The 126436-nt window shown below is 36.9% G+C and overlaps 4 protein-coding genes across 6 annotated transcripts; all 4 read right to left on the bottom strand.

Moving 5' to 3' along the window:
* Nucleotides 1-4256: 4256 nt before the first annotated feature.
* KDM5B (lysine demethylase 5B) lies at nucleotides 4257-60535 on the bottom strand. 3 transcript variants are annotated; one of them, XM_026680901.2, is made up of 28 exons: nucleotides 60300-60535; nucleotides 50410-50487; nucleotides 49587-49709; nucleotides 49057-49227; nucleotides 46152-46208; nucleotides 40150-40284; nucleotides 38309-38405; nucleotides 37871-37980; nucleotides 35636-35794; nucleotides 33926-34045; nucleotides 32086-32244; nucleotides 30548-30729; nucleotides 30193-30355; nucleotides 28046-28165; nucleotides 23726-23920; nucleotides 20795-20976; nucleotides 19608-19732; nucleotides 18844-18994; nucleotides 16670-16784; nucleotides 15718-16073; nucleotides 14315-14453; nucleotides 13700-13879; nucleotides 12653-12811; nucleotides 11762-12247; nucleotides 8564-8675; nucleotides 7201-7328; nucleotides 5618-5926; nucleotides 4257-5096 (listed from the first exon to the last, which is right to left on the bottom strand). In XM_026680901.2, exons 1-28 carry the CDS (start codon nucleotides 60435-60437, stop codon nucleotides 4959-4961), a joined length of 4587 nt encoding a protein of 1528 aa, XP_026536686.1. In that variant the 5' UTR covers nucleotides 60438-60535; the 3' UTR covers nucleotides 4257-4958. The 3 variants fall into 3 exon arrangements, with proteins under 3 accessions (XP_026536686.1, XP_026536687.1, XP_026536688.1); XM_026680902.2 differs by lacking the exon at nucleotides 46152-46208; XM_026680903.2 differs by lacking the exon at nucleotides 5618-5926.
* A 15464-nt stretch (nucleotides 60536-75999) lies between these two features.
* LOC113420765 (tubulin alpha-1C chain) lies at nucleotides 76000-83339 on the bottom strand. The gene is made up of 5 exons (XM_026680846.2): nucleotides 83251-83339; nucleotides 80270-80492; nucleotides 79257-79405; nucleotides 77011-77691; nucleotides 76000-76498 (listed from the first exon to the last, which is right to left on the bottom strand). The coding sequence occupies exons 1-5, from the start codon at nucleotides 83251-83253 to the stop codon at nucleotides 76205-76207; spliced, it is 1350 nt and encodes a 449-aa protein (XP_026536631.1). The 5' UTR covers nucleotides 83254-83339; the 3' UTR covers nucleotides 76000-76204.
* Nucleotides 83340-90926: 7587 nt separating this feature from the next.
* On the bottom strand, nucleotides 90927-93916 carry RABIF (RAB interacting factor). Its single transcript, XM_026680858.2, has 2 exons — nucleotides 93698-93916; nucleotides 90927-93115 (listed from the first exon to the last, which is right to left on the bottom strand). The coding sequence occupies exons 1-2, from the start codon at nucleotides 93845-93847 to the stop codon at nucleotides 92870-92872; spliced, it is 396 nt and encodes a 131-aa protein (XP_026536643.1). The 5' UTR covers nucleotides 93848-93916; the 3' UTR covers nucleotides 90927-92869.
* A 1338-nt stretch (nucleotides 93917-95254) lies between these two features.
* KLHL12 (kelch like family member 12) lies at nucleotides 95255-113413 on the bottom strand. Its single transcript, XM_087959508.1, has 12 exons — nucleotides 113196-113413; nucleotides 112312-112549; nucleotides 111039-111192; nucleotides 110017-110234; nucleotides 109092-109241; nucleotides 107482-107596; nucleotides 104213-104319; nucleotides 103007-103202; nucleotides 100469-100627; nucleotides 98907-99005; nucleotides 97948-98134; nucleotides 95255-96935 (listed from the first exon to the last, which is right to left on the bottom strand). Exons 2-12 carry the CDS (start codon nucleotides 112492-112494, stop codon nucleotides 96809-96811), a joined length of 1695 nt encoding a protein of 564 aa, XP_087815634.1. The 5' UTR covers nucleotides 112495-112549; nucleotides 113196-113413; the 3' UTR covers nucleotides 95255-96808.
* Between the last annotated feature and the right edge of the window lie 13023 nt (nucleotides 113414-126436).

Raw genomic sequence — 126436 nt, forward strand, 5'->3', positions numbered from 1 at the left:
GAGGACATTTTGCAAGATTTTGTAAGAAACCAAAGCGCCAGAATGCAAGCCAGAATGCTGTAAGCCATCAAAGAAGAAATAAGAATTATGAGTTAGCCATGTATAGTAATGGAGTTGTAAAAAATAATTTATGGGTGGTTGACAGTGGTGCGTCCCACTGTATTACAAATGATAACAAAAAATTTGTAAAATGTCCATGAGTTCACAGCATATCTCACTGGCAAACGGATGGAAACTGAAGGCAAAAGGTGAAGGTATTGCTTATTGTTCTAGTATAAAGGAGAACATAAAAATGTTATATGTACCTCAACTTAAATTTAATTTGCTTTCAGTTAGAATGTTGGTTAGATTAGGATACATAGTTACCTTTAAGGGAGATACTTGTTTAATTGAAAAAGAAGGTAAGAAAATTACTGCATCTTTAAGAGGTGACTTATATGTGTTAAATGATAATGGTTTAAAAGTGGCTAACATGGTTTATGAAAATAAGAAACCTCATGATGAATGTATTCACTTGTTACACCGACGGCTAGGTCATTTAAATTTTAAAATGATTAAGAGAACTGTTCAACTATCTAAAGGAATAAGTTTAAAACCTTGTAATAAGTATTTGCAATGTTCTGCTTGTAATCAAAACAAAAGCAAAGTTATACCGGCAAATAGAGTTGATGGATTTACTACCAAAGAGCCTTTAGAGGTAGTATTTGCCGATATAATAGGTCCTAAAAAGCCAAGTGTAGGTGGTGCTAGATACATATTAAGCATAATGGACCACTATTCTAGGTATGGTTTCAGTTTTTTAATGAAGAGAAAAACTGAAACGTATACAAATTTCTTTAATTGGTTAAAATTTGCAGAGAGGAAAACTAAAAAGAAACTAGTAACTCTTATAACGGATAATGGTGCGGAATTTACAAATAATAAATTCCAGAATAGACTTAGAATGGCAGGTATTCAACATAAAAAGTCTGCACCATATAGGCCTCAACATAATGCATTTATAGAGAGAAGAGGCCAAACACTGCAATCAATGGAAAGAACTATGTTATCTGATTCTGGATTACCTGACAATTTGTGGGGAGAAGCTATAATGTGTGGTAATCACATATTAAACAATGTTGTTAATTCAACAACAGGTGAATTACCATTCACTCTGTGGCATGGTAGGAAACCTGATTTGAGTTATATTCACACATTTGGTGCACCAGCATGGGTGCATATCCCTACACAACTCAGGCACAAAGGACAACATAGAGCTAAAAGATTAATTTTTGTTGGATATCAAGCAAACCATAGATCTTATAGATTCTGGGAACCAGGTACATCTAGAGTATACTGCAGTGCTAGTGCACAATTCCTAGAACATATAGGATGGAATAGATTAGAGCAAGATTCAGATAATGATATTATTATAGAACCCTATAAGAGGCAGAAGGAAAAGACTAGTTATAAGAAAAGTCCAATTAAAGAAGAAGTCCATGAAGAGCAAATAGAATCAGATCAAGAGGAGATAATTGATCAAGAAGAGATAGATAGTCAAGAACAGGAAATAAAGGAAAGTCCACCTGTAAGTCCAGTTATACCTAGATGCACAACGCGTATAACTAGACCACCTGATAGATATCAGGCAAGTATTGTTTGCCAAGTAAATAAAGTTCCTACTAGCATAGATGAACTTAAGATGTATCCTGCTAAGGATCAGGTGAATTGGCAAAAGGCAATGGAAAAAGAGTTAAATTCATTAAAAGAAATGAAGGTTTATGAAGAAACCAAATTACCTCCAGGAGAAAAATCCATTGGGTGCAAATGGATATTTAAAGTAAAGACTGGAAATAATGGGAAAGTAACTTACAAGGCTAGGTTAGTAGCACAAGGATTTAACCAAAATGTATTTGATTATGATGAGGTATTTGCACCAAATCTTAAGGCTACAACTTTAAGAGCCGCTTTAGTATGGGCAGCTAAGAAGAATTATATTGTTAACCATTTAGAGGTAGAAACTGCATATCTACATGCACCATTGCAGCATACAATATATTTGAAAAAACCGGTTGGTATAAAAGATAATAAAGTAAATAGCAATGATTGTTGGAAACTCAAGAAGAGTTTATATGGATTGAAACAATCTGGCTATGAATGGAACCAATATATTGTGAAAGAATTAAACAATATAGGGTTTAAATCTGGTTTAGCAGATCCATGTATGTTTAAAAGAGAAAATAATGGAACGGTGTCATTATTGTTATTATTTACTGATGATATTGCTTTGATTACTAAGACCAATAATGAAGCTACTGAGATTATTTCATTATTAGCCAAAAGGATAAAATTAAAACATTTAGGTGAAATTAAAAAGTATCTAGGATTGACAATTAACAAAACCACAAAAGGATTTAAGATATCTCAAGAGGATAAAATTTGCCAATTAATTAAATTGTATAAAATGGAACTTTGTAAGCCTGCAAAGACTCCAATGAGTCAGGAAATTTGCAAAAATGATGCTCAAAGTCCCAAATTTGATAAGACCATATATCAATCTTTGATTGGTAGCTTGTCATATATAAGCAATTGGTCAAGGCCAGATATAGCTTATAGTGTTAATCAGCTGGCACGATATAATAATGATCCACATCAATGTCATTGGCAAGCATTAAAGAGAATTTTAAGATATCTTAAAGGAACAATGCACCATGCATTGTATCTAGAGCCAAAAGGTGATTTGAATCTTAGTGCCTATGCAGATGCAAGTTTTGCAACTGACATAAACACTAGAAAATCAACATCTGGGATGGTTATATTATTTGGTAAGACTTTAATAGGGTGGAGGTCAATCAGACAACAGCATATTAGCTTGTCAACGATGGAAGCTGAATTTTCTTGTCTCTCATTACTATGCACTGACTTAATTCTGTACAAACAGTTATTATTAGACATGGGTATAACTGTTAAAGATTCCATTATTGTATACTAAGACAACCAGGCAGCTATACAATTAGCTACTAATATTGCTGTAAAGACTAGATCAAAGCATACTGATTTAAGATACTTAAATGTTAGAGAATCTGTGAAAAATGGTCTAATTAAACTTGAGTACTGCATGACGGAAGAAAATATTGCAGACCAGTTTACAAAAGCACAAGGTGTTGTAAAATTTAAAGATAGTTGTGACAATTATGATTTGAAAGTGTAAATGGATATATTATTGTAATATTTATTATTATTACCCAAAAGGGGAGAATGTTAGGGATAACATTGTTTTACCCTAACTGTTTTGGGTAAAGATAATAAAATGATGAATCATGGTTTGTCAGATAAAGTGTATGTGACTTTAAGCTAAAGAAATGTAATTAAGGGTGCAGCTGTAAAAGTACTATATAAGCAGCAAGGCACTCTCTGGCTTACTGATCCCTAATTACTGGCTGGCTTATTGAAGACTGCATTCTTGCTGGATCGGGGAGGAGAAGAAGATATTTCTCAACGGAGAGAAGATAAGTTTTGGACAGATTTATTATGTGTGTACTGACACTGGCTATTCAACACGGACTTTGCAAATAGAGTATCCCTGACAAGACTTGACTGAAATTGATATATGACTACTGGACTGTTTATAATGACTATGCTATAATTCTTAAATGGAATAAATTATAATTTTGATAGCACAAGCGTATCTGTATTTTTACTGCGTGTTAACGAGAAGGCTTATCTCACACATTTACCTGTCTTCCTATCTGACTTCGCTGCACGTTCTGTTTAGTTTGTTTTCCTTAACACCCGTTGGGGAATCCAGGCTTACCAAGTAAGCAATAAAAATATGTAAGGATTTGAATCTGTATCATATAATGCAACAATACCTGAATTCCTTATCTTGTTCCTTACATCTCAAATGTTTTTTTTAATGACCAATGAATCAATTTTTCTTCTTCCACATTATATTCAGATAGGACTACTGATCTAACGCAGCCTGTTTCTAAGAATCATTTACCTGATCTTAGTCATATATGTGTCTACTATAGGTAAGAACCATAATAATTGTAGAAGATTGTCCACATATTTGTAACAAAATAACAAACTACCAGGTTTGTCCCATAGATGACCTACAAGGAGTCTTTTGTCTGTTTGCTTTTTTAAAAAATAAGGCTTTCTAGAATGAAAAAGTAATTAATCTGAATATGAAGTAGCATAGATCCTTTAAAAAATATTGTGTGAAAAAGTGCCATAAAAGTGGCTTCAATTCAACTTCTGTAAGGACACCAGTGTTGAATTTTGTAACATAACCATTTGTTTATTCCACAATATAAACTGCAACATTTGATACAAGCTACCAAAAAAGAAAAAGCCAAAATACAGCTGTGGCCAGTACTTTACAGAGCTTTCCTGTCTCCTACATAGCTAGTGTCATCAGTGATACTAGAACCTAAACATTTGCTTTCTGTACATTAACCAATGCTAAAAGCACCAACACGCTGTTTGGAATTATAATTCCAGTCACTGAAAGCAGACATAGAAGTTATTGCTCAGATAAATAAATCTAGTCTACAAAATCAAAATGAGGGAAATCTAACATTTTTAAAAATGTTCAAGAGTAAACAGGGATTTCTTCAAAAAGAGAATTATGGGGATGCTTAGTGCACTGCTTTGCACTTAAACAGACTGATTTAAGTGTGCTGGTAAATTCCAAAGAGGTAATTGAATGCTATACATGAAAAGGTGCACATCATCTTTGATGCCTTCCAAACTGGCGAAAACCCCCAGACCAAAAGAGTCAGCATTTCAAACCTTAATAACCACAAACAGTTTAAAGAATAAAAATACAAAAGTGTCAAATTGTTTTAAGTCTGAAAAAAATGATCCCATGAGGACAGAAGTAGCACCATTTGCAATGTGGCTCTAAAACCAGCCCAGTGGATTTATGGAGAAAAATCTCTCTCTTCTACAGTCCTGAATGATCATCAAATGTTTTACTTTCGATATGGAGAATCCTTTCTGGTACAGCTTGTACAAATATAGTCTTCTTTTTCTGCCATCTCTGGAGAAACACCCACACACACTTGATGAAACCACTGGTTGCAGCAGCCATCACACTGGACCCAGTCTACCTAGACAAAAAAAAATCCAGAAAACTCAATATATAGCATTATTATGTATGTATTATATATGTCTGTTTACTGTCAACATTTCAACAATATATGTCATACTACCCACCAGGCCTAGTTCTGAATAAGAATCCTTAACAAAAAGGTAGATAACTAAGATCCTCCAACAGTATAGAAAACAAAATGCTAATTTGCTATAGATATAAAATGAACCATGTGGGAATATTATTATTTAAGAAACTTAAATCATTCTAATGGTCTTAAAATATGAAATATTACAGGTGAATGCGAGAAGAAATTTGTTGATGATAAAAGCAGCTTAATAAGGTAGCTATCAGGATAGCTGGTTTTGCCCTTCAATGAAAATTTGTGAGCAGACGAGGCAGTTGTTAAAAAATACCTTAACTCTGAATTCTCTTAATTAAGTAGGGCAATGGAATAGATAACCTACAAGAGCCTGTTAATATTATCCTTCTATTATGTCCTGTATTTTTTATTCCATTTATTTCACAAGTTCAATTTACCTCATCACCTTCAGGCTGTAGACAGTTGTCAGCTGGACAAATGGCATTCTCATCTTCAGAGTCTTCCTGTTCAGAGAATGACATTTCTGAAAAAAGCAACTGACTTTCGCCAGTGTGCTGAATGTCAAACAGCCCCTCTCTTTCTAACTTGCTCAGCTCCCTCAAATGAGTCAATTTCATTTTTTTCTTGTTTGGAGCTATTTTTCTTACTCTTGCTCTCATCTCACTGCAGAATTTCTCTCTTTCAAAGCGTCTCTTCAGCTTCTTTTCCATAGAACAAATTCCATCTCTCTTCCCTTGACAATCATTCTACAAGAAACATATTTTAAATTAAGTACTACATAACCATTTCTTATAATTATTTTTTCATGCAGCAATTCTCTGTACAATATAAAAAGCATATTTGTAGCAATGTACTTAACTTTGGATAATTATAAAAATAATCTGTACGTTGTCCTGCTGTATAGCTTTGGAATGTCTTTTTCTTAGTGCTTATCTAGGCTTGAATAAAAATTAATAAAATTTTAAAAATTTGGGAAAGAGATAGTATATTATCTGGTCAGCATGGATTCTCCTTTTAACCAGTATTTCCACTCTTGCATTGGTATCAAAGCCTACAATCTTCTTTTGGCGAGAAATGTGCCTTCACTATAGGCAAAGTTTACGTCTCATGGAAAGCTCTGGGGGCCACAAGTGGTGTTTTAACTTTTTCCAGTATCTCCTAATAGTGGTCTATCTTGTTCATATCACCAGCCACCCCTTCCCATTTCTCCTCTACCGTCATAGTGCTTGCTGCCCAGGTATTAGAAAATATGGAAGTATGGAAGGCCAAATAGGTAATCAAAAACTATTCTCTAACATTCAAGATGCAGAACAATGGATTTAAGTTATATACGAAAGCGGAGTCCACTAAATGTTAGAATAAATTTCCTAATAGAAGTAGAATTTCAGAAATAGAATCGATTATCCAGAGATTTAAAATTTAAAAGCTGTAGGTTTCCTTCATTGGATATGTTCCAAAAAAGGATAGATAGCTATTATGAAAGCTCCTTTAATTTTAATCCCTACACTGAACAGGAAAAGATTGGATGGCATCTTCTAAATTCTACAGGAAAACTTGATGGCCCCTCTTCATTATAGCCATCTCAACAGAAGGTCAGGAAGCACAATGGTGCTGTTTAGGAGGGATATAAAAGAAGAGTGAGATGAATGTCTGGTGGAGTCTTCCTGGTGGTTGGTAAGCATGATAAAAAGAGAAAATTCAGAATAGTGTCTGCATTAATTTTGTTAAATCCTCATAAGAATACTCAATAATATTCTTAAAGATTCATCTGTGGATCCCACTGCACCCATGTCATGCTGAGGAATGAGCTGAGAATAGAAATGTACAACTGGTACAGCAGGAAAATCACCATGGATACACTGATGTGTATACACTGATCAGCCATGTCTACAATGCTTATGTCAATTTTTAACATTCTGAAAATGCTCTTGATTACAGCAATTAAAATATTTTTTTAAAATCTACTCTTCTAGAAACTGTGCCCAGGCAATGCTGCAGTTTCTAAGAGTTCAGTACTTACTTTTTCATTTGTTGGTCCTACTGACTTTTCCTTTGCAAATAAGATCTCATATAGCTCTTGTATTTCAGGTAGTGATACTTGTAGTAACTGGGCTTCCATCATTAGCTCATTCAATTCTGTACTTATGGCTACAACAAATCCAAGATGGATTTTTTTAATATTCCAGAGGTGACAAAGGAAATTCATTTTACAAACACTCCATATATTTGTATAATGGTGTGTACACACACACACACACACACACACATTTATATCTTATCTACAAATAAATATTTGATTTATAACCACAAAATCAGAAAGATTCAAATCAATCTGCATTAAAGAATAATATAAAATACGGAATATAAAAACGGAACACAAAAGATGGAAAAATTAAACAATGCTAAGAAACAGTTCCAGACATGGCTCATCATCATTCAGCAGGGTCATGAAACAGGCCATGGCCTATTCAAAAAGAGTCTAGTAGAACTCGTTGTAACCAACTCACCACAGCCATCTCGTTGTGGCCAACTTGTACAAGACAACTTTCCATGGCCAGTTCAAGGGAAAACTCACCAGGGGACAAATTCAATGCGATAAATACGATCTGTCATTGTTTCTTCAACATTATTTTCATTTTTGTCTATTTCCATAAAAATGGAAGTAATGTCAAAGAAACAGTGGTGGATAATGTTTATCACACTGAGTTATCCCATATGGAATTGTCCTGAGGCAGGCTGTCTCATGGTGAATTGGCCGTGGCAAGTTGTCCCATGGAGAGTTGGCCATGGCAAGATGACTAAAGTGAGTTGGCTATGGTGTATTATCCCATTCCGTTCCAAAAAGCTAGGTTTTAAATGCTTTTGTAAGATAGAGCAGCAAGGCAGCCAATGTACCTCTGGAGAAACAGTACTCTGGAAGGCAGGAATGGCAACAGAGAAGGCCTGCCTCTTGAGATCCCACAAGATGTGTTGATTGATTTATTTTAAAACTGAATAAGATTGTCCTGCTCTAAACAACTCTGGACAGTGTGCAAGATAATCATATAATGCATTTTTAAAATCCATGTGCCATAAAAATCCCAACAATTTAAATGCAAGCATATATGCAAGAGCCTCCAGCTTCTTTAACCGGGGATGCAGTCAGGTTTTCTGACTATTTTTACTAGGGTGGGAACCAGATAGATCTTGGCAGGGATAGTATTCGAAGGGCAGATGCTGTGACAAAAGTGTATATTTCCTAGTCTCCATCAGATGGGGTTATTTAACTGAGAGGGCCTGGGACACATGCAACCTATCAGATCTCATAAGGTGGTAAGAGACATGAGAGATACCATATGTATTTAGGATTTTATACTTCAACACCAGGAAGTAAAAATACTTACTATGAAGGGGGATACAATTTTGTCCTGTAGAAAAAGGTGAATGTAAATGTATTGATCTGTTATTCCACTCATGAGGCAATGAGAAAGATGTGGCACCAATTGTCTGCGAAACCTGATTTTAAAAAAATTAAACACATTTTTCTTGTAATAATCTATAAACATAAATGGCTAACACATTGATATGTATTACTGATTAAATTAGAATTATCTACTTTATACTTTATCTTTAGAAAGTTACATTTTTGTTCCCGTTTATTTTGTGGAAAACATGCAATTCAATCTTAAAAGAAAATAATATATTTACAAGGAAATCAGTACAAGCACATTTCATTAAGAAGCCAGGAATTTAACCAATGTAATTACTATTTCTAAGTAGTTTGATGTAAAGCATAAATTATTAAATTGGGAATAGAACAAATCATTCTAAAAATAAGCAATATAAGGGAGGGAGGGAGAGAAAGAGAGATTGGATTACCTATATTGTTTAATGCTTAAGAGTGTGTGTGTGTGTGTGTATTATATATAAAAGGGGGTATTTATTTATGTGTGACAAATGCTTTTAAGCTGTTTCAGTTGCCAGACCCTAATCAGTAGATAGATATATCCAATTCTTTCATACTGTCTGAATATTTCACAAAATAAGATTAAGCTTCTAAAACAAAGACAAGTTGTAAGAAGGATTATGACTGGTGCAGGTTTGAAGAAAATGTCTTTGTCCCATCAAAAGATATAGTCCAGAGAAAGCTACAATGAACAACAATCAAATCCATAATTAGCAGAAATAAACCACATTCCCCATTATATTGAATAGTTTGGGCCCTGCCTAAACAGGGATGCAATACAGGTTTATAATTATATGAATGGTGTGGAAAGAGGAGTATCATTTTTTTACACGAATATCAAAACTTGAAATTATTTAACAACTCTATTAATTATGCAATCAGGACAGACATGAAAAAATTACTTTAGACCAAGCCTGCACAACATATAGTTCATCAAGCAAACTTTTGTAGTCCTCCAGCTTTTTTTTTTTTAAATTCACCACTACTGAGATATGCTACGGAGCATCTCCACGCCTCATTGCTGCCACCAGATGTTGCTCATCTCTTAATCATAGTACAGATGACTGGCACATCAGTTATTCTTTTGCAGCCTGCAATGATTTTTAATTTATCAATGTGATCCTTTCCTCTCTACAAGTTGTACAGGTCTGCTTTACACTATGAATAATTACTTTTATGGAATCAATTGCATAAATAGCCATAGGCTTATATTACATTAAAGGATAATTAAACTGAGAAGACATCTATCAATAGCTATTACCAAGGATAATAAACAGGACATAGTTAATAAAAACCAGTTACTCAAGGGAGTAGCATAAATTGCTTCTGCATCTTCTTCATGGATAACACCAGAGATCACTAGAAAAAATACTAGGTAGACTTTGCTCTGAATTTGCTCTTTTTCTTATATTATTATTCTTTTCCTCCTTTTTCCAAATTCCCATTCCCTCCCACTCTAAGACAGTCAGCAGATTTGGTCCAAGATTGACTGAGTTTGAGACTGACTGTCTCAAGTAATATCAGAGTAGCTGATTAAAGAGTACTTGAAAGTCCAAAGCAAAGGGATTGTTATATACAACTTCATTATAACAACCAAGCAAATTGGAAAGAAGAATCCAAGGAAAAATTATCTATTCACTTCTGTGTGGGAAGTTTTTTGATAGTGACATCAAGTAGCTGAAATCTGTAGGTAAAACTGGTAAAGGCAATATTCATGGACAATGAACAGCAATTGCTCAAAATGTAATACTGTGCAGCTATGTTTATTATTGGATCAGGCATGTGCATCCATTTATATACACACTATATTCCTCCACATATACTGTCACTGTTGAGTTAATGAGACTTTTATCATCCCAGAAACATGATAAATTATTGGCCCCTGTCCATTCTGAAGAAATGGACAGAATCCTCACAGCTGTCAGTTCAGCAACTTGTGTTCAGGACCTACACTTCTTCTGGTTAAGGCCTCCAGAAGGTGACATGCAGTTGGGTCCAAGCTGTGGTTAATTGCAAGGCTGAATGAAGCTATATACACTGAAAGACATGGTTGTGCAACCTATTCTCAAGAGGTCCTTTTTGAATCTTCAAGCAACTGTCATCCAGTCTCCAATCTTACCTACCTAGGAAAGGTTGCATTGATAATACAAATTCAGCTTCAGAGGGCTCTAGATGAAATGAATCCATCTTATGCATCAATTGTGCTCATTGATGAATTGAGAAGCTTTGCTCTAAGTCACTCATGTCTTGATCATTTCTCTGTTCAATTACTGCACTAAATTCTGTTGGCTGCCCTTGAAAGCCAACTAGAAATTACAACTGGTCCAGAACTCAGTGGTGTTTACAGCTGCCCCTCAGTTTGCCCATTATCATACCACTGCTGTTTGAACTGCACAGACTTTCCTTTTCTTTCCAGGTACAATTCAAGGTGTTGCTTATCACAGTTAAAAATCTACACTGGCATAGTTATCTGCCTGCTCCACTAGACAGGGAGCACACATTCCAGGTTTCTTCTCTCAAATACTGTCTTCGAGTGAAACCGCGAAAGCATATTGTCTAAATAGTAACTCTTGCCCTTTGGAAAATTCTCCCACCTGAAATCTGGCAAGCCCCCTCCCTTTTAGCTGTCTGGAAAGCCTTATAAAGATGATTTTCCTCCCAAGTGTTGAGATAGGGTGAGCTTGGAGCCTAGTGATTGTGGTTTCTCATGTATTGAAGAATGTTGGTTTAAGAGTTGACTTTTTTCCAATAGTTAAGATATTATTAACTATTATTTTTTATGTTCTTATCACTGGTGCTATGAGCTGCCATGAGTTACTAGTTTAGCAGCGGAAGGAAGGAAGGAAGGAAGGAAGGAAGGAAGGAAGGAAGGAAGGAAGGAAGGAAGGAAGGAAGGAAGGAAGGAAGGAAGGATCTGTTGTATCACTTTTTCTGCTTCAAATCCATATCCGTACAGGACTCTATATCTAGCTGATCAATTAACACTTTGGAAAACCACTCTATAAATGTTTATACTCTGCAGGCCCCATATCCATTAAATTGATTTTTTTGCTACTATTTATCTAAAAAGTAAAATACAGAAGCATTCATGCTGGTGTTCATATAGCACTTTACTAGGATATAATTAGAATCTTACCTTATTGGTCTCCTGCAACTGGCCTGCCACGTTTTGCCATTTGCTGTACAATATCCCTGAGTCCACTTTGTCTGCTAAAAGTTTTATATTCCCTGAGGATAACATTTGTTGTGCTCTATGTTGCCAGTTCACGGTTCTCTCTATCATATACCGTAGGGCATCTCCCTCAGGCAGTCTCACCCGAATTCGCTGTAAAGAAGCCATTAAAGGTAGAATCTTTTCTAAAGGTGGCTTTTCAGATCTATGGCAGTGAGGGCAAAGCCATACCCAAGGTCCCTGCAAATTGCTGGACACCGAAACACAGCTGGTATGGAACATTCCTCTGCACAGCTCACACTGTATCATTGGTGCTGCCGGCTCTTTCTGACAGAGGCAAACTTTGATCTCTACATTCTGTTCATCAGAAAAGATTTTTTCTTCATTTATTGCTCTCAGAGAATGCAGTGCTTCCATTTCTTTTAAACGGGCTTCACCAAGCATGGCCATCTGATAACAAATTACATTAAAATTATTTACAGACATTAAAAAAGTCCCTAAAATGTTCAGTTACATTTTTCTATAACTCATGCAAAAAAAGTTCTAAGAAAAATGAATTCTGTTGATTTCTTAAATCTTTTTGAAATACAGTTCACTATTTGGACAACTGTTAATATAATCTTAGATGCCGAATGAAACAGCTTTACTTTTCTTCACAGACTACATACAAATTAAATGCACAGAAAATCTGATTTTACTTTAGTAACATCAAGAATATATATTAGTATTCTAAGCAAAAAAGGTACTAAGGTACAATTCTGTCTCTGAAAGAATGGAAAAAGAAGCTTCATTAAAATAAGACATATATTTCTAAGCACATAAGTTCATTAAATACATTTCAGAATACATACATACCGCAGCTGCAGTTTCCTTACACTCAGATAATGCTCTTTCTAAATCACATAAACTCTCAATTTTGGTGCTCTTTTTTTTCCCATTTGGAACTGATTCTTTTGTTTTCTTTGTTTTTCTTTTAAATCCTGATGTCCCAATGTCACATCTTGGACATAACACCTAGTAAAAATTAAAATTGTCATATTTTCTTCTTGTGTTTCACAGAACAATGTGTTCTACTAAGCCTGCTCTGGAGGAATGAGGGACCATTCAATGAATATACTGTATATAATATCTATTTCTAAAAGCCTTCATGCAAATTTGAACATACTCAGATTAAAATGCCAACATGCAATTTAAAGATTGGTAGGTACTTCCAAAATTTTACAAAATAATTAATAGAAGCCAGGGAGAGGGGAGTGCTTGCCTACAATACCAGTAACTGAATACCCTGGATTGTAGCATGTCTTTTTCCTTCCTCATATACATCTATGAGACATGACAATTGAAAGAGAAATATTCCACAGCATAATCCTTCCAAATCATCAACTAAAGTGCTTTCTTTAGGCTCACCTACATGACCTGCCAGCACAAACACGCACAAAAATAAGCATAAAAGATTCCTCATGTGAGGGCAGAAGACTTAGCCTAAGATCAGATGATCTGTTAAAATAACACTCTACTCATGATAAGCACCCTGTCCGAAGTGTGAGACTAACTCCCTGCACTGCATGGGCAGATGAAAATAGCACAAAACCAAACTTTGCTTCTACTTTAAATAAGATTTGAATTTTGCACTTAGAAGTTGCTGGCTTTCTTCTTTGATGTCATTTCTAATCTGTGTTAAAGAGAGAGAGAGAAAAAGTCCAAGGAGCTGTTACTTACAACCTTGCAAGGCTTCTAGTTCCATTATTGGCCAGGGCAAGTCTGAGATCTCAGAATGGGTGTTCATCTTGTAAATCCCAATCAAGCATTTGACAAAACCTTAATTCTTAATTATCATTTGTTTAATTTCTATGATTTGCCTACATAAATTCTCTACTCAGAATAAATGTGGAAATAAATTACCTCCAGAAGAGAATAGGAAGAGTCCTCTGTCAAGAAAGTATTGCTTGCACACTCTTTCCAAACTTGAACTTCAGCTACTAAAGACTCCAGCCTTGGCAGATAGTCCAGATGAACAGGAATAGAGCGACTTCTTGTGATAAGTTCTGCAAGCATATCTAACACAGGCACACGCCCACCAGCCTAATAATGCAGAAATGTTATAAATATTCAGTGAAGATTATAATGAAGTTGAAGATATACAAAATGAAACCAGACATTAGATAACAGTAGTCATTTTTGCTTTTATAAATGTCTTGTATTACTTATTGTAAGTAATAATCAACTATTACTGCTTTTATAATTTGTTATAGCAATACAATTAGAAATATAATTTTTTAAAAATAAAAAACGTGTATCTATATTGCTGCAAAAGTTTTATATCATACATTTTATAAATACAAGAAGTCTTCTATTTTGTTGTTTTTTTAGAGGAGTCATTACTCTTTTTAAGGAAACATCATTTACAGTATATATTACTGCAACTGCTTACAATCAAACATCACACAGGTCTCAGAAATAAAAGTATAGTGAAATTAAAGCAAGAACATTACTTTCAATTATTAATTTCCCCCCCACCTGCAGGCTCTCCACTTCCTGTAGCCAGTCTTTGGCCTTCTTTACAGCATCTTTCAGAGCTATTCCATTTGGAAGATAAGCAGGGATAACATCTATTTCTTTCACTGCTGCTTCAAGACTGCTTAATGACTGTCTTGGCCTTAAAGAAAACACAGAATTTTGTCGTGCTATACTGTTATCACTTAAAAACTAGTAAGAGTCAAAAAAAATCTCTCCTATAAAGAAGCAAACACTCCCCCAAAATAATGCCTCAGTACAATAAAAGGACAGGTTCTTGCTAAGATTCAGAAGATAAATTCTATATACAAATAAAGACTCCAAACATGCCAGGTTTTTGTTGATATAGAAGAATATATGAATTGTAAGAATCCTTGTCTATAAACTAATGAAGCACAAGTTTCTCCCTGTAGAGACAATTAAGCCCAAGGCTCTGTTGAAGACACTTGCCTCCCAAATTCAAAGGTTTCTAAAAATATTCACTAGGACACCCTACATTAAAGTTTGAATTATATATTTATAGGTTAAACAGGAGTTAAAACTTTATTGCATTCCTCAATGTGGCATATTATAGTGTGAACTTATAATGAAATCATAGAACTATATGTATGACTTGCTTTAGTCCCCAAATTAAATTTTTTGTTATGTTGGATTGCAGCTCCAATCACTGATTACTGGACATGCTTATTAGCAATTCAGTACTGGAAATAGTTGGCCTATGGAAAAGCATAGGCAACCTGATATATCAGGTTATCTTCAACTCTCATCAGCATGGCCAACAGAGACTATTGGATCTGCAATCCAAAACACTTTAAACTACCAAGTTGACACTATCACAGGGCAATGCAAGTGTCTGGCATGATGTGAATGTCTGAGGAGCACTTCAACATTGGCATTCTGGGAAGTTAGCCGGTAAAGTTGCAAATGGCAATCACATAATCACAAGGCACTGCAACCAGCCTTAAATGTGAACCAGTTGGCAAGCAGATTGTAATCATATGACTGCAGGGTGCTGGACAGCCAGAGCTGGAAGAACCAGTAGTAACCACCATTGGTTCATTTCCATCATAACTTCAAACTGTCTCTGAATGAATGGTTGTATGTTGAGGACTACCTGTACTATGTAAAACTATTTTTCTTCCTTTATTTTAAACATTATTAAGTAACTTACATTCTCAAGGCAATGTTTAAAATAATAATCAGCAATGAAATTGCTAATGAAATATTAATTATTGGTTACCAAAGAAATATTTCTGGTACTAAAATACAATTTTGTTGTTGCTTTTTTTTTACACCGGCACAACACATTTTTCTTCATTTTTCGTATAGGTTGAGGAAAAATAATAACTTAATCACTGAAAAGCAATGTGAATTTTAAGAGTTCTGAAACAAGACTCATTTTCTACCTGGCTTTTATCAGAGTTCTAGCCTTGTCATCCCAGTGTTCAGACACTGTTAAGAGTTCTTGAAGCCTGGCCATTGCCTTCTCAACTGCAGGATGAGGTGCTAGTCCAACACCAGAGTCTATGAGTCTTCTCATATCATCAAGAGTAAGAGAAGTGTGGTCCAAGCAAACATTTTGTACATCTTCCAACCAGCGTGCTTGTTCTAAGCGTATTCTTAATTCCACAAGCTGAGGGAGGTCAACATCAAAGTCAAAACTGACTTCTAAAAGTTCTTGTAGTTTTGAAGCACTGGGAATTTCTTCAGAGAGAAGTTTTTCACTGTATTTCTGAAAGTCTTCTACACGATTAAGAAGATCCTAAAATATGAAGCAGTGAGAATAAGTAAAAAAACAAAATTCTCAAACCAGAACTGTAGCTATTTTAAGTTATTTGAACAGCATTTCACATTTGATGACAAATAATGTAGATTATTTCTGCAAACAAATGACAAAAAAACAGAATGCAAGGTATGTTTCCCTGTAAATTATTTACACCACAGTCTAAATTAATAGTATTTAAGGATTTAACAATTCTTCATTAGATTTGCAGTGGCGCATCCTGGCCTATGCCTGATCAGATGGGATAAGTCAAGAGAAAATAAAATGCTAAAACAATTTTTAAAAGAGGTTATGTAAACAATCTGGCTTCATGTTGGCTGTGGACAGGATCTCACATAAGATCCTGAGGCAATATTTGTCACTTGGGGTTCTCCTAAATCATTCAAATCAAATCAATCAGCAAATAAAGGCCATGGAATCCCTGTTAGTTCATATAGTTTATTAACTGGTCTATGCCAACTAGCTCTACAACAATATTTATTTAAATTCCTGAATCTTTGAAAATATAAGAAGGTATATTTTTGTTTATCTGGAGAAAAAAATTCTAGTTTATTCCATTGATAATTCCAAGTTACCTTCAGTAGTGTTGTTTGGCTAAGGACACATGGTAAAGCATGCAGTTGTCTAACAAATAAGCGGAGTTCATTCACGGTCAATTGATTTTGAGATTTTCCTCCACCAGACCGGTATCTGTGATTACATAGAAAAATTTTATACCACTAAAGGGTACATTAAATACATTCGTCTTGTTATTTCATCTTTATTCAACTAATTTATTAAAAGAATATGTGTTAATATGTAAATATTTTTCTCAAACCAGACATCATTAGAACCATAATTATGTGAACAGATTTTTATCGACCATGCTCTTTGTGCTAGCAATCCAATTCTGGTGTCATGTGATCATCAATTAAAACAGAAATGCACAATATGTAACATCTGAAAACTTTGCTTACAACTCCTCAAATATCATGGCCTCTTTTGAGGACCACACTTAGGTATTTCCACCAAGCTCTCTGCACCAGTTCAGTTAGGGCTTGCTGTCCACTAGCCTGGGATCCTAAACCAAAGATTATGATATAAACCACCCAAATTTAACATGCAGTTAACTTAAATGGCAGATAGGGATGTACAAATTGTACAAACTATTCTACTTTAAGTTGAATTTATATTTTACCGACAAAGAAATAAAGAGAGACTGGTATAGATCTATTTCAAGCTATTTAGCTCTGTTCAGCTAGCCATACCCTTTCTGGGGTTCAAACCCAGCCAGAAAGGGTATGGCTAGCTGATGAGAGCTAAATAGCTTGAAATAGATCTATACTAGTATCTCTTTATTTCTTTGTTGCTAAAATATATAGTAATATAGTTTGTTGAGAAAATGACTGCCTGCAAAGGCTCCTGGATTGGGGCTGAAAGGCGAAAGCGGAAGCAGTATGCTCCATCCCTTAGTTGGATAGATCAGGTTGTCCTGATAGACCGGTCTCACCAGAAAAAACACTTTAGCTTACTTTAAGATGGGAATCTGAGATGGTAGGAGAAGACTTAAGAGATATGTGAGATATGTAAGAAGTAATTCTGATCAGCCTAGTTGGATAAAAAACTATTAGAGAAATCTAAGAGTATTGAAACATTTTATCAAATGCAAAAGGACTTTTTTTCCCCAAGGCCAAACCAGTGTGTGTGTGTGTGTGTGTGTGTGTGTGTGTGTGTGTGTGTGAAGATGGGTGTACAGAAGCACACATGCATACCACCATGCAGATAAGAGTTAAAATAACTTGCAGCAAAATACAGTTACAATTTTTTATGTTCTCCCAAGTTGCTATTAAATCTATGAAGAAGAGAGTGAAATTAATTCAGTGAATTCACTGAAGACTTCTGAAAGCTTTGCATTATTGCCTGTTGGGAGTTTAATAAGTCGTTTACATTTGGGAAACAATTTTTAAATGGGTCTTGTTGTCTTGGTCAGTGTTAACAATTGGAAGCAGCAAAAGCAACATTAATGTTGTATACATAGCAATAGCACTTAAGACTTATATACCGCTTTATAGTGCTTTACAACCCTCTCTATAGTGCTTTACAACCCTCTCCCCAACAATTTGGGTCCTCATTTTACCCACTTCAGAAGGATGGAAGGCTGAGTCAACCTTGAGCCTGGTGGGATTTGAACTGACAAATTGTAGGCAGCTGGCTGCAGAAGTAGCTTGCAGTACTGTACTCTAACCACTGTGCCACAGAGGCTCCTAAATACTAAATACTTTGGATTACATTAAAACATTACTTCTGTGGAGTTTTTTGCCTATTTGAGACATTTTATTCATCTGTTATGCTAACAAAGTGGCAATGCAGGAAGGAACAATGAATGGGTAGAAAGGAATAACAAACTGAAAACATTGTAGATGAATGAAAGGTAAGAAAGGTAAGAAAATTAAAAACCAGGTAATATACAGTATAAAGCTATGTATGCATTTGGTGGGAAAGAGGATTTTTGGAAACACAGAATACTATGGGAAGATATAATGAATGTTATTGGAAAAACCTATATTAAACAATATTTCCTTTTTTTATACACTATGCCTTGATTTCTTTGGTTTGTTTACTCTTGTGCATTGCATAATATTACTTACTTTGAAAGGAAACTGCACAATAGGTGTGCACATAGCCAAGTTTCAGTACCAACAGTAACTGTGACACATATAGTGTTTCCAAACAAACACCATAGGAATGTAAAACTACCCACAAATCATACCTTGTTTGCCTCTTGCCATTAAGAAGTTGCTGTGCAACCGAGGCACATTTCTCTGCATCCTGAGTAACTAATCGGAGATGTCGCAATAAATCATTGTCTGGAAACTTTCTTATTTCTGATTCTTCAATTAAAGCTTTGAAATTCGTGAGACCTTTAGGAGGATAACAATTTTTAGTTAAGAGATGTCAATTTTTATTAATACATTATTGCACATTCCTATAGCACAGGGTTACATTAGGCATCATCTTTGTACAGTCAGTTCTATCCATCCATTTTGAGAAGGTCTGCTGAGAGTCTCTTCTTGAAAGATTCCTGGTTGAAGCAGCAGGCTTTCTCTCTAGTGGGGCCTGGTTTATGGAATGTTATCACCAGAGGCCAGACATGTCTTCGTTTCTTATGTTCAGAGATCTCCCTTTTTTAATGAGCATTTAGCTCTGTCTGGTTAGTTTTTATTTTGTTTATTTACTGGTTTTATATGCCACCAGTATTTTTCTTACATCTGTATTATTTTATTATTTACATGATCTAGATTTTACTCCATTGTTATATATTACCCAGTTGAAAGTTAACAGATATAGTTGGCATAAATTCAAAAAAAATAAATTTATGATTGCTTAGTTATTTAGCTGTAATCTGATATATTATGTACATTTTCTTGACTAAGTTGCTGAAATTCAACAGGACTCCGGAATAAACATTAATATGATTGGATAATTAATCTCATAATGTTTAACTACAGTGCAAAAAATACAAAGGATACATACTTTTTTTATTATTAACTTTTGCCTCTAAAGCTTCACTGACGTTAGAAGCCCATTCATTGTAAGATTCTGCCCGCAATTTAAGTGCATTCATCATTGGATACAGTTCATCCACTGTATATCGATACCTGGAGGTGTTATAGAGTTCAAACAATTAATTTATAAATCCTAAATATTCTGGCTTTAATAAAAAATATACTGCTGCAGTACATACAACAGCATGAAATACACTGCTATGGTACAGTAATAATTATGTAGCTGTTGCAAAGGACAACAAATCTGTTATTCTTTCACCTAGGTTAGTTCTACAATAGCATGGTTGCTTGCCTCGGCTATTATAAGCCTAAAGGGTTATTAAGGGTTATTATTTATAAAACTTTCTGATTGGGAAATCATGTGACAAAGTACAAAATTCCTGCTGTTGACCTCAATATCAATTTTGATCCATTTTAGATAAAGTAACAAGTTGTCTGGTGGTCAAAGCTATATTAGGACATACATATCTGCTGCAGACATACACTGTGCTGAGGGAGTGAATCCCATCCAGTATTTGCCTGTATTGTACTTCCTGACTTTACTGTGTGTCCCCCAATAACTCCAAGTAAAAAGATCACAGTTATTTTTACAACAAGAGAAAGTTTTAGAGAAACAATCCCTGGGAGAATGGTAAAGGAAAGACTTGGTGGTTTTTTTTATTCTGAATTTTTAAAAGATATTCTAATAAATTACAACAGTGAACTGGTGGTTCTTTCATTATCATATGTAATTTATAGTAGATTGTACTGTTAAAAAGAGAGGACCTGGAAACAGAATAAAGAGACAAAACACAGAAATAAGATTATGAAAAAAATCATAATACTGTAAATATAACAATTAATTTTTTTTCTACTTTTCTACTAAAACCAGCTGGTTATTTATTAACTACGGATGTTGGTATAAGCCCAAAACAAAGCAATTAATTTCTTATCACAGTCAAACAGAAATATAGTTTCAGAATAGTATACTGGAAATACATCTTCTCTTTCCTTTCTAAATGATTAAGACTGCTAATCAAAGATGCATCTGAGATTTATCTAAGATGCACATGAGATTTTACTAAGATGCATGTGGGATTTGTGCACATAACATTTAATTTTTTAAAAAGGATATTTAAAATATGCTTAGTTGTCATAATGAAGCAATGCACTTACCCCATTTTATATTGATATATGGGACATGTACAGAGTTCTTTCACATGATACAAGCATGCCAATAAGTCAGGGTTACAACTACAGTAGACTGCAGACATATAGCAAGTGGTTTTACATTTTATGCACTGTCGTTCATCATCGGGCAACACTTCTAAATTCATTCTTTTTGATTCAGTAACACCCTGTAACAGACAATTCACAGAATAGCCATTATGTCAACAAGGAATGATATAATCAGAGTTGGAACAGACATTCTTAATAAAATCCACAGCTTGTTCACTGCAGAACTTTCATTACAGGATATTATTTTATTTTTGCCAACATTAGCAAATATATAAAAAAGGTGTTTTGTTCTATGGCCCAATAAGAAACATTTTGTTTAATAGTTAGCCAAAATTGGTTTCTTAAGTTTTTACTTATTGATGGTTCAACTCTTGCCTTCTAAATCAATGGTTCTTAATATGAACCATACCATACTTCTAATTTCTAGTTACCATTTTTCAGTCAACAGTGACTATAAGAAAGGTCATTTAAATAAATGAGACTCAGAAGGGGGCTATGAGCAAAAATAGATTTAAAACCCTATTGCAGGTTGACCCTGATTTACAACCATTCATTTGTTGTGAAGAAAAAATAGGCAAAATACGTACAATCATGCTGCATTGGAAGAAGGGAGTCATGATGTACAGCACTTAAGGACTATTAGATGTACTCAGAGATTCCAATCAGAGATCAGCAAGAGGAACATGAGGCAAAGTCAAAATTATGGCAGAGAGACAGAGCAGCCACTGATACTCAGTTGGAACTCCAAAACAGAAGGAAGTGTAAGAAATATTATTGCGAGGTGACCAGCTAAATAAACCAAAGAGATCAGGAGGTGTTTGGTAGCCAAGCTGACTTAAGATTCAAACTGACATAGTTGACATGAGAATGTGGAAATAAAAACCATCCGATAGGGATGGATTCAGACTTGTGGTGCCCAAGCAACTGCAATTCAGAGCACTGGGGTGGTAAGCAGGAAGATAAAGATCTGGAAAAGAAGGGAACTTAAAGTTCAAGTTTAGTTGTTGGGAGATAGTGAAGAAGGGGAAACCTTTTCCCATTGTAAGAGATGGTTGGGCAATCTTGTTTTCAATCCTGAGTGAAAGGACAGAGGAAAGGATATATAGGAGTGCCTTGGGATGGAGGTGTTGGTGAAAGTGTAAGGCATTGTTGTAGGTAATGTAAACCAGTTTATCACCTGTAGAACAAAGGCACTGTCTTACATGAGTGGAAGGTGCATGGTATTGAAGGTGTTATAGTAAGAAGTGATGTCTTATGTTACCCTGGGAACCTATTGAGCCCGTGAATCTTGGTAAAGTGGACAGGTCTTGGTAAGGCAAGCTCTCTCTCACCCCAATCCACTTTACAGGGTTGTTGTAGGAAAGTAGAAGGCAAGAGGCATGTTTGCTGGCTTGAATTTAACAGTATGTATGTATGTATGTATGTATGTATGTATGTATGTATGTATGTATGTATGGTATTTAGGTTTCTTTGGGTATTTTCCCACGTCTTAATATTAAGACGTGGGAAAATACCCGAAGAAACCTAAATACCATACATATAATTACCCGCGAAAACATAAGAAAACAAATATATATACCGTATTTGCCGGCGTATAAGACGACTTTTTTGCCCCGAAAAACATGCCTCCAAGTGGGGGGTCGTCTTATACGCCGGTATATCCACTGCCGGCTTTCGGAGGCTTGTTGGACGCGAGCGAAGGCGCCTCTGGCTTCCCGGATCCCCTGCGTCGCTTCCGCTTCATCCCGCTCGCCTCGCTCCGCCCGAGGCTGCAGCCTTACTGCTCTTCCCACGGCCCCTGGCACTCTGCCCTGCCGCTGCAGCCCCGGGGATTTCTGGAGGGCGTTTCCGGTGGTGGTGGGGGGTCGTCTTATACGCCGGGTCGTCTTATACGCCGGCAAATACGGTAAATATATATATTAAACCCTTGGCAACCAGAAGTCAGAACTAGGCATGGGATGAAAAGCACAGTGGTCATTCTTATGACTGATCTAGGGCAGGATTTAGATGAAGAGTATATGACAATGGTCTTCCATGTCATTAATCACAATATTCTTCTGTGATAAAAAAAGAAACATGTTGCAAAGGTTCTACAGTTCTTAAATAGGCAGTCTGAGGTTGTGGGAAGGGAAGGTCAAATTACATCTTTGTTGTAGGATTCTTACTGGTTTCCAGTTTTGCTGATTATTTATGAAGCTCTATAATGAAGTGGGACTTGACTTTCTTCAAAGTTGCTAGTTCTAGGTAGAAATAGCCTAATAATGCATGGGAATTTATCTGATAACTTTATGCCCAAATTAGCAAACAAATAAAAAACCATTAAAAAAATAATTATCTACCAGACATTTTAAATCTCTAGTCAAAAATAGTTTGTACTGCATTTATTTTTATTGATTTATTCAATTTAGATTTTGCCTCTTATTTATAAAAATAATAAAGGCAGGATTTAAACAAATAAATATAAACACATGATTGTGAGCATCTCACAGTATAAAAAAACCAAAATGCCACAAAAAGTTAAAACATGTAACAATAAACATGGTGAATTCAGTCAACAAACATATGCACCAAACAAGGAGCTCCAAACATCTTAGCACGAAGCCTGCGAGCACATATCAGCCTGATCTTTTAAGGCTCTCTGGAACCCCACCAGGGTCTGAATATCTGGATCTCTGGGAGAATCTGATTCCAAAGGTTGCCTCTGTCCTCTCACTAGCTGGGATTATATGAAATGAAATGGTATAGTATCCACCACTTTGGATTGTTTGTAAAAATAATAAAAGCAGAATACAAATATAAATAAATCTGTCAGTTTATTTAACTTAAAAGTATTTCACAATTTAACATGTATATACACAAAAAATTTACCAGCTTATGCACAGCCTCCCGTAAAGTCTTTTCATCTTCGATCATAATAGCCATATCTTTTTCAACTGTAGAAGCTACCACCACATCAAGAGTTTCTGCTTTGGCTGCCATTCGACATATCATCTCATCATGAGAAAACACACAATAGCGGTTTAATAAACGGTAGTGCTCCACACACTGACGACCCAAAGGCAACTAAAGAAAAAACGAGAGCAAATATAGTTTCTCTATGTTCTAAGGTAAGCAACATAATATCCATTGTTGAAAGTTGTTAACTGAAGAAAATGTTAATTTAATGCAGTTCCTTAGACTAAGAATAAAAACAGCTAATAATAAACTCTTCTAAGATGATATACAAATAAACAAAATATATTTAGTATACAAAGAATGTATTAAAGCTTCAATTTTGAAAATGCAAATGTAATTCAAAATGAACTACAATCGTTCCCAACTATTAACAAGCTTTATATCTATAGAGTTGTTACTTTAGTGGATCAAGACAATTTTATATGCACAATAAACACTGCTTGTAGAATTGCTGGATCATTTTTACACTTACACTAGAATAGGATAGAAATAGAATAGAGTTGGAAGGGACCTTGAAGGCCTTCTAGTCCAACCTCCTACTTAGGCAGGAAACCCTATACCATTTCAGACAAATGGTTATCCAATCTCCTAAAAACTTCCAGTGTTGGGACTTCCGGCTGATGTCACGACAAGACCAGAAGCAGCAAATGGAGGTCTCCATTCCTGCGCTGGCTTTCTCGCCGTGTGTCAGCCTTGTAGGAGTGGCGAAGCAAAGGAGAGGCGCCCAGTGACGTTCCAGGGGAGAATGCAATTTCCCCGTGGAAACCCCGAGCTTGCTCTCTATGCCACAACGGAGAGAAGAGCAACCAAGATGGCCGCTACAGAGTTGGGACAGTGGAGGAACATCTAAAGCACAGTACTGGAGTGGAGACTGGGAATGGTGTTCGGAGAAGGGTGAAAAAAATTCATTTTATTTTTTGCCTACCCCAAAAAAGACTACAACAGAGAAGATTAAAGAACTGAGTTAGTGGCAATTTGGAAGAAGAAAGAAGAAATGGGAAATTTAAAGAGCTTAAAATTTTAAAATTTTAAAAGCAGTAAGTTTGGAAAAACACTAATTCGGAATTGGAGATTGGAGAGGCATTGGAAGGCATTAATTTGAATGCTGGAACTAACTGTTCTAAAAAAGAAATAATATTTGATTTTTTTAAAAAATTATGAAGCTAATTTAAAGAAACGAAAAAAGAGTGGCAGTGAAACTGGACTAAAAGTGCCACTTGCTGATGAAAGAAAAATCCTGCAGATCCCTTCAAACTAACAATTCAATTAAATGAAGTTAAAAATAAAAGAAAGACACTACAGTAAGACCCCTTGGAAGGTGAAATATATTATAATTAAAGAGCAAAGAATATAAGAGGACATTACCCTTGGATTTATTGGTGACTTGGATTGATTAACTGGAAATAAAGATTTGAGAATATTGACATTAAAAAAGAGACAGTGGTTTAAATAAAATAAAATTTACTGGATACTGGACAATTGGAACAATAAGCAATACAAAGATGAGTGACTTATGTAAAGAAATAAAGATGGACTTTTGAGCCATGACTGAGATGTGGGACAGAATTTTGGATTTATGCACAAAAATACAGAGCAAAATTTGGAAATGGCGATGATAGTAGAAGAAGAAAAAACAAAGAAGGGAGAGAAGCCAGAAGAGAAAGAAACCAGTGAAATGGAACAAAAGGAACAATAAATAATGCAAAAGAAGAAAAAAGAAATTGAATTTGAGATATTAACGATAGATGTAATAAATAAGGGGGGTTATACTGAGATTAGAAAGCAGATAAATGAAATGGCTAGGAAATTACAGAAAGGAGATCAGAAGAGGGTGGGGATAAACTTCAAGAAATGGAAGAGAAAACATCAGAAATTGATTAAGAATAGAGGAAGGATTAAAGGGAAAAGCCAAAAGATGATAGAAAATGGTAAGCAAGCAAAGAAACTACAAATTAATATAAAAGAGACACTTAAGAGACAATGGTTAGAAATGGAAAAGAAGGGGACTCCACATTTTAGCAGTAAAATATATAAAATAGATTGAGGAGTTTGGATTAAGAACTAGAATAAGAATAATTAAAATTGAATAGACATGAAAACAAGAATTTATAATAGATTAATTAAGCAAGGCTGATAAATGTTTATGGACGATAAAAGTAATCAATATTTAAAATATGAAAAGGAATACTATGTGGAGCCCGACAGAGAATAGACATAATCATATAGTAGGATATTTTAATGAATTATATATTTTGTTATTTACATATATAAGGTAGCAAGGTTATAGTGTTGATACTATTGGCTATAAGAAAATATATTTGTATAAAAATGTTAGAGGGAAGGGATTATACAGAAAATAAAATATGTGTAATAGTGGCAAATGTACCGTATATGCCGGCGTATAAGACGACCCCCCAACATTTCCACTCAAAATATAGTTTGTTATATACTCGCCCCCTCTTCCGCACGCCTTCCACTTTTGCACTTTTTTTTTTTTGAGGCACTTTTGTCTACCGTGGAAACGAATCCCGTGAAGCTAAAAGGAGCAGCCAGCCTTCTCCCAGCTCCCAAGGAAACGAGGCTCGCACCGCCCGGGCTCCGCTGAGGTATCCGGCTGGGGCTGTCAGAAGTTGTTACCGCTGGCGCGGCTCCGCGCGGCTCCAGTCCCGCGTTGTCTCGGGAAGGGAAAGGCAAAAAGGAAGAGCCGCGGCTTTTGCCTTTCCCTTCCCGAGGCAACGCTGGACTGGAGCCGCGCGGAGCCGCGCCAGCGGTAACAACTCCTGACAGCCCCAGCCGGATACCTCAGCGGAGCTTGGGCGGTGCGAGCCTCGCTTCCTTGGGAGCTGGGAGAAGGCTGGCTGCTCTTTCGGCTTCACGGGATTCGCTTCCACGGTGCGCAAAGTGCCTCAGCCGCAGGCAGCCGCAGTGCTTCCCAATTACTATTTGCCGGCGTATAAGACGACCCGGCATATAAGACGACCCCCCCAATTGGAGGCATCTTTTTCAGGGCAAAAAAGTCGTCTTATACGCCGGCAAATACGGTAATATTGCGGGGGACAGAATAGGGGTAATATAAATTAAGATGAAATCTTAAATGGTCAATGAATTGTATGAATAAATTAAATTGTAAACATGAAGAGCATAAGAAACACATGATTAAAGAAGTTAGAGATTGATTAGAATGTTTTGGATGAATTAAATATTTTGTTATCCACTTGTAAAAAGTAATGAAGGTATGTTGTTATATTGTTGACTAAAGAAAATAAGATGGAAAATATATTTGTGCAAATTTGAGAACGTAGAGAGGAGATACACAGAAAATAAAATATATGTAATAATATTGGAAAGGGGATTTAATAGGGGATAGTACAAATTAAGGTGAAACTTTGAATGATTGATGAAATGATATGAATAAATTGTAAACATGTTGAATATAAGTATATGATCAAGGAAGCTAGAGATTGATTGACTGATATAAAATAATTTATGAGAATATAAAAAAGAAAATTTGGTAATAGATAATGATGTGATGTTAGAAAGCTGCATCAGAGACTATAGACATGACTGATTTAAAATGTAAAACACCTGGAACCACACTGTTCTCACAAACATGTATTTAAATAATAAAAAAAAACTTTTTAAAAAAACTTCCAGTGTTGGAGCATTTACAACTTCTGGAGGCAAGTTGTTCTACTGATTAATTGTTCTAACTGTCAGGAAATTTTTCCTTAGTTCTAGATTGCTTCTCTCCTTGATGAGTTTCCATCCGTTGCTTCTTGTCCTGCCTTCATGTGCTTTGGAGAATAGCTTGACTCCCTCTTCTCTGTGGCAACCCCCGAGATATTGGAACACAGCTATCGTCACCCCTACTCCTTCTTTTCATCAAATTAGACATGCCCTATTCCAGCAACCGTTCTTTATATGTTTTAGTCTCCAGTCCCCTAATCACCTTTGTTGCTTTGTTGTTACTTGAGAAAGTGTTCATTGTAAAAACTGATTTCATTAAAAAGAAAATTCTGAATTTATGGAATATTTTTTATCTGAACTGATTTTTCCAGTAAATTTCATTTTGTACAGTTATTAAATTACCTGTACATTTATTTTATATACACCTGGTCAGCATATTTTTATTGTAAACAAAATTTGTATCAGATAACTATATCCATATCAAAAAAGCTAGCCACAAGCATTTTATATTTTCTAAATAAACAGATCATTATCTTCACAACATACCCAGTCAACAGTGCAGAAATTAACTGCTTCAGCAAAGTTAAAACCTTGATTAAAGCCACTATGATAGGCTCTTGGAAATGTAATCACAAATTCACCAGCACACTGATTAGTTCGGTAAATCTAGAACAAAATAAAGCAAACACAGGATATAGTTATTATCACTTAATAAGGCTTGCTTTTACATTTAAGAACACATTAAGAGCTCCTTTTCATAAAAAAGAATATTCATTTTATTCAGATGCTGGTGCCAACAGTTGTCAATGAAAATCATCCAACAAACCAAAAGACAGGAAATTCTAATGATTCCAGCATTATTCAAAAATACAGGTAGTCCTCGATTTACAACAGTTCATTTACTGACTGTTCAAAGTTACATCACTGAAAAAGTGACTTATGATCATTTTTCATACTTACGACCACTGAAGCATCCCCATGGTCATGTGATCAGAATTCAGATGCTTGGCAACTGACTCACATTTCTGAGGGTTGCAGTGTCCTGGGATCATGTGGTCATCTATTGTGACCTTCTAACAAGCAAAGTCCATGGGGAAACCAGACTAACTTCACAACTGTGTTACTAACTTATTAATTGCAATTAATGCAATTAATTAACTGAGGCAAGAAAGGTCATAAAATGGGGGCAAAACTCACTCAACTGTCTTGCTTAGCTACATAAATTTTGGGGTCAATTGTGGTCATAAGTCTAGGACGACCTGTAAAGAGTTTATGTGCTGTTAGTTATAAGAAATAACAGATGAATATCTAATCTTTTCTGTACATTTTAATTCTGCTGTAATTGCGACCACTTGGTGATGACAGGAACTGTAAATCAGCTACAGCAATTACAACAACAGCAACAACAGCAACTACAACACACCAAATAAGAAATTCATTTTCCAAGATAAAAACCAAGAATTATGGATTTGAGATGGCTTGTCAATTCAGAATGTAAGAACAGTATGATACAGCACATTATATTGCGGTCAGAATAGAGAAATATGTTACTAAGATTTATTAGTTTTTGTCATGCCCCTGGTGGAGACCAACTCTGAGGAAGAGGAGGAACAGCGAACAGGGAGTGGGAGTGTGGCTCCAGAGGTGGTGGAGGAGGCTGGGGAAGGGCAGAGGCCGGCTGAGCAGTCAGAGGAGGATCCAGGCCCTTCCCCTATCTATCCTAGGTCACGCAGGGAGGAGAGGATCAGGGAAAAGCGAGGTCTACTCAAGAGGAGATTACCATGATCCTCCTCATGGCTTGCAGGTGGGAGCTAAGTATATAAGTTTGCAACTGCGCAGTTAGAATTTGCAGGAGTCAATTTGGTGTTCACCTTGAAAGAGGTTTATCTTTGCTGGCGTTCTTCCCATGGACTTTTCTCTGTTATTTTTCCTAGAGTTTATGATTAGTTATCTTGGCTTGCTTCGGAACTCTCATCAATACGGTTTGTTTTGGTTTTCTGTTTGTCTCATTATTTACTTTTGTGACTTTAAACTGTGCCTAATAAAACAGTGAAGTTAAGTTGAAGGCTTTACCGGACTTTAATATATGTTTTGGGTTTGGGGTTATTTTGAGAGACTACGGGTCATCACAGTTTTTTTATGCTACATGCAGATTTTAATAGGCATTTATTAATACATAGGAAAACTTGCATCTGGTAGGCTACTGTGTGATGCACAATGTGGACTAATTAGGCTTAACTTTGTTATAAATTAGATCATTTTTTAAATCTTTTCCTTCCTTCTTTTTTATATTGTGCACTTTTCTGTTTTTCCTTTCTTTTAAATTCCATTTCCTGCATTTTCTTTTGTTTTATCTTAAAGATCTTTAGTACAAATTATATTAAAAGAGAAAAAATTACATTAGAACTGGCCCTCCAAAGTTTACCTAGCAAACTATGCATAATAGTAAGGATCTGCTATTCCTCCATATAGCATTAAACTCATTTGCTCTGTGGGAAAAGCTGAGTAAATATTGGTTTTGCTCATGTTCAATAAAAAGTAGTTACATTTCCTGTTCTATCACACCCATTTATAGAAACACCTCAATACGGATATGTAAACATATGTAAACATTCCCAAGTGATAAAAAATGCATTAAGATATGTATCCTACATTAGAAGCAGAAGGACAAAAACAAAAGCTCAGTGACATACAGGCACACCATGAGACATTAGTGTGTTGGGATTCATAATTGTAACCAGCTGATGCAAAAGGTCTGGTTGAGATTCAAACAGCTCGGGAGCCAGCTTCTTCATGACATCTTCCAGTTGTTCAGCTGCATATCCTGGGGCTCCATACCATGTTTTAGGTTCCCCCCTACAAATAACGAAAAAAAGATGTGATAGAGCAGTTTTAAATTTAGAATTATAATTATGTATTATAATTAGGAAGACAAACAAGTATACACAAATGAAAGATTATTAATACACATTAATGTTAAAAGGAAATACTTAGTCTAACAATCTATATAAGTCAGGGATCTTTAAGTATCATTCTTTACAAGCTCACCAGTGCAAATAGTTAATGGAGTAACTCCAGTGATCTTCAATATGCCAGCAAAATGATGAAAAGCACATCCCCACATACAGCCAGGGCAATTTCATTCCACATATATCTGCAGTGATGTGAGCAAGTACAGATTGTTCCATCACAGGCATATTATTCAAATTCCATCCGCTATCAAGATACTCCTAGAAGTAAAGCAAAAAGTAGAATCCAACCAACCATAAACTAACCAAGCTTTTTAATCTGATTGTATTTTTCTAACCTGACAATAAAGAATCACTGATTTATGCTTAAAACTTTATAAAATAACACAGATAACATCCATCAAGGTTCAATATGTGAGCAAAACAATAGATAAAGTGATGGGTGTCCAAGGATATCAAGGAAAAGGGGATACAGAAGGCAATCTTCATTTACTTTGACATGCTGAACAAAATCAAAATCTTGAAATATTTCTCTGTTTGTTTTCCTCCTTCCCCTAATTTCAAAGCTTTATCAAGCCTGGGAAGAGAAATTTTCTTTTCCTGTGTACTGTGCTAGAACTCTGTGTTAAATACAACTTGGGAGTCAGAAACTTCTCAGAGAATTTTGTAAAACACTAAATTGTTTTATTTCTTTCTGAACAATCTGGGGTAGTGAAACATGAACCTCACTCTACTTCACTTGCACCGTAATAATTATGATAATATTTTCATGTCAGCAAAGTAAGAAAGCAGAGTTAGTTGGATGGGGAGTAGAAATAGAGAACTACCAGTATTCTTTAGTTTTGATCTAACTAATTTTTGATTTGGAGCTGCCTAGAGTTTGCTATAAATGGAACAATATAAATATTTTAAGTAAAGATGAAATAAATAGTTGAATGCTTTTAACTTTAATGATTTTTATAGTTTTATTTGTGTTAATAAACACTGCTTTAGTATTACAAAAGCAATGTGAAAATATTGCAAAGTATAAAGCTGAGTTTAAAAATGGTCCAGAAACTTAATGCAGTCCAAAACTGGATAACAAGATTGTTGTCAATATTATCCCAACTTTCAATTGTTTCTAATCCTGGCTGAAAGTGGTATTAACCCTTACAATCTTAAATTCTTTGGATTCTTGAAAAAGCTTTTAAAGCCTCCCATATGCTTTATTTATCTGTATTCTAAAATTATATTTAGAGTGATATTTCTGACTATTTAGACCAAATGAAGTGAAGCAGATGGCTACTAAGAGATCTAGAGGTATGTAGCATTTGGATTCAACCAGGCACAACCAATTTGACTTCACTGTCAGCAGCAACTTTTCTGGACTTAGGACCAGGAAAATACTCATTTGAGTTAAAGAAGCAGTGAAAATATGCCCCAAACTGCATGTTTACTTGATATTTTCTCTGCTGTAATATTTTAGCATCAAGATAACTTTTACTTTCTTCCAAGTTTTTCTGGTAGTAAAATAGTAAAAAGGTTCAGCCCTAAATGATAATTTCTTATTCTCTTTTAAATGTCACACATCTTTCTGGGAAACCTACATTCTGAATTAATCAAGAAAAAAAATCTTACCTCTTCTTCTGGTCGGAGTTTAATTTTCCCATCTCTTACAGGAAACCCACTGCCAAATTCTTTTGAGGCAATATCGGCACCATATTCCACTGTCACATCCTCTTCAATTGTACTTACAAGGCGCCAAAACTCTTTCTCCACTAATTCTGTGGGGACCATCTGAATAGAAAGCAGACAAAACATTACCAAACAAAACAAAAATGCAATGAGAATACATTGGGAGCATGAAGGGAGTCATATGATATAATACAGAAGTAAAGAAAAAATATTTAATTTGTAAAGGGTATATTCAGCAGATATTTGTATTAAAAAGTTTAACCACTTGGACAAATCACAAGGAAACAGAATAAATAAAGGAGCCAAATAAATCCTTTCAGTGATTTGTTTAATATTGAAATAGTACAGGTACAGATAGTCCTCGAATTACATGTTCATTTAGTGACTATTCAACGTTACAATGGCACTGGAAAAAGTGACTTATGACTACTTTTCACACTTATGACCATTGCAGCATCCCCACAGTCACGTAGTTTACATTTGGATGCTTGACAACTGGTTCATCTTTATGATGGTTGCAGTGTCCCAATATCACCCTTTTGCAACCTTCTGGCAAGCAAAGTCAACCGGGAAGCCAGATTCACTTAACAACCATGTTACTAATTTAATAAGTGTAGTGATTTCACTTGGCAACTATGGCAAGAAAAGTCGTAAAATGGGAGAAAACTCACTTAAGAAATTTCTTACTAAGCAACATAAATTTTGGAGTCAATTGTGGTCATAAGTCGAGGACTATCTATGGTCCTCTTAATCACCATTTATTCACCAACTTTCAAAGTTATGAGGCTGCTGAACAAATAGCAGTTGCAGCCAATCTTTGAAGTTATGTTCACTGTGGCTCACCAGTCACATGATAAAAATTCAGGCTTCTCAGCTTGTTGCATTGATGACCACTGTGGCAGGTCAGGTGGGGGCCATAGAGTAACAGAAGCAGGTAGGAATGGCAGAGTGCAGAGTGACCAAAAGGGAAGACATAGGGGGAGAGACAGACGGATGATGGAAGTTGAAGCGTGTGTGTGTGTGTGTGTGTGTATGGGTAGAAGTATGAGACCCTTGCCTAATGAAAATGCAGTCCTCGCTTAACAAATGCAACCAGGGCTATTGAAACTGCCATCGCCAAGCAATGCCGTCACATAATATTTCACCTAGCAACTGCTTTGCTTAGCAATGGAAATTCTGGGCCCAATTAGAGTTGTTAAGCAAGTCTACCTGTAATGACAGAGACTAAATCAACTCTATATTTCCTTTGCACTCCTAGACAGCAACCTAGGAGACCTTTTGGAAAAGACAGATCAAAGAGAATACCTGTCATCCAAGGGCACATAATGGTAATGCTCTATAGAAAAGAAATTCTTATTTGCAAAAAAATAATAATCGTAATTTCAAGGAGGCATTACAGATGAGATAAAAACACCCTTAAGTGTTACTGGTTATTTCAACATTTTCTTAGTTAATAGAATCTTTTTTCCCAATATTATATGATGTTCTTGAATGTAACTTCTTTTCATAAGAAATAGGATGATGGAAAAATTTAAGAATGAGTTGAACTAATTGATAAAAAGATAAATATTAAGCAGAATGTAAATACTTTCTGAGGCTAGATAAATCTTTCAGTGAATAGTTTTTGTACTAAAATATTAGTCATACCATTTTTAAAAAAATAGAATGGTAGCAACTGAAAGTAGAGAATAGACACATAGGATGAAGTAATATGCCCTACATTCCATGAATTATCCCCTATAATGAAATCTATGTTACAAACTAAATAAAAATAGAAACGTACATGCACTGGCATATTAAAATAATCTGACTTAAAGGCATCTGCCATTTCTCCAAACGTACGAAGGGTGTAGTCTCGTGCTGCCTGTTCAAAGCCAAATGCTTCTTGTGGTTTATTGCATTCCTGTTAAACATAACAATGAATTAATATTGTAGGTGCAATACTGAACAAAATGCAATATATAACTATGGATTATACTTGCGGTGAGATGGGCAACAAATAAATTTAATACATAAATAAATTTGCAGACTCCAGGGTTTATAATATAGTCAGAGACTGCAATGCTCAAATTAAAAGAAAGGAGTAAAATTATGGATGATATTATTATGGGACCTATTTTTACTCTCTTCTAGAAGCATTATCACCATTCATACATTTATTTAAAGAATTTATATGGCAATCCATCTCACTTCTGTAACTTGGGGATACTAACAAGAAAGTAAAATCACCTCAAACATTCAATGAATTAAAAAAAACCATTCAGCTACAATAAATCAATATATCATGTGGCAGATGCCCAAGTAGATAATTCCATCTTACAATCAGTAAGAAACAACAACCAACTACTAGTGCACCTTAACACCCTGACCCAAACGTACAAGTAAACAATCAGGTCTTACAAAGGCCAAAAGAGTCAGGACCATCAAGATATTCAGGGGAATTCTATTCCATAGAGTAGGTGCTATGATAAGAGAAGGCATATTGGATCCTACTTGAAGGCATAGCTTAATAGAATGATACATGCCCACCTTGACACTACTGGTGAAATAAGCAGAAACAATAGGTGATCCCCCCAAAGGCCTGGTTTTATGTTGTACAGGGCTTTGTAGATGACAATCCGGATCCTGAATTGCACCAGCTCATTGGAAGCCAATGGAATTCACAGAGCAATGATATTATGAGAGTTCTGTGAAATACTCAAAACTGTTTGTACTGCCACATTCTAAACCAGTTGCAGCTCCTAAATGATCTTCAAGGACAACCCGCATATTGATCACATTTCAGTACACCAAATGGGTGGTGACAAAGGACATGAGTAACCATAAATAGGGACTCCCATTCCAGAAACAGACATGATTGGCACAGAAGATAAATCTTCTGCAAAACTTAACTACACCTGCCATCTGCTGCTTGAAAGAACCATGAGTCTAAGAAAAATGCAAATTGCTCACTGACGCTGCCTAGAGAAGACTACTCCATTCCACTTAAAGTTAGAAAATCTCCAAATTCAGGAGGCTTTAGGACCTACACCAATTTGGTCTTGCCAGGACGTTAAAACCTATTCTTCTCCACCTAGGCTGCCACAGCCTCTCACAAAGGTAAAGAATCCTAAGGGCATCATTTGATCAACCCAGGGCAGAGATGAATAGTTGCTGAGTGAGCTGCTGATACCTCACCCAGCAGCTTCATGTACCTGCTAACTTGGATCAGGAGGAGTATAGAGTCCTGAGTTAACCTACAAAGCTGGGGCATTGGACTCAATCCCACCATTGGAATCAATTAACTTAATAATTAAATGTGGATAGATTGGCTCTCATACTGATGAGGGAGATTACCTATTAAACAGTGTTATGGAGAAGTAAAAAGTGAGATGCATTAATCACTTTCAAAATAAGAGTTGAATCAAAGAAAAATGTAATTTTGTTACATACAGCATTTTTTTTAATACTGATAATTTATCTTTTAGGGGGGGAAAGCTATAAGCTATATTACCTGAACTAAACACTGGGGACATCTCCAATCTCCCTTGGGAACATCATGAAGAGGTGGTATCAAGCAAAAAGTATGATAACTATCATCACAGCCATCACATAGGAGCAGACGATCTTCATCGTTTCCACTGCCACATAATAGGCATACATACAAGTCCACCTTTTAAAAGAAAGTTGTGAAAATTTTTGATATTTAATATTTTATTCTACCACTCACAATACAAAAACTAGACCAAAACAAATATATAAAAATTTATATTAGAACATATTTAGTTGTTTTTTCTGAACAACATACAGTGGATATAGAAAGTCCACACACCCATTAAAATGTGTTTTTTGTAATGTAAAAAAATCATACCAAAATAAATCACTTCCACCTTTAATATCTCAATAATAATTAGTTCCAAATATCAATTTTGGCACAAAACCTTCAGGCCACTAAAATGCTAAAGATGAAGGGGATTTTCACCTTTCAACACAATTATGACCAGAGGTGGTATTCAGCAGGTTCTGACCGGTTCTGGAGAACCAGTAGTGGAAATTTTGAGTAGTTCTGAGAACCGGCAAATACCACCTCTGACTGGCCCCGCCCCCATCTATTCTCTGCCTCCCGAGTCCCAGCTGATTGGCTGGGTCTTCTTTAGTTGCCCTGCACAGGAGAACGGAGCTGGAAAACGGGGAGGGAATGGAGATTTTGCAGTATCCTTCCCCTGCCACGCCCACCAAGCCATGCCACGCCCACCAAGTCAGCCCACAGAACCGGTAGTAAAAACATTTGAATCCCACCACTGATTATGACGCAAAGCCTACCTCCCAATCAACAAAAGAATGGCTTCACCAGATGATGAATAAAGTTTTGGAATGGTCCTGCCAGAGCCCAAGCCTAAATCAATTTAAAATCTGTGGGGTGACATGAAGAGAGCTGTGCCCAGAAGATGCAATCACAATCTGACAGATTTGGAATGCTTTGTCAAGCAAGAGTGGAAAAAAATTCCAAAAGCAAGATGTGCCATGCTGATAGGCTCCTACCCCAAAAGACTGCTTATGGTCATAAAATCAAAAGATGCTTCAATAAAGTATTAGTTTAAGTGTGTGCATCTTTATACAACCACATTGTTGTACAGTTTTATTATTTTCCCCCAAGATTTTAATTTGCTTTTCAGATGAATTGTACAGATTATACAGTATGTTATATTAAAGGTGGAAAAAATTCTGAAGCGATACGAGATTAGAAATGGCATGTTATAGGGTCCCCTCCAACAGCGGCAGGAGCAGCGGGAACCGTGGAAGCGTTTCAGCCACTTCTCGGGCGGGTGAGCTGCCTCCATAACTTCCATGGTTCCCTCCGCTACTGCCGCTGTTGTTGGAGACGGTGCTGGCAAGAGGGAAAGCTGCAGCTCGGCCTGGGCATGCTTGGAATGCAGGAATGGGCTGCGCACTGGGACTTTTGGAAACTTGCAGAGCCCGAGGCTGGAGCACCAAGGGTAGCAGCGGCAGAGACACTCATTCAGCTCTTCTCACGCTCAACCAGCTTCTCGGGATTAAATGAAAACGCAGTGCACAGTGCTCCCAGGTACCTCAAAATGTTTTTTTTTCCCCTGTTGTTGCGGGGACGGGGGGAAAAGCGGGAGCAACTCAGACGGCGCTGGCAAGAGAGGCGCTGGCGGGAACCGTAGAAGCTACGGAGGCCTGAGGAGCAGCTGAAATGCTGCCGGCCGACATCCACAACGCCACCGCCCGCCTGCTGACCCGGGTCTGCAGCAAAGGCACTTGGCAGGGGTAGGGAGCCCTCTGCGCTCCACCATAATCAGCCATTAGGAGCGGCTGGTGGCTGCCCCCCACCCTCCCCATCCCAATTTCGCATGTTTTAAAATAGGCCTAAATTTGGGGGGAGGAGCTTAATTTCATTTATGCCTCGAAAACATGCTGGGTCTTCCTATTGGGGGGGCATATTGTTGGAGAAACACGGTAGATCTCAAAAAATCTGAAAGAATCTGAAAAATATTGAGTAACTAAATATCAAATTAAACTAAAATTTTGTTCTAAATAAATGCAACAGCGAATCAGCTTTCTAGAAAAATATGTTGTAACCGAGCAGAATTGTTTAACATCAAGCTATTAGTGTTGGCACTTTGTTTTTCTAAAACTTGAAGAATTATCTTTCAGTTATCTGCACTAAATAATGTATAGAGTATTTTTATAATTAGCATGAAAAACCCCAAATAAACATACTCACAGAATTAAAATTTTTCTTAGAACGTCCCTTTGATTTTTCTCTATCTGTTTCCCAAAGCCACTGTTTTTTCTCAACAACTTCTTTTTTCACTATAGCTTGAGATTCTTTCTCTGATTAAGGCAAAACATTAACACCAGTCTAAGCATTTGGAATAGAAGTAAATCCATTAAAGAAAATGGAAAAAGTGATTTTTATTTAATCTGTAGAAATATACACATTAAAGAAAAGTTATTTTAAAAAATTAATTGGAGTATAACAATTTCTTTTTATAACAATGAAGTTCTTCCAATTTTGTAAATAAGAAAATATTCATAAAATTTGAAATTGTATTTAAGTGAAAGACCACACAGAACTTCAAGCAATATACACTGCTAGACCTAGGTCCAACCTTAAGGGGAAACTATGTAACAACAATATAATTTTCACTTGTAAGCTTACCATTGTCAGGCTTTATTGGAGTGCTCCCCATTCTGCGCCTCAAATTATGAGTTTTGGTCTCTGTAGGTTCTTCAATCTCAGCTTTAATATTAGTAGCCTTGTAAGAAAAAAAATAAATTTAACATTTTTCATTTTAACATTTGTTTACTCTTAACCTGCTGTAAGCTGGTTTCATGCCAGATTTCTCCTATCTGCATTTAATCTGTCACTCTTGTGTGAGTTCAGCTTTTATCGTGAATAAGAATTACTCTATAATTAAACTACTTAACACAAATAAAATTAATATGAAAAGAAAGAAAGATGGGGAGTCTGGCTTTTTTTCTCAGCTGCTACCAATTAATGCCTTCTTGTGGTAGTAATGTAATAACAATGTTGAAGAATGTTTGCATGGAGCATCCCATAGTTCTGATTTAGCATTTCATTTCTAAATCTAAAACATAAGTCATTACTTAGAAAAGGACCTTTATAATAGCCAAGAATTCCATATACTTACACTGCTCACGCACAGGATTTTGAGTACGCTTAAATCAAGATGGTAGTTAATTCAAAAGTACTGAACTAATATTTTAAAATGTTTTAAAATATTTATAATGAAGTGCTTCCTCTAAATAATCTGCACACTGTTACCATTACAAAATAACATTTCACATAAGTGGTAAATCAGGGCTCCAAATACTCAGAATGTTTAGTAAAGCTAATTTGGTCATAGATCAGAGCTGTAACTCAAAGCAGTTCTGAAGAGTAGAAGCCAAATTAAATTGCTTCTAGATTTCAAGGGATTATAAATTTGTTCAACTTCTACTCTGACATCAACATTTCTCAATTAGTTTGCTCTCTTTAAAGCAGATTATAAAAACTAGATCCTATCTAATAAATTTCTGTAAAAACCTTAACTTGGTGATAGAGAATTTGGGAGATTTTGACATCTCCTCCAGTAGTCATCCCATTGTAATATACACTGTCATTAATTTTTTGAATCCTGTTATTTTTCTGTGTACAGCACTTTGAGTGATTGGAAATAATGACTTAGAAATATTAGTAATAATAACGAATTGCCATATGTGATTGTTGTAAGAGATCTTTACACAATGGAAAAATTGAATCTACACATTATGCTAATTCATAATTCTTAAAATATTTTTTGTTAAATAAGCCATAGTTTACACATTATAAGCCAATAAGAAACACATCATTACACAGCTTAATATGATGTGCTCACCAAAGCGCTGCAAAAACAGCATTCCATGTCATGAACACAGGCAAAATACTCCAGATCTGGTCTCAGATGGCCACTGATTTGAATCATTATATTCACACAAAACATTACTGCTAAATAGTTTATAGCAGGGGTGTCAAACTCATGGCCTGCAGGGCCAGCCTGGAAAAAGCAAAGGACTTGCCCGCCGTGCCTCTGCCAGCTCCAATGGGCTCCGTTTTCAATGGCAGAGGGCTGCAGGACATTGAGCTGGTCATGCCTACCCTGATCACGCCCACCCCAGCCACACCCACTCCTTCCCAAGGTCAAACACAACCCTGATGTGGCCTTCAATGAAATTGAGTTTGACGCCCCTGGTTTATAGTAAAAGTAGTCGTTTCCACAAAGAAATTCTGTACTGTAGGAAGAATATGCTATCTCTAAGACATGCACTGGAATTGGGCCACCAATACATTTAATTAAATAATAATAATCTCAAATGTGGCTGAATTGGAAATCAGTATTTATCATAACAACTGCAGACTTAATCTGTAAACATAAGAGATCATGCTCTTTAATTTCTAGCAATGGGCGAAACTTCTATATTATGACCTTACAATTATCACACATAAAAAGTCAATCCTACCTCTGATCTCATGCGTTTTGCACGACGTGCAGGAGGGCACGTTTCAGATGGTTGAACAGATTGTCTCTGAGGAATATCATGGGGTTTATATTCTTTTTCCTTTGTGCCACTGGTAATATCTGGCTTCTGAAAACACTAAAAAAGCAAGCAAAAGTGAACTATTTCTTTCCATTTCATATAAAATTCCCATTGGCATTAAAATTATGTTAAGTTGTTGAAAGAAACTATTATTACATGATTATATCAATTGAACTGGGATGACTGCCTACAGTCATGTGAAAAAGTAAGTATATCCTCTTTAAGTTATATGGTTTTATGTATCAGGATATAGTAAAAATCAACTGGTCTTTTGGCCAAGCTTTAGCTGTTGGATAAATGGCCTTACTTTTCACCTTAGCATACTTTGGTATACAGAGGAATTAATGGTCGACTCAATGACTACAAGGTCCTGTGGCTGTAAAACAAACTCAAATTATCATCCCTCCACCACCATGCTTGGTGGTTGGTAATGTTTGTGCTGATATGCTATGTTTGGTTAAACGTAGTCAAACATGACCAAACTTCTCCACTTTGGTCTTGTCTGTCCAAAGGACAATGTTCCAGAAGTCTTGTGATTTGTTCAGATGCAAATTTGCAAACCTAAGCCATCCTGCCATGTTCTTTTTAAAGGTAAGAGGCTTTCTCCTGGCAACCATTCTAACTGTTGCAACCATGCTAACTGAGGCCTGTAGAGTCTGGGATTTTTTTCAATTTCTCTCGAGCACTGCAATAACTCAAGATTTTCAACTGTTCCCCAAATATCTAAACACTAGTGATTTTGGGAGCAGATGGTTGAGCTAAGAGATAAATAAGTGTGCCCTTACTCTGAACCCCACTTAGGGTATCACTGATTTAGCCATTTGTACTCATGGGATATTGTTTGACTAAGAAGTTATCCAAAACAGTATAATGAAAAATGACTCTATGTTTGGCTGCGTTACTGCTTCAAGCAGTAGAATCATAAAGCATTATTAGAGAAGAACATTTGTCAAGTATGGTAGCATGTAGATAAATAATAGTAATAATATTAGTAATGCATTTTTATTCATTCACATGTTATTACTATATCAATATCCAACTTTTCTCTAATGAGCTCAAGAAAACACTTTTTCCTTTCTAGCACTTCAATGACCCTGAACTTGAATAAATTGTATATGACTGACCCAAGATCATCAAATAGCATTTCATAGTTGAATGGAGAATTGAACCAGTTGAACCGGATGCTAAAGGCTACCAAGATGTATTACCAACATTTAGAAAATGTGAGTAAAATTTAAGATACAAAAAAACTACATTTAATAACAGAAATTAAGAAAGTATATAGCATATCCAATTGTTGATAATTAACAAACATAAAAACTGATTTTTCAAGTTTCGTTCAAGGCTTCAAACTTTTTATAATAATTACATGATCAGATTTCTTATTTGAAATTTTCAACTATAAATTAATTTCAAACCGCTCTTCCTCCAATGCATTTTATTATTAGCATTAGTATTAGCATTTTATTCACAACTGAATGACTGAATCTCAATTGATCTCATTTCAATAACATTGCTGAGTTTCACTCACTCTAAATTGGAAGATACAGAAAGATATTGTTTGGTCAAGACTTTGGTCACAGCTTGGAATGAGCATGCAACCTGGACAGGATTGTATCTATGCAAAACTCTGGTTGTGGCTCCTGCAGGCTTCCTTAGTTTATTGAGGAGCTGCAGAAAGTGAAGTGAATCAAGGGACATCTAGATACAGACAACTATCCCAAGGTAAGAACCTTTGTAAGGACTTACTCTGTGATGGTAAGAGCATGCTCACTTCTCTACACTTGCTGTGTCTGCAGATAGTCGCCAGCAGCCATGTATGATATGACCAGGTTCCTTCTGCACAAATAAGAACTAAGGGAATCTTGCAGGGCCAATGTGAGGAATGTTTTCAGTATAGCTATCAGATAAAGTCACCTAACTTCATTTGGAGATAGATTCCAGCTGGACAAATCCTTTGGAAATGTCAGGAATACACCTGAGCTCAGTTACCTGGAAAGAGTTTGAGTCAGTTATCCATAAGAAAATGGGCAGGGTTCTTGGGGCCATGAGGTGTGCCAAATGTTTCAGGCCTGTGTATTTCCAAATTAAGTCCTCCAGGAAGGTGGCTATGATGGAATGGCTTTTGAAAAAGAATGTTTGGGACATAATTGAGCATTAGGTTTTTTCCCACAATAGCCAATGAAAGCTGATCAAAGACATGGGATGAAGTAGGACTCTAGGCAGTATTAACATTTGTTTGAAGGGATACAACAATTTCAGTTTCCTGAAACAGGCACTGATGTACCCCACTCATAAGAGTCCCCCACTGTACCCAACAGTTTTGGGGTAGTGCCTAGTGGGTAGTATCCGCATTGGGACAAGTTTGGATTGTAAAATGGGTACTAGATAACTTCAAATGAAATGATTAAAATCTAATTTAATGCTTTGTTTTAGCACCAACACTAAATTGGGGTTGATTAATATTGGAAAGAGACCAAAGGAATATAATGATACTGGTTTACCCTATCACTTCTAATAGTGCTGACCATATAATTTGCTGGAGTGGCTAATGATGGAAGTCATATATAATGATAGTACAATACTACTCTTTCCTGAAGATCTATTTCTGGAAAGTTACATACAAAATACTGTTTGCATTGTAATGGCCTGTCCCATACAGTACTTAACTGCTATGATTTAAAAATAATAAAACTATAAAATTATTGAACAAGATTATCTGCAGATGCAGGGCAATATGTCACTGATCAACAAATTAGTGTGATCAATCTGAAACAGGTAAAACACTACAGAGTCTAAATCAGTGCCTAGAGACAATAAAAGATTGTATGAGAAACACCACCTTAATAAATTAAAAGGCTTATGTTCTCATATTAAGCATTGGAAGAAACCATAACCTGGGTGGGGTTTACTCCTCCCTGAAAAAATAGATACATAGTCTTATATCAACTCTTCTTAACAATAAAGACCAAAAATATTCTTTCTGAGTTCAAAGCAATAAGATAGTGAGAAAATTAAAGTCAGAATTTCAGCAAGTGACTTTGCTTTCAAATATAGGACCTATACATAGGGAATTTGAAGTTTAGATTCTGGTTTTCTTTTTCTGCAATTTCAGTGTTAACAGAGAGGATAGCATTCTTCTTCTAAAAGTTGGATCAATCTGCTCATCTATTATTGTTTACTTAACAGTTACAAGGCACATTATTATTGTTAGAATCCCTCTTGCACCTTGGAGTGCAGGAAATGGACCTAGTCTTTCACTGAAAAGCCCCCCAAAAATTCACACTGGCAGCTTTTTCTGCATCAAAATAGGCAACAGTTTCATATCTCAATACATTTTAAGTAAATTATGTTTTATGCATAAACCATTAAAATAATTAAGCACCAACCAATATAAAATACTGCCATTCAGTTACCGAGCAACACACAAATCACTATTAGTCCTTGATATCCTCACTGACTGCATATTTACTCCCAAGTTTACTTCAAAGCAGTGCTGGTAACGCGAACAGATGCTAAATGGACACAAGTACAGGTTAGAATATATTTTGCTATGTAGCAGCCCCACCTTTACGATCCCATGAATAGGCAATACCTGGATGACGGGATAGCATGGTTGTGGCAGCCCTTGCCATATGACTTCCTGACATGCATCACAAATTGTGTTAGTTCAACTTGATCTTGAGTATTATAGTATGTATCTAGTTTCCTGAGCTGTGAAACATATTACCTGGAAATATACTGACATTCCATCATAGTAACAAGCATTTTGTTTGAAATGCTTTTACACTGTGACAGTAAAGAACGTTTAATTCTGTTTTTACCAGTGTCAAGCGTATAAATAATGTTCCAAAACAAAGACAAATCCATGTAAATTTCTGGACAATAATACAGAAGTACTATAATATGATATTACTTTCACTCTGGGACTTAATTCAGTCTAATCCAGGGGTGTACAACCCCCAGTCTGTGGACTGATATCAGTCCACGGCATGTCAGAAACTGGACCATGCAAACAAGTGAAGTCCCATCTGCGGGATGTAGGCAGCACACGAACCCACACCCCTTGAGTCCATGGGAAAGCCTCTCCATGGAATTGATTCCTGGTGCCCAAAAGGTTGGGGGGCCGCTGGCCTAATCTATATCCCCATTACTACCTGGAAATATCTTATCCACACACCAATCAAAATAACCCTCTTTAGCCACAGAGCAGATGCTGCTATCTGCTGAGACAATATACTATTCCCATACTATTTGATTAATATGCATGACAGATGCAAAATATATGCCAAACTGGATTCTTAAAAATGAAGCAAAAACCCTGCTCATTTTAATGCCCCTTATTTACATTTTTATTTGCTTATAAACATATTTCTAGTTTTGACTTATGAAATAAAATTCCTTATTACTGTTGACAAAGAGGTCTCTCCATAGGTCAGCTAACCACTTTTACTTCATGAATGGAATGATGCTACTGATGCTGTTAAAACTATCTACAGTATTTCACATGGAAGAGGACCCAGGAATTGCCTGTTTAAGGTACCTTAAAAAGGTACATTACATACTCTTAATAACATAGATGTTTTTATGCATGTTATTTTTGTAAATCATTACATTCTAAGAGTATCAGAACAACTGAAATTAAATCTGTCTATTCTGAGGGAAACGATAACAAAGTTCTATAAAATGCAAGATCACCTCATTTTGCCAAGTTTTAAAAATGTAACACTGAAGAGAATGAAATGGGGAAACTATTGCCAAGTTAAAAGGGGCAGAAAGATGAGACAAAGATAGGCACATATATCAACAATATACATCTCTTCTGACATAAAACAATTAAAACACAAATATGCAAATTCTGATAAATATTTATCACAAGTAAGAACTTGTTCATCTCTTTACCACATTTCAGGAAAAGAAATATAAATGAACAATCAAGCTAAGTATAAGCTTCAGCTGAGCAACCTATTCTTATCAAGAAAACGAATTCCCTGAACATTTTAAAAACTATCTTGTTTATAATCTTTCTATTTAAAAAGAATCAGAAACACTGACAATTTAACTCAAAAGCATACTTTAAAACTGAATATTTGATGCAATTCATTTTAAAGTGCATATAAGCTTTCATATTGTTCAAAATTAGAAGTTCTAATACATTTTCAACACTGAGGAAAAAACAGTTACCAGTCAGAAATGTTTTAATTTGGATATGTGAAAAGTATGACTCAATGATCTAAATATTCTTTTCTCATTCTAGAATTTGAATGACAAAACTAGAGGAAACTAAATGCTTAGAATTTTTCAGAGAAAATATTAGAATCTGAGATTTAAATTGCTATAGCCCAATGGCTCCAATTTTTGGATGTCACTAATTAGTAAGAGCCATAAGCATTCTTCTATTTTAATAGCTGAACATAATTCTTGCTGAAATGAGGAAACATATGTTTTAACTTCATAAATGTTCTTCTTTAGGAGATATAAATATAAATTAGTATAAATACTAATTTATTTCTTTTCACCAATTCTTCTGTACCAAAGTTTTTTTATGTGTATGTATTAAAATGTCATTATACGAGCATTTGCCTATATTGTATTGATCAGCAGAATTTGATCTTTTATTTTAGTAGAAATATTTCATCAATATAAGTACATAGACAAAATAAATTAAATAGATTTTATAGATCCAAGTCCTTGGATTATATACCGTATATACAAACATAAAATTTTAAAAAAATGTTTTATGATCAAAAGTAGAATTGAACCAGGAATAAGATAAAAAAACATTAAGATTCATTTAAATAATGATTTATTTAACATAATATACAATTTGAATATTTTGCATAGGGGATGATTCAGAGAGCATCCAAAATAGTTTAGAACAAAGATGGGAAGGGATTTCATTCAAAAAGTCTTGTCAAACATACCTTTTCCAGAACTGCATCATCCACTAAACACATCAGTTTGGAACAAATGTCTGGTGCCTATTGCAAGAGAGAGCTTGGAGAGTTACAACTTAAAGGAACGGTGACCTTGTAAATGGAGGCCACAAGTAGTCATTTAAAAATAATTCACTTTTAGAATGGCCCTTAAAAAATCCTTCAGGTTTTATTTTCAAACATATCTGCAAAAAGTAGATTTTGAGTAACAGTAAACAAAATGGCTCTGACTTTTTAGGATGAAATGGAAAATGGTTTATACGTTTCCGTCACAGTAACTATGACTACAAGAGGTAATGAAAAAAATGTGCACAAGATACCCCTCCAATTCTATTAGCCTCGGTAACAATATATACACATACAACATGATTAAATGAACTGCATCATTTGCCTAATTAGTGTAACCAGAGGAATATAGGGAAATGATCATGACAGAATCATGAAGATCACTTTTCTGGTCCAAAACCAAACATTTTTGTTGAGACAGTCTTGCATTATTAATATTTCTATACTAACCAAATGTTCACTTTTTCCCCAAAAGACAGATATTGCTCAACTGAGAAATATTAAATGTTGTATGCATGTTTAAATACTACATTTAGTATCTAACTGTAAAACACTGTAAGAAAGATATGAGCTGCTACAGATCTCAGCTGGTTAGGGTTCACAATTGTAATTTCCCACAGTGAAGCAATATGTAATGCAAATTGACTAAATTCAGTCCACTTACAATTTTACCATCACAGCAACCAGTTTTCATTGGATTCATCTACTGGTAATACGCAAGGACTATTTCTTTTCAATTTAAAACTGTCTTCCATTGGAATGAGAAAGTTGCAATGAAATTGGACTTCAGTTTCCTTGTATAAACAACATGGAAACTGAATGAATCTCATGTCTTATCCCTTTCTTTCATTTTGCAGAGTCTAATATTCTTTTCCCCACTCCCCACCATCTGACTATTGAATTTGAGCTCATAACACAAATGGTCTTAAATGTTCAACACAATGGTTCAAAAAATAGCACCACCCAATTAAAATATTTTGCATAATCTTTAATGCGGTATATGAACATTTAATTGACTTAGCCCCTAATAATGCAAAGAACAAAGCACAGCTATATTGCCACTATTTATTACTTTATATTCAAAGTCTTATCTATATGATTATAAACTGAATATAGTGCTATAGAGACCCAGAATAACTAGTCCTCAGTTCAGAACAATAACACTATGACCATTAGAAAATTTTTCTAAGCACCTATTCACTATGAAAAATGTATGCACACCATATTATACTCAAATGTGTGATAATGCAAACACAGCATATAGGTTACTGTGACAATTTATTTTGATAAATGTAGGTTTCCATTAAAAAAACACCCATTTTTAGTTAAATCAATGATACTGTCTAATTGTAAAAGGAAAACTAATTATTTATCTTGCTTTTCTTTCCTTCTTTTATTGGAGAAACATCAGCATATATTTAAAAAAAAAGATTAAGAAAAAAGGGGAAAAAGAAAAGGCAGGTTCAGCAGAGATGCAGTTCACCTCATTTTTGTAAAAGTGTATTCATCATAACAAATTAGTTATTAAAAGCCCATGGATAAATCATAATTCATAAAGCCCATGCATAAATCATAATTCTAACACATATGAGTGGATTATGTTTGTATATACACATGGAGACTAAGATTAATCATGGTATTCTTTCTATGCATTTTATTAACTATGTCCATCTTTAGGATAAGATCTCAAAATGGTCTCGACAGAAGGTAACTTGTGTAAACAAAATAGTCTATTAATTGTTTAAAGAACAGATAAAACCAGGCCAGCCATAAATGAAAAAGAAAAGCTTAGCAAAATAAAATGCATTCGAGGTTCTTTCAAAGACTACAAGTATGACAGAATCATAAATGTTTAAACGTTTCTGAAAAATGGGATTACATTAATAAAATGCTGCTTTAATATTTTCTAATTTCATCAACTGTAGTTAAGGTTTGATATCGGAGCTTAAGGACAACCTTAAGTCCTTGGAAACCAAGTATCTTTCAATAGACTGATCCGAAACAACTCAGGACTTCAATATCAGCACTTTTAATTCATTCCAGAAATTGATCATAAATAAAACCAATGCAAAATTGGAATGATGTGATCACAGTGCTTATCAAATACTCTTGAAAGATGAATTTCATTAATATGAAGTTTCCAAGACAGCCATAGAAAAGGAGCACTGTGCAGACATAACTAAGCTGGCCATAAAGATTTAGTCTAAAAAAAAGTTACCTTCACTTTGATAAAGAATTTTATGCTTTAACAAGGTTATCAGACAACCAAAATCTGCGCCTGAACATGTTTATTTCAGAGAAAATCAGACTACTCAATATCCATTTTGTATCTAAGAAGACTGCTTTTACATTTAGCTCTCACATTTGAGAAGAGGAAAAAGTTTTTATGCCTGCATAATGAAAATGAAAATACCTAAACCAGTTCAAAATGATAAATGAAAACTAGTGCACTGAAACACATGTACTGCAGGGCAAAGAGTTCTAAAGAACAGCAGCAGCTTTAGGTTACTTCAAGGACAATCTTCCTTCCAAATGTCAGGAAGCAGTCAATTCATTCAGTTTTTCTTTTCACAGGATAAAAATAGCCTCTATAAAAATCAATTTCTTGATAAATAATGGTTGCATTTTGGGATCATGGATATCTTCAAAGTTTTATAAAAAATTTCCAAACCCCACTGAATTATGTATCACTTTGAGAATCCAGCAGCCAGTACCAAAACATCTAAATGAAGGACAAATGTTTTATACTTTAAACCACTGTTAGCATGTTTTAGAGGAGACTGGGGAAAAGTTGATTTAAAATCTGGACTAAAAAAACAGAACTTACCAGAAGACTAGCTCCAGATTGGAATAAGTTGTAAGGGTAAAGAATGCGTTCATAGTGAGCACGTATATGCGATCCCACTGCTTTGCCAGGAGCAAATCCCATCTTGGTAGCTATTTTAGTCCATTTTCTGTCCTTGCAAACCAAGTCAAATCCACCTTCCTCTGCAACTAGCTATAAAGTAAAAATGTGTAGTTAATTATGCGTGTGCATGAAAACAGTGGCAATTATTTTGTCTAAGTATGTAGTTTTTTTGCTTTATCAGTAATCTGTAAGTTATGAATAAGAAAATTTTAAAATAGTAATTTGATATACTAGAGAAAAACAACAGGGGTGAACTTTTCAAGCTCACCATTTAATTCTGGCAAAATGACTCGAGGTACAATTTCTTACCGCTTTCTAATAGAAAACAAAAAACTATTCTATAATCCCTAGACAAGCGATCCCCAACCTTCCTGGCTAGAAAATGCATCCTTTCAGTGGCTTTAAGAACTATTTCTAAATTTTGTCAAAAATTGTAATACACAACTTACCCTGTTAAGCTGGAACAAATCTAGAATTTTTCTTTCCACATGTGGAATTTTCAGTGCACATCCCTGGAGTTCCCAGAACTTTGCTATCTGGTCCAGAAAATTCAGTTTCACCCTAGTCTGAGCCTATTAAAATATAAAGTGGATATATTATACAGAAATCAGCTTTTATTTTGTTTTTCAATGAGGGCATTCCTCGAGTCATTTTGTATGTTGAACAAAAAAACTGTAAATAAAAGATGGCCTTTGGCTGTTCAAATGGAGAAGCCTTTGTTGCCCACCCTCTGGAATAACATTCTTCAGAGATCATATTTATCCCCATCTTGCTAGCTTTTTCGAAAGCCTTGAAGAAAGATCTGGCTTTGCAACTGAGCTTGGATCCTTGCTATTGTAGGTCAGCTTGTTTCTTTGCTATATACTAAGAGTGAATGTTTGCTACATGTTGTTCCCTGGCTGCAATTTTGTTATTTATAGTTTAGCATATTGTTTGTATTGGTTTTTTTTATTGTTAGCTGCCCAAAGTCATGCAGCTGAGATGGACGGCCACACAAATTTAATAAATAAGAATTTATTCTCCTATCCACATTTCAATGCTTAACATAGCAGTACAAGAGAAGTATTGGACGTATTTCTAAATGATCATATCATATGTGATATCTGAACAATCATTTTCTGCTTAAATGCAGAGTCATGAACACTGAAATATCTATGCTGTAACAAAAACTAATTTAAAAACTATTTAATTGTATTTAAATTTCAAAATTCTATATGCTATGATGTATAAGAAGTTCGTTATTAATGCAATTTATATTTCTGGGGTCATTACCTCTAATTCATTCAGCCTTTGGATTCTTGGAGTAAAATGAAGTTTATCAACATCACATGCAAATGGAGGCTGCCAGTCCTAAAGAAAAAAAAATACTAAGTTTGAAACATCTCTCACTTCATTTTCAGATATTTAGAAATTTAACTAAAAAAATATAATGGTACATCTTACAAGCACTGTGGCAGACAAGGGTAATTTGGAAATCACAATAATGAGGATCAAGCAAATATATTATTGCTCACTGTCTTATCTTTGACTCCCATTGTCTACTGCGAGCAGGTGGAGTACTAAGAACATTTGTTTTATATTTTAATATTGCTATCTGGTAATTAAATGACTTTGTGTTAAAAATTAAAGTATCAGGTTAATCTCAAAGATAGTACAAGTAATTTTCCTTTGTTCTTGCTCAATTGTTTTAAATTTCAATTTAAATGCAGCACCAGAAAGTGAACTTGTATAATTAAACCTAAATCTTCTTCAGTATTTTTGAACACTATTACTATATGAATTTAAACTCCCAGTAGACCTCTGGGTTTCAATGTGTTTTAAAGCAGTACATACTACAACGCATGGGACCAGGTTACTTGCAAAATTATCTTTCTCTGATGGTTTTGGTCTGTCCTTCAAGATCTAGCAAGGTGGACATGTTCTGGGCATTGTTGCTAAAACAATGTCACCTGATGAGTCACTGAAAGCATGCCTTCTCTGTATGGCACCTATCTGAAGAGTTTGAAATATGGACAGTTCCCAGTCTATTTGATCTGTCATAAGGCTGTGAAGATCTAGCAGTTCCTCCAGACAATGGAGTTGGTATGTTGGTATGGGGAATCTGGTAGAAATGTTATGTGGCTAGTGGCTCTGTAGTTTTACAGGTAGTTCTCGTCTCACAACTGTAACACAGCCTGCCAATTACGGTAGTAAACTGCAATGGTTATAAAGCTGGTCATCATGTGACCAACACAATTTTATGACTTTTTTTCCGCAGTTATCAGTCAGTAAATGCTGTGGTCATTAAACAAGAGCAGTTTGGTTTAGTGTTAAGGCATCAGGCTAGAAACAAGGAGATTGTGAGTTCTAATTCTCCTTTAGGCATGAAAGTCTGCTGGATGACTTTGGGCCAGTCATTCTCTCTTAGGCCAACTCACCTTACACGGTTGCTATTGTGGGAAAAATAGGAGGGAGGGAGGAGTATTTGATATGTTCAAATTATTCATAAAAACAGTAAAGGCAAGATTTTAAAATTTCCCCTTTATTCCCTATGAGTATTTTTTGCCAAAAATGGAAGTAAATGCCAGTTTTCAGCAAAATATCGTAAATCAGCCATGTGACCACTCTGCAAACACCATAAAAAGTCAAGGACTACCTGTACTGAGCCTTGCTATAGCTTTATTTGGTTTCTTTGTTTTACTGGAATACTTTGTTTTTATTTTGTTGGTTGACCAGTATTTCTTTCACAGATGGATGGCAAAAATATTTTTATTAAACTTGTATTCCACCCAATTTACAATCAAATTACAATAAAATCAATAAAACATAGCAAGCATGAGGAAGGAGGGGTCTCACTCTTCCTTGCCAAAGACCTGGCTGAAGAGCCAAGCCTTCGGAGTTCTTCTAAATAGCAATAGAGTGGGGACCATCTGGATCTCTTGGGAGCCCTTTTTCCAAGGAGCAGGGCTAAACTGAACTAATAAATAATGAACTTATGTGGCAAAAAAAAATCATCTACGCACTACTGAAATTTATTCCAAATAATTTTTCAAAAGACCCCATCCTCTCAATACAGGTCAATTATATACAATTAAATAGTTATATTTCAATCCTTATCCGGTTCTTAAGTTTTGATGACTGTCCCCCATCATCTAACCATATTTTGAGTGCTCAGTAACCAGCCCGAATATATGGCCATTTGCAGCATCTCAAGGTCATATGACTACATTCTTTGAGTTTATTTCTGTTTTTCAGCAAAACTGCAATGAATGTGTTTGCTTAGGGACTGGGGATTCACTTAATGACTGCTTCAAAAAATGCCATAAAATTAGGTCAGTCATATGATGACTTGCTTTAGAACCTTAACAGACATACTCTATTATGGTTATAAGACAAAAACTCCCTGTACATCTAATGCTTTACTTATATATATTACTTTGCTAAAGATTTAGGAACCTTCTGATCAGTTCTTTTCCTGGATAAACATTTTGCCAACTTTTTTACATAGTCACTTGTCCTGTATCTGTCTCTCTTTTATTGCTCATTCATACAGATCAAGTACCACTATCACTACAAATTGTTGTAACATAGGTTATGAATCAGTTCTAACAATATTGTAAATATAATTTTAGCCTGTAACAATATTTAGTTATTTTTATTAATACTAACATTAACAATAACAAACTGTTTTCCAAAATGCTAAGTACTGCTACATAAACCTCCAAAACAGAGACTATCGTACCAATGATGACATTGTGCTGGAAATTAAAAAAAATTGAGAACATGTGGCCTACTTTACTATACAACTTAAATTTTAAATTAAATACACTAAAGGGGTATTTACTACTGAGAATAGTAAAAATGATTTAATCAGAAAAATGATATATTTTAGGATTGCTTTTAAAAGAAAACGAAAGTTCAATAGATTCATTACAGATTGATATTATCAGGATATAGCAGTAACCTTTTTCTGAAACAATAGCTTGCGTCACTACTGGTAAATCATTATAAATATTCACTAATTTAAATACACTGCTCAAAAAAATAAAGGGAACACTTAAACAACATAATGTAACTCCAAGTCAATCATGCTTCTGTGAAATCAAACTGTCCACTTAGGTAGCAACACTGATTGACAATTAATTTCACATGCTGTTGTGCAAATGGAATAGACAACAGGTGGAAAGCATAGGCAGTTAGCAAGACAACCCCAATAAAGGAGTGGTTTTGCAGGTGGTGACCATAGACCATTTCTCAGTTCCTATGCTTTCGGGCTGATGGTTTGGTCACTTTTGAATGCTGGCAGTGCTTTCACTCTAGTGGTAGCATGAGACGGAGTCTACAACCCACACAAGAAGCTTAGGTAGTGCAGCTCATCCAGGATGGCACATCAATGCGAGCTGTGGCAAGAAGGTTTGCTGTGTCTGTCAGCGTAGTGTCCAGAGCATGGAGGCACTACCAGGAGACAGGCCATCACATCAGGAGACAAGGAGGCCGTAGGAGGGCAACAACCCAGCATCAGGACCGCTACCTCCGCCTTTGTGCAAGGAGGGACAGGAGCAGCACTGCCAAAGCCCTGCAAAATGACCTCCAGCAGGCTACAAATGTGCATGTGGCTGCTCAAACGGTCAGAAACAGACTCCATGAGGGTGGTATGAGGGCCCGACGTCCACAGGTGGGGGTTGTGCTTACAGCCCAACACCATGCAGGACGTTTGGCATTTGCCAGAGAACACCAAGATTGGCAAATTCACCACTGGTGCCCTGTGCTCTTCACAGATGAAAGCAGGTTCACACTGAGCACATGTGACATAAGTGATAGGGTCTGGAGATGCCGTGGAGAACGTTCTGCTGCCTGCAACATCCTCCAGCATGACCAGTTTGGCAGTGGGTCAGTAATGGTGTGAGGTGGCATTTCTTTAGGGGGCCGCATAGCCCTCCATGTGCTCGCCAGAGGTAGCCTGACTGCCATTAGGTACCGAGATGAGATCCTCAGACCCCTTGTGAGATCATATGTTGGTGCGGTTGGCCCTGGGTTCCTCCTAATGCAAGACAATGCTAGACCTCATGTGGCTGGAGTCTGTCAGCAGTTCCTGCAAGATGAAGGCATTGATGCTATGGACTGGCCCGCCTGTTCCCCAGACCTGAATCCAATTGAGTACATCTGGGACATCATGTCTCGCTCCACCCACCAATGCCACGTTGCACCAGACTGTCCAGGAGCTGGGGGATGCTTTAGTCCAGGTGTGGGAGGAGATCCCTCAGGAGACCATCCGCCACATCATCAGGAGCATGCCCAGGCATTGTAGGGAGGTCATACAGGCACGTGGAGGCCACACACACTACTGAGCCTCATTTTGACTTGTTTTAAGGACATTACATCAAAGTTGGATCAGTCTGTAATGTTTTTTTCCACTTTTATTTTGAATGTAACTCCAAATCCAGACCTCCATGGGTTGCTAAATTTGATTTCCATTGGTAATTTTTGTGTGATTTTGTTGTCAGCACATTCAACTATGTAATGAACAAAGTATTTAATAAGAATATTTCATTCATTCAGATCTAGGATGTCTTATTTTTGTGTTCCCTTTATTTTTTTGAGCAGTGTATTTATTGCTTTGCATACAAAAAACTAACGTGATTCATTATGTAATAATGCTAAATCCAATATAATATCAGAGGTTCATATTTATTTTTCTATCCATGGATTTTAAGGCTTATATGTATACCAAGTTTCTTAATGTGTGCAATGCATGACTTCAGGCTGTCCTCACAGCTCTAGATGCCTTCACTAGATGCTCTCTACTTCATCATAAAATAGGCATGTCTCAGCATGTCCTAATTCACAAAAAGCAGGTTGGTTTATATATGTTAAAGGCAATAGTAGAACATGCAATCTTATATTATGAAAGATATTATGGATATTTTCCTTCAGGAAACACTGGACTTGCAAACTTTAATATGGCATAGATGAAGCAATACATAAAAACTATCAAATCTTCTCAGTACAGTTACGGAAAGGTAAACTGAGAGCATTAATATAATTAGAAATAAGACTTTCAAGAATTGTCACATTTTGCAAAATTATCTTCTAGACTGCTGAAAAGAAGGAAAAATAATACTTTTGAATACATTCTACAGAAAAGTTTACAGATCTGAGCCAAACCAACATATAGTCTATATATGGCTTCACCAGAACTGCAAATAAGTATTTGTTTAAAGGACTCTGAATGAATGAAAGACATAATGGTGTAAGCAATCCCTTTAGCAGGAATTACATATTTTCTTGAGAAATCAATCAATCAAATCCAGATCTCTGAGAGAAATGGTAGTTAGGAAAGTGAAATATTTCAATATTTTAATATTTTATGACTAATAAAATACAGTGAGGCAAATGATATTGAGACTCATGGGATAGAACCAAGGCAATTCAGATAAACTAACAGCTCATCCATTATAGGTTGCTATATGAATTAGGTGGCATTTGCCTGGGTTTATGCACTTCCTTCTTCTTCCCACCAAAGAGAAATGTAAAGCTTCCATTACCCTCACCATCAACAACTATGGTTTCTCAATATTTTTTTTCAACCATAATCTAAGAATAATATTTTGTCACTTCATGATTTATAATCTGGATCTGGTATTTTCAGTGACAACTTCTGGACTCTATTTGCAGTAGGAAATTTGCCATCTCTTTCATATACGTAATGATAAATGAAGTATTCTATCGCTTCTGAAATTAGGTGTCATGTAAACTCAATGAGAAATAATTTCATAAGAATTGTAAAATATTTCAAGATTGGTAGTGAAGATTCATTTACCACCTGGGCAGAATTCTACAGAAACCATCACCCCTCCCATTTAACTTAACTGCTCTTTAATTAGCTGGCATTTATGATGCAGAAGCCAACAAAAAGCAGCTCTTTAGATGGAATTCTGGATTAGTAATATAAAGTATGGTACAGATTTTCCATTTTTGGAAATGGATTTTATATTAATTATGACATGATTGTTTAAATTTGAGCTATTCCTACTCAGAAAAAAGCTGCATAACTTGATAGAAATTTCTGCTTAAATCAGAAGATCAAATATGGTGCAAATAACTCCACTAAACAGCCCTTACTATTTTTTTGCCATATCATCAGAACATAACTGGTTACAGCTAACTAGAATTACTTGATTCACCAGCTTGCTACAGCTGCTTCAAGATTTAATGTGATTAATTCAAGATTTATATCTTGATTAATCACAATTTGAGTAACTGAATGTTACAATGTAGATGAGGAAGTATCCTATTTAAGCACATAATCTTGAATGTAATAATTTAAGTTCCTAATTCTCAGAATATTCACCAATGACTATGTTGGGAAATTCTGGGAATTGAAAGCCACACATCTAGAAGACAACATATGGAAACCTGTCCCAAGTAGAAATATGGGAGACAGATATCATTAGCAAAATCAAGAAACATCAGGAAAATAATTTAGCATAGAACTCAATAAAACAGGGTTTGTAATCAATTGTTATAACTAAAAATCTCATTTCAGGAATTAATATAATAATTTAATGCTCTAGCATATATACACACAGTTTATGAAGTGCAACATATCTGTTTGAGGTTTTTATTTTGAAAACTTTTATGTTGTCTAACATTTTGAAAAATGAATTGCAGCTCTAATATAAATATTAAAATAAAATAGCTCCAAATATGTCTAAATATATAATGTTCAATATCTTACTATAAATGAGAACTTTGTTAATTTTAAAAGCAGAAGGTAGAAAATAATACCCAGTTTTGAATGGTATCTACTTCTTAGCCAGAAAGGGGCATTTTCTGCAAATGAATGTACATACTGTTTATGATAATAAAAAGATCAATTTCCCGTGAACATTTGAGGAGATATTTTTCTAAGCAGGTTCAATGCGTTAAAAGTATATAGTTTATGTAAGTGCATACTAGTACATAAATATTTATCAAATGTACATAATATGCTATAGAACATATAAACATTTACTTAAATCAACGTATTTGCACTTATTTCAACAAGTCTCAAGTCTGTACAATCACAGAAATCCTGTGAAAGTTAGGAACAGCTAACTTTACTGATATCATTAAATAATGTAGCATTTGGGGCTATTGCATCAAGAATTTAAATTTGGTGCAAAAGAAGTTTTCAGTAACAAGATGATGCGAAACAGAGACTAGATTGTTATTTTAAACAAATGGACCAGATTGAAATACTGAGTCATTCACAAAAATCCATGGGCACTTTTTTCCCACCTTGCTGGATAGATTTTCTTCTTAGTCTGCAGGAAAATTACATTTAATTTATGTCAGCACACTTTAAATTTTTCCATTATTACATTTTATTATTATTAAAAAATAACAATCAAGAATAGGGATCCATGCAAACATTCAGGCCAGATAAACATATTAGCCTTTTCCACACATTATGGAAAATGTATTGTCTAATATGACCTCTGTTATATACAACTAGGCTTTTATTATAAAAGTGATATTACTTATAAAAAGACTTTCAAATTGGAACACATGTTCTCTGATAGTGTGAGACAACAAATTCAGAGACCAGGCATGGAAAGTAGTTTTTTTTTCCTGAAAAATACCTTAAAAAACCAAATTAGTTTTATTTTTCCACAATATTGCACCAATTTATATGAAACATACGTCTCTTATTTTCAGTCCATTTTCTAAAATAGACTAGATTTTATTTTTAAAATCTTGTTTTAACTGACAAAATTCCCAGGTAACAGTAATTCAGCTGCCACTTGGTCATCCCAGTTTTGGAACTATATCTCACAAACACGTACAAATCTACTCCAAAAACCTAGAATTTAAAGTGATTGTAAAATGTAATAAAGGCTTGTATAACAATCTTAAATATAGAAATTTTATCTGATTAACAAATTTAAATATGGAAAAATAGAGAATCTACAAAATATATATCTTTCATATATTTTTAAAATCAGAAGCTGTATAATAACATGTACAGAAGTGCTATCCCACTGAGTGCTACTTCTAAATAAACTTTATTGAAATAAGTGGATCACTGACTGGAACAAAGGTGAGTATTTTTTAATTAGCAAAAGAGAAGTCCTACATACCATTTTCTCCAATTATGTTGACTATAATAATTAAAGCAAAAAGTTAAAATTTTCAAATGTATCCAAAACAAAACATGGATAAAGTTTTAATAGAACTTCTAACATAATCAAAATGTCTTAATTTCCAAATTAAATGCTTTTAAGGACCCCTCACTAAAATGAATACTGCCTGAGGTCATTTGGTCTCGAAAATTAAGATATATTTTGGTGGAAGGAGTAAGGTATCTCTCCTTTTAAGAACCAAACATGTGATTTTTTTTCAGATACTTCCTTCTAATCCATATTTAATCTTTTTCACCAAATTCAAGTAACTGTAATAATAGTCACAGCCAGTAGCAATAAAACTATTATTAAGAGGCTGTTTTACACAAAACTACCCTCTTGCAAGCCTGCTGCATTGCCTGATAATATTTTTAATGATGGAGACTTATCACCCTTCCCACTATGTATTGCACTCTAAAATGGTGGCCATGTCTGCCTAGGATTCTAAAAGAAAAGATTTCTCCAAACTCTAATGCAATGTATTTATTTTCAACTTTAAAATATGGATATTTTTATTAAAATCAAGCCTGATGGGTCCTGAATGGCCACAGAATTATTTTTATAGGTACAGAAAAGAGGGAAATAAGGAAATCTTCAGCTTTAGCTCAACCACAATGCCAACATGGAGGGCAACACCCAAGCAGCTGTCTCATTTAGGTCTTTACACAATGATTGCTCCAAGTATTTATATTGAAAGCAGCAGTGTAACTAAGAATTTGACACAGCTTAAACTTTGTTTGACAAAGTACCAGACTAAACACAAAACTACTTTCAAAATATCCAACTTTATGAACTGGCTGTCTCTTTATAGCTATACAATTTCTTCTATCTTGTAGAATTCCACATTTTGTTAAACCAAAAAAAAAAAACCACCATCTAGCATGCATGTTCCATTACTTGCCTGCAAGAAGAAAACATAAATCTAGTCATGCAGGCAAAGTTTAAAAACCCTTTATGAAGTTGAAAACATGTCTGAAGCTGCTGCACCCATGATGCCTACAGTTGTTAGCTCTTCTTGGGTAGAAACAAAAGCTTCGACTGCTCTTTAAAGACACTGCCCACTAGCGACCCTCGGGGAAGTCATCCAGAGAAGGACCTTCAAAAACTACCCCAGATAACTTCTTCCTTTTCATCTAAACAACGCAGCAGTTTAGAATTGTTTCATGCATGAGAAAGGAGGGGGAACTGGTGGAGAAAGAGAAACACTACAAAAGTAAGCTTTTTTTTTTTTTTTTTGTGCTTCCCAGATCGTGGGTTGGACCTCGCAAGGCAACTTTATTCGGACCGCCGAGGGCTGCGAGTGAGCAGAGTTTCTCGAGTGGAGTCGGGGACCGAAGCGAGATCGATGGGGGGAGCTCGCCGGCAGCCATATTTATGGGTCTCCCACGGGGAACCGAGCCTCGAAGCCCGCTTTGCTTACAAGGACGGCCAAGCGACACCCCACGCTCTCTCCTCTCACCGAGTGGGGTAGGATGGGGGAGCTGTTCCGGGCTACAGAAACAAGTCGACCTGAAGCACACAAAGCGCTTCAGGACACAAGACCTAGGATGGCAAGGCGAGGAAGCGGCTCCCCCTCCGTTGTTCCCTCCCCCCTCGCTAGCCCCCCATGCAGGAAAGCCTCGAGCCCGACCGACCCTGAACAGATGGATAGCAGGGAATCCCTCTTAGGGAAGGGCGCACTTTCCCCCGTGGTGACGCGGGCGTGGGACGACGGGAGGAGTGGAAGCTTCCGTGCGAGGAGGAAGAAAGGGGGAGTTGGGGGAAAGTTTCGGAGGAGGCACGGAGGGGGGACGCCCGGAAAGCGACTTCAGTGAAAGCCTTGGAAGACGGGAGCTACTTGGGCTCTCGGGAGGAGAGCGTCGAAAGCGGCCGAGTGGCCCGGGGGCCCAGTGCCCCCCCAGCCTATTTTTACGTACGGCTGCAAACTCCTTCGCCGCCCCACCTCGTTCAATGCCTGGTTGGGATGGGGGGGGCGAGAGGTCGACCCTCTCCCGCGGGCCGTCGCCAAGGTTTACTCACCGGTGGTGGCCGCACCTTGCAGATCCCGGTCCGCTCGGCAATGGGCCGGATTTTGTGGATAAAGCCGAAAGGGTCCGCGAATTCTTCCCAGGTGGGCTCGAAAACAGGGCACTCTGGCGGCGGCAAGAACTCGGCCATGGCCAGCTAGATGGCCGGCAGGACGGGGCAGCTCCGACTGGGGCAACCGTTCCGAACAATCCCCCAACAGCCAAAGCGTCGCAGCACACCTCTAGAATGGACGGTGTGCCTCCGCGCAAAAGGGAGGGAGGAGGAAAAAGAGTCCGCGGATGAGGACGGTCTATGAAAAGTGTCCCCCCCGACAACGCCGCTTTTTCTTAGGGGCTCATGTTCCTTCTCACCACATGGGGTGCCAAGCCCTCCTTCTCCTTCTCACCCCTTTGTTTGTGGGTCGGGATACGGGCGGCAAGACTCTTCCAAAGCAGTTAACAGAAAACGGGGCTGTATGCTCCCACTTGCAGGTCTCTCCCCCGGGTACTCTGACTGGAGTTTAGGGCCTATTGGGCCCGAAGGATCGCAGAAGAAAAGCTCCCGGCCTCGGTACCGTGGCTCCCACGGCAACGAATTGGAAACGAGGGCCGGGCTTAAAGGCCCAATGGCGAGCTGTCTCCCATTGTTCGAACTGGTTCAGTCAAGCCAGTTCCTACTAAATGAATGTCGTTAACTTTAGCTGGCATATATACACCACCAGTCGAGGATGCATGGGACTGTGAAGACTAGGCCCTGGGCTTAAATTGCTGTGAATAAATTGCTTAAGAAAACGGGTGTGTCTTGCTTGGCCTAGGACCTAGGTGTACAAACTCTTGCAGCCATGTGCACAACGGATTTATTCCATACTTTACCTGCAGCTTTAATTTATGCCTGTCCTCTTACCTCTTTTCCCCACACATAGGTATAAAATCAATCTGAGTAGCTATTTTGGTATGAATAAGGCCATTTTGTATCTTTGAGCTATTGAGATTATTTATAGTAGGAAAACAGGACACATGAAAACAAAATAAGCCGCCTGCCAAAATCTCAGACAATTTTCACTTTAAAAGCAAATTTCTGGCACACACACCCCTTTGATCTTTCAGTCCAAATATAATAATTCATTTGCCTCCACCAGCCCTGAGATGAGGAAATGCCATAGAAAGCTATATTTGTTTTATTATGCTATTGTTGAACTGATTAGCTATTTTTATCAACTTTCAGATGGTCAAAAGTAGGATAGTAATCAGGGCACTGACTTTAGTGAAATCTTTTTTGTAAATAAAACTTTTAGTAAAAAAAAAATACATACCTGATGCAACAATGCATGCAAAGAGTTATGGGATTGATATATTTGTAACTCTTTAAAGAAAATTTGGCATTGTGAAAAAGAAGCATTCCAATAAGGTAGAGTACATGGAACATTTTCAAAACTGCTTTCTTTACATTAATATTTTGAACAATTAAGGAACTTAATTTCTTTGTATGGTCTACAGTGGTATTCAAGAATGGAGATTGAGATGAGGCCAAAAAAGGTAAGCCATATTTTATCTTACAATAATTGTAGTTTTTAATCTTTTATTAATCCAGCATAACTGAATTTGATTGTGCTTGTTTGGCAATGAGGTTTATTGAATTCAGTGACATTTATTTTCAAATAAGACTTGAAAATATTGCATAATGCATGTTCAGTGATTCTGGAAATTGTTTTACTTTGCAGTTTTTCTTAATGCTTTGTTTCTTGTAAACATGAAATCTATTATGATAAACTTTGTCTTAACCTTGGCTTCTTAATGTGCAAAATAACATAGGTTTAGATTGGTTCCAAAAGAATGCTGAGATTCTAATTTTGAAGAAGAGGCAAATATTGGAGAGGCATATAAAAAGCTTCAATATTAAAGGGAGTGTGGAAGGAAAACATCCTTAGAATCATGGACTTTATCGCAAAGCAGAATCATTTATTAGTTTTTTTCAGAAGTAAATTCAATAGAGCAATTTTATAAAAAGATACTAAAGCTGTGTGTGACTTCTTTTAGAACTTAAGGGCAATTTTATTATACATATATTAAGATTATTTTATTTTGAACAAAAATATCTAGGCTTAAGCTTTTTATAAACAAGCAATTTCCTCATATAGGCCTGCTTGCTATATAAAACTTTGGGATTTGTCTTTGTTCCAGAAACCTATTATGGGATTGTTGCTATGCTCGAGTTCCTCCAACGGAAGATCACTCGAGACCTCTCAGTAATGAGTTGCACGCAGAGACCGCAAGCACATAGGTCTCTACTCTCTAATCCACCTTCCCCTTTATGATCTATGTTTACATGTGCGGAGCGATCTTTCACAGCTGACAGCCATCTCAATGCCGGCACTTCTTTTTTTAAAGAGCCTCTCTATTCTCTCGGATAGGCCAAAGACTTGGGAAACGTCATAAGGGGAGGGAGGCTGAGCTGTTTCATTGTCTGCGCCTGGTGCTGTGCAGTGGGGAAGCCTTCTTTTCCAGTGTAAATCACTGCACGGGGGGGTGGAGTGTAAACTGGAGCGCTGCTCTATGTGTGGCTTTCAAGCCTGCATAGAAGAATCGAAGCCTCTTCAGTACCACAGGCAGATCACTGGAGTCTCCAGGACAATGGAAACTAGTGATTGGAGAGGACGATCCGAGTAATCATTAAAAACCGATGTTGCAACTCCAGTTTAAAAGGGGTTTACTTTGATCCTCTACCAAAGTGAAAGATGTATTTATTTCCTAGTAAATGTGCAAATATATGTGGGGGATTGTAGCTTTAGCATCGGGGACTGTAATACATCCGCTTACCTGGAAACAAGCCCCAATTAAATCTGTCTAATTTACTTCTGAGCAGCGATTAATAGGACACACTATGTGAAATGTGCCCCGTTCCTAGACGGAAAAAATCAACCGGAGAGCTGTCGCTTTTTAACATACTTTTTTCCTTCTGGCAATAAGCTGCTCGCAATATCAATTCAGTTTTGAACATTCCATATTATGCAGGGTGCGCTTAAACCCCAACTTTAACCAAGTTTTAGCTCTCTAAAAATGGTTCATATTTTCACCGTGTCAAGAATTGTCTGCCTCCCCCTACTTCATTTCATCTATGTTTAAGCCTTACTCATTAGCAGAATTCTTCAAGAAGAAAAGGGTTGGAATTTTGGAATGATTCCAAAAAGTTTTATAAAGACAGGTTTCTTCCTGTGCTCTCTTCCCCGCCGCTATTATATGAAGACTTCTGGCGTTAATCATCGTCAATCGTTTTGCACTTCGGGGGTGGGAAGTGAGGGGATGTTTTCTTTATAAACAAAAGTTCAAACCATTTTCCCCAATATCACCCAGGAATCCTTCGAATTTTGACATGCAATCATTTTTAATCCTTACCCACCGCCCTCCCTAACAATGATGCCTCTGATTCCGTTTCACACAAAACTCAGGGATCCCGTACTATTTTGCATCGTGTGAGCCATCCAAAATACAAAATTCCCGACCCTATCATTCAGGAGCCCGGGGGGTTTGTCCGAATCACTTCACTAACTAGCGTGGTACGTGGCGTCTAAGCTCTTATCCTGCTATAATCCCACCCCACTCTATTCTGTTACTGGCAAAATATGAGGTGAAGGCGGGATGGACTGCGATGGAGGTGATGTCATTTGGTTCACGTTGATCTTCCATGGCCAGAACTTTATACTCGGATTAGCGTCCTTCGGCTCTTGACCGGTATGTCGGCCCACTCGAAGACGATTAGCAGAACAAAAAGACAATCCTCTCTGGTGTCAGATTATCAAAGGGGAGTACAGCCTACATAGGATAGGGCCAGACCCGTGGACGAAGTCCAAACCCCTCCTTCATCAGCATCTACCAGCGGTCTCCTGTTGTACGAAGGCGGTGATAAAACAGGAGCGCCACATATAGGCCATGTATTACCAAAGTGTTGGGACTGAAACCACTGACCCAACAAAAAAAGAATGGGCCAAAGTACCTTGCATAGAATATAGCCCCACCTGTAGGGACAGAAGAAGAGACTTGCCCTCTAGGACCCGGGGGGAGCAGCAGGCGCTGCACGTAGCGCACGTGTATTCGCTCCCGTACTTTTGGCCCAATCTGCTCCTCCCCCGTACGAAGGGAGAAATCGTCAGTCTTTCGACACAGCCTAGGGACCGGGGGGGGGGGGGGTTGGCGTCCACCCACTCCCTTTCTGCTCCTCAGCTCCTAGTTCTGTGATAGGAGGTTTGCCAAGGCAGCAACAGCTGGTGAACCCAGGCCTTTTTGGTGCCGCGCCCGTCGGAATTCAGGAATTATAATTTGCACATCTTAAAAGCGCTTGAGGTTTATGCCAATGCTCAGGGCATGGTAGGGTTCCTCCTTTGTGCCCTCTTGCCATACCCGAGAGTTAATGAGTTATGAAAGATGATAGTAATACTCCCTTTTAGTGCATGCTAAAGCTATACATACAGCTGATCATCCGGAATAACGACTATAAGGGTTGAAGCAGGGAGTGGTTTTATTCTAGACAGATTAAAAACAGAAAAGGCCCAACGTCTAAGAGTGGTACTATACAAAAGTGTGGGCAAAATCCAGTGCACAAATGACAGTGAATCTCATGGTGCCTTAAAGCTGTGATACAGCCAATGCTTGGAGAATGAATGCTGATTTATACGTTTTCCAAAAGTAACATAAAAATAATAAATAATTTCCAGGATGAGATTCCAGCAAATGAGAGTGGCAACTGCTCTGTATGTCACTAAGAAACTATTTGCAGGAGTATGGTTAAACTATAATTATTTTACATTTTGTGGTAGTGTTTATTTTATGATTATTATCTCTTTTATTCATTAAACATGAAATTCAGTCAACTGAATATTTAAAGATGTATCACAAATATCACTGACTGGCTATTATTATTATTATTATTATTATTAATATTATTATCACAGTCAGCCAGATGTTCAGACTGGGTTTGGCATTTTTTTTCTACCTATCGGGTCCAAAGACCTGGGATAGGCAAATCTGGATGTTTCACGGTGTTACAGATATCGTCACATGATGGAAGCTGTTCCAAGTAAAGCTGCCTTGTCAATTGATTGATGGTGAATTTGTCAATGCCAATGGTATTCAAGTGGTGCTCCAGTTATTTTGGGATTGCATCCAAGGTGCCTATTACTATTGGTACTACCCTTGCTTGGCTTTGCCACAGTCGTTCCATTTCTATTTGTAGGTCTTTTTATTTTGTTATCTTCTCCAATTCTTTCTCTTCTCTTCTGCTGTTTCCAGGCACTGCCTGGAGTTGTTGTTGTTGTTGTTGTTGTTGTTGTTGTTGTTGTTGTTGTTATTATTATTATTATTATTGTTGTTGTTGTTATTATTATTACCCTGTTTCTCCAACAATACGGCCTTCACCAATAGGAAGGCCCAGCATGATTTCTAGGCATGAGGTGAAATTAAGCCCTGCCCCCAAAATTTAGGCCTTTTTAATCCATGCGTTTCTCGCCATTTTTCACATCGTTCATTAAAACTACACGAGATGAAGAGAAATGGGAGGAAGGGGGGGAGAAAACTTGCCCTTAGGAGCGCCCTGCACGTAGAATACCCCAATCTACTACCGATAGAACATCGGCCGATAGAAGCTCCCCAAAGGCAGAGTCACCAGCCGCTTCTATCGGCCAGTAGAAGCAGCCTCAGGGTGAGCGCCCACGTGCACTCCCCTCACCACGAAGCCATTTCTATCAGCCGATGGAAGCTCCCCAAAGGCAGACTCACCAGCTGCTTCAGGGCAAGGCGTGGCTGCCCACGGAGCGCTCCTGACAGGAGCATCCCACACACACGCCCCTCGCCACAAAGCCGTTTCTATCAGCCGATGGAAGCTCCCAAAGGCAGAGTCACCAGCTGCTTTTATTGGCCAGTAGAAGCGGCCTTGGGGCAAATGCCCACATGCACTCCCCTCGCCACAAAGCTGTTTCTATTAGCTGATGGAAGCTCCCCGAAGGCAGAGACACCAGCCACTTCTATCGGCCGGTAGAAGCAGCCTCAGGACGAGTGCCCTACACACACTCCCTTCTCCACAAACCCGCTTCTACCAGCCGATAGAAGCAGCTGGTGACTCTGCCTTTGGGGAGCTTCCATTGGCCGATAGAAATGGCTTCGTGGCGAGGGGAGTGCATGTGGAAGCTCACCCAGAGGCTGCTTCTACCGGCCGATAGATTTCCTCCCCCACGTGCACCCCCACCTAGACCGGCCCATGCTCACTCAACTCTCCACGAGGCCGCTTCTACCAGCTGATAGAAGCGGCTGGTGACTCTGCCTTTGGGGAGCTTCCATCAGGCGATAGAAGTGGCCTTGTGGAGAGGTGACTGCGCATGGGGCACTCTAGGTTGGGGTGTGTGTGGGCGAGGAAATTAAGTCACCCCCGAAAAGACGTCCTAGCCATTTTTTCGGGGCTCAAAAAAAAAAAAAAGACGGCCTTATTTTATGAGAAACACATTATTATTATTATTATTATTATTATTATTATTATTATTATTATTATTATTATTATTTATTTCATTAAACATGAAACTCAGTCAACAACATTTTAAAATATATCACAAATACCAGTGACTGGTACTAATGGTTGATACGAGTTGCTGCCAGCTTCCTAAGTATCAACCAAGTATCTTCTTAAAATATACGATGTTCTGAGTAGTGCAGTTTTTTGCAGTTCTGCTGGTGTTATTGCAGGAAGCTGCAATTTCTTGATGTGTTTTGTAAAATTCTTGGACAAGTGCCCCAATGACAATGGGTATCACTGTTACATGTTTCATAACTATGTAGTTTCGATGGCCAGGTCGCGATATTTCGTGATTTTTCCCCAGTTCTTTTTCTTTGACTCTGGCGTCTCCAGGTACAGCAATATCAATAAATTGTACACTTTGGCCCTCAACAACCGTAATATCTGGTATGTTGTGTTCCAAATGGTGATCCATCTGTTTTTGTTGTTGTTGCTGTTGTTGTTGTTATTATTAATTTCTATAGACACCCATTCAAGCAAGACTCTGGGCAACTTAATTCTAAATTTATAAAACAATTTTTAAAAAGCATTAAAAAAAACAATAAAAACATTCAAAATATACGTAGCAACTGAGATGTGGCCAGTCAACAGTAAAGCTAAGAAATGGGGCCCTTATCACAGTCTTGGGAATGCAACCAGATTTTTATAGCCTCACAAAAGGATGACAAGATTTGGGCCATTCTAATCTCTGAGGGGAGGATATTCCACAGAGCAGGGGCTACTGCAGAAAGGGCCCATCTTTTAATTCCTGCCAGCTGACACTCTGGCTGACAGAATCTGTAGCATGCCCAATCTGCTATATCAAATTGAATGGATAGACACTCTTAGAAAAAGGCAGTCCCTCAGGTAACCTCGTCCCAGCCATAGAAGACTTTAAAGGTGAACATGTAGCACCTTGAATTGGAATTGGCCTTACGGTTACATATCGGTAACCAATACAATTCACGCCACAGGGCACTGGGACCATCAGTCGCCTACTCCAGTCCAGGCCCTTGAACTACTTCTGTGATGCAGAGCTTTGTTGGTCCCACTAGATGGTGCTGTACAAGGACATTGTTTCATTACACAGTTAAAAGTTAGAACATGAAATGGAAAAACCAGAATCAGAATAGAGCTGGAAGGGACCTTAAAGGTCTTCTAGTCCAGCCCCCTGCTCAAGCAGGTTATCCTACCATTTCAGACAGGCGATTGTCCCAGCTTTTCTTAAAAACCTCCAGAGTTGGAGCACCCACAACATCTGAAGGCAACTGGTTAATTGTCCTTGCTGTTAGGAAGTTTCTCCTTGGTTCCAAGTTGTTTCTCTCCTTGATGAGTTTCCATCCATTGTTTCTTGTCCTGCCTTCTGGTGCTTTGAACAACATAAAACTAATTACAACATCTTACAGCTTATTAGTGTGTTAATAGACCAGTAAAGGGAGTAAGGTTTATATTCAATAATGGCACATGACATTGAAATAAGCTAAAAGTCTTACTGGGATTATTGTTTTTATTGTTGTATAATTGTTTTTTTTTTATAAGCCACCCCAAATGACTAAATTTTCAAAATAAAATAAAAGTATGTCACTAATGTGGAAATGATCAAAGTAAGTTTAGAGACAGGATGAACTTTACACTTCAAGATTTTATTCATTCGTTCATTTACTAATACACATACAAACTGCCGCGGCGGCAGCAAGGGTCATATCTAAAATGTGATAAGTCACTCATAGATGGACTTTTCCCTTGTTTTAGCAACACTTGGATTTCTATTGGCTATCAATAATATATTACCCTTGAAAAATGTAACATGGATTTTCAGTGTCTACACATATGCAGTCATAAATTATTTGTATTTTTGTTCTATTTTCTCCTCTAACCATTTTTTCCTTTAAAGTAACCTCTTCTTCATTCCTTTTTAGGATTAATAGGTTACTATTTTGGAAGATTTTAAAAGTGTGAACTGATTTTTCTGGTGATATGACCCAAATAATTTTCTATTATCTTTGTAATTTTCACAAAATGCTTAGTCTGCTTGGACAATAAAATATAAATATATTAAATATTCTTGACATCTTCTATACTTCTGTATTAATTCCTCATATAAATTACCTGCTGTTGATTTGATGATGATAGGGAAGGGTTATTTTGTTTTTTAGGGGGGTTGGGCCAGCAATCTGCCAAATAGATTAAGCTTTGTGACCAACTGCTCTAATGCTTTGAAATGTAGTCTTGTCTGCTAAAATTGGCAAGGGAAGATAATGATTACCTGCTAATATTTATTAATATTAAAGTCAGAAGTATAGGATCTGGTTGAGAACTTGATCGCCTTACATCAGTAATAGAAGGCTTACTGAATCCAAATGAAAAATGTATTAAATCATCAGCTTGGGCATGGCTGCAGAAATTTGGGAGTAGATATTTGCTCTGTATGAGTGTTGGGAAGGGAATTCTTTTTCTGTGCAGTTTTTCATTACCATTCACTTAAGTCCTGCCTGAAAATATTATATACAATTTCACTTGAACTTGAGGAATTAATTTACTTCCTAAACCATTTAAATAGAGGGGAAAACAAGGTCAAAGTAAATATTTAATGGCCTGAAGCCACATTGTAATGTTTTCTATTCACTTTTGTTGAATATAAACAACATTTGGTGGATGAAATCAGCAATGAGGTATATAGTCTTTGGAGATTTGATGCTCATCTATATCAGATGTATAAAGTGGCAGGGGATCAGAGGAGAGTGATAAACCCTAGACACAGACTGATTTCACAATACACACCAAACTACAAACACTCTAACCATAACTGAGCCTGATGTATTAAGTGACCTCAGTCTAGGTCAGTAGTTCATTGTTAAATATATCATACAAATGCAGTAAAAATTAACTATTAATAAACATACTGTAGAAATAGCATGTGCAGGATATGTAGGAACTTAGTCAATTTTGCTGTGCCATTGTAATTAGTGGCAATACCTGTACCAAATGAAAATATTAAAGAAATGAACACAGATCAGCCTATATTGGACACAAATTTATAAAATGTGTAACTTTCGAAGCATTAGTATGATTAACACACAAGTCATGACAAAACATAATTCTAAATGAAGAGAAAGATTAAATTCTTAACAAAAGGAATAAGAGTGAGCTAAATAAAATTATTGCACTTGAACTGGTATGATTGTATTTTGGAGTTTTAAATAATAGCATTGACTTTATGTCTGCTGAATTCTCAATTCTCAAGAAAAAAATAAGATGTTACCATTGGACCAGAAGATCCCTATGCCACAAATAGGGAACAATAAGATGTTGAATAAGCTTTGCAGTCTTTCATTCATTTTATAATCCTTTATCCTGCAGTGGAGAAAATCATTTCTCTACTATTGGGAAAATAAAGTTCACCTATTTCTGGAATTTGCTTCCATATGTGGAATGGGAGAAATGTAATTTTATCCTTTAAGCAGCAAATATTTATTTTTACAAATAAGTCATGGTGGCAAACATACCTAATATTCCTTTATCCTCCTATTTTACCTACAATAACAATCCTGTGAAGTAGGTTGGGCTGAGAGAGAGTCTGGCCCAAAGTCACTCAGTCACATTTCATGCCTGTATTCAATAAAGGGTGGAATTTTAACATTTCTGGCAATATTCTCTCAAAGAGAATATAGTACTTGGGCTTATATGGAAAGTTAATTTCAACTCTCTTTCTGGCCTAAGGGCTATACACAGGAATGTTCACTTTAATGCTTAATAAGTATCCTATTTCATGAAAGCAAATATTAGTAGTCCTGTACCAAAAAACTTGAAATATGCTGTGGTGAGCAGAACTGTTTTTGTGCCCCAAACTCTCCCACAAACTCCAAACTTGTCTTTAGATGGATCTGACTGTGGTAATAACTGCTGCAGTATTGTACCACCTTAATGTATAAGCCAGCTGGATTGAAATCTGTTCATGCAGCAAATATCTGCCAGAAGTATTTAGTGACTCAGAAATGTAAAGAAGAACATTCAGTGCAAGATTAAAGGAGAATAATCCAGAGCTGCACATATTAAACACTTATGCAAGACCTTAAAAGCATTTGCATTTTTTTAATGTCTTCTGATCTAAGTACTTAATAGAGCAACATATACTAAAAATGGGTGGCTTCATGGACTGTAATTAAATTATATTTTAAAAATTAATGGTATGTATATAAAAGTAAAAATATAAACAGCTTTTAAAGACAGTATGCTCCAAGAGAAGTGGTAGAATGGTAGATGATTTATCAAAGATATAAACATGGACTTGCCACCAATGTCAAGGACAGGATAATAATTTCATTAGCAGGTATTCTCCATTGCTACTTTACTTATTTAAAATAAAATTACATAGTGAAAGAATACAGTTCATCTCTTTTGGAAAGGTAGCAGAAGAATTGGTGCAAAATTCATTGACTGGATCAAGTCTTAGTTAAGTCTGGAATTTATCTAATAAAATTCATTGGGAAAATAATGTTAATTGCTAGTATTTTTTTTTCATAGCTGAATTAATGTGTATCAGTAAACAACTGTGTGTTTTTGATTTGATTTTAGCATGATGTACCAATCCAGTTATTCTGGTTTGTAATAATGCATGATATAAATCTGATACTTACATATTATGACATTTCTCAAACCAGCATTGAATAAGTAATACTAACACTGAACTGTACTCTGTTATTCTCCCCTGAGAAGGTGAAATATGTTATAGCATACTTCAACCTAGTACTTCCAGATGATTTAGTTCAAGTTGCTTGATAGTGAGATGGCGACATACAAATTTAACAAAGAAACCCAACAAATTTAAGATGCGTGAACTTCAACTCCCAGAATTCCCAGCCAAATCTTAATGTTGCTGAAGTTGAAAAACATTGATTTAGATCGGGGTGTCAAATTCGCAGCTCGCAGGCCAGATGCGTCACATGCTGGCCACACCCACCCATGGGGGGGGGGGGGGAAGTCACGATACATCACCTGACGAAAATGTAACACCATGAATTTGACACCCCTGATTTAGATCATCACTCTGAGTCAGACTAACCATAAGCAGCGTTGACTGGAACATGGGGAAATAGAACTCCAACACATAATGAAGAACCAGATTGGAGACAACTGCTCACTGAATCCATTCTGTTCAGTGCTTCCCCTGAAACCTTTGTAAATTAGAAGTTGACCTATTTTCAAAAGTATTATAAGTGTTTTAGTTGGTTTGTTTTTGCCAAGAACAACTTGTGACTGGAAAGTGACATATTTAAAATAAAGCGCTCTCTGCTCTGGGCAATGACAAAGAAAATTGTTAATGCAGATGGCATTTTTTTTCCACATTATCAATCATTACTAGGTGAAATGTAGGACAAACGTGCACCAATCACCATGAGTATTTTCCTGAACGCAAAAGTGAAATTAAATTTGGGTTATTTCTAATCCTGTTTATTATTTAATCTATACTTTTTTAAAAATGACAAGACTAGCTCAACAAAACAGTAATGGCCAGATTCACTAGACACTAGACATCACATGAAATATCTACCAGTGACAGGAACTTGCTGTTTGTCTAACCAGATTGTCTTTTACAGGCAGATTTCCTCCAACTTCAAAGGAAGACCCATCCATTAAAAACAGTGCACAACTTAAACCCAAAGGGCTAATCTCTTTTAAGCACCCCTTTGCAAAATATACTCATTTACAGTTGACATTCATCAGACCTCAGCAGGAAATTAGATGGAGAACAGCATGAAAATAGCACATACAAAAAGAATAATAAGCAGGTTTAACAGGTTTCTGCAGGACACTATTTTAATGTGGGTGGAGGAGTGAGAATTTGCTATAATATAATGTCTAAAGACAAGATTTCATAGTTAAGTATGGTTAACATGCTACAATAAGCACATTACTGTAAATCCATTAAGATGAGGGTAATATAAATGTCAGTAAATGCAAAATAAAAAAAGTTCCATTGTAAATTTGTCTTTCACAAAAGTTCTATTTCACAACACAGGCAAGACTTTTATTCTTGAAGCCTTCCAAAGGTTAAGCATAACTCCTGGTGACTTAATTATCCAATTTTTTTTTTAGATAGTTTTTTATTTTTAAACACAAACATACACATACAAAAACATAAAAACATAAAATCCTCTTCTATTTTATATACATACAGTGTGTCAGTTGGTTACGTATCTTTTGTGCTATACTTTTGTAGCCATTTACTCACAATTTTTATCAATCTTCACATTGTCAAACTAACATATGTTTATATATTTATCAGTTATTAGTCATCCATGACTAAACTATTCCATCGTTTTATACGGGATGTTCCACACATTTTATCCTAAAATTTATGTTATACTTTCAACCAGTGGTTATATATATCTGTATTATGTTTTATATCAATCTATTAGATTTCTATCACAAAATTATCTAGTCTATTATACAGTATTACCATGTCTTTTTATCCAACCATTGAGAAAATCCCATATCGTATAAAATTGCTTATCTTCTTGTTCTCTAATTTCAAACGTCAGTTTACTCATTTCAGCATAGTCCATAATTTTTTTGATAACTTCCTCCTGCATAGGTATTTTGTCATTTTTCCAGTTCTTCGCAAATACAATTCTACCTGCTGTTAAGACATTTACAATAAATATTTCAGTTCTTTATTATATATGTCTGGTATGACTCCCAATAAAAAGATCTCTGGTTTAAAGTCTAAATGCTGTTTTATCATTTTTTTCCAACCATGTGTGGATTTTAGTCCAATATTTCTTTGCGTCTGAAAAATGTCCATCACATATGGTAATATGAACCAGGTATCTGATGACATTTCCAGCATTTATCCAATTTATTCTTAAACATTCTTGCAAGTCTTGTCGGGGGTAGGTGCCACCTGTAAAACATCTTATACGAATTTTCTTTATATGCAGTTGACATTGTCATTTTGTAATTTTGAGACCACAATTTTTGCCATTTTTCCAAATCAATCCCATATCCAAAAATTTTTCCCCAAGCAATCGTTTCTTTAACTTGCTCCACCTCCAATTTAAATTCTAATAGATATCCATAAAGTTTTTTAATTACCTTTTCATCAGTACCCATCAAAATTTTATCTAAGTCGGTCAACTTATCATAAATACCTTCTGCCTTGGAGTCTTTATCAAACCTAGATTGTATTTGCAAATAAGAAAACCAATTCATTTTTACACCTTGTTCTTGCAACGTTTGCATAGATTTAAGTTCACCCTTTTCATTCAATAACTCCCCATATCTGTTTGTTCCTTTTTATATATTATTGGATAAGAAAGCTTCAATAGTTGATATCCATGTTGGAATTTTTAAGTAATATTGTCTTTTAATCTTCTCCCAGCTCAAAAACAATGCCTCACGAATGTCTTCTAAAATATCCATGTTTTAGTTCCCTTATACCAGAGAAAGGCATGCCATCCCAGCAGCAAGTCATGGCCTTCTAAAGTCAATAATCAATTATCCAATTTTTTATTGTCTTTACAAGAATACAAATGTTTTTGCTACAGGTAGTCCTTGACCTATGACAATTGTGTCCAAAATTTCTGTTGCTAAGCAAGACAGTTAAGTGAGCTTTGTTCCATGTTACGATCTTTCTGGCTACAGTTGTTAAGTGAATCACTGAAGTTAAGTTAGTAACAGGGTTAAGTGAATGTGGCTTCCCCATTGACTTTGCTACTCAGGTTGCAAAAGATTATCACTTGACTCCTGCGCATTGCAACTGTCAGAAATATGAACCAGTTGTCAAAGTGTCTGAATTTTGATCACGTGATCATGCACTGGTTGTGTGAAAAATAGCCATGTCACTTTTCAGTGCCATTGTAACTTCAAATAGTCACTAAATGAATAGTTGTAAATTGAGGATGATCTGTAGTCTCCTTCCAGAGTTTTAAAAAAGCTTCTAGTGTGTTTCAGTTAAAAGGTACCTTGGTGCATTGCCATCCACGTACTCTGTTCAGTTCTGTTGAGAACAGTCAAGACCAACTAGTAACAGCTGTCTTCTGAGACCAGGTTAATAAAGAGGGTGTCAATTGAGTTTGGAGATTAGATTAATTCTAAATTATTTGAATTGAGATCATGATGTGGATACTAGCTACATTATAAAACATTAAAAGTGATCTGTTACAGAATCCTCAATCCATTAAACTACCCTTTGATTGGATCCCTTTTAGAGCTATTGGTAATGTAATAGTATGGAAATAATGTGAATAGCTAATGTAACCTAGGCTGATAGAATCTTTTCTGGAGCTTAGAGGTTGGCAAGGTACCCGTCACCCATTTGCCTCACGTAACTGGTAGCATAACTGACCTTGTGCTTTATGGCAGACTTCTCCCAGCAACCATTTGCTGAGAGTATCCAGTTGAAAGCTCTCCACATTTCTTGTATACCCATTAGCTGAAAATATTTCCTGCCTGCTTAAACTGGCAATATCTGACTTGACATCATGGACATCCAACAAACCTGCAATTCAGATATTGATATTCCCAGGCCTTGTTTAACACGCTACTTTATATCTTCAAATGCTGGAACAAGAAATCTAAGTAGGCTCATTCTAGGAAATGATTGGTTCATCACTATGATTAATTTTTCTATCATTCCACCTCATTAAAATATCAACTCAAAAAAAAAATGCCCCATCTATTATTCAAAGGCTGCAACTACATCCAAATTCTCTTACAGAATGTCATGAAACTGAATAAGATATGTGAAATGCAGCTTGTGTCAGGCAGGGTTATAGACCAGATTTTTGCTGGCTCTTGATATATGGGAAAAAAGTATGCATTTTGGGATTAGAGAAAGTCTGGAAATATATGTTTGAAATATATAACTTTTGATGTGAGTAGTTGTTGGCTTTTTGCTAACTGAAGTTGACAGCACTGTGTGATGAAAAAATGAGAAAGTTTCAACTGAATAGATGTTAAATGCATGTGAAACTTACAAAGATATGTATAAATATGTATAAAGGATACTTGTGACGTTCTTTTAAGAACATCTGTTTTATTAATTTGCAAGCAATATTTTATTGAAATTGTAAAAAATGATGTTTCCCAGTTAAAAAAATAGAAAATTTTTACTATATGCAAATACTCAGTGAAAATGTCTGTGTTTAAGAATATGCTATAATGAGACCACTCCATATTGATATGCAAGATCATTTTATTTGTATCCCAGCTAAACATTTAATGCTTGGATCAACAACTGATGCTTTCTTTGGTTATAAGAATTTATTCCAAGTACTTTATTATGGAATGCTAGATGTTTACATTTGAGATGTAAAGATGCATTTTCTTGGTAACACAGGCAAAGTAGCAAATGGCAACAGCCTCACAATATTTAAAGAGTTTTAATATTCTTCACCTTCATCTTCACCATCCAAGGAGTCAGTGCCCACTTCTTCATAATCCTTTTCAAGTGCAGCCAAATCTTCTCGGGCCTCAGAAAATTCTCCTTCCTCCATTCCTTCTCCTACATACCAGTGGACAAAAGCCCGCTTGGCATACATCAAATCAAACTTGTGATCCAGACGGGCCCAAGCTTCTGCAATGGCTGTGGTATTACTGAGCATGCAAACTGCACGTTGGACTTTAGCCAAGTCACCACCAGGAACTGCTGTTGGGGGCTGATAATTAATACCCACCTATAGTTACAGAAATAGACATTGTCAGGATATCGTACATCCAAGTAGTATGTAACATGTCTACATTTGCATATCAGAATGTGCTGCATTTACATAGAGAACAGAAATCCTATAAAGATTGTTCTATGCCTATTTTAAGCACCACAACTGAATCTGTATAATGTATTAAATTATTGCCTTTTTCATAGAAAAATTGAAATAAAGCAAAACTCTTAATTATTTGCATTTGTCAGGAAATATCCCAACATCATCCCCAAAAGCAATTTTGCTGTTAAAAGAAATGTTCAATTTGCACAATCCTGCATGCAGTTTCTATATATCTATGGTAGCATCTTAACTATCAGAACCATGAGAAAAATCCTTCAGCTGCTATGTACACAACTATAATTTTAATTGCACTGTAAATCATGATGCTGTTTATATCATTTCAAAGTTGCATGTTTCTACTACATTTATTCAGAAATCTACATTTAGACAATATGCCATTTACAATACATATCAGTAATACTTACCTTAAAACCAGTAGGACACCAATCAACAAATTGAATACTACGCTTTGTCTTGATAGCAGCAATGGCAGCATTGACATCCTTGGGGACAACATCTCCACGGTACAACATACAACAGGCCATGTACTTGCCATGGCGAGGATCACATTTCACCATCTGATTGGATGGCTCAAAACAAGCATTGGTGATCTCGGAGACAGAGAGTTGCTCATGATAGGCTTTCTCTGCTGAAATAATAGGGGAATATGTGACTAGGGGAAAATGAATTCTGGGATAAGGCACCAGGTTTGTCTGGAATTCTGTCAGATCTACATTTAAGGCACCATCAAATCTGAGAGAAGCAGTGATGGATGAAACAATCTGACCAATGAGGCGGTTGAGATTGGTGTATGTTGGGCGCTCAATGTCTAGATTCCTCCGACAAATATCATAGATAGCTTCATTGTCAACCATGAAGGCACAATCAGAATGTTCAAGAGTAGTATGCGTAGTTAATATGGAATTATATGGCTCAACAACAGCAGTTGAAACTTGAGGAGCTGGGTATATGGCAAATTCGAGTTTTGATTTTTTTCCATAGTCAACTGACAGGCGTTCCATCAGCAGAGAAGTAAAACCTGAACCAGTGCCTCCTCCAAAACTGTGGAAGATCAGGAATCCTTGCAAACCGGTACACTGGTCTGCCTGAAAGAAGAATATGAATATTACATTACAACAGTACTATAAGTTTGCCCTTTTCTTTTTTATATCCTATAATAAAGTAGCAAGAATTTCCTTGCCAAGAAATTGTTGTTCTGATCTGTAAGGAAAATTCAGAAAGAAAGGGATTTTATCCAGCACTGATTCCTCAGTAAGATCTTTCTATATAACTATATTCTCAAAGATCCATCTCATCCTGGGAACCCTTTTTTTGAACTATTATCATCTGGCAGACAGTACAGAATAATAAAAACAAGCACAAGTAGGCTGAAAAACAGCTTCTATCCCAGGGCAGTAGCTCCTTTGAATTCTACTGTATAGTGCAGTGTTGGTGGTTTTAGGTTCAATGTGTGGAGTATGAAGGATGTGTGTTTGTGTTTATTTTTATGGTCATGATGTGCACTGAAGATGGTGTTTGATTTCATTGTACGAGGTGCAATGACAATAAAGTAAACTAAACTAAACTAAACCAAACCAGGAACTACATTATTTTGTCCAAACCCCTTATTCTAAGTGGACATATTTGCAACCAGAGCCCTTGGATTAATCTCAAAGGTTCTTGCAAGTTGTCAGTTTAGACCACTGGCATCACTGGTTTGACCCTTGTCCCCAGGAAGGAAAGAGAGAAGATAATATCGGAAGAGAATGAAGGGGAAATCAAGAAGAAAAAAATGAACAGAAAAATGAGTAGTTCCAACGTTTGGCTCTAGGATTGCTCTAACTGATTTGTATTGAAGGAATCAATATCAGTAGGAAAAGTGTTGTCCATGAGTACCTCAAATGACAAAAGGGGTCCTTGCTCTCTGAGCTCTCATTTCTCCACCTGGGTATTGTACTCTGTCCGTTGGCTAGGTAATAGTGCCCCCAAAGCACAGCCCACAAACATACTCAGAGGTCATTGCCATTTTCACCTGGTAAGTTCCCCTTGATTGTCATGGCCAGGTTGTTGCAAGATCAGGATTATATTGATATGACAACTGCATCCTGGAGCCCAGCCTTTCTCCCTCCCAGGAAGAGAGGACTTTGTGAAGGAACAGTAGCTTTGCCACCCAATCAATTACTACTTGCCCAGCCATTGTAGGTGTAACTATTAGTGGGCAGAGAAGCCTCCAGGAATGCCTGGGATAAGCACTTTTCCGTATCACATGTTATCCTCTTCGTTTCAGCCAATGACATTTTTCTTAATGTTGGGGAAAAAACTTTATATTGCATCCCCCAGGCCAATAAGCTAATCTACCTATGGCACTTACACATAAGTGGGCTGCACATACTTTAACATCCGGCTCACTGAAAATGTGAGCGCTTATGCATGGCTGCAAAAACAAGGAAATTTCCTGCACATGGCAACCAGGGTGAGTAGATCGGGCGAGGCCCAGAAAGCAGCTGGGCTGCAAGGGCGGGATGCGCAAGCAAAAAGATAAGATACATAGGATGGGATAATGCCTGGGCGGGCCCAGCCCACCACTGCACTTACAAGTTGTTTTAGATTTGATTTATGCTCGTGCTAAATCTCAGTGTATGTCTGACAAGTTTAAAACATTAAGACATACCAACTTCCTAATCCGCTCCAATACAAGGTCAATTATTTCTTTTCCCACAGTGTAATGACCTCTTGCATAATTGTTAGCAGCATCTTCCTTGCCAGAAATCAATTGTTCAGGATGGAAGAGTTGCTTATAGATCCCATTCCGCACTTCATCTGCAATAGAATACACACATTATTCTACAGTGAAAATCTAGAAAATAATTTATTGTTCACATTCTACTTCCTCATTGTCTCAGAGTATCGCTGTTTAAACCATAACCTCTCAATACCTAAGATTATAATACCTAAAATTATAAATGTAAGAAATGATAAGGTATTAAAATTGATATCCTGCAGGGGTTTGAAGACAGAAAAAACCCTTTTTAGAATGGTTTTATTTTCCCTTCCAAGCAATTTCCAGTTTTCCATAAATAATCCATTTTATATTCACAAAATCACTACAGGTTTTAGGTTTGATAAGGAAATACAGATTATATATTCCAACCATTTATAATATTTTTTATAATGGTTTCTGGTTTTCAAATTTTTATTGTGAAAGATGAAACTTTAACAAATTATCATGTAATTTTAAGACTCTCTTGCTACTTGGGATTTCTTCTCTGGGAAATAGATGAGATAAACTTATTGAAAGAGCACATAAATATTCTTATTACCTAGTTACAGATTTTAATCTATATGTTAACTGGACACTTAATAGGAACATGATTCATTGTGCCAAGTATTCCAAAAGCTACAAACTAATCATGAGAATACACAGTAGCAAAGGGCAAAGAGAAACACTATCTGATTTTTCAAGAGTTATGAAGTATCAAAATCTAAATAAAACAGGTTATACATTTAGAAATAAATTCTGTGTTTGATCCAACTATACAGTAGGGGTAACACACTTCTATAAATTTTATTTATAAAGTCCAGAAGGCAACATATAAAACAGGAGGTTTTTAACATCTCAACATCTTTCTGTTAAACCACTTTCACATTTCTCCCTTTTACTACAGCCATGTAAGACATATTTACCTATGACTGCTGGTTCCAAATCCACAAATACAGCACGAGGAACATGCTTTCCTGCCCCCGTCTCACTGAAGAAGGTGTTGAATGAGTCATCTCCACCACCAATTGTTTTGTCGCTTGGCATTGTGCCATTAGGCTGAATGCCATGTTCCAAGCAGTACAACTCCCAACATGCATTGCCAATTTGCACACCGGCTTGGCCAACATGGATTGAGATGCATTCACGCTATGGAGAGAGAGACAGACAGGAAATTAGTAATGTTTCCTCTTTCTTCTTTACCATAAACTAAAAGGCAAGTGCCAACTAATTCACCAAAGGGAAATAGGTGACTACCAGCTTCTTTTGAATTTAAGGGACAATCATCTTTTAAGGAGTTATCAATTCCTTGAAACTTTACATCAGTGCTAGAATAAGACTCCACTATTTACTTCATATTCTATAAAAACATATTTCACTTTCATTTTATAAAATAGCCCTTGTTTTGAAACAGTTGGTTATAAATATAGGAATTTCCATCCCAGAATTTCTGGCTAGCATTGTGAAAGCTTCAGGATGGGAAAAGTTATAATACAAGTAGTTCTTGACTTATGAGCCTAATTGAAGCTGGAATTACAGTGGTGGCAGTCATAAATTGGTGACCAATTTTACAACCTTGTTGTCAGTTATTGTTAAGTGAACACCAGGGTCATTTAAGTGAAACAGTTTTCTGGTTTTTGCCAGAAACTAGCAAAAAAAACCCCACAAACCTACAAAAATCAGGGTCATGTGAGCACGGGATGCGGCAGATGATCATAAATATGAACCAGCTGCAAAGACCACAAAATGTGATAATGTGACAATGCAGGGGTTTTGGAGGGGGGGGGCAGCCATTAGAATTTTAAAAATAGCTCTGATGAAGTTCATCATAACTTCTAATTAAACGAGGTGTATTTTAAGTGTAGCTAGGTTTTATGACCTGGGCATCACAAATAATCTGACCAGGTGAGAAGTATCTGCAGGATCCTATGTTTTTAGCAAAATGATAAAAACAGTAATATGCCGCAAGTTATCACCCCTTTTATGTATGTCAGACAGGACAACCTATGTTCTTTTCCTCATTTCCTACACCCAGTGCCTCTGGTCAAAGAAAATCTATACTTTATAAAGATAAAAATGTAAAGCCATTTACTCCCTCAAGTCATGGGGAAAAACTATTTCCACTATGTGTAAATACACAGATACTCGGGAGTGCCAGGTGAGTCCAAAGATACCTCTTTATGCCTACTATGTCCACCCATCCCTTTTCTTATAGTCATATATTTGTGCAGGGGGGAAAAAGCAGGTAGCTTGAATTCTGTGAGGCAGATTTACTAATTTGATTTTTTGGTAAATGGATGCAATTGTCGGGGCCAAACAGTTGGTGAAAAAAATAGTTCCTCTCTCATATTGACAGTTGTTTGGTGGAGGGTGTTCAAAATTCCAAGGGTGCCCATCATCCAAAAAGAGGAATAGAGCAGTGAACATTGCAGCCATCTACCTAGTAATGCACCAGCATTATAGTTAAGCACCTCCTGGTCATCAGTTTTTGACTGCATCAATGTCTAGAGGACTGTAAAACTGGAATAATTTGTGACTCTGCATAGGAGTCTTCCTTAGTCATCAGTTCATTCTTTGCATAATTGTCATTAAAGGCGACAGCTTAAATATTGTAGATATAAATCCATTTTAATTATGTGCAGAAATGTCTGATAGAGAATTTTGATTTTAGTTGATTGTTCTACATGTTTAGGCTTAGGATTCTAAGTTAGGATTTGTCTTACTTTTCACCAGACCGCAATATGAAGCTATACTTGGTTAAATCAATGTATAAAAAAAGAGTAATAGTTACAATCTAACAAAATATTTTGGAATTATGTAAGCATTAAGAATCTGAACTACAATTTAGGAAGAAACAAAACAATTAGAATAAAAGGATAAATTACTTAAACAACATGAACTTTGAGCCAGATTGCATTGTGAAAAATAGATTTACGAGATTTTGTCATAAGAGTGTTGAAATATCAGAAGAGAAAAAACAGAGGCAGCCATCTTATTTAGAACTTTTCCACCATTTTATGTCAATGCACAAAGTTGCATTGTACAAAGTACGAAACTCAAACGGCCAGAAATGTTCCAATCGGTTACAACTTTATACAGAGAGGCCCAAATCCCACAGAAAGATAATGGCTGGTGAACAGTCATGAAAACTCGCGGAATTTAAAAGAGCCGGGCATGAGGGTGGCAGATCAAAGTTTCTTTGGCATCCCTTCCGCCCCCCCTTTTTTCAGACAAAGAGAAGGTTTTTCTGTGATTGTCCGCCCGGGTCTTGGCTTCTTAATTTCTTCTCGACTTCTGGACATACGTGCAGCCCTCGACCACATACATCTCAAAAGCTTAATGAAAGAGCCTCACCCGGTGAAACTCCGAGTAAAGCGTAAACCGACCCCACCACAAACACCGCACTCTGAAGTGGCGGCGGCAGCGCTACTTCGCTGCCTTCTCTCTGAAAATCTGGGCCACAGATATCGGGAAAGGAGCATCAGCGGAAAACGAGCGCGCTTCTTGGCAGGAAAAGGCACCATCTTTGGGGAAAAGACGTAGGCTCTCAGGCAGGCGACCTCTGCTTCCGGAAAGCCCTTTCCTTCACTCGGACCTCTTCGCTACGCAGCCCCAGCCCCCTTTTTCGAAGCAAACGCTGTCCAGGCTGTCCAGAGGGACCCAAGTTCACGACGTGGCCGCTCTCGCTAGGGATCTGGACGCGGGAATTACGAGGCCTAGAACGTGGAGTAGTCAGGCCGTCTTTTTTTTTTTTTTTTAAGTAAAACTTTTGGTAAAGGGGCCCTTTACCAATTACATAACGCCCCACCTGTGGCCGTACGGAGGCTTTATTAACCAAGTCCCTGGAAAAGGCACAAAACAGTCCCAGAGTAAAAAAAAAAAAAAAAAAAACTCAAGCGGCTCTTACCATTTCTCCGGCAGGCTAAGGCTTTCCGAAGTTATCGGTGCTCTGGCGACAGCAGACGCGCTACGGGTCTGAACAGCACCGCGAAAACAGCTGCTTCACTCCCTGGGCCGCCTTTATATAGAGACCCCAAAAGAGCGCTTTTCTCCTTGCAGCGCATTGGGTAGCTCCGCCGTCTCCTCACGCCTCCCCTAGCGCGCTATTGAGTGGGAACCGAAAGTAGGGAAGCAGCCGTCTCTTCGTCATTGGGTAGCAACTATGAATTTATCCATTCGCGGGCGGCCATAGGGCAATTCGTAATGGGGCAAAGTTAAGAAAACAGTTCCCGCCAAACGCAAGCGGCCGAGGTCGTCTCTTTTTCTTCCTGCGTCAAATCAGCTCGCATTCCTCCGGGCCAAGTTCGGATATGCCCACGCTTGTCTGGAAATGCCAGACGCAAATGCGCCCTGTGGCCGGGGTTAAGTGGTTTGCTTCTTTCGGGACTCCCTGTTGATGGCTGCCTGTTTATGTCTCGCAGAGAGGCGGCGGTTTTTCGGGTCGTCCTCACGAAAAGAGGGTTTTCGTGAAGCTGTTGGGTTGGGTGAAAAATGCAGAGAGCCGAAGTGGGGGGAAAATTCCGAAGCCTCAATGAAACTAAGTTCTCTATTATTTGGGGGATGGGAACATGGAGGGAGATGGGGGCCTCCTGGTGGGATTAGGAACTAGGAAGAGCCAGAAGTCAGATTCTGGTTATCAACGCGGTAAGGTCGGAAACTTTAAACCCAGATTAGAGGAAAATTGCAGAGTTTTCAGGCAGACTGTCTCAGTGGCTCTTTTGGAGCACTCCTGGGATCTGATGAACATTTAAGTTGTAATATAATGCTTTAAAATAGCACGTGTCACATTTCAGAGTCTGCTGGTGCTAATTTATCAAATTTAAGGGGATTTCTAAAAATGAGGAATCTAGTGACTTTTCCAATTAACATATTAAAAGCATCCATTTATGAGAGTGGCACAAATGTTTATAAAGACTAAAATATTTGGAAAAGATTTTAGGTGCGAAAAGATACTATTAGACTCCTGATTTATTTTCTTTTGCCATTGTAGATTAACATGGAGAACTGCTGAAGATACCACTACATTGGCTAGATCCGGGGTGTCAAACTCGCATCATCACGGCAGTGTCACATGATGTATTGCAGCTTTTCCCCCTTTTGCTAAACTGGGCATGGCCAGCACGTGAAGCATCCGGCCTGCGGGCCACTTTGTGATAGTCCTGGGCTGGATAAATAGCTCTAAAAGACTTCATTTCTATTACTTTGGCTGATTTCAAAAAGTTAAGCAGAACCAAGGCCAGTTAGGGATCGGTGGATCAAGAAATCCCAGGTCTAGATTGGGAAATTGAAACATTCTGGAAGAAGACAATGGCAAACATTTCTGTAGCTTCCCAAGAAAAATACATTACATCTCCCAAAATAAAGCCCAACTTGAAAATGATTAGTCTTTTTAAGTTGGAACAATAGAAACATGTTTAGTGGGACTTCAGATAATGTCTGATTTTAGTAACCAGTTCTCCATTCCTCATAAGATTAAACATTTGATTCTGTCTGAGTTCAGATGGAATAGCTTTTGGTAATATTTAACTGTCAAATTGTTTCTGTAGTCAATAACATTTAAATTGTAAAATAGCCTTTCCTGTCTGGTTCCCTCCTCATTCTTAGAACTAATTGCCTACAAACATAGCTCTATTAGTAAGGGATCATTGATTTATTAATTAGTCCAATCAATTGTAACAACATCTATATTAGCTCATAGCACTGATTGTATTTTTCTATATTCTTTTGAATTTAGCATTAGCATTAGATCCTCCTATGCTTATGTAGAATATCAGGCAGCAACGATCTGCAGTATTTTTGGGTGCATACTTCACTATCTTCCCATGTGATGTTTAAAGTCTTTAAGTCATCAATTGACATTCTTGGCCATGTATTTTGAGGGTGTCCTCTTGGTCATTTGGCATTGGGGGAGTGGGATGGGGGTAGGGTTCAACTCATTGCCATCTTGGGAATTTGATTGTTATCCATACAGAGTATATGATCCGCAAGTGTCAAGCGCTGGGGAAATCAATTCAGGCAGCTCAAAAGATTGCAAGTTTAATCTCTCTACAAGAATTTGACCAACCAGCGGTCAAGGGAAATGAGTGGGAGATAAGAAAGGCATTCAAGATGGGGTGGACTTAGATCTTTTGCAGGGGTGTAGGGACTTGTGACTTATGATGCATTTGAAAACTCAGGCTCAGCCTGGTCATCTACCGCAGGGGTCGCCAACCTTTTGGACCTCACCAAACTCATAATTTTAGATCCCAGGGACCACTAACTGGTTCTGTGGGCATGGCCTAATTTGTGGGTGTGGTTTGGTGGTCATGTGACTGGCTGGGCATGGCTTGTAAATATAAATATATAAATATTGATTTTTTTTAATAAAAAAGAGCAACTTTTACCCAAAAAGCAGGCAGGCAGATTGAGTTGCTTCCAGAATCACAGATTCATTCAGAGATCTATCTATCTGCCATTGGCTAGCTCAGTCTGTCACATAAAATTTGCTAACAAGCAAACTCACAAAATTAACTCACAACACACCATGTATGTAAATATTGAATTTTTTTTATTAAAAAAAGCAACTTTTACCCAATATCAGGCAAAGCAGGCAGATTGAGTTGCTCACAGAATCATTCAATGATCTATCTATCTGCCATCGGCTAGCTCAGTCTCTCAAATTTGCTTGCTGTGAGTCTGCACTGAATTTGCTTGCAAGCAAACCTTCAGTCCTAAGGGAGGTTCGGCTGTACTTTAAAGCAGAGCCGAAGATCTAAAGACTAGCTAGAAAGCAAGAAATCCAACCATTTTCTGCTTCCTAGCTAATCTAAATCTCCCGGCACAGCCGAACAGATGATGGTCAGAAAAAGGAAAAATAGCAATTTAGCAGGCAAGTTTACCGGGTAAGGAGTGAGTGGGCAGGGAGGGTTCCCGCGGGCCATGTGGGATGAGCAGCCTTGTGTTTCTGTGCAGCCTGGATTAATTGCTTTGTGGGGGTGCTCTGGGGGTGAGATTTCTCTGCGGCCCACCACAATCTACAGCAAGTCAGTCATCTACATGCCACAATGTTACATAATTTGCAGGAAAAACTCTGTTACTTTGTTTCAAAGCACTTCTTTGTTAATAACATGGTCAAAATAGCAAATCTTTTCGGATTCAGCAAAGCATCTTTGTTGGAAGACATGTTAATACTGATGCCTTCCAGGCCCCACTGGTATAAATGGCTATCAAGATTACTATAGAAGTGAGCAAACACAATTTAAGTTTCAGTGATACAGATGATGAGGACCAGATTTTATTCATCCTCTGAAAAACACCTGTTGCTTTTCCAATGTGGAACTTGATGTCCATCTGTACACCACCCAAATAGGCAAAATTTTCTACACTGAAGTTGCTGTGATCCAAATATGATTCCTTGCATCTGTGCAGTGGAGTTCGCATACGTGACCTTTGATTTCTCTGCATTTATCCTGAAATCAATTCTGGTTGCTTCTTCATCTAAGGCAGTTGTTACTTGTAATTATGTCTTGTCTTCCTCAAGTATGGCAATATCATATTTTGAGTTGCTGCAACTGTGTATAGATTATATATATATTTTTAATTTTTAGTAGATATAAAAAGGGTCGTGTGCTTTGGGAAAAAAAGATGTGGCATCTTGAAGAAATGCATTAACATTAATGAAGTGACAATAGTAGCTCAGCTCAGGCAGAAGCTGGAAAAAAATGCAGGCTGTGCTGAATGAATAGCATTAGCATCCTCTAAGGCAGAGGTCTCCAAACTTGGCAACTTTAAGACTTGTGGACTTCAACTCCCAGAATTCTCCAGCCAGCACAGCTGGCTGGAGAATTCTGGGAGTTGAAGTCCACAAGTCTTAAAGTTGCCAAGTTTGGGGACCTCTGCTCTAAGGACCTCATGACAGCCAGTTCCACAGCCTCTGTCTTGGGTATGCATCCCCCCTTTTTTCAGTTTATGTAAAAAAGGAAACGAAATGCTATAGTCAGTGAGATTTGTTAGATCAGGGCTCACCAACCTTTTGGACCTCAGGGACCACCAAACTCCTAATTTTAAATCCTGTGGACCAGAGACCCTGGGAAAATCCCAAAAGTCTGCAGTAAAATCCCCCACCCTATTTTCTTACCGATCGATCATTCTTTATTTGGGATCGCAAGATACCGTCTCCAGCTCTGTTCTCGGGGAGAGAGAGAGAGTGACTTTCAACTTCATGCAAGGAAAGCAGTAGAAGCAGCAGGAGTCTTTCTTTCTCTCCCCCAAATTCCACCAGAAATGAGTCGCAGCCTCTTGGAGCAGGATGCCTTGCAGGGTCCCAAAGACTCATTTCTGGCAGAGTTTGGGGAAGAGAAAGAAAGACTTGCTGCTTTCCTTGTGTGCAGCCAAAAGCAGAAGAAGAAAGAAGCGGAAAGAAGCAGCCCAGTGGCCAGGCAAGGCATGTGAAGCGAGTGAGGCAAGTTCCCCCCTCCCCTCACTACCTTGCGTTTGCAATGCAAGCGACGCAAGCCTTGTGTTCCCGTGGGCCATGTGGGCAGCACAGCCTGGATTAATTGCTTTGGGGGTGACATTTCTCTGCAGACCACCAAAATTTTCTTGCAGACCACCAGTGGTCCCCGGCCTGCTGCTTGGCAACCACTGCTTTAGATCACTTTCTGCAATTTGGAACTTTTCAGATGTGTTAGCATTATGATAATTCTAGTTAACATTGGCAAAGAATTTTAGGAGATGTAGTTTCAAAACACATGGAGGATGCCAGGTTGTAAAAAACTGCATTAAGTTTGGGATATTTCCAAATCCCTCAGAGCCACATTTTGGTTTGAAATACTGTAGTCCATCAGATTTATAGTGGCATCAGTCTGCATGAGCTTATTCTCATGAAGAATTCTGTTCATCTTCTGTCAATAGTTTGCAAAGGAACTGAACTGGGTTGGGTATGAACATGACAGATGAGAAAGATTGGAAGGAGGTTTACTCCCTGCTGTAATTACTGTATATGATTTGTTTAGTAACTGGTAAGTCAGGTTAATCAAGAGAGAATAGGGATCATTTCACATTCTTGAATAAGTTAAGTAAGGATGAGGAACTTTAAGCACCCATATATTGTATCTGCCCAGTAACATTCTGGGAAAATTACTTATTGTACACAGTTTAATGTTGGTGTTGGTTGTCAAATCCCTAAAAGATTTGAGATCTCATAAATATAGGCATTAAGTTCTGGTGGGAGAGTATTTTGAAGATACCCCACTGTCCGAAGCTTGTCATCCTATGCATAGGAGAGGGGCTATACATGTGCTGCTCACAAACTATGGAATATGCTTCCTTGGAAGTTGGGTTTGGCTCAGATCTCTCAAGTTTTAAATAGCTGTAAAGTTGTAGCTCTTTAATTAAACAATTAGTTGTTATATTGTTTTTAGTACATTCATCAGCTCACAATCAGAAACATTGAATGAACAATTGGATTTGGGCTGCAAAAACCCAGATGGCAATACATGTGATATGCATGGAGTTTTGCAACCCAGATATAATAGCTCTGATTTTAGTATCACTATTATTTAGTTTTTACATTGTTGTGTGTGATTTTTTTTTTAAAAAAAACCTCTTAAACACCTTGATGCTTCTTTGAGCAGAAAGCATGAGTATAAATAAATAAATCTCAATGATAGGCTTTGTGACAATATCTGTCACAAAAGGAAAGGAAAAGGAAAGGAAAAGGAAAAGGAAAGGAAAGGAAAGGAAAGGAAAGGAAGAATGGAAAGGAAACCATTATGTGTTTCAATTACCGACCACCACTGAGCCAACGGATTGTGAACCAAATTTCTCCTGCATAGCCTGATCACATAGTTTTGTCGCAAAGCACGGGTATCCAGCTAGTTTAGAATAAATACCATATAACACCTCTTTATTTTAAATTATAAACTGCAGTGTTTCCCTTGAATCTAAGTGATTCTAACTGAAAAATACATTTTTTAAAATCTGCCATTTTAATTTGTTCAAATTAATTTATAATTTGTTCATTAGAAAATAACTGAGATTTAGGCTTTTGCAAGATGATTGTTTTGTTGCAGAAGAAAAGTTCATTTGTTATTCATTATACAATATTTCATTTAATCTGATTCTGCAAGATTCAGATATTTTCACTCCAAAGTATTGGAGAAAAGAACTACATTCACAGGTTAAAGTTCACAATATTTTCCATATTAAAAAAATAGGGTTGATGTCATTTAATGCTCTCATTTTGTAATTGAATTGCTATAGAATATACTGCAAAGATTATGGTCATTAGATGGCAGCATTTTGAGCACTTTAAAAAAGAACATTTTTAAAAAATTTCAGACATTTATTTCTAAAAAAGCTATTATCACAATAGGAAGGCCGGTATGCAACCATTTAAAAATGTGAACATAACAAAAATGAACATAAAAACAAACCCTTTTCCAAAGCAATGAATTATCATTTTGTAATTGTTTTCTTTATAAGAGTATACTGTTCTCTTCCCAGAATGTTATTTTATAAATAAAACTGCAAAAAGTCTTGAAATACCGCTATTTCCTCCTACAGCCAGCTTACAATAGTACCTCCATACATTACATAAGAAAGAGGTTAATATGTTCTAAGTGTTTACAGGATTTAAGTTTTTAAAAAAACAAAACCAAGAATTATCTAGTTGCATCACACTTCCGATACTTATCTATCATGGTACTACAAGCGATGTATCCCTCATTTGCATCTGACATATATAACAAAATCCAATTTAGTTCATTTGGTAAGTTTGATTTGCCATGTGGAATGAGATAGTGTATCAAATTAATTCCTCTTCTTTTGAAGTATTAAGATCTATTGCAAAAGTCTGAAACATGCATTTGTCAAGCAGAAAAATGTGATGTATTGTTGATTTCTGTTTCAAAATTCAGGCCAAGTATTTTATAAATAGCTGATTTACATAACATGCTAAACTTATTTATTATACTTCTTATTAACAAAACATGAAAAATATTCCTTGAGGATGCTCTATGTATTGATTTGTCTGTAGCAATATTTCAGATAACATAATAAAAATGTTGCTACTTGTAGCATTAGGGATTTAACAAAGCCCTTTTTTCATTTTAGCAGAGCTAGTCTAAGATCTTCCAGCAAGTATCTTCCCATTCATAGAATACTGGTGCCACCATGCGGTAGACATTTAACATGGAAATGTCACCAGGCTCTATGCAGCAAGAAGAAACATTTCATTATGTCAAATTGTTTCCCAGCTTGTATTCAGATGCATCACAATGTACTTCAAGATGACAGACTTGTTTAATAGGAGGAGTCATTTTTTTTGGAAGAGAGCAATGACAGCTGAATTATCCAGCAAAACCCAGAAAGTCATTTTTTGTGATCTCTAGCCCCAATCCCCAAATCTTCTGCATTGAATTAGGCTTGCTCTCCAGCTAGCTGATAAAATGACATGCAAGTGTAAAATTAGACACAAGTACTAGTCTCTTATACCTATCCTGTACATATTTGGTACCTACAGCATTTAGAAACTATGAATGTAGTCTGAAGAATGGGTTATGCAGCAAAGCTACTTTTGCAGTGAAACTGAACTCACTGAAATTTTGTCAGTGTTGTGTACCACTGATCTTTATTTCTGAATGTCCAAACTTATACAGATATCCAGAGATGCAAAACCTATATATACAATTCACAAACATGAATTGATGTATGACTGAAGTGGGAACATTATGGGCAGTAGGATATTTAACAGGAAAAATAAATATGTTTGCTTATACCTCCAGACACTTCAGGCACTGAGATAAAAGTTTATGGCACCTGGAGTAACAACGGATAACCGAGCACCATACTGATTAAATCTTACTGAAAACTTCCAAATGAACTCTAGAGGTTTCACTGTATTTTTTAAAATAGTGATGGAAACAACTGACCCCTGTGGCACCAGCCAGTAGTCTGTTTTTCTCCATCACTACTAAGAAAGCAGTAATACATTTAACTTTTCATAAATAAATACTTCTAACAGAATGACTAGCCTGTCCATTCCACAATGATGGAACCTTACCTGCATTACATTTCAGTTTACTCTTACATATGCATTTTTTTAAAGTGTACTAAGACATGCACTTAAAAATTCTACAAACTCCAGAATTCAGTGATAGAAAAGGTGTTGCAATACAAAACATCATATAACAACAAAATTCAAGTGATTTTTCCTGGAAGTTTAAGAATCCTGGGGAGAAGACTGAGTTCTGAGAAATTTAAATCAAAGAAAAAACAAACATCACCTAACGTTATTTTCTTTAAATTAATACACAGAACAGAATCACAGTAGCATTTTAACAACATTCTTGTCATACTGAGCTTGGTTAAAATTAAGATATAAATATGCCCTTTCCCTGGGAGTTATCCAGCCCATGAAGGGCACATAGCTAACAAGCTGACCATTTTTCACAAAACCTATTTTTATTTACTGAAATTCAGAGGCACCCCAAGTCCAAACAACCCTGGAAGTTTTACAATTAAAATTAAAAGGAATCATAAAAGTGAACAAAAAAGAAACAGGCATATTGCCAAATAGTACAGTATAACAAAAGGCAACTGATTGGTTCAATACCCAACCTACTCCCAAGCCTTGGAGAACACTCTAAACTTGACATCTAAATGAGGGGTTTGGTACACTAGAAACCAGAGAACAAAACATGGCTAAGTTCTCTATTTTCTTCTAGACAGATGAAAAATAAAGGGCCCACATTCAGATAGCATTCCCAACTAGACTAAATGATTTCTGGGTAATTCACAAGGGATAACAGTAATGAGTTGTGTTACAGTAGCTTTAGAAAAAAGATTAATAATGGAGATTTTATACAGAAAATGTAAGATTACACCTATTAGAGTGAGCCCTTTTTCATTAACCATTGGTACTTCCAATATATACAATATATAAATTAAAATGCATGATTTCAATTAAATTTAAAAATTCAGTTTCCATTTTCCATTATTACTTCCTGTGGTTTGACTATTTTTATATTTAAGATGACCTGTAACTAATGACTGGCTTTTAATTAACAATGATCATGAAGTGAAAATTCAGATATTTGTAAACATTAGATATCGGTAAACATCAAAATCACAAATGTTTACTCTTTTACCAGAACAGAGCAGAAAGCCATAAATCACAATATGGTATGCTCCCTTGTCTCCCAATAAATCAGAAGCCTTATTCCCTGTTGTATTACACTCTTATTTTTCAGAGGACAAAATTCAGGATTATCTTCCCTTTTTCATTAAGGAAATTGAATTGCCAATTTGCATGTAATTGTGTATTTCAAAGTATATGCACATAATTTATTAAATATCAGTACAAATTTGGTCAGGTTCAAATGGGTTGCAATTCAACAAGCAATAGAAGCACTTCCATTGATGCATCTGAAAAGGGTATTTCATTTGTGCCAGTTTCAAGCCTACATATTGAGGAACTTGGAAAGTTATTTAGAATGTGGCATAACCAGGTGCCTAGGAACCACTTTTGGTCACCTATGAGCATTTCATTCATGAGAAACACGGTCCAAGGCTACATAAAAACTCTTTTTATCATCCAAGCAATGCCAGCCAATAGGACCAATTTCACAGTCTGCACAGATCAGGAACTTTACATTTCCAACATCCTTGGTGAAACCAACGTTTTCAAAAGAAAACATGTCTTCAACTAGCCAGTGGTCCTGCAAGACATCCCCTTCTAGGTCACCATTTGTCACCAAAGCCGTCTTCTTCTTCATAGCAGGAAGAAACAACTGTCAAATAACAAAAGACTTTTGTTATTACTGAGCCAATGTAAGGTGAAGACATTGGAGATGGATGGGGAGCCTTGGTTCAAGTTTCTACTTAATCACATTTGCAGTGTGTCTTTGGGCCAAAGCAACCCACACTACTGCATTACTGAGAGTGAAAAATCAGGAGACCCTAAAGCCAGCTAGTTTGGGATACAATTATGAAAGCAGCCACATAGTGCCAGGCATAGTGGAGAGGGGAGTTCCAGGACATTGTCAAATACAAAGCTGTCAAGCAGAGGTATTCAAGTTGCTGCTAGATTTAGATCCTTGATTTAATTTCGGGTATATTTCATTACCACGACAAAGTACTTTATGCATCCCACTCAGCCAGATTGGAAGGCCTAGGAGGAAAGGGATTTTTTTTTTTCATTAGGGATCTAATCCAAACAATTTTCCATCCTCAGAAAGGTTAGCTTTGTTTAAATCCACCTGTCGATCAAGGGATTGGCAACTCCGATTTCATCCGAGGCTGGAAGTTAGACGGGGGAGTTAGACGGCTACCACCACGGACTACAACACAGCGGAGAGCCGAATACGCCCTACCTCTCTGCGAGTGAAGGTTGCAGCTCCTGGCAGAAGGACGCGGGAGCCGCAGCGCTGGCAAAGCACGGCTTTGCGGTTCCGCCCACTCGCGCACACAAGCTCCTCCGGTCCCAGTGCAGCCGCCTCCATCGCCGAACTGGGCGCCGCCATACTTACGCAAGCGCAATAGAGCAAGGGAGGAGAGTCTTCACGGCGGCGTTTCTCGACTTCAGCAACTTGAAACTGGGGACTTCAACTCTCCACCCAACTAGAGAATTCTGGGAATTGAAGTCCTTAACGATGCCGAAGTCAGGCAATCCCGCTCTACCGGATAGGCGGGACCGGGTTACCCTCCTGTCCACCGCATATATGTAAGTGGGAGAGTCCTCTTGAAACCGGGTGGGTGGGTGGAGAAGCTTTACAGGTGCCCTCTGCTGTGCTTGCCGCTGAAGTCCCCTCTACCTCAGTAAACCAAGGATCACAACATAACATTGGAGACCCAGGAAGAGATTAAAAAGTAAAACTAGGTACTAGAGATACCGGCTAGTTTGATCCAATTCCGATAATTGCAGGGCTTCGACTTGAAGACTCTACTTTACATGCGGCTACAGCTATACGTAGGTTTTAGTACCTATTAGGTGACTTAGGCAGCTCATAGACATAGTAAAAAGCGTGTCCAAACATTTCTGCGTCGGTTATTTATTAGAAGTTCACTTTAGCAGACGCCAATTTCCCATAATTTCCTATGAAAATGCCACCTTCGCTTCGGAAGGAGCAAGTTTCAAATAACGGATCCTGAAGTCCGGGTGATCGCAGACAACGGTTCGTTGTGCCAATTAAATTTTGTTTTTACTTACCGAAGGACTGCTAAACATTTTCTAAACAAGTGGTTTTAATTCTTAGTATTTTTATCAAGTGCAAATGGACTCACTGCATGGCTATTATGCTGTAACCTCTTTTGCTCTTTCATTATCATGAAGAGTATTGTCATAGGTCTCATAAAAGTCCCAAAAGTTTACTGTAATTACGAACAGCAAATGGAGAGCTCATATAATATAAACATGAAATTATGTAGATAACTAATAAAATCCGGGAATTCTATAGATGTAGCTTAATAGCTGTCTTAATCTTTTCATGATGCTTAGACCGAAAACTATATGAAATTAGTTATTTTCTAGTTGTAAAAAAATGTACTTCAATATTAACACTGTTGATTTTTAAGTAATAGCCATAGCAATATTAGTTTAGTTATTTTCACAATAAAATCCCTTCTATATTAATGAGGGTGATGAAGGTTTCAGTTATCTTTTTAAAAATATTGCAATATGATTAAAGAATGGTATTGTCTCTTAACAAAATAAAATACAAATTCAAAACCCAGAGGCCAGGAAAATTTAAAATCCCTATTATATAATCATAGCTGCATTTGGAAATCTAGGTAAGCCTTCAAAGAGTTATAGATGATATGCTCTTAGGCAACATTACATTTGGCCTTTTTAAAATCAGTGACATCTAGAAACTAACACAGTACTTAATAAATAGTGCAAGTATAACCAACCTATATGGATATATCAAATATTTGAACCAGCCATCCTTTTATTAAAAAATACATATGAAAGGAATCAAACACTAGTGTGATAGGTCAGGGCTTTTAAATCAATGTTGTTTGAAAGTGCATAATTAGTCTATTGTACCCCTATCCCCAAAGCAAGAAGTCACCCACACCCAAGAAAATAAATACATTCATCCCTTGGTTTCTGATTGGCTAACACACACAAAGCCTCAGTAGTTTCATGAGAGAAAATGCCAAGGTCACACTGAAAGCTACAGCACATAATTGAGGGATTATCCACAGGGTTATGTTTCCATCAGCAAAGTGACTTGTCTTCACATATCTAATACAAACTGCATTATATATCAGAGGCATATTAAGGAGATTGGGAGCTAGGAATCTTAGGTGCCACCACAGAGGAATGGCTTGAGCAAGTCAACAGTTCTGGCTCACTTTGGAGATGATTATTCAAAAATCCTTAGTGGATATGGAGGTGGTTAGCCTTTCTGGCTGAAAGCACAAGAAATACAGAATAACACAACTGAAATGCAAAAAATGTGTACTGACATTCATTCTGGACATATACACTGCAATCCCTTTATCGGCATCACATTTCAACCGTATTTGCAGTGCAACATGAAGGTGACCACTGTAACTTTGGGAGTCTCTTATGATTTGAAGTGATAACTCGTAGTGCGTGGGCACATCCAGTTCCTAAAAAGTACCTTGGGTAGAGGTTTTCTTCAAAAGCATATTTATAAATAACTGCTGCACTCAAGATGCCAAGGACATCCTTCATTGTTCTGCTACTGGCAAGAGTTTGTAGCTTAGAAGGCAAATGTAAACATAAACCTGGTTGTTGCTTAAGCACTAACACCTTTTTTTTCCTCTAGTGCATATTGATTCTAGTCTCTGGTATTTTTAAAAAATATTTAAAGTTCTAGTGCTGCCTGCCTGCCTGCCTGCCTGCCTCTTGTTCTTCCCAACAGATATGACTGCATATCCCAGCAGGTAATTTTCCTGTCTGCCCTTTGCCCCACCTTATGTATTGCATATGTCAAGTTTGTATACCGACATACATAATGTTTCATTTTCACTGATCAGTTGGTTCCTGGCTGCTTTCCAGAAGAACATGGGCAAGCTGGTGCAGAATCTGAAAAAGTATCCCCAAAAAGTTTGGTCTGCTCATATGATGTTCATCAGCATATTTGGTATATGAAAATATTCAGGAACAAACAGAACTTTGGATGTGGTCAAAGCTCAATGAGTATGTGCTGATGATTAGAGACAACTGAGATGACGGACTTAGATATTCAGCAAGCAGACATTCTTGCAGCTCTGATGATTCATTTTTACAGAGTTAGTCTACACAAGCATGCAGTTCATCCGTTGTCAAGTCAAAGTGCATTGTGGCTGGGTTTTTCTTCAAACCAGAATCAGTAGATCTGTTGATAATTTGCAGCATAGTCCAGATATTAAAAGTGACTTAATTCACAGCTACAGGATCAATAATTCCAAGTCAGGCAATGCTTTTTCTGGTAATTGTTCCACGGAAGTGCTCTCCCAAGCCTTTCTTAAAGTCACTTTTCTCGTAGTACACAAACACCAGCATCACAACGTTGGGTTCCTAGTGATGTCACCACTTCCCAGTTGTCTATGATAGGATCATAGCATTCAATACTGCTCAGGAGTGAGTTTCCATCATACCTGTATACAACAGAGATTTACAGATGAAACCTTGCTGAGGTCCAGATTCAGAGTCAGAACTATTAGAATACCTTTGTCACAGGAAAATAAAGCTCTTCTAAGAGCTTTTTAAAGCTATTCAGAAATTAGCATAAGGCAAAGTTTGCTATACAGGCAGTCCTCACATCTATAACCATTGCAGCATCCCCATGGTCATGTGATCAAAATTTGGCTTCTTGGCAACTGGTTCATATTTATGATAATTGAAGTGTCCTGGGGTCATGTGATCCCCTTTTGCGACCTGACAAAGTCAATGGGGAACCCAAATTCACTTAACCACCATGTTACCAAATTAACAACTGCAGTGATTCACTTAACTATGGCAAAAAGGTTGTAAAATGAGGCAAAGCTCACTTAACAAATGTCTCACTTAGCAACATACATTTTGGGCCCAATTGTGGTCATAAGTTGAGGACTCTTATCTACTTTTACTCATTACTATACAATAGACCAATTTCCATTTTGATAAGAAATTTAGGATAAGGACAAGTGTATTTTATGAATATATATAATCTGGCAATGAAACCAGAATGCACCGTCATCTTACATACTTCCGAAAGCTGTTGGTTCTGTTGACCTGACAGAGACATAAAACAATCTTATTTTTTAATATATTTGGTTTCAAACTTGTATCAGAATTCCCCCAAAATGGTCCCCTCCAGGTGTTTCACTTCAGGTAAAACCCTGTGATCTAAGTAACTTGGAGCAAACATACAAACTGCAGAAACGTGATTGGCCTGTGATATACACCATATAACCAAAGCACAGATACCATCAAAGCAGAAATGACTTTAAAGGATTTGAATAGGATAACATCATGTATGCACACAGTATCTAATTATACCCAAAATAAATGGTATCTGGAGAGGTATAGAATATGTAGCCTATAATTCCATAAAACAAAGCAAGTGTCAGGGATACCTAGAACATTTAACAATCATAAATGTTAATTCCATAGGCACCATTTGCTTACCCAGCTATGGCATAAAGCCTTCCACGGAGCACTGTTGCCCCCACATAACAGCGGGGTGTTGTCATGCTTGTTACTGTTGTCCAAGAGTCTGTACGAATGTTATAAGCTTCCACAGAGGAGAGATGTGATGTTCCATCAAACCCTCCAACCACATAGATGTGGTCATTGAGCAAGGCTACTCCAGCTCCTGCAAGGACAAGTAATGAAATGTGATAGCAAAGCAGTAGATGAATTCCTTCTGTTTGACATTAGGAGATTATAGGAGACTGCATAGTCTGCTTTCCGTAAGACATGCTAACTTCTATCCTTGTGCATAAAAGTCAACTAGGTGCCTTTGGGGCAGTTATTCTCTTAGCCCAACCCACCACAGGGTTGTTGTTGTGGGAAAAATAGAAGGCAGGAATATGAAGTTTTGTTTGCTGCCCTGAGCTATCTAATCAAAAGCAGAATAAAAATCTAGTAATAACAACTGCATATGCCTTCATTTTTAACAACTGTTTAATATTCATAATTACTACTAACGGTTTATATTAATAGTGAATTAATTTGTGATAAAGATGTTATGTTGTTTCAGGGTATCAAAGAAGTTAATATTTAAAATGTCTATTAAACATAATAGAGTGAGAAACAATAAGTGGTTTATGATGTAAAGACTGCTCTAATATGATGATTTAGAAGAGATTTTGGAAAGAGCTGCTCAGTGGTAAGCTTAGGGAATTCTACCTCCATACTGTAGTTGAATGTATTTTTTTAACGTTTTCAGGATGGCTGCCTGAGGAAAACATTTTTGCTCAACAAATACTGTCTACTAAATGTGTCTGACAGGATCTCAGTAAAGTACTGTATATATTTTACAGAAAGATGTAGACTTTTAATCTCTTTCTCTTATTCAGATTTATTCTATCTAGAAAACATTTAGATTTTATTCCATAATTCCCTAACCCAATCAGAAATCTCACCTGAGCGTTTAGTAGCCATTGGAGTCACATTTGTCCAATGGCCTGTATGGGGATCATATCGCTCCACAGAATTTAAGATGTTTAGACCATCATACCCACCTAAATGCATACACAAGAGAAAGTAAATTAAGTGTCTGTTTGTTTTATATTCAGATTCAGAATAAAGAAAACATTTAAAAAGCAAAAAAAGATCCATAGTTGGGGGGTGGGGGGGAGAAGGAAACACAGATTTGTAGCTACATTGATGTGCAACAATATTGTATAGCAGTCCCAATTTACCCACCTATATTATTTGGATGCTGAAAAAAATTGACAAATATATCAGCCCTAAACAAAAAAGGGCCTTTACTCTGGTATGATATCATGCTGTCCTTAAAGTCTGATATAGCAAGATTCCTTGCCTAGAGAGACAATGCCCCTTGATGCAGGAGGCACAGAACTACAGAGCATATTTCTCCCCAGTGCTTTTACTACAAAGACATTTGCACTAGCCTCATCTTACCACTATTAAATAAATATCCAAGGCACACAAGACAGTTTTATACCATGCTGTTGTTTTCAGATATCAACCCTGTTACAACATACAATGGTTTTGGTTCTGTGCGGCAGCGTTCAAAATTCATTGGATGATTACCTGCACTATAAACTAGATTTAAGAAACACCTAGTCTACAATATTAACTTTGTAATTTGATATAGTTTTCCACCAATTAACCTTTTATGCTCCCCTATACCCATTTAATGCTCCTATTCCTTATTTTAGAGTGTTGCTCTTTATATATACTTTTAGTTTTTAATTACATATTTTTTATATCTTATAGCTAACAATCATACTCCCCCCTCCTTATAGTGGTCTATGGCCATAATAAAGATTTGATCTGATTTACAAATGCCAGCTTTGGACAAATACTGTATAGTGAATAGTGTTATACTTTGTGGCATAATTAATTGCCTGGACATTTTGGCAGCTAAAATGCCAACTTATAGTATCTAGACATACTTGTGGAAGAAAGGTTACTCTAGAAGGCTTTAATGGTTTTCTTCATACATAAGGTGTCAGAATATATTAGCTTTTCCAAGAAAGATGATGGAGATTCATTTTAATTTCATAAAACCCAATTCAACTAAACTTTAATTTGTTACAAAAATACTTCTTAGAATAACTCTTTTTCTAGCTGAAATTATATTACAATGCTGATAATTTTTTAACTATCTAATAGTTTAGAGCAGGTTTTTTTTTATGCAGTGCCTTAGTATTCAATAGCTTTGAAACTCATTAAATTTGGTACTCAACACATTTTGATGTGAAAATTCTGCCTCGGTACTTTATGCACAAATATTAAAGAACTGATGCAATCTGATAATTCCTAAGCAATTCCTTCTTGTAGTACTCCATTTACAGTTACAATTTTGAAATACTGGAATTTTGTACTAAGGGCATTCCAGGTAAAAATATTATATTTGATAATACAACAGAACAACATACAACAGAAAATCTGTGGATGCTGGAGTATGTTTGATTTAATACTTTTAATACTAGGACATCCAAATGGGTTTACATACCAAGGCAGTAGATAATATTATTGGCCACAACCAGTCCTGCACCTTCACGAGCTGTCTGCATATCTCCCAACATACTCCACTGATCAATATTTGGATCATATCTTTCCATACTGGTGTGGCGTCTGCTTCCATCAAAACCTCCAGAAACATATATCATATCTATAACAAACTGGAGTCAGTTATTTCAAGAGAAAGATTTTTCTTTATCACAATTTTTCTAAAAAAAATCTTATTAAATTATGTGTATTACTGTTTTACTTTATTTCCAAAGCACCCCACAGTGTATCAAATGAAATATAGAAATTTATAAATAAATACAAGTACAAATGATAAAAGCAAGGGTGAACTACCAAAGGGAGTAAATATTATATCAGGAATCTGCATTTCCATTGGCTTAGAAATCAAGCCAAGAAATTTAGAAATTTCCCTGCCATGTTGACGATCACAGGCAAAAGTAGATGGGGCTGGGATACTTTTTAGAGTTGGAATAGAAGTTCCCTTCTCGAAACATTTTTGGTTCCATGTCTCTGAAGAGAGAAATTAGTAATGCTAGTGGGTTACACTGTTCAAACCTCTGAATTAAACCCCCTCAAATTAACCCCCTAAATCAGGGGTCCCTAACCACTGGGCCCCGGACCGGTACCGGGCCGTGGAACATTTTCTACCGGGCCGCCGGTTTGCTGGGCGCCGCCATCTTGTTTTGATGAGAAAGTGCTTCTGGTGAGCTTTTCTGGTTGGAAAGCGGCGTTTCGGTCCTGAAGGAATCCTCGCGCCTTAGTTTCATCGAAGGGGGAGGGCGGCTTCGAACAAAACTAAGGCGCGAGGACTCTTTCAGCACCCAAGGCAAGGCGAGCCGAGCGACCGTCCCGAAGCCCATCGACAAAGGTACAAAGGAGGAGTTGAAGGTGGCGGGGAGAAGCGGGGGACGGCTGGCTGGCCGGTCGCTCGGCTCGCCTTGCCATGCGTACTGATGCCGGTACCGGGCCGCGGATCATTTTGTGATGCCGGTACCGGGCCCTGGCACAAAAAAGGTTGGGGGCTACGGCCCTAAATAAGGAAGACCAAACATTGTACACATGAGTGATTAGTTCTGTAGCTTCAAAAAATTTGTCCTAATATCTTCAAGGTACACAAATTGAAAATTGCAGCAAAAGGTGTAGTTAGGACACTTAGATAAACAGACAGAGGTGTATGCATTTTGAAAATGATTCGAAATAAAATGGTAAAAAGGCCCATGCATGATAAAAGATACTGAACATGAAGATTTTGAAGTCAAACTATCATTTATTTCAATCTCTCATTCAAAATGAAATTAGACTTGTTCTTTGCATGCGTAACTGAATCTTTTAAAAAAATTATGCACAAGTCAAATATAGGTATATGCTCCTCCCAACATATGGCAATCAGAGGAATTTTTGCAAATATTTTCCATCCCCCATTTCTGCTATGTATTCATTTTCTTGTGGGAGGCTGGGTTATTACTTTGGTTAATTATTATTGTTGACAATATTAATTTCCAACTCCTACAACAGAAACAGTGTAAGAACTCTAGAGAAGCACAAGCATACTACAGCAACCTTGAACAGCAGAAAAAGGAAACAGATCATCTATACAACATCTTCCACAAAATGAATATTCATGCAACTTCATTACAAAGTGCATGACCACTCAATCCAATATAGCACAACCAACTCAAGCTGTAAAAAGGATAATGCTGCCATACATCAAAAGCATCTCAGAAAGCACCAACAGACTATTACAATCACATGGAATCAACATAGCACACAAGCCAACTAAAGCCCTCCAAAACATCCCAAGTAAAGCAAAAGTCCCAGCAGCCTCAGGAGAAAAAACAGGAGTCATCTACAACATACAGTATAAAGACTGTAATAACCAGTATATAGGACAGACAGGCAGAAGACTAGCAGAACACATCAATGAACCCCAACTAGCAGTCAGAAGACATGATGAAAACTTTTCAATTTCACAACATATGGACAGACTTAACCATAGTTTCAACTGGGAACCTGTGAAAATCCTAGATGAAGCCACATTAAAAAATGCTAGAGAATTTCTGCAAACCTGGCTCTCGGACAAATTGGCCATCAATAGATACATAGACATAAACAACAACAAAAGAAACAAACAAGCCAAAAAGGGAAGAAAAAGATCAAAACACCTCCACACCTGTAATCAACCCCCAGATGAACATAGATTAACACCAGGATTAACATCAGACCAACAATCAAGAAGTAAATAATACCCCAATCAAGGAACTTCCAAACAAGCTAACAGTGAATAGCCCAACTGAAGAAAACCAAGACCACTCCCATCAACACTGACAGGGCAAGCCACCAGATATAAACTGAGAGCAACTCCTTACTAGCATTGATAATATTACCTAGTTTGGATAATGAACAGTCTGCAAGAAAACAACCAAGCTCAGAGAGCACCAAAGATCCCTTCATTAATACTTATTTCCCACATGTAGATTTTTCCCCAAGAATAATCATTAGTTGGTTGTTTTTCAATACATACCTCCTAGACTTGTGGCCCCTGCTAGACCCCGTCGAACATTCATTGGAGCCACAGAGTACCAAATGCTATCTTCATCAGAAGTATAATCTAAGCACTCCACAGAGCTCAAACGTGAACGGCCGTCATAGCCACCTATTACATATATCCGGTCATGCAAGGAAACTGTAGCAACATAGCGTCTTTTGCGGCTGATGCTCTATGTAAGTTAAAAGAAAGAAAATAGAATCATATTTTTATATCTAAAAAGAAATTGACACTAGCAATTTTCTAGTGCTAGAATGCAAAATCAGAGAGAAAGAATGTAAACTGTATCAACGTGGACTAATGTGACAGGGTTTATTTGTAGGTGTCCAGCTCATCTGCAATGATAATACTCAATTTCCCATGTTTGCCTTTTCAAAATGCAGCACAATTGTGTTTTTCTCAGCATAAGATAAACTTGATCCCTATGGACCATAATAAATTCTGGATAATTTTAATTCAGAGAAGAAATGTCTTACAAAAACAGGAAAATGTCTTCTATGTACTTTGAAAATATAAAAAAGTGATATTTTGTTTGGAATATTTTTAAATCTTGATTTAGCAATCTTACATACAATATGGTTTTCTCAGTAATCCTTAAATCGTTTTGGAAGCATATTTTAGAATTTTAGAAATGTGAGAAGGTGCTTTGCTTAACACTGTCATTCCATTAAAAAATACTGAGATGACAGTGAACAACGGTCTGACCTTGAATCTGTTCCTGTCTGCATCCGTCTGCATTACAATCCATTCACGTAGTAGAATACTACTGTATTACTTCCTAAGGAGTATAGACAGGAAGAGACAGTTATCTTCTACTGTTCACAAATAGGGTGTTCCAGTTTTATACCCATTCTTACATGGAGATTTCTAAAAAAACAAAGTTCTCCCTCTGACAGATGTGTTTACCTATTCAAACACTACTGGTGAAAATCAACTAGAGAAAAAAACATTGTGAAATTAGAAGCATTGGGCAATGAAAAATTTCTTTACCTGATACTTCTTTTGCACTAAACTTCATCATGCCAAAGACATTTTGCTTTTTTAAAGAAAAAATGCTCTAGGAATCTTAGATTCATTACTGAATTATAAGCAAATTGCCCCACAATAGATACCTAACATTTCACATATGTAAATAGCATGTTGTTGTTTTAAACATATGTGATGAAGCAGATAACTACATACTGGTAAGAAGCTCCATTCTTGTGTTTTGGGGTCATATTTCTCCACCACATCAATGGGAGACTGTTGACTTCCAAAACCCCCAATTACAAGTAGAACTTCATTGGCACCTAAATGAAAGAGACACCCATAATGTTACACATCAGTAAGCTTTACAAATAAAAATGGGATAAAATTTTTAAATAACTTTTAAATAAACTGAAAGCCAGTGTAGTGTACTACCACAGGAACTGGATTAGAAGTGGGAAGATTTAGGATTTAGCACTTCCCTTAGTCAAGAAACCAATTGGATAAACTTGGATTAGTCACTCACCCCTATCTGTAATCAAAGCCAGGGAAAAGCAAGCTGAAAACCACCCTCACTGTTACATTATGCACTGAAAGCTTTGTATGCAAGCTATGTTACAGTAGCATGAAACAAGTGAAGGCTGCAACCAAGCAGGATAAATGCATTCTAAAAGAAGTACAAATTATCTACCATATTCAAATACTTTTTCCTGAAGGAAATAAGATGCTGGCATAGCAACCAGGAAACTGGGAGCTTTAGTCCTACCTTAGGCATGAAAACTAGCTGGGTGACCTTAGACTCGTCTCCTAAAGTCTGTTATTGTGGAGAAAACAGGAGGAGGAAGGAGTGTTATATATGAGCTATTTATAAAAATAATAAAGGTGGGACTAAACATCTAAAATTAAAAAAAATTAGCATAAAGTTCTCCGAGTATTTTATACTAGGGCTGTGCAGCACTTTAGTTGAGTACATAATCATATAATAACTATCTGCAACTGCTTAAAGAAACAGCATCTTTTACTAGGATATATACATGATTGCTTTTTGCAACTGCTATGCAGTTCTGAGAAAAGCAACAACTCAGCGGCTTTTTTTTGTATAATTTTTTTATTACCAAAATTAAAATACAAACGCCAAGAAAACAAAGACAAAAAAAAACACCCAAACAAAAGCAAAACTAAACAAGGGGAAAGAATACATAAAAAACATACACATAAATTGCCTCCCCTAGTTGAATACTGATTAAATATATTTCAACAAGAGTAGTTTCCCCACCCCCACCTTGTGAAATAGGTCCACAATTTATAAACAACTCCAACTCTGTTTAACCAACCAATTGACCTGTTTTCTGTCTACTGTAGAAAAAGAACAGTAAACCCAAGAGCAAAGTTAAACTTCAAAGGCCTCTGTTAACTGGGAATGGCTGCTTTACAAATTTGCCAATCGAGACAGGCAGTCCTCAGGTTATGACGACAAGTGGGACCAGAATTTCCCTTGCTAAGCACTATGGTTGTCAGAGGACCGCACTGCTTAGCAACAGCAATCCTTGCAGTCCTGGTTACAGTTTTAACTCAAAAATAACTTTTTCAAGAGACTGCATAGGCTTGTTTGATGGCAGCTTTATAATTTTTAGTAGTTATTTAGTATTTATTGGTTTTACAGATTGACTTTATGATTTTATTTTATATGCTGTAAACTGTCTGGAATCAGAAGAGAAGGAAGCATATAAGATTAGCAAACAAAAAGTAATTAGCACATACTCCTAAACATTTATTTAAGAACTGTGTAATTGAGTAATGAACTACCTTCATATTAACATTGAAATCTCCTCCTGTCTTCTTAAAAATCTTCAAGAAAGCTTTACTACTTCACTGAACAATTTTGTTCAGATTTTCCACTCCTCCCCTTACTTTCTGTTTGAAAACTATACTGTATGGAATTGTTAAGCATATTAATCCCTGTTATAACAAATATAATCAAACACTAAAATAGCAATGCACTTCATTTATATGTTCAGTAGGTAATAACATAGTAACAATACTGTATTTGAAATGTTAATAGTTGATTTTCCTTTCTTTAATAATTAATCAACAAAAATTAAGGTATCATTGAATACATAGTTGAAAGGCAATTCAACTGCCACGCTTGTTCATGAAACAAATTATCTCTTTCTTTTCAAAAATCATCCTAATTATTCTTGCTAACCTGAGCCACATAATTGTGAGTTATTTTCTGACAATCTGACTTTTTATTCTGCAGCTATGCATTTGCTTCCTAGCTATGTTCTATACTTGCTTTTCGTGAGCTCATTCTATTGTATTCAGTTAATTGTTTCAGTTAGGAAAATAATTTTGAGGCCACATTATATTTCAGTAATAACCACTGTAATTTCTTCCAAGTAGTTTACCAATACATATTTCATTAACAGTTCTAGAGATGGGTCCCCCAATCCCATGTCCAAGGCCCATTGCCAGGTCACAGCCTATTGGGAACCGGACTGCGGAAGTGGTGGGTGGGTGTGAATGAGCACACAGCTGCATTTATAAAAGTAGTGCATGTGTATGGGTGTGCCACCCACTCTCTCCCCCCACTGCTGCCACCTCCGCCAGTCCGCCGAGCCAGAAAGGTTGAGGACCGCTGATCTACAACACCTAAAATTAGGCAAGGCCAGTCCTCTATCCATCCATCTGAACTAGACAGAGACAGCATATTGATGACTAAGCACATTTGTACCTTTTTTCTTCAAACATGTGTTTTGGGTTTGAAGGTACATGGTGATTTCACCCTATGAAGGTTTATAAATTACATAAATTATGCTTAAAACATTACTTCCCCTGTATTTTATTTACTAATAAATTATTTAGATTATGTTTTGCATTTATTTTTATGGAGCAAACTGAAATTCTCCTGCTTGAAACTCAAAATATTTTAATAAGTGATCTCTTCAAAAATTTAACTAATTCAGTATTTTAAAGGATTGCTGTTCACATGGAAACATAAAATATTTCTGATTTGATACATTTAATTTGTATCCTGCCTTTATTATTTTTATAAATAACTCAAATTAGCAAACATATCACCAATTTTCCTCACAAAAACAACACTGTGAGGTGGGTTGAGCTGAGAGTGGTCCAAAGTCACCCAGGTGGCTTTCATGGCTAAGGTGGAACTTCACGCATGGTCTCCTGCTTTCCAGTCTGGTGCTTTTACCACTAGACCAAACTGGCTCTCAAAAAAGAGACTAATTACTTATTTTCAATAACTATTTAATTTACTTGAATCAGAATACAACTCTAGACTTTGAGGGTAGCAGGGTTTTTTGATATATAAAAATCTTCAAGCCCATCTTCTGCAGCAGTGATAACAGAATACTATGAATCCATTAATCCCCTAAACATGGCAACTGACAAGAGATAATAAACATGAGAATGGAACATGACATTTCCTTCTTCTTAAATGTTAATTTGAATCCTTTGCCACTTACCTAGACGTGCTCGGGTCCTTGGACCTTGCATTTGGCTCCGGAGTTCAGGTCTTAAATGAAACTTTTTAGCTTCATCTACAAGGTCTCTGCACTGTAAACTGCATCGGATAAAAGGCTGGGGAAATATAACAAGACTATATAATTTTTACAATATATACAAGTGTGCGATACCACAGAGGTATACTGCCTTATGAAAACAACAAAAAGAACAACATTTATATTAAAGCAGTATTTTTAAAAGCAATATTAGGCATATACAGACATATACAAGTTTGTGTTATGGTAGCAGAAGGGACCCATTCTAAAGCTAAACAATTACGCTACTATAAAATTGCTGAGTTTTAGACTATTTCTTTTACACTAATGAATCATCTGTACCACAAGTACTAATCTTCATTGAACCACATTAAACCAAAGATTTACACATTGTTTCAAAAAGACAACAAAAAAGCTAAGAAGGAAACAAAACACCAAAACATATCTTTCCCACCAACCAGTAATCAGGGGCTTACACCACTTTCTAGCACTGATGATGTTATTTAAATTGGGTAATGAAATGTCTGCAAACAACTAAGCTCAGATAGCACCAAGGACTCCCCAGATACAAAAAGGCAGCTTGCAGTTTGCCAAACATTTTTTTGGCATGTGATTAGGAACAGATATGCTGATGATTGAGATAAACAATTTTAAATGGGGCTGGTTACATTCATGGAAAAGTGATCCCCACTTTTGTTGGATCCAGTTCCATAAATGTATTGCAGAGAAGCATGGAAGCACAAAATGCAGCACCTGCCTGTGATTTCATAAAACAGAAGTCTTTTTCCAGGCAGCCATCTGATCTGAAAAGGCATGTAGCTACTTTAGTAAGTTGCAGGTCAGATGTACATGTGCTCTGAAGCATCTTTTTGTAATGAAATCTGAAGCACTTCACAATGTTTAGATTCTACTACTCCAATTAGCTCTTTTTATTTTAAGAATCAAAGACAACACACTTTAAATACCAGCTGCTATAAAGCAACAGTGGAAGAAAAGTATCACCCTTCTCTCCGTGATTGTGAGCTCCCTAAATATATCACATTGACTGGTATTCATAGTATTAGATGAACTACTGGCTTGATCCTGCATGGTTCATCTTATATTCTTATATGTGGTTAACTGGCTTCAGATTTTTTAATGGACATACACATCAATAATTTTTATTAGCCTGAAGGGGCTTTTGCAAAATGTATTGATCTGTATTCACTGCAGGTGAATTTAAAATCATGAATACTCCTTTCAGTACTGAAACAAATGCCTCTGTATCTGCTAAGTTGATCAATGTCAATCATTCCTCAATGAACAAAGTGTTATGAACTGCAAGCATTTCATGAAAATCAGAAAATATCCCAAATTGAATAAATGTTGTAGTGCAATAGTGATACTACTAATAGTGGATACTCTCAGACATAGTATTCCTATAATGAACAAGGTCTTCCCTAACTATGATCTTAATATTAAACTGTAGCTCTCTGGACAGGTTTAATAGTTAAACAACTGTAATACCATTTGGAAAAGCATAAATTGCCCACCATTATAATATTAACCATTTCTAAAAGATGAGTTGGACCAACCTCAGTATCTATGACATCGGTGATATAGCGTGGAGTTAGAAGTGGCATGCGCACGTATTGCAAAAGCTCTGGTAAAGAGGCTTCCCGTTCCTTTTTTGAGTGTTTCACCCAATTAATAACTGCTTCAAAGACAGGCTCTTCAGAAGCTACCTGTAAGAAGCAAAACTCCTCAGACTTTTGCAAAGAGTTGGCTATGATTCAAGATAGCCTCCTGGCAGCCCAAACACAGGTTGTACTTCTACTGTGGGAAAATTGCTTAGCAAATTATGATTGCTAGAAACAAACCCAATCATATATTATAAAAATCCAATCATATGTCTACCAAAGAAAATCTGTAGCTTTGTCTTATGACTGTCACAAATATAAAGTGTGAACATGTGACATGTAATTCCAATATTTAATATGATTAAAGGCTCAGTTCCTACAATGATAATTGAATTTAGGGCTTTTTCTAGTTTTTTTAGTCCTCTCTAAAAGTGTGTGTGTGTGGGTGGGGGGGATTAAGGCATCAAACTAGAAACCAGGAGACTGTGAGTTCTACTCCCACCTTAGGCATGAAGGCTGGTTGGGTGAGTTTGGGTTGGGGAAAATAGGAGAAAGAAGGAATATTAAGTATGTTCACCACTTTGAGTTATATATAAAAATAAAAGCGAGATAAAAATAAATAATAAAAAACAAGATCCTCCCATGTTTCCCATTAGACAAATACATTAACATGAAAAGGAAAGAATGGCTAGAGTGCAAACAATCTTATCACACTTCATTGAAAAAGCTGCTTTAAATGTATACATTATTATATGATTCTCAAAAGAACACACAAAAATCCTATTTATACAGCTTGACAAATATATGATTGGTTTGCATTCATTACATGTCAGAATTAAACATTATTTGCCTTAAACTAGGGTAACGGATGAGTTCTTACCTGAATTTCATCGCACTTGATGAGTTTTTCCACTTCTTCTTGACTGAGGAGGATAAACTCTTCATGTTGTACTACATCTGGAAAATGCTTCTGACTAAAAACTTCTGCCGCCAGCATTAAATCAACACAATTATGCGTTTCAGCAAAATCACGAATACCTAAACAGTTAGAAGGATCCAACTGGCTTTCCAGAAATTCACAGCAAGCCTGCTTTACTCCTACAAGAAAATAAAATGGTTGGCACTTTGACTGGTCAAATCATAATCTGAAAAATCACCTGGGAATCAAATTTAAATTAAAAGTGAAAATGTGCAATATTTATTTCTACTGAACAGCAACCCAGACAAGTGTAATGTTATATTGGGTTTCAACTGTGGTCAAGAAAATTCGTATCTTTACAAACTGATATTGCTTTTTTTTTTTTTTTTTACAAAAGACACATCTGAAGCACATGATTAATCTCTGCTTAGAGATTGGGTTGAAGAGGTATATTTATTATTTCAATCAGTATAAAACTTGTGGCCGTTATGAACACTTCTTTTTATAAGTTCAATAAGCTGTATTTGACATAAATGTCACTTCTTAATTCCAGATTATAAAACTACTGATATAAGTATAGTTATGATCAATATTTATAGTCTGAATTTAGACTCTACTGCCATATTTTTTTGACATTTTAAACACCTCTAGAATGAAAAAAATCACATATTGGTTGTACTAGGACAGATAATCAGTTTTTTGAAAAGTATTTCATTCAAAATATTCAGCATTCAGAACTAAGCAATGGAGAAACTGGAATTTTGAGAATCAGTTGTAAGTGCCACTCATTCAGTGCTATCACAACTTTGAGAAGTTGCTAAATAAATGGTTGGTAAGCAAGGTCTATATATTATTTTAATACATCTTTAATTTACTAACTTTAGTATGTTTGTAAAGTTCTGTTCATTTTTGTACAGTGAAGGTGTCTGGACAATGCATCTGATCCTTGATTCCTGCTCTATGCAATTTGTTTCTGGCATTACCTTTCAGCTGAAGTAGACAGGCTGCAGGGAGTAACTCCTGAACATTTTCTACCGTCACATGGACAGTCTCTGTATATACAAAATCCAGCAGTATTTCCATAGTTGAGGCTGTTAGCCCTTGGATATCCACATAGGGTTTATCTTTCTCTGAAAGCTACAAATTACAAGTACAATATGTTTAATTACAAGGATTTACATTAATGATCTTTACTGGGTTATGAAAACTAATTTGGAAAGCATAAGTATGGGTAAGAGGAAATAAGCACCTATTCAAACTTTTCATGTAATATAAAATAATTATTATTAAAAGCGCACCTTGAAAGACTACAATAAATACACAAATATCTTAGTGCTTTTTCTGAGTAACTTAAGATATTTAATTCACCATACCAATTAAGAGGAACTTCTTTCATATATAAATTACAACAAAATCCTCCTTCTGTAAAAAAAGTTATTAGTTTACAAAATATAATTTATTGAAATAAAATATATTTATTGTTAGTATCTGTACTATTTCTGGCCTAGATAAGTAACATTCATAGTTTTGTTTCAGGTCACCTACAGACACATTTGGCAAAAGTAATTTATTAAGCATTAATTTACAAAGTATGAATTTACAACAAATAAAATTTCAAGAAGTATAACATTCCTAGAGAAATAATATATAGCATCAAACAAACTTCTGCAAACTAATTCTGCAAAACCCAACTACAAACTTCCAATCTTTGCTCAAACGAAAGGGCCCAAGTTGCGAAAGGGTCCAAGGTTTAATACTGAACTTCATATTAACTTTTATACAAGTAGAAATACGGCCAAATATATATAATTAAATTATAGCGAGAAGAAACATTGTTACCTATCCATTACATTGTTATGTTGTTAATTGTTTCATGATTATTACACTGTAACAATTTAAAGTTACTGGGCAACATTCAACTTTAGAAAAACATGACTAAGATAATGTTTGAATTATATATTTTGCTACCAATTTTAACCTCTGTGTAAGAATACCCACATCCAGAGCCCAAACACATATACATTCATTTAAAAGCAAATCCCATTGCCTTACTTCCAGATTACACAAAGAACTGCAGCTGTACAATGCAATTCTATGTACATGTACTGGGTAAATCTCAAAGAATGCAATGAATCTTATTTCCAGGAAGGTTTATACTTAAGATTGCACTGATACTTTTAACTGTTAAGTTTCTGGTACATGTTACTCTCATGAAAAAAAAAAATCCAAAATAAGTTTGATGTCTATCTTACCTACCTCACTTGTGAACATAGCACAGAAGTAGTCACTGCAAGCAGCTAATACAATACGATGAGCGGGAAAGTCTTTTTGTTCCACACGCAGGGTCACATCACATAGTGTGTTACTCTTTCGCAAAGAGTTCATTGCATTAAGAATGGACTTGGCATGTGAATTAGTCATTATATCTTTAGGAGCCATAGTCTTAGCCCAGCCAACAAGAGTGTTGAGAAGGCAGGTTCAGAGTATGAATAACCTGTGAAGAAAATGTTTTTTTTTAGGGTGGATGGCTACCAGTCAGTTAAACAAAGTGCTACACATATGAACTGAATTCGATCTGTTTTACTCAAAAAAAAAAAAGTTGGGTATTTTGCACAATTCAAATTTAGTAGCCTATTTTTCATTTCGAAGATTGCAACCTTCAATATACACTTGCAAGTACTTTAGCAAATATGCCTTCCTATGGCATAAGCTTTGCTTGACGTTTTGCAAATGAAAAACAAGGCCATATCCACATTACAAATATAAACTTTCCCGGCTAATTCAATAAGAAATTCATTCACAATTGAAACTTCCAAACGAGCTCCTATTGGGGAACACCAGGGACATCCCCGATTGGATATAAATACAAAGACCCAAATTAACGAAAGGATGCTTCTGTCCCAGCCCAACCATCTATGTCAACTAACAGATTTAGCCACCGGTGCAAATAATTTTGCCAATACTGATCTCACTACCCACCGGAAGACAATATCTTTATTCTCCAACCTGGAAGGCTGCGATATAATTGTATATTCATATATAACTGCGGAGAGGGAAGGACGCCTTCCGCGAACCTTAATTAGCTCGAAGTTTTGTAGGAAAAAGACCGCACCTGCTCCGTTTCTTATGCTTTTACTTACCTGCAGAGCCCTGCCGGATACCGGCGAGCTCTTTAAGCCATGCAGTCAAAACAGGGTCCCGTCTTCTACTGAGCCGAGCAGGGAAAAGAACCGCCGGCGAAACATCTCTCTCCTACCCAAATTCACCACCATAACATTTTCATGAGGGGAGAAACTCCCACTTCCTCAGCTCCACACGTCGCCTTCCTCTTTCACATTAGGCGCGTGCCGATTGCGTCACCATTCGCGCCGAGGCAGAAACCAAAAAAAGGCTGATTTCTATTTGAACCCGTGTGCGAAGAATTGCGGCCCGAGGAAGGGAGGGACAGACAGAATAGAATGCCTTTCCCCTTGGTTGCTAAGCAACGAAACAGCTACCATTATCATCCCCCGCCTCCTCCGTTCAGTTCAGTGCCTTGCTGGGGGGCGGGGGGGAAGGTAGCTGCTTCTTTTTTTTCCTTCCTCGTTTTTTAATGTTTTGCTTTACTTTATCGCACTGCTTAAGTAGCTCCGGGAGATACAGCAAAGGCGCGCTAAACCAAATGATTGAAATAAAGATTTGGGGTGGGGTGGGGTTTATTCACAAGAAGAGTTCTCCACTCCTCTACTCGTTGTAGAATACCTTATGCCACCAGACTTGAAATTCTAGAACTAGAAAACCTTGAATTACGCCGTCTTCGGTCTGATTTAAGCATGGTATATAAAATCATACATTGCAATGTCCTACCTGTCAATGAATACTTCAGCTTCAACCATAACAACACAAGAGCACACAATAGATACAAACTCAAAGTTAACCGCACCAAACTTGATTGCAGGAAATACGACTTCAGCAATAGAGTGGTCAATGTCTGGAATACTCTACCCGACTCTGTAGTTTCTTCCCCAAACCCCAAAAACTTTAACCTTAGACTGTCTACTATTGACCTCACCCCTTTCCTAAGAGGTCTGTGGGGGGCGTGCATAAGCGCACCAACGTGCCTTGCCTACCGTCCCTGTCCTATTGTTTCTCTTATTCTTCTTTTATTTTTCTTATATGTATCCATTTCATGTATTCACAACTATGTATACACTTATACTTATTATCTTGTAAACAATTGGCAAATCAAATAAATAAATAAATAAATAAAAATAAATAAAATAAAAAAGTTACTGACTCCCGGTGACTGCCTGGACTAGTAAAAACTATTCTAGTCGTATAGGGCGTATAACATTTTGACATAAACCCATCACGTTGTTCCCTTTGGAGATAAACATTGGGAAGTACAGAAAAACAACCAGAAATAGATTGAAAGTGGATGATAACCAACAGAAAAAGACATCTTAAGGATGCAACCAAATGTCTCTGGTCAAATTTTGTGTAGGTTGTAAGCACTTTACACTGACATCCTTGCTGAGACCTCTTCTGTGAACGCTGGGACATGTTTAATGCTACACAAATTAAAGCAATTGAGGGGACCTTTTTGCTTTGCTTCCCCTTCATTGAGGATTAACTCCTGGTGCTGCCTGGAAAAGCATCACTAACTGGTCAGATACAGGGAGGCTGAGAGAATATAGGCAGGTGTATGGCATGGTGGAATCCAGGTGTGGAGCTTAATCATTGTCTTCTGTGCCTGCAATCTGTCCCTTGAACTAAGATCAAACATGGCTTTAGTGTTCAAAGAGACAGAGGAGCCAGGAGAAAGAATGATGAGAAATATTCTCTGCCTATCCCTCATCCATCTGTGCTTGTGATCCATCAGGTGGGCTAACAGTAGCAACAGGGCTACATTTTTAACAAGAAAATATTATGGGTAGAAAAAGGAGTTAAACACTTCCCCAGCCATCATGATCAGGAGTATAGGAATTCCTTGTGTTGCTTCTTTTAAGAAAAATGCATGCTCAATTCTATGTTTGCTTTAGTTATTCTTGGTAGGAGATGAAAGTATATTTTCGGTATGAATACTGCCCTTATGAGGAAGCACAAGTTTTATAGCAGAATATTCATGTACAGAAAATACGTAAGGGATAGCCAAATCCTAGAATCTTGTTAAGAACTTTCTACCAGGAAAAGAGTAAAAGGTTGAAATTAGCTTTACCTATCTCTTTAATATACTTCTTGTAGACATTAATATTAACCCTATTTTTTCACTTTCTTTCACTTTCATTGCCTGAGCTTTCTACAATTTTAAAACTACATTCATTTTGTTCCGATACAATTTCCCTCAATATATATTCACAAACCTATGAAAATGGAATTATGTAATCAGAATCATATATTAGTTAGTGATAACATTTCTGAGGTTAGAAATGTCAAATATAGAATTGCATATGCCAATAGCATTGCTAGCTTAGTTCTTCCATCTAATCTATTTATGCTATTTGTTCTGTATAAACAATACATTTTTAAGCTGAGAGTTTTGGTTTTTTTGACATGGTCTAATAAAACTGGTACACTGTTCTGAATGTTTTTCCCAACAGATGGCAGAATTGCCTCCTGACTAATAATTGTAGGTTTGTTTGGGAGAGACACAGTATTCACAGAAAAGCAATAACAACAAGCTCTAACAAGCCCTTTTGTCTATCATGAAAACACAAAGAACAAAATAATATATTCAGTTGGATTTCCTCTCTCTTTCAGAACATTTCTCTGGAATATTTTCATCTATTAACTTCTACATAAACAAATAGTATTAATATTAAAGGGCTAAATGGTTGCAAGCTCTTTAAATATAAACAGATAAGTTTGATGAATAAACTTATCCTTCTAAACTAAATTTAAAAATTGTTTTTCTGTAAAAAAAGTATCCCAAAAGTTTTGGATTATATTATCTCCTTCTCACCAATAAATTTACAAGTGAGCCACAACCTCTTCAGTTAATCTCATTTTCCCTTTTTTGCATAGCTGTCAAATTGAGTTCATTGAAAGATTTGTTCACACATTTCTTTTGCAATAGTTTTTTTTAATGTTTATGAATACAAAGATGAAAAACTAGTATAAACTAAGGAAAATATGAAAAGTAAAGAAAAAACAACATAAAAGTGGAAGGAGATAGAAAAAAAAATTAAAGAAAATATATAAAAGTTGACTTCCCCCTCCCTTCAGACAAGGAGAAACAATTTGACAAGTATAACTTAACACCTTCTATAGTACTTCAATTTTTAAAAATCTTCATACCACAAATTTCAAAAAAGCACTGTTTTTGTAAACAATCTCCCTTAATATAATGTATTATTGTCTAAATGCATATAGATTTTCTCTAATATACTTTTTATTATTATTGATAAATTGCATGGTGATAAGAGAATTACAGTATAAATTTTGAATTTTAAAAAAGCATCCAATTAAAAGCTTACATTAGGTACATTTATATTTAAATAAGAATCAAACACCATCACTAACAAAATACTTAGAAAGTGATACTGAGATGGAAAATTAAATTCAGGAGGACATCAAAATAAAAAAATATAGCAATAACTTAACATTTAGATTGGTTGTATACATGCTCAAATCATGATAATTGAAAAAATGTACCCTTGGAAAATTGGGAGTCATTAGACTTTCTGAAGTTTGAGAGCCAGTTTGGTGTAGCGGATAAGGAACCAGAGTAGAAACCAGGAGATCCTGAGCTCTAGGCCCATTTTAGGCATAAAGACAGCTGGATAACCTTGAGCCAATCACTCTCAGTTCTAAGTAGTGGGCAATTGTAAACCACTTCTGAATAGCAACCTTTGCCAGGAAAACTACAGGGACGTGTCCAGGTAGTTGCCAGGAATCAATACTGACTTGAAGGCATACCAGTGCATACATGAGTGTGAATACACACACAGACCAGACAAAGTTGAGGTCACCTTGGAATTAAATAATGCTGAGGACTGGTCTAATTTGGAAGAAAGAATTTGAAAACCCAGTTCTAGCAAGTTATTGGTCTCAGGTTTTTAAAAAATATTACATATGTTTCTTACAGACTTAACATGATATGAATTGATGACAAATTTCTTTTTGGTGTCTACTGAATTTTTCAAAAAATGTTTAAAATAATAGATTATCTATTAATCTGTGCTGGAGATACAAACATTTAGAAGTATGTTAACACATGAGATTTAGTCATACCACCCTGTTTTTTCCATATCCTTAATACCCTATGGGGTCTTCATAGGAGAAATTAGATTTAAAGACATTAAGGTTAAAATATATTTCCAAAATTTGTAATGTATTATGAAAACATTTAGTCCTATCATGCTTAGAGAGGAAAAACATTTTATATATTCTTGGGAAGGTAATAGTGCAACATAAGCCAAAGGTTGGCTTGGTGAAATGTATGCACTGTCAACCTTTGAACTAGTCCTTTATGGACAAAATGGATGTGTTACCTTTTAGTCATAAAAATATTGGTGCTTTTGTCCCTTCTGTTTTGCATACTTTGTTTTAAATTTGTTGTTGTATTTAAGTAATCCTTTTTGTTATGAAAATTAATTTGGTGAAACCATTTAATTGCCCATAATGCTATTAAATATAATTTAAATTTAAATATGTTTTTAAGATGCTCAGAATAGTATAGTAATGCAGTATTTGAGATCCGAAAAGGAGATTTGAAAAGAGACAATCATGAGGTTAAATTTATTTAGAACAACTAAAGGTAATTTAGATTCACAATGAAAGAAGTTCAGTGAAAATATGTAGAGTAAATATATATCAAAAATGAGAAGAAAAACTTACCAAGTAAAACATGATAAAAAAGAACAGTATTAAAGAAGCTGGTAGGATCAAGAAAGCATCCTTCAATTTCAAATTAGCCTAATTTCATTTTTTTTCACTTGTACTCATTCTTGGATCATTCCTGTTCATCTTTCTTTTAGCCTACATACTTTCATTCTTAAAAGCCACATTAAAATTTCTATTTAAAAACATTACAGCAATATTTTCAAATGGTGGTCCAAAAGATTAATTTATACAGCCTTCTTTATTTTATAAGAAATAAAAACTCTAAAACTCTTAACAATCCTGGTTGTTACTGCAATTACAATATTATTCTCCAAAGCACCTGAAGGTAGGACAAGAAGCAATGGATGGAAACTAATCAAGGAGAGAACCAATCTAGAAATAAGAAAACAATTCCTTGCAGTTAAAACAATTAATCTGTCAAGGTTGACTCGCAAAAAAATACCTTTCTGCTTGTAGCTTGACAACAAAGCAAAGGAGGGAGGAGAGGGATATGATTGAATGTGTGGGAAGGAGCCATTTGCAGTTTGAGAAAATCTTACAACCCCAAGGTCATAAGCTGAAGACTTTCAAAAAGGTGCAGACTGCTTTCCCAAAATAAAGTGCTTAACCTGGATTGTGGACAATGAACACTGGGTGGCCTGGGGAAAGGAAAAGGGGGCTTCATTATACTGCGCTTCATGCCAAAACCGTAGAACTGGCTTTGCTTCTTCTGTGCCTATATCTGTTGGAAGAAATATCCATCTGGTTCAGTTCCAAGCCGTGAGAAAGACACTGGAAACATGGAGGCTGATTGGAAAGATGGTTTAATGAACCAGAACCACCAAGCACATGGTTCTGGTGCAGCTGACTACATGGAGTTGAGAGTGGGGAGTGGGGTTATACCTTCTCTTGGGCTTTGCACTCAAACTTCCTGTTCCTGTGCAAGAACACATATTCTATTGTAGGATTCATAGCTGGCTCTATAGATTGAGCTCCCAGGTTTGGTTGAAGTTTGCTGTGGGTGATGCAATAAAAGAAATACACTTAGGAGATTGTACTCTATGTCTTCTGCTAAATGGTAGTGGGTTAATCCTATTATGTCCTAAAGGATAACTCCTTCATCCTGGAGCTGAAGGTCTTTTGTTTTGTTAGATAGGCTGGCGGCTGGCCCAGTCTTAATGAGCACAAAATATCTGCGGGGGCGGGGGGGGCGGGAGCTGGGGCTCTGAGTTTCTGTCTCCTTTAAGATTTTTTTATTACTCTTTTAGGAGGAATATTTTATCCTCTCTTTTCAATATTCCTCAAAATATTTCATTCTTCCAGGAGTGGGATTGGCTTCCCACAGATCTATCAGTAAAGTTTTATTCTTGGTAATAAAAAATATCCCAGGAGTTTCTTTCCCCAATGGGACAGTTGACATAATCAGTGGAATGGCTTGCCTTTAGAAGTTCCAACACTGGAAGTTTTTAAGAAGAGATTGGATAACTACTTGTCTGAAATGGTGTAGGGCCCCCTCATGAACAGAGGGTTGGACTATAAGACCTCCAAGGTCCCTTCCAACTCGGTTATTTTGTTATTCTGTTACTAGTTAATTGAACATCATACAGTATAGAAATACATGGTGGCTGTTTCTTTTATTTGTTTAGCCGCTGAAGTAAAAGTATGCCGCCAATCTATTTTTCAGATCAGGAAAGCATAGAAAGCATAGAAATTCAAAATCCACCATATGTCTCTCCCTCTACATGATACAAACTTATAAGATACATACAGCCATGTATACATTAAGAAACACATATAAAACATGCACAATAAGCAACTGAACATTACATTAATTTTCTTTGTTTAACATAATAATAATGTTATAGGCAATTAAATTTTAACAACAAATCTATCAGCCTTAGACATTTTCACTGAAATCAAATAAATCATACTGATTTTAGTAGAGCTTACTCCCAGTTACAGTAAATGGAAATAAAATTATTGTATTTCTGGTTAAAAGTAAATCCAGTGAATTCAATGAATTTTACTTCCAAGTTATATATATAGGATTGCAGCTAAAACTTTTTATTGTATGATTTTCATGTTTTTTTCCCAGAAGAAAACAATAATTTCAGGTTTCTTTCTCACAATATTGATAGGCAGGATTCCATCTTGAAATATGTTGACATTTATTCAGCTGGTTTCCTGAATCGGATGGATTTATTTATTTTACTTTTTTGGAGGAGAGTTGCCTTAAGACCATTTTTCCTCCATGTGGTTTGAGTTATATTGCAAAATATAGAGCACAGAACACTGTGAACCTGACCCCAAGATAATGACACAAACAATCAAGGGATGGCAGAATCCCAGTTCCTGGAACCCCATGACCTGTTTGAATCCAGAAATTTTGAAAAATGTCAATATCTGAAAAAGCCAAGTTGGTTAAAAATATTTAGATTGAGCATAGAATCATAATAAGAAATACAGGTAGTTCTTGCTTAATGACCATCTACTCAGAGGCTGTTCAAAGTTATGATTCCACTGCTGCCTGCCTGTTGCCTCAGCTGACCTTCAGCATTTTCTTCCTCCCACTGCTGACAAGGCCTGTTAGTCGAGGCAGCTGCTGACTCTTGTGAGATTGTGGGAGGCCTCCACAAGCCTTGCAAAGCATATGTGCACAGCCTACATAATGGGCTGGTGGGAGCAGCAGGAGTAGGTAGGGATAGAGTGCAGGGCAGCCAAAAGGGTAGAGATGGGTGCGGGGAGGAGACAGGCAGGTGGGGAGAATTGAATCAGAGACAAATATGGCAGGGCAAGAGAAGCATGAGGTCCTCACCTAACAGTTTGGTCCTCACCTAACAATTGCTACTGGGACTACTGGAACTGGTGTAGTTAACTGGTGCTAACTAATGCTGTCAATGACTTCTTCAGCTTCAATCACAATAATACACAGGCAAACAATTGATACAAATTCAAGATAAACGCTTCAGACTCGATTGCAGAAAATATGACTTCAGCAACAGAGTGGTCAATGCCTAGAACGCCCTGCCTGACTCCATTGTTACAGCCTCAAACCTTCACAGCTTCAACCTCAAACTGTCTACCGTGGACCTCACCCTATTCTCAAGAAGTCCTTAAAGAGGGCGTGCATAAGTGCACCAGCGTGCCTACTGTCCCTGTCTTACTGTCCTCATTTATCTGTATTTACTTCTTTTGTTCATGTTTATATTCATACCTATACTTGTTATCTTGTACCTGTTCAATAAACAAATAAAATAAAATAAAAATAAATGTCATGTTTCATCTGACAGCCATCCCACTTAGTGATGAAAATTCCAGTTCTAATTAGGGCTGTTAACCAAGAACTGAAGTCTAATCTTATATTAGAGGTGCACAATCTGCCACTGATCCTCTCCCCAAGTTTTCTGTACATTCTCTAGAGCTCCTCTTTAAAATTGCCATTAAAGTGTAGTTCTAATATGACAGAAAGGGCAATTATTGAATGTTTGAAGAGTAATCCTGGTGTCAACCCTGAAGTTGGCCGAACTGTGACCATTTTCTTTTTGTAGCTTTAATCTGGCAGTTTCCCACTGCTTCAGGGCTGACACAGCCTGGAGTGAAGGGGCCAGGGAGGGGTGTGTGTGTAGAGATAGCTGGGGTATTGTAGCCAAAATAAAATTCTTTCCCCTGGGAATCACAGACCTTGGTACAGGGGTTCAAAAGGTGAAGACTGAAGTCACCTAACAACTGGACTACATGTTGATTGGACCATTTGATTGGTGATTCTGGGGGGAAGTGGCAAAATTTTACTTTTAATTGGGTGTATAACTGGACGGGAACTTAGAGCTGGTTTTCCACCGAGAACATGCCAATTTGATATGTCCCAATAAGATGTTCTTTGAGAAATATGCCTGCCTTGGATTTCTTATTGAATGGGATGTATTACTTGGAACCTTGACAACTGGTAAGTCTAATTTCTAAATAAATAAGAAATTTGGACACTATATAACAATACTCATGTTGACCTTGTCATGTCATTGAATGAGGAAGCTTTAAGATATCAGCAAGTACACCAATATAAAAATAATATTGCCTTCATTGTTCTGACACCATCCAAGCACAACCTCATAGTATGTAAATGTATTATGTTTCACCATCAGTGAGGTTGGCTAATAACTGGTGTGATCAAGGTGTTTTGGGGAGTTTGGGGGAAACACGGGTATGCCATTTCCCTTCTTGTCACTAGCTAGCCATAATCATTTCTCTCTCTATGTTCCTTTACATGTTCTCTCTCTATGTTCTCTCTCTCTATGTTCTCTCTCTATGGCTCTTTACATTAGTACTTCTTTCCTGAGCTCCTTTTACATCCATTACCTCTGCTCTGTTTTTATGTCAACCTGTCTTTAGACTTCCAACTAATTAGTGAGATGAAAGCTCACTTCCCCTATTTCATCTGGAGAATGAAAGTATGTGTATATTTGTGCTGTGCACTTTCCCAGATACATTCTGAAATGTATCTTTGGTCTCAGAGGTGATAGATTGTTTTACCTCACAGCAATGTCCAGAAAGGCTAAATTGGCCTTGGTTGCTTATTCTCCCCTCCCTCCCCCAATAAGAGAGTTGTAGCTCAGCAGCTAATCAGTTTCCATTTGTGTTAAATATGTTTATTTAAAGTTTTTACATGCTGTCTATGTGCACAACATCTCTTATGCCTATTTCAACAACAACTCTGGGTGGTGAACCATAATAAAAAATAAAATAAATACACATGCAAAAATTAGAATACATGCCAGCCAAGAAAACCAACATTCCCATGGCTAGGAGATGGGTCCCTTCACACACTTGGGGTCTAAAGACTCAGACAGGTCTTTAGGATCTTATGAAAGGCTAGCAGCAGGAGCCAACCCTAGAGGGCAAACATACCAGAGGGTGGGTGCCATGGCAGAAAAGAATAATCTTCTGGGCATTGCCAGCCTACATACCAGAGGTGGTATTCAGCAGGTTCTGACCAGTTCTGGAGAACCGGTAATGGAAATTTTGAGTAGTTCGGAGAACCGGCGGTAACCTTCCTCCAGGAGTGGAGAGGGAATGGAGATTTTGCAGTATCCGTCCCTGCCACTCCCACCAAGCCACACCCACCAAGTCACACCATGCCCACCAAGCCATGCCCACAGAGCCAGTAGTAAAAAAAATTGAATCCCACCACTGCCACATACCTTAGCTGATAGGATCCAAAACATGCACATCCTGCTGGACCCATACCAATTTGCATATAAGAGTAACAGATCAACTGATGATGCTATGTTTATTGTTGTCCATACTGTTTATTGTTGTCCATACTGTATTGAATCATTTGAAACAACAGGGAACTTACGCAAGGCTGTTATTTGTGGATTATAGTTCTGCCTTTAACACCATTCTACCCAGGTTGTTTCTTAAAATGTCCAGTTTGGGTATAAATCAGATGATTTGTTTGTGGATTAAGGATTTTCTGACAGATGGGCCACAGTCAGTAAGGATGGGATCTCACCATTCCTCTACTCTGATACTAAGCACAGAAGCCCCCCAGGGTTGTGTGCTAAGCCCCTTCCTTTATTCTTTGTACACACATGACGGCACCCCATTATATAACACCAACACAAATATTAAATTTGCAGATGACAGTGGTAGGTCTCATTAATAAGAACAATGAGTTTGCTTATAGAAAGGAAGTACAAGGGCTGACACCAGTGGTGGTATTCAAATAAAGTTGCTACCGGTTCTGTGGGTGTGGCTTAGTGGGTACACTGTGCACACGTGCACACTTTGCATGCACGCACGTGCCAAACGTGCATTTTGCACAGGCGCAGAGGCATTTTAACTCGCCTCCTGAAAGCCTGCATGATGCCGGTCGCTGCATCAGCTGCCACGCGGCACTATTCTGCGCCACGCAAAGCAGCTGCACTTCAAATTCTGGCCATAAAAGTGAGTATGGGAAGCTGGGTGGGTGGGCCAAACACAGAGCAGCGGAGAGAACCGGTTCCGTCTCCGCTGCTTATTGCCGCTACCCGCTCTCCAGAACCGGGCAGAACTGGTTGAATGCCACCACTGGCTGACACTGTGGTGTAAAGAAAATAATCTTGCACTTAACACTAAAAAAACTAAAGAACTTATAATTGACTTCAGGAGGAAGAGAGATGTACATTTTATATAAATGGTGAGGAGGTAAAGAGGGTTGGTAGTTTTAAATTTCTGGCCACTTATATCTTGGAGTATGATGGACTATGAATGCTAACATGCTTGTAAAGAAGGCACAGAAGAGGCTGTACTTCCTGAGAATGCTCAGGAAGATAAATCTATTTCAGCATCTACTTCTGCACTACTACCGCAGCACCATTGAGAAGTGTCCTGACATACTGCATTCTTGTATGGTATGGGAGCAGCTCTGTAGCGCAGTGATCCCCAACCTTTTTTACGCCACGGCCCGGTACCGGCATCAGCTGGGCGCCGCGACCCGGTACCGGCATCAGCTGGGCGCCGCCATCATTTTTTGATGAAAAAGTGCTTCCGGTGACCTCACCGGAACCACTTTTTCATCAAAAAAGATGGCGGCGCTAGCGCTCGGTGAGCTTTTCCGAGTAGAAATGGTGCTTCTACCCGGAAAAGCTCACGAGCGTGAGCGCCGCCATCTTTTTTGATGAAAGCGTGCTTCCGGTGAGCTTTCTACCCGGAAAAGCTCACCGGAAGCACTTTTTCATCAAAAAAAGATGGCGGCGCCCAGCAAGCCAGCGGACCGGTGGTTGGGGACCCCTGCTGTAGCGGACAAAAAGGCTCTACAGAGAATCATTAAAACTGCCCAGAATATAATTGGGCTCCAGCTACCAGCCCTGAATAATGTCTTCGCGTCTCGCTGTTTGAGGAAATTGCACAACATTCTCAGAGACTCTTCCCATCCTGCTTACAATCTTTATGAACTGTTGCCTTCTGGCAGAAGATACAGAACAATTAAAACTTGGACCACACATTTTCTGAATAGTTTTTATTCCAGAGCTATAATTGCACTTAACAATGAACTTAAATACTACCAACATTGCTACATGTGCTCTGATTTGATCATTATATTGCTCCTAGCTCATGTATATATATGTTAATATTATTCAACCTTCTTTCTAAATTAATTGTCCTGTTTCTGCATGCTACTTCTTCAAATGCATGATAGATTTCAATGCTTCTGAGATTTATATTATATTATGTTATATTATGTTATGAACTTGAAATAAAAATGAATTTTCTTTCCTACTTCTTTGCCCTTTTGGAACTTTTTTCCCGAGATAGAAAAAATAATACACAGTAAATATATTTTTTCAAGAACAACTACATACAGTCTAGGCTTCAAATCTAACTGAAGCATGTATTCCATTTGTTTAGCAATTGCTTATCGTTCAAGGGAACAGGTTATTCTGACACTCAAAAGAGATAGTAACACTGTACAAGATATTCATCTGGTTAATCAATAAAAATGCTTGTTATTTGTTACACAATAGCCATATCCATATATCTTAGTAAGTCAGAAGTGGGAAATATTCTGATTTAATATGAATTTTCCAGATGAAAATCCATTATTTCCATTATTTGCCATGATGTGTGAATCCAGGATATCAGGCAAGGCACCCTAACGTAAGTTAAATGCTAAAGAAATTTAGAACTATTACAAAGAAATAGTTCATTACACAATATATTGGCCTTTTTCACATCTAGGAGAATATGCTGATTTCGTACAGGCATTGTCTCCTTGTACCCTCTTAACATAGTAAGCTTTGAAAGTCATGTAGAAACTTGACTCAACTCGGCTCCCACTCCAGAAGAAATGCTATGAAGGCTCTTTCACAGCATTTTCTCTAGAGCTGCATGGTTGATGGTTTCCCAATGATGGAAACTCTTGTCCTGTCTAACTATCCCTATATGAATATTTCCTTTAGCAATAGCAATAGCATTTAGACTTATATACTGCTTTACAGTGCTTTACAGCCCTCTCTAAGCAGTTTACAGAGTCAGCATATTGCCCCCAACAATTTGAGTCCTCATTTTACCCACCTTGGAAGGATGGAAGGCTGAGTCAACCTTGAGCCTGGTGGGATTTGTACTGCCAAATTGCAGGCAGTCAGCAGAAATAGCCTGCAATACAGCACTCTAGCCACTGCACCACCACAGCTCATTTAATCAAAAAGTGTGGAGTTACAGACAGTTCCCCCAATTAATGGAGCCCAAATTCCCAACATTTATTATATTTTTTTGGAGGTTAGGGCTCTGAAGAAGCTTAAGTTTCTGCGAGGCTCAAGGCGCTGTTTTATCCCTTAGAATTCTTGAACACCTTCCCAAAGCAGCCCGTATCCATATTTATTTTTGACAAGGCCCATCACCCAAAGCTAAGTAATCTTAAACTGATATAATTTGTGCACCCCTAATTCAATGTGTATGTGGACATAAAAGAACATAAGAAAACAAGAAGGGAGAATGTCTGCACATGTACATATATGTTTCAGTCCCATTTCTCTATTTCCTCCTAAAACCGGTATCCATACCATAAAAATAGTACAAAATTTCTAAGATTTCATTTTAA

This window comes from Notechis scutatus, chromosome 3, assembly GCF_049901735.1.
Source record: "Notechis scutatus isolate UNSWTSFEM ecotype Mainland chromosome 3, rNotScu1.2, whole genome shotgun sequence".
Taxonomy (NCBI): Eukaryota; Metazoa; Chordata; class Lepidosauria; order Squamata; family Elapidae; genus Notechis; species Notechis scutatus.

Bases quoted from the DNA above. Each gene is read 5' to 3' on its own strand.
- KLHL12 (XM_087959508.1), bottom strand. From the start codon at position 112,494: ATGGCTCCTAAAGATATAATGACTAATTCACATGCCAAGTCCATTCTT. The intron at 109,242-110,016 runs GTAAGAACTCAT...TGCTTCTTACAG, and splicing joins TCAAGTGCGATGAAATTCAG to GTAGCTTCTGAAGAGCCTGT. The intron at 103,203-104,212 runs GTATGTAGTTAT...TAACTTACATAG, and splicing joins AAGAATGGAGCTTCTTACCA to AGCATCAGCCGCAAAAGACG.
- LOC113420765 (XM_026680846.2), bottom strand. The intron at 79,406-80,269 runs GTAAATATGTCT...ATTCTATTGCAG, and splicing joins TTTGGAACCAGCAGTCATAG to ATGAAGTGCGGAATGGGATC. The intron at 77,692-79,256 runs GTATGTCTTAAT...TTCTTCTTTCAG, and splicing joins TGGAGCGGATTAGGAAGTTG to GCAGACCAGTGTACCGGTTT.
- KDM5B (XM_026680901.2), bottom strand. From the start codon at position 60,437: ATGGCCGAGTTCTTGCCGCCGCCAGAGTGCCCTGTTTTCGAGCCCACC. The intron at 49,228-49,586 runs GTAAGTTGTGTA...TTTACTTTATAG, and splicing joins ATTTGTTCCAGCTTAACAGG to CTAGTTGCAGAGGAAGGTGG. The intron at 16,785-18,843 runs GTATGATTTGTG...ATGTAATCACAG, and splicing joins AATGGCAAGAGGCAAACAAG to ATACCGGTCTGGTGGAGGAA.
- RABIF (XM_026680858.2), bottom strand. From the start codon at position 93,847: ATGGCGGCGCCCAGTTCGGCGATGGAGGCGGCTGCACTGGGACCGGAG. The intron at 93,116-93,697 runs GTAGGGCGTATT...GTTATTTGACAG, and splicing joins CAACCTTCACTCGCAGAGAG to TTGTTTCTTCCTGCTATGAA.